The 144,179-nt window shown below is 37.2% G+C and overlaps 1 protein-coding gene across 2 annotated transcripts; it reads left to right on the forward strand.

Annotated features, from left to right (window-relative positions):
- Positions 1 to 5,933: 5,933 nt before the first annotated feature.
- Positions 5,934 to 70,326, forward strand: LOC131034056 (serine/threonine-protein phosphatase 2A 65 kDa regulatory subunit A beta isoform). 2 transcript variants are annotated; one of them, XM_057965401.2, is made up of 13 exons: positions 5,934 to 6,120; positions 8,387 to 8,801; positions 10,080 to 10,326; positions 15,615 to 15,727; positions 30,163 to 30,242; positions 50,326 to 50,467; positions 50,597 to 50,677; positions 51,327 to 51,431; positions 65,672 to 65,854; positions 66,593 to 66,685; positions 69,512 to 69,651; positions 69,750 to 69,816; positions 69,897 to 70,326. In XM_057965401.2, the coding sequence occupies exons 2-13, from the start codon at positions 8,409 to 8,411 to the stop codon at positions 70,014 to 70,016; spliced, it is 1,764 nt and encodes a 587-aa protein (XP_057821384.1). In that variant the 5' UTR covers positions 5,934 to 6,120; positions 8,387 to 8,408; the 3' UTR covers positions 70,017 to 70,326. The 2 variants fall into 2 exon arrangements, with proteins under 2 accessions (XP_057821384.1, XP_057821385.1); XM_057965402.2 differs by lacking the exon at positions 5,934 to 6,120 and having other exon boundaries at positions 8,672 to 8,801; positions 10,064 to 10,326.
- The last annotated feature ends 73,853 nt before the right edge of the window (positions 70,327 to 144,179 follow it).

Genomic DNA, 144,179 nt, shown 5'->3' on the forward strand with positions numbered 1-144,179 from the left:
GTGATAAGGTTTAGAGAAATCTGAGATGTGTTACATACTTAACTACCTAGTAATGAGAGGATTCACTCATAAACTAGTTTTAACCTGCATAGATATGTCCCTTAAGATGAGCTTATCCTAGATGTAGAAATAATCTAAAAGTGATGTGATGTGTTTGATTCAAGCAATATCCAAAAGAGAACTTAGGACAGGAACCTCTTAATGTTTTGAGAGTTGAAATGGATTGATAACGAAGTGATGATGTGTGAATGAGATAATGGATGAAATGTTTTAACTTCAATAAAAGTTTTGTGTCACAAATGGAACAAATTCTACCTCTTCCCTTTCGGGCGTTGGTGGCATTTCTCAAGCTATGTTGTAAGTGATACAAATGTCTGGGAAGAAGTTGGGATTGATCTTGCCTCCTTGGTTTTTGTGATAACTCAAAGCTCTATATTGCATAAAAGCTCTGCGGTTCAATGACTCTGGATCAAATTCGTTTGATTTGCCTTGAAGGTAGAGACGCATGTGACATAGAAAAACTCTATGAGAGACAAAGATTTGTCTATTTAGATAGAAGAATTTCCTCCTTTTGATCAAAGCCTTTGAGCTCAATGGTCTTCTTTTCAAGTTGATGTTTTGATGAAGATTCTTCTTTCTCAAGATGTGAAGAATGGTCATAAAGTTTGATACTTTTCTTTATTTTTTATCTTTTGGTTGTTTTGAAAAATGTTTGGTTGGATGAATACTTGTTTTGATTTTGGGATTTTATGATGTTTCTTTGACAAGAAAATAAAGCAAGCACACAAAAACAAGAATGTTGCCTAAAAAAGCACAAATGAGTATGGGTCTAGATCAACCCAATCCTTGAACTTTTTATGACCCTTTCCTTTAAGTGTATTTTAGGTGTTTTTCTTTCCAAAGCTTCAAGTCGGCTCAATTTGCACTTGGTCTTTGACTAAAATGAAAATACTTCAAACACTTTGTATCCCTAATGTCAAATGGCCAGTTGCGATAAATTCAACCCACATCTTGATATTTCTTCGACTTTGGTACTACATATCTTATGAATCCCGTCATGGCAGGTAAGGATGTGATATACTAAGTCTTGCACGGGCATAACAAATAGATGATCCCTATGATGGGGGAGTCACCACTTTCATCAAGCCACAAGTGACTTTTCAAAAAGCTATGTTTCTACTCAAGGAAATATGTATGGTGAGTATCTTGGGAGCAAAACCATCTATGCTCTTGCACTGAATTATATCACAAATATCCTTAATCCATAGAACGGGTGGGCTACTACTTAAAGGTGTTTAGTAATTTTCAATGTCTTTGGACATAAGTTCATTTTGCAGTGACTCACTTAAGAGCCTTGTAACTTGTGGTGGGGCCCATTTGTCCTTTCGACAAGTTACATTGTAGGAACAGCTATACCCAAGGCTACAACTTTCGCTCTCACCTGATTTCTATAACGGTTTGAAGGATTTACCGCGCGAGGTCATTCCCAAGAGTGATGTGTCTCTTGGCAGACCTCTCTTAAAAAGATAATTTTTTTTTGAGTGTTACTAACACTTTTCTCTTGCACCTAGGACCACGAAAGCCAAGGGAGAGGATAGTGTGTGTTAGAAGTAGGACCACTCGACCAACCTTTTGCACAAGTGTGCCAAACACGAAATGCACTTGTTCTTTTTAACCCATCATCACAATGTGATTTAACTATTTGGAGATGTTGCTCCAACAACCATGATGTTCTTTTTAACTTCAAAGGCAATATGTTTAAGTAACTAGGAAAATGAAATCCTGGTCAACTTAATAAAAAGCACGTTTGCTTGAAGTAAATCGCTTGCAAAATTGAAACAAGTTGATTGTGATTTTTATTTGCACCAAAATTTGAAGTGTGGATTGTAAATTTTAGTTTGATGCAAGAAAGAAATTTGTCTTGTCTTGTTTTAAGCACCAAAATAAAATGAACCTAACTTGCAAGGAAGTAAATTTGTTTTGTTCAATTTTTAAAACACCAAATGCAAATGATCCTAACTTGCAAGAAAGCAAACTTGTTTTGTTCAATTTTTAGAGCACCAAAATGTAAAATTTTGATTTTAAGGAAGTGAGTTTTAGACCTGCACAAAAAGCAAATAGTTAGTAAAATCCACACCTAAGGGGGGCTTCCACAAGCCTAAAATAAATCAATTTTTCAGTTACAAGGCCTTCCTTACAATGTTCTGTTACAATAGCGCTTGTCTGTGTGAAAGAAAAAGCACTAGTTAACCCAAAACACGTTTTTACTGGAACAAAAGCGCTAAAACAAGACTTTGACAGTGAATACAAAAGCGTTAGAACAAACTCAAAAGCGTTGAAATAAGCACAAAAGTGCTAAAACACGCACAATAGCGTCAAACTCGAGACAATAGCGCTATTGTAAAAAATAATAGCACTAGAATAGCAAGTTGCAATAGCGCTACAACGCGAGCAAAAGCACTAAAGCGTGACCTGTGTGACAATTTCAACATTCAAACATGTTAGTTGGTTTTTTTTAAAAAGGTTTTTAAGTGTTTGTCATTCATGTCGGGTTCACCAAATGATGCTCTGCAAAAAGGATAAGGTTAGGATAAACAAACACCTGAACAAGAAACAACAAGAGTCAATTGTTAGATGTTGGAAAATCATAAATTAAAAACTATCCTAAGCAAGCATATCAAGAAAGACACTACTAAGCAAAAAGAAAGCTTAAGGAATCTACAAAAAGCAACTAAGCTCCTCCAAATGCTCTCTACCATGCTGGTAGTTTCTCCTTTCTTGTTCCTCTCCTCTCCAAGTTCCAAAATAGTGTAGCTCTCAGCAGCTTTTTGCACTATGGATGCTTATGGAGATTCAATATTGTAAATGATCTCAAGCTTATGCTATGCAAGTGTAAAACAAACTAATAAAACATATTATGAAAAAGAATTAAGATTTATTTTAGTCCAAGATGACAATATATGAGTTATTTATGCTAAATGCTCTCTAAAATTCACTATAGGTTAAATGCATACAAGTTTTCAGAATTATGACTATGAATGCTAAATGCTTGAGGATTTGAAAATGAGGAATGTGAGCTCTATTTATAGGTAAAATGGAGCAATGGATGGTTAAGATTGGATAATCTCAACAAGGGCTAGGATTGAAAGATATTCAATCAATGTGAGGGCTTTCAACCCAATCCCAGAATGACAAGTGTCAATATGAGATAGGTTGAGAGGAGAGGGAATAAGCATTAAACGCTTGACATGACCTTAGAGTCAACTTGGGGGTTAGGGTCAAGATTGGGTTGAGTGAATAAATTCTTTATTCAAAGAATAAAGCTTTTATCCAATGGATAAACTTTTGTGTAAAGGCAAAAGGGATAACCATGGTCAAAGTAATAAATGCTTGAGGAGACACGTGAGTGCAAGTTGAAATAACCATAAATGGTTATTTAAGAGCCATAAGTGGTTTGGAAGATTTTGGAGGTTAAATTGTTGAACACACAAAGCATTAATTGTTTTTCAAAGACTTTGAAGTCTTTGGGAAGTGACTCCAAGTTGCTTAGGAATGTGACAATAATTAGGGGATGGATTAGGTTAATTAGGAAGGGCTTAGAAGAATCTAGAAGGGGGTTAGGATTGCAAGTGGATTTGGTGGGTGAGGGAAAATAAGATTTTTATTTAAAATAAATTAATTTATTTCAATAAATGTGTGCAAGTTGCATTTGTAGGAAAATGCAATTGGGGGGGAGGGGATAAATGATTTAAATAAATGTTTTATTTAATTTATTTAAAAGAGGAAAAAGGGGTTAAATGAAATAAATAGGATTTATTCATTTAATTGATTGTGAATTTTGGTTGAATGAATTAATTAAAATAAATTGAATAATTTATTTAATTAATAGGAGAATGTTTGAAGATGAATTAATTAAATATTAATCTAATTAATTGATGGCTAGTGGATTTTTAATTAAATAAATAGCAAATATTCATTTAATTAAACTGGACAGATTTATGTGACTACAATATGTATATGTGTATATACATGTATATACACATATACACATATATGTGTATATGTATATACATGTATATACATATACACATATACACATATATATGTGTATTTGTGTATATACACACATACACATATACACATATATATGTGTATGTGTGTATATACACACATACACATATATACATACATTTATATATATATATATATATGTATGTATGTATGTATGTATATGTATATATATTCACATATGTATATATGTATGTATGTATGTATATGTATATATATTCACACACACATATGTATGTATGTATGTATATACATGCATGTATATATATATATATGTATGTATGTATGTATGTATGTATATGTATTTATATATATATATATATATACGTATATATGTATATATATATATACATGCATGTATATACATACATACATACATACATACATGTATATGTCTATATGTATATACATATACATATATACACACACACACATATATGTATGTATGCACATACACATACACATGTATGCATGTATACATACATACATACATACATACATATACATGCATGTATGTACACACACACACACACACACACACATATATCTATACATATATCTACACACACACACACACATATATACATATATCCACACACACACACACTATTAGATTGGAGGAGGATGTAGTAAAAAGAAGAATCACACAACAAAACTAGAGAGTTACTGTTTTAGATCTGGGTATTACATTTTCGTATTGTAATGTTCTAGGTTTATCCCAAATATGTAATAATACATGCACCTATTGAATATCAAATGATTAAAGATGGATTTGACTTTGATTGAGTGTCTTCATATGGACGGTGTACATTTTTTTGATGTGTTTTTTATTAGCTGGCCAACCATATGACTATAAAATGTCTATAAAGATTTTGTAGGGTATCTTTGTAGAACAATAAAAGAAATGTATGGATATGTTCATGGATTACTAAATAGACTTATTTAATAGTTTGTATCTATCAATTATTTTTCTAAATGCCGTATAACTGGATAAGGACACCAATCTATTATTTTCTTTTACATTCCACTGTCATCTACACACTCAAAATACATAAATTCAAACATCTTTAAGTTTTATTAGTTTTAGTGTGTTCCAAACTACCATATCTAGATGTCCATAACATCTAAGGGGTTAGATCATAAAATATAATCTCAAACACTCATATGGTAGGTATCTGTTTTAATAAGTTATTTAACCACGAGTCTCTCAAAGCAACATACAGGCACAAAGCGACAATTGAAATATGGGTGCATTATGCGAGGGATATTATTTGTGTTAGGGTGAAAATTGTGCTCTTATAGTAAAATCTATTATGATACATTAGAGAAAACCCCTTGGTCTCATAGAGTCAAAAGTGAATGTCTTACCCACCTCAACAATTGGTCCTAAGTTGTCCAACCCGAATAGAAGTTTGTGATAAGCTTCTTAGGTTTGACACCCCTAGCACTTGAGATATTATTAGGCCTTAGGGATTTGGGGTCCACAATTTAGATCGCCAACATATGAGAATTGACTCAAAGAAAGTGAAAAGGGAATTTAAATATAATAGACAAGATCATGCCTATGATTTTATGTAAAAGATATAATTTTTACATGTGTAATTCTAACCAACATATAGAAACATTTAAAATTTGAATTAGATCTAAATAAAAAATTAAATTAAAAAAAGACTAAATTCAATCAATTTATATACTTAATTTATCAAATTAAACACACACACAAAAAAAAACATACCTTATAATAAAATTTAAAATATGTAAAATAATTTTTAATAAACAAATATACACTTCTACAATTTTGTAGAGCTGAAAATTTCTAAAACATCAAATACATAACATATACTTGAGACTTTTACTTTATTTTCTTCAGACTACAATGAAACATTAAAAGCGATATTGTCTTTCCCTCGAACGAAGAAGCTGAAGAACTTTTAATTTGTTTTGTTCAATCTTTTATAAATATAGGGGCGGCACTTGTACTGCTACAGATCTGCTCCCTGCCTCTGCAATTTTCTCTGGAGAGGCAGCTGCATTACCACACCTATCTGTGGGGTAAGTACTTCTACGCTTATTTTCCTTTTCATTTTCAATAATTATGTTTTTGCACTGCTGCAAAATTATACAGCGAATGGAGACTTTAAAAAGATAAAAAAACTACCGGATCAAGTATTATATAGATGGAAACATATAGCATATGTACATGTTGAAATGATGCATCTTAATAATTTGCAGACGGGAAAATTTGTTTGAGACAACGGGTCTCAGCGTAAAACCCTAAAGCGAAGATAAATGAGAATTGATACTCGCAAAATGTTAAAATGAAAATTTTGTGCCGGTGGAAACCCCACCGATGGGATTGAAACGCAGTGTAACTAATGTAGAAAGAAGAAAATGATTTTTTTGAAGTAATTCGAACGCGAATGTAAAACTCCTAATTGACAGAGGAATGTTTTCCCGTTTTATTAGAAAAGAGATAATAGTAGCCAGGGATTCTGGATGAAATTAGTCGATTAACAGTTTTTGAGATATAGTATTTTCAAAATAGCTAATAATTGCACACAGTGTTGTTGTCCAGTTTGTGAGTAAGCCTTGCTCATGCATTTCCCATCATAATTCACATCCTGCTGGTATGGTTGGGTTTGGGTTACATCAGTGGGTCACTTCGATGAACTGGATTCCTTTCAACTTGATCCACGGGTAAAGAAAACGTCTTTCCCACAAAGTAACTAAATAACTAACCGAGATTCCTCGGTAGCTTTGATGGAGGGAATTGTGTACTTTGATGTAGGTAATTGGATAATTTTGATGAAGAGGAATCCTTTAATTGAAACCTCAAGCACAAATAGCTAACAAGATGCCTGGGTAACTTAGATGAAGTGTATTCGTTCTGTTGCAGCCTAGAATAGGCAACGATATAAAAAATATAATAGGCAACAATTAATCAGTTTAAAAAGTCTTTTTCGATGGATTGATTAAGAAGATCGTATGATTTCCAATATGCTTGGAGAAGAAATCAAACATTTTGAGGAAGTGAAGGGACAATATTTTAAGTATGTCCTTTGACGGTGCTTGGAGAAATGGAGGAAACAGTTCATGGTTAATGTAGATTGACTTGAAACTACATAACTGGTTACCAAAATATCATATTACATAGTTTGATGCACTGTGGAAACAGCATATAGATATTAGGAAATAGTTCTGTTTTCCTTTGGGTGGAAATTCTCTCCTTAAGTAAAACTTCTTATGAGACTTGAATGAAATGGCTTAGGAGAAACATTGATTGCCAAAAGAAAATGTCTTTTTAAGGATGTCCACGGTTCAGGGAATTTTATGTGTAAGATGATGAGACAAATAACAATAATAAAAGTGCTCATAGACATTGGTTGCCAGTTTTCTTTAATTATTGTTAATTTCAAGGCTATCTGAACTTTAGGCTTGGCGATATTTTCTCGCAAACCATGTGCAACATTGATTTCTATATTTTTGGTTTTTCAGAAAATGGTGACTTTTCTTTATTATTTTTTCTAGATTGTAGTAGTGATGTTTTATAAGCTATAAGATATTAATTTACTATGGATAAATTAAAATGGTAATGATCTAGCAAACAGTAAATTAGTAAAGTAACTCAGATATTTATGAATAGTAAGTTAACATGGTAAGAACTAGCAAATAATAAGAAAGACGATCATGGAATCAACACAATAATAATTTTAAGATCAAGTGCTGAGTCTCTTTCTAGCAATTTGGATTAATGACAAGTAATATTTTTGTTGTCATTTTCACTAGTTTCTGAACAATTTTGGGGAAAGTGGACAAGTTGAATAGAATCTAGTTGTATGTAGTCTGTCTTTGGCTGTGGCTGCATTTTGTGGTGGAAGTATATGAGCTCAAGCCAAGGTCTGAAGATGTGAACTTGATGTTTAATCTAAACCGTAAAGTCTTGTCTGGACAGTATGAACAGAATCGTAATGGTTTGGTTGATTGAAAGAAAAACTACAATTGAATCATAAAGCCTGTTTAAACATTATGACATGTAATCGTGCTTATGTGTAGATATAATCATGTATGTTTGGATCAACATTGATTTTGGAAGTTTGATCGAAATTACATTTATTATCTGAAAGCTAAATTATGGAATGAACCTTACTGATAAACGATGTTTATAAATTCTTTGATCAGCATGGTGTTCCTTCTTTGTGGTATAGATTAATTTATAATCTTTGGACATTTATGTATAAGTTATTCTTATCAGTTTATGCTAGTTAATAAAACTGTTGCATAGTTCGCTAATTTTATTATTTTATGCTTGTTATTCCAGCCTGTCAAATCAGGGCAAGAAAATGGCCATGCTTGATGAGCCACTTTATCCAATTGCCATTCTTATTGATGAATTGAAAAATGAGGACATTCAGCTACGACTTAATTCTATTCGAAGGCTTTCAACAATTGCTCGTGCTCTTGGAGAAGAAAGAACAAGAAAAGAATTGATCCCCTTTCTAAGTGAAAACAATGATGACGATGATGAGGTTTTGCTTGCAATGGCCGAAGAACTGGGAGTGTTTATTCCTTATGTTGGTGGGGTGGACAATGCACATGTTCTACTACCTCCTCTAGAAACTCTTTGTACTGTTGAGGAAACTTGTGTGAGGGATAAGGCTGTGGAATCATTATGTCGAATTGGATCACAAATGAAGGAAACTGATCTGGTGGAGTGGTTCATTCCACTTGTTAAGGTAAATCTTTTTTTTGAAGTTTGCAGCATTAGATTGTGTAATATATATATTGTTGCCATGCAGGTGCAGTTTAGGTGTCTCAGGTTTCTCCATTTTATGTCCTCAAAATGTAGATAAAAATATATGTATAGCATCATGAAGGTCAAGTTTGTTGTTTGATTTAGTTACAGGCATAATGAGTATTTTCGTTTTAATCTTTTACTTAAATTTGGGAATTCTACCCATAATGCTCTATGTTTGTTTTATGAAAACTGCCCCTTTGTAATGTTTTTAGCTATAATTCAGGTGAGCACATGCACAGTTGTCATCTGGATGACTGACCTTTGAGTGGTTTATCTTCGGTGTTGTTCGGTGGTGGTATACGTTGAATACTGATTTGGAATTGTGATGGTTGGTGTATTTGCAAAATGAATTGTGATGTGGCTGAATTTATAGATGCTTAAAGAAAACATTAAAATTTGTCTATAACTTAGTTACATTCATTATGTTTTATATATGAACAAACAATAATAAGTGGCTAGAGCAAAGAAAGTCACTGTATCTTTCAGAAATATTTTCAAAATACTATCCGGTGCTTTTTAGTTTTTAGAAAATAGAAATAGCCATTTTCAATTAAAAAATGCTTTTGGGTGTTCCTTTAGCTTGCTTGGTGTTAGATGTGATTTCTGTTGGGTTGCGCCCTTTATTTGTAACTTCTTTTGTGCTTCCTGGACAGTTCTTTCTGTTATAGTCACATCTTGTGTTGTAACTTGTTTTCTGTACAACATCTAATACTCACTTTGGAACATTTCATTAAGGTGACTTTTACTTTTGTCCTATAATACTCTGCAGAATATAAAATGTTCATACAAATTTTCTTCTTATAGTTGAGCTGTATTTTAAATTTTTTTGTTTTGGATTTCAGTGAATTGGAAGAGCATTCACTAACATGGTAACGCCATTGTTGTTTACCTTAAACATTTGGATTTTCCATATTTGCTGCTTTTATGATAGTTTGAATATTTGAGGGTCATACATTTTCATTTTTTTAAATATTTGTGGTTTAATATAGTTTCACAATGTCAATTCTCTTTGTTATGATGATTGAAGGTTTACTCGTTATTGTTATACCTTATATGTCCAAGTTGATAAAAAAATATGAAGTTGCTAGTGCAAGTTTCTTTAGGTTTTGGAATGTTGTACCCTTTAACTATGCTAGTTATGATTATGACTAGGATATGGTATTTGTTGTGTTTACTTACATGATTCTGTTCTAATTTTAGGTTTCCTTGTATCCAGAGGCTTGCTGCAGGCGAGTGGTTTACAGCAAGGGTTTCTGCATGTGGGCTTTTTCATATTGCATATTTAAGTGCACCTGAACTTCTAAAAACTGAATTGCGATCTATATATGGTCAACTCTGCCAGGATGATATGCCAATGGTGAGAAGATCTGCAGCAACAAATTTAGGGAAGTTTGCCACAACAGTTGAACCACAACACCTGAAGACAGACATTATGTCATTTTTTGAGGATCTCACGCATGATGGTATCACATTTTCCTAGAACATCCAAGACATTTATTTCCTTTTCTTCTGTAGGAGATTATATCCTACATAGCATTCTTGTAGATATTCTATGGACAACTACATACTCAGGCTGTAATGAAATATGATGGAGCTCATTGCCTGTCTATTGGGGGAAGGATAATACGTTTTAAAAAACCTCTGAAGGATGCCCTCACTGACTTTATCAATGTGATTAAAAAGTCATCATTATTTCCAACATTTTGGATTAGTTTTCTAGTAATTCCATTCATGTTGTTTCACCAGCAGTTGAGTCCTCTTATCATAAGGCCAACGGAAAATAATAATTTGAAGAACATGGTTTATCCCACTAGTGAAATAATGCATTCACAAATGTATTAGGTATGTTGTTATCCACATGTACAAGCATTGCATAACTTGTCGTTTTAATTCAATACACATGGTCATAGGTGGGAATAAGATCTGATGTCAATCTAAATCTCAATTTGACTTCAAAACCAATCCCCATCAATTTATAAATTATAACCTGATAGTTCCAAGTCGAGGACTTAACTATAAGTGTGTTTGTTCCTTTTGCAGGCTAAAACTGTAACTCATTATTTTTGTTGTTTGCAAAACAATCAGCTTATAATAAAACTAAAATTTGCTACCTGGCAGATTTACTCTAATTTATCAATGAGCTGCCAAGTCTTTGTAACTTTCCAACAGCTAGCTACAGAAGGTTGTTAGAACAAATTGTCTAAATTGCCAGTCCTTGTATGGGGACAGGTTTGAGATTCAAGTATGCCACTACGGCATTATTTTTTTTCTTTGGGTATGGATGCAGGTTTGTTATGATAAAATTATAAAAACAGTGATATTCATAATTGCCAATAAACAAAATATTTACATACCTTGTACTTTGCTCAAAAGAAAAGTCTCATAAATTCATAATTCAATGATATGTCAAATGTCAATACACAATGAAAATTACAATCAATATTCAATAATATTCATATTGATCTTCATCAAGAGCATCAATGTCAATATTGGGTTAAATTTAATTTAAATCACAATGAGTTACAATGCCACTTCCAATAGCCATTTCATATGTAGGAGTTGCCTCATCTAAAGAGATTTTGGAAAGTGTTGCAACACTAACATCCTTTTCCACTTAAGTTTATCTTTCATCACTGGCCTTGTCATGGTCTTTTAGTATTGGATCATTTGATCTTTCCTTCATACCTTTTTTGATTACAAATGCTTTCTCAGATGGAGCAGTCAACTAAATTTAACTTTCTTCTTATGCTTGTCCTCTGTCATCTTTGGACCAATACTTGCAGGCACTTCCTCTCTTTTGTTGCTTGGTACTGTACCTTTTCTACTTCAGTTGTTCCTTCATTGCTAGCCTTGTCACAGTCATTTGGTGTTGGATCCACTATTGGTCTTGTGTTGATGGGGATTTAGGTTTCGTCAAATCTGATCTTTCCTTTTTACTATCTTCAATTAAAATATTCTTTCTCAGATGGAGCATTCTCCCAAATTCAGCTGTCTTGTCATGCTTATCCTCTGTCATCTTGGCAGTCCTATCTACTAGTCTCTCAAACTTACCACAGTGATATTTCTCCTTGAGTTCTTTCTGACAATTTATCTGAGGTGGTTCTTTATGAACTTTGAGGGTAAAACTTATGAATGCTTTCAGCTCTGCTCTGCCTCTTTCTCCTTCTGGAACAAATGATTTGTACAGCTGTCTCATGCCTTTTGTTATAGTTCCTGCCTGATTTTGTGCAAGTCAATATACTAGTGTGCATGCAATCTTGACAGTTTGACCATCAACAAGTGTATGCAATTATTCCATGTGAAATTATCTGCTCCACTTTGAGATGTAACCTGTGAGTCTTCTGCTTCTTGGAGATGTAACTAAATTCCTTAAAATGTAGCGTCTTTGCTCTAGTAGTTACAACTGACTGTACTTTGAGTCCCCATTTGTAGATATTAATAAAATTTCTTTCTTTCTTAAACCCCATTTTCCTTACACCTTCAGTAGGCTTCTTGGAGATTGGTTTCATATATCATAAATATAAGTTCACTGTTTTCACTTCCTGTCTCATTCCTTGTAACGATAGAAGGCAAGGTTGAGGGGCAGAGCTCCCAGATACCAAGACGAAATTAAGGCCTGTGAGGCCATATGAACCTTCATAACACTGCCATTTTTAATAATTTTAGCACTTTTAACCAAACTTTTAAACCTTTCAAAAAAATGTTGTGCTGAGGCTATAGAGCAGTAATTAGGCCCTAACAGAATGAGAATGGAATGGATATTTGTTGAAGATTGAGTGCCCTTGAGCATAGTTCAAAAACTTTGCAGGCATTAATGTGACTCTGGTGAAAACTTGACAAAATTTTGAAATTTAAAAAAACATGCATGAAACTGAATTTAGAGGACTCACAAGTAGTTTTCCTTAATTAAAGACCAAAAAACAAGTTCAATAGATATCATAGTGTCATATAATATATAAAAATGATTAAAATTTACAATTTTTTTATCAATATTCTACAAATTTCTTCTCCAACTAAAGCTTATAAGTGGCTCTACTGGGGCCCTTGAATTGGAATGTAATGATTCCTATCAAGGAACATTATCATTCTTAGCCTTAAGCAAAACATGCACATTTGAGGAAGCCACCATTGATGCCTTGCTTTCTGCCTCTTCATGTGCTGCTACTTTTGTTGCTTCCCTCTCCAAATTATTGATCTCATCAGCAGAAGCCTGAAAACATGGGCTTCATATCCTTAGCAATTTGATATGAATTGATGTCTTCTAGGCCAATTGCCTTACATGTCTCTCGCTTCAACTTTTTGGCATTTAGATGAAGCCTGCCAAACAAAAACAAAGCCATTTAGGTATTTTGGAGTCAACCTGTTGCAGTTATTGATGTGAATGGTTTCAAATGTGCTCTCACCTAGAAGTGGTACTAGGCTTGGTGAGGGATTGAATATTCCCATTGAGGAACAATATTATCCTCAGCTTAAGGCATATCATGTATATTCCATGAAGCTCCCATTGACACCTTGCATTTTGCCTCTTGGATTGTCACGTCTACTTCCCATTTGCTATCTCCCTCTCCAATTCATGGATCTCATTTGTAGAAAACATGTGCTTCACATCTTCAGCCTCGTGCATTTCCTACTCTTCCAGCCTTCTGGCACACAAACGAAGTAGTACCACAAAGCTCATTCAGGTGCTTTCGAGTCAACTTGTTGTGGTTATTGTGTGAATGGCCTCAAATGTGCTTCCATTTTGTTCACAATTATAAGTGTTACAAGGCCTAGGCAAAATGCAGATGGCAAGGGATTGAAGATCAGGTGTTTTTGCACCATAATCTTCCCATCACAAATCTGCAAGGACACCATTCATAACTTTGTAAGTAACTAATTAACATTAAAGATAAACCAAAATTAAGAATAAATTTTAAATTGAAGTTAAAACTTCAACATTCTTTTTCCTCTTAACTTGCTCGCAAAGTCATTCCTTTAAATACATAGAGGCAAAGGAGACAACCTTCCCTGCGCATCCTTATAAATTTGCAGATTGTCTGAAATGATGTCTTAAAAGCCTTCCCTATGGGCCATCCTTTGTATGCATGTGTTGGGGCCATCCATAATATCCTCATTTAACATAAATGAATCAAAGAAGAAAAAATTTAGATTCAAGTATGCAACAGCATGAATGTGTTGGTAGAAGTTGTTTGTTTCATGTCCAATTTGTAATGTGTGAAATGGGTTCATACTTTTCTTGTTTGATCCATACAAGTGCTGGTGGCCTCCTTGGTCTGTCCATGGCTTTGTATAGGTAACACACAGGGTTTTTCTCCCTATCCACCAACTATATAACCCTAACTAAAGGTTTTGTCATCTGAAACAAGAAAGTTTTGAAATTTTTTTTTTTAATAAAAATTTACTATGAATGTGTATGACAATAAAAAAGTAAGTGAAAATCAGAAAACTTGTTGTGGATTAGCTCCCAAAACTAGACAGAAAGCAAAATTCAAAGTTCATGTTCCATGTTTTATGCATCCTAACATGTGAAAATTTTAAGAACTAAGTAACCTGAATCAGTTTTCTCCTGTTTGAACTTCATCTAAATCAGTTGAAACTTAATATATTTCAAAATACGCATTAGCGACTTTCAGTATTATATTGGGTGTACCATAAAATGTAGAGCCTTATTAATTGCAAAATGAAATTTCATTCCTAATTGAAGTCAAATAAAGCAAACTTACCTCTGAGGTCAATATTTTTAACTGCTATAGTTTTAATTCTGTTTCATTTGTGAATTTTAACAATTACTTTAATGATTGTTGACAATATAAGAATTAGATATTCATATTTACAAATTCAGGTTTGTATTTTAGTCTTTTCTTAAAACTTTTAGTTCAATTTTCATTGGTCAGTTCTGAATGCCAGATTTGAATGTTCAATGTCGTAGATTTTGATGTTTTTGAATTTCACTTTCAGCATTTGAATAATTAATGATGTTTACCAGTTTTAATTTTCAATTGAAAAGCTATAAATTCCATTTTAAATGCTTTCACACATTTTCAATAGTTATACATTAATTGCTGCTCTCTGCCATCTCAGAAATCTAGAAATTATTTTCACCCACTTGGAAACACTTCTACATTTCCACATCCACTGGCTTGGTGAACTATGGGTTTTGTTATGCTTCTTTTACATGTCAATTTCATCCATGGCTTTTTGTTCTATGCATAAAGTTATCGCTGATGTCACTTTGCAATTCACCGGTTATAGGGCTGACATCAAAGTTTCTAACCGCTTTGGCCATGTATCAAGTTTTGAGCTGGGTGCAAGAGATACTTCACTCATGTAGTCAAGTAGGTTAGTGTAGTAGTGAGAAGTTTTAAGGTTATGGCATGATTGAACTAGTGGATTTATTGGAGAACTACCAAGAGTACTACAGTGTATTTCAAGTTGTCTTAATATTATGCTGACTGTTCAGTCTTTCAGCAATAGTTGATAACTTGATATTGTGCACATTGTTTAGGGAAGTAAGGTTTGAGAATCTTGAAATTTGTTTTCAGATGTGTTATGGTTATAACTTTATATGATATTCCACTTCGATGATTTTGTGAGGGGGGATTAATTTTTGCACCAATTTTTAATTTTTTATATAGTCTGGTAAATCAGTTCTAAAACAATATATTTAGAGAAAACTTTTTGTTTGATGAAATTTTATGGTTTAATCTAACAAGCCCATCCTAATGTTTTCTGGAATGATATTCTCTCACAGATCAGGATTCAGTGAGGCTTTTAGCTGTTGAGGGTTGTGCCTCCCTTGGTAAACTGTTGGAACCCCAGGATTGTGTAACTCATATTCTTCCAGTTATTATATCATTTTCTCAGGTGAAAATATTCTTACCCTTTCATATCTTTATTTCATTCCAATGCCAGTGCACCAAAAATCTTCACACACTTAAGCTCTTTTTTGGCCCAACATTAGGTGAATTACTTTGTCTCATTTCACTTTCACTTTATCTTTTTGCTTTATTTTGGGTTTTCATTTCTATGAGAGCATCCATCTGCAAGTAGGATGTACAAGTGCCTTGGTGGAGTTAAAATTTATTCAATACCTTATGGAAGCTATTCATGGTGTTATTTAATATTTCCAGCTGAAAAGATTCATAAAGTCAATCACTTCTTAACAGCTGGGAAAAAAGAATTGGATGTGATGAATAGACTGATAAGTAATATGGTACAGACAATACCAAACCACCATGAAGCTCAGTTTTATTATAACTCTGAAATTCCTTCCTATGTTTTTTGTTCTATTACAGATTGTGTGACTTTTTTGCTTAACTTCATTCCTTGGTTATTGGTGACTGGAAGTCTGCGATTTTAAAATTTGAGTAGATAATCTATTAGAAACATATTGATTGTGTTTTCTGAGTTAGTTCCCCAAGGGACCTTTATTGAAGGTGATAGAAAGATCAGGTTTTTTATTTGGTTTTCGTAAGTATGGATTAGTCAAACTGAAAAACATAATTGGCCTGTTATTCAAAGGAAAAATAATTAAAAATTGGCTCAAATTGGCCTGTGGCCAGTTTGATCACAATTTACGATTTTTGACATGATTGCAAGTTTGCCTACTTTTTGCTCAAAAGAATATTGCTGTCATTGGTTATTGCTCTGCACGTTTCTATTGGAGACTTGAGAGATTTAGTGACACGTTTTTCCTGTCTTTTTGACTTTATTTCATTTGATGATCTTAAATCTGTGGAGTTAAACTACTAAAAATGTGTGAATTCTAATGTTTAACATACATTTAGTTATTTAGAATCTATTTTTTCCTGTTTGTACAAACTTTTGTCTGATTTGTGTCTCTGATGTTTATTCTCATGGAATAGAATTTTCTTAGTCTTTGGTGAAGCATTGAGAAAGTTGAGTCTTTACATTGGCATTTTTAGTTGTCATGGAATCTTTGTGCCATGACTCTGTCTTGCATTGCAAGCATTTTAAAATAAACAGAAGGTGAGGATAGTTGCATTTAATCAATAATGTCATTGTTCAGGTGAACTTAATCTTAAAAATGCTCAGATCATTGTTGAACTATTCAGACTTGGCAAAAAATAGGCAAGCCCCAAAAATAATACTAGGCAAAAATTCAGAAAAACTCCATAAAAAAGTCAACTTAAAAAATTGCTTAAATTTCATTAGAAACACATTTTTTTTTGCAAAATTCAATGAGGAGATGCATCCAATGAGTCAACAAATGAGTACATAAAAGAAAGAAGTTGAGTCTAGTTATATTTGATTGATTTGAATGCAAATTGGGTACAAAATGGCATCCTTTTGTGGAATGTTGATGGCTGATAGTCTAAAACAAAATGAAAATAGCAAATCGTTTTTGTAAAGCTAAAAGTAAATACTACATTAAAACATTTTATATCTTCCTCTTCCAGCTCTAGTGAAAACTAGGGGAGAGGTAGAATTGGAGGGTCTAGTCTTAGGAGTCCGTTGTGGCTCCTCCGCCACACTTGGCATGACAAGTTGTGGCTTGACCTCCATACTAGCTGTAGATGTTGGTGGCAATGACTCCTCCTCAGCCTCTTCATCCTCAAGGTCATCCAATCACAATTCCAATCCACCACATTCCTCCATTGCCCGCCTCTCCAAATCATAGATCTCATCCTCGGTAAACAAAGGAGGCTGCTCATCCTGCCCTGTCCAATCACTATAAGGATCTATCTCATTGAAATCAATTGGATCGTTTGATATTTCCTCTACCTTTCTTATGTGCAACTGAAGATTATATTATACAAAGACAATGTCATTGAGGCATTTTTGAGCTAATTTGTTCCTCTTCTTCGTGTGGATGGCCTCAAACAAGTCCAATTGCACTCACAGTTGGATGCACTACAAGATTGGTATAAGATGTGTAGGGCAAATCATTGGAGATTTGGGGTATTTCCACCCCAATTTGTCCAACAACACTCTTAAAAAAAAGTATATTGAAGAGTTAGAAAGCAAAGTCAAAACATATTTTATCAATAGTTGTAAACTTGTAAATTTGAAATTCATAACTTGTAAGATGCATGTGAAAGATTCCAAATTTAATACGTGGTGTTTGAGTAGTTCCTCTTTTAGTTAGCTCTAAAGAGAAGATATTACCTTTTGATTCCCTATAATTTTGCAATTCATTGGCAGTGAGGTCCCTCACCTCTAGCTAGGGTGTCATGCTCTAGCTAGGGTGTCATGCTCTGAATTCATGTAGTGAGGCCCTCCATAACCTCTCCACTGGGATCTGAGAAGAAAAAATGAGGGTTGAGGAAGTACCCTGCTACATGGATGGGTTGGTGGAGTTGATTGTTCTACCTCCTATCAATAATCTCCCAAATGGGATCAAATTTGAGGTGGTCCCCCTTTAAATAATTTTTGATAGACTACTTGGCCCCATCCATGGCCTCATAAAGATATCCCATTGGGGTTTGATCTCCATCTACCAAGTAGATAACTCTAACCAAGGGCTCTGACACCTACAATTTAAAAATACAAAAAGGTTAAAGTTACAAATTTGTAATGGAACGCAATTTTTTTTTTTAATATTCAATTTGAATTTAAATTCGAAGTTTTGAAGTTAATCTGTGTAGCTCTTTGTGCAAATAGGTTGTTGAAGACTACACATGCAACCCTCTCTCCTTTAGGCTTCTTCAAATAAGTTGAATCTAGCCATGCATGGCTCGAACATTTGTTTCAAAGCCGTCAATGAACCAAGAATGCTTTGCAACTTTAAGGAAATCATTGCAAACCTTTTGACACCTGATCTTACCAACTCCTTCCCTTGGGTGTGATTTCTCGTCAAGTTAAGACCCCAAGGGTGATTGTAGATAAATTTTGCGATCCTCCATGCATCCTCTACAATTGGTGTCACCCAATCAAGTTCTGCCTATGTCCTCCAAAAATAGGTCAAGGACACGTGCCTGACAAGGTGACCAAAAAATTGTCCTATGTTTTTCATGGATGATTCTCTTAGCTGCCACATATGCTGCTGTATTGTCAGTTATTATTTGCACCACATTTTCAATTGCCACCTACATGACAACTTGCTTCAACATTAGAGCCAAAGTTTTTGTAGTTTTCATGTCATTGGCGGCATCGACGGATTTCAAGAAAACCACATCATTTTTGCAAGATACCAAAAAATTAATGATGGTGTGGTTTTTCCCATTTGTCCACCCATAAAAAAAAATAGTGCAGCCATATTTTTTACATTCCTTTTTTTGATCTTCCACCATTGCAATTGCCTCATCAATTGCATTCACGAGCAATCTATAGGTACAAAGTGAAATTAAGTACACAATTTTAATTTTTAAACAAAATATAGCTTAAATTTAACATAAATTACTATAAATTAAAGAATATAAATTTAGATTAAAACTCAACATAAATTACTATAAGTATAAACTATAAATTATTAAAAAAATTAAATTAACTAACCTCCCACTCATGTCTTTGCAAGAAGGCGCCTTGTAGCCTTTTCCCGCAACTGTCAATGCGATAACCAAATTCTCCCAATAAGGATTATTTGCCACATTGAAAGGGATGTTGTTAAAGTACCAAAAATTAACACATACATTGTTTGCATGGTCATGTACCTCCTTGTTCCATCCAATTGCCTCAAATGATGGTTGTGCTCTAGGTTTGTTTCTGGGCGCAAAAAAATTATGTGGCATGTGTGTAGGTGCTGATGCTTTACTAGAAGTAGTTGAAGTGGTGTCCGTGGTGGTGGTGGATTTGGTTAAGATACGTGGGCCATGAAGGGAGCCCCCTATTCTCTGAAGTGCATCTTCATTTTATTCATGGTTGACTGGAGCACTTTGAGAAGCAGCTACAGATGCTGCCATAGCTACCTTTGCTCTCTCCCTTATCAATTTTCTCTCTTTTGCAGCTGCAAGTATGGCATTTATTTCTCTTTTTATTTTTTCATTGGTCTCGAGACAACCCTTGGCATCATGACGAGTGATGACTGCAAGATGGTATTCGAGTTGGTTTATGCCTCCATGAAATACTTTTTCACATGTAATGCAAAAAACTGACCTAGGTTTTGGTCCTTGATAGGCATACTTGTTAATTTTAAGCAATCAGATGTTAATTTAAGCAATTAGAATATTATCAGACTGTGAATAAACAGTAACAGCAATAAGGCACAAGACAAAAGACACCAATACCCTGGGAAAACCCCCCTCTTGGAGGTGAAAAACCAAGCCTTAAATACAATATGTATTACTCAAATGTAGACAATTACAATATAGCGAACTTATCTTAGATTGCTGTCCAAACAGCAAGTTAGCAGAGTAATGAAGGATGCAGCTCTAATCAATAGTAGATGACTAAAGGAGATCAGCAGCAGATGTCTAAGGTAGGCTGGAGCAGAATCGCACAAGGAGAGCCTTCAAGTTCGCTTGAAGATCTTGACAACTTTGCCTAACAATAGCCTTGAATAAATTCGCACAAGTGAAGGAGAGTTCGCCAATGTAGGAGAGAAGATTGTATCTGTGGTAGATTGATGATGAAATGACTTCAATTTGTTGTTGGTTTTATATCAACCTTTTGGCGCCAAATATCCCCAAGTCGGCTTGCATGTTTATTTAATTATGTTACATTGTCATTGTACATTCCTCACGTTACACATTTGGGTCCAGCCCAATAATTACATTTAATTGCCTTCCACTTTACATGCTTCCTCACGTTACACATTTGGGTCCAGCCCAATAACACATTAACATGAGAGATAATACATATGAATTTTAATTGTCATTAACAACATTAAAATTCGATAATCAGGTAGCCGAGCTAGCTATTATTTTTAACACTCCCTCTTAGCTAGGGAGGATATCTGCCATTTGTCATGATCCATTCATGACTTTCGTCATGCATTGCCCGCAAGGATGACTGTATAAGCTCTATAGAGTATACCTACAATAAAACACATAAATATCATGAACTCATTTCATGATGTCCATCTTGCATTGCTCGCAGAGGATGGATCCACCTTGCATTGCCTGCAGAGGGTGGAAGAGGTCTTACACCTTAGCCTTCTTCCAGAGAAGATACAATGTCACCTTGCATTGCCCGCAGAGGGTGGAAGATGCAAATTGAATTGCATCACTAAGATTGAGACTCCCTCTCAATCAATGCTGTGTTCTCCACAATTCCAAGCTTCTCTCTGAAATACTCAAACTTCACCCGAGCTAGAGGCTTGGTGAGAACATCAGAAACCTGTTCATCAGTGCTGATATATTTTAGCTGGATGACACCTCTTTGTGCCATATCACGAATATAGTGATAATGAGTTTCCATGTGTTTTGACCTGTCATGAAACACGGGATTATTAGACATTTTAATACAACTCTGATTATCACAATAAATAACAGTGGACTCCCAAGGTTGTCCAAACAACCCAACAAGAAGCTTGCGAAGCCAAACTACTTCTCTAGTTGCCACACTTGAAGCAATGTATTAAGCTTCTGCAGTACTTAATGCAATTGAGGACTGTTTCCTACTGGCCGAAGAGATCATAGTGGAACCCAAGCTGAAACAGATTCTTGAAGTGCTTTTCCTGTCAGTAGCACTTCCGGTCCAATCAGAATCAGAGTAGCCTTCCAAATTGATTACTGTGTTGATTGGATACTTCAGTCCATAGCCAACTGTTCCACGCAAGTATCTCAGGATGTGCTTGGCTGCCACCAAGTGAACATGCTTTGGCTGGTTCATGAATTGGCTAAGTGCACTCACTGCATAGCAGATATCTGGTCTAGTGTTGACAAGATACATCAAGGATCCAATCAACTGCCTGTACTTTGAAGGATCTGCAAAATCAGGGTTAGCTGCAGAAATACTTAACTTCTTCAAGTTAGTTTCCATAGGAGTAGACATAGGTTTACAATCTATCATACCAAATCTTTTCAATATATCAATAGTATATTTACCTTGACTTAGAATAATTTCATTAGGTCTTTGCCATACTTGAAATCCTAGAAAGTAATGCATTAGACCTAGATCCTTCATTTCAAATTCAGTAGCTAATTCTTTCTTACACCTAATGATGAGACTATCTTCACCAGTTAGAAATAAATCATCCACATATAAAACTAGAATTAGCATTTCACCATTAAATACTTTAAAGTAAATGTTAAGATCAACATCATTCTTATAAAACCCTAAACTAACTAAGTACTTATCAATTATTTCATACCAAGCTCTAGGAGCTTGCTTGAGGCCGTAGAGAGCTTTTTTTAATCTGCACACATGAGTTTCTCTATTATGAATCTCATAACCTTCAGGTTGTTCAATATAGACTTCTTCCTCAATAACACTATTAAGGAAGGCAGTCTTTACATCCATCTGATGTAACTTCCAACCTTTGGCTGCATCAATAGCTATAATAGTTCTAATGGAAGTATATCTAGCAACAAGAGCAAATGTTTCTTCATAATCTATGCCTTCCTTTTGAGAAAAACCACGAGCTACAAATCTAGCTTTATATTTCTCTATACTACCATCAGCAGCATGTTTAATTTTAAACAACCATTTGGAAGAAACAACAGACTTACCTTTAGGTCTAGACACAACATCCCAGACATCATTCTTGATGATGGATTGATACTCTTCGTCTATAGCTAACTTCCATGCTTGCTGGTTCATATCTTCTTCTATGCTGGATGGTTCAGCTTCAATGATGTTGCACATCATTGCAACATAGTTGGAGAGCTTTTGAGGTCTCTTACTTTCTCTGAAAGTGCCACTAGGAGCTGCAAACTTTTCTACATCTTGAATTGTGCTTCTAACTCAAAGTGGTCTTTTCTTGCTAATTGCAATATCTCTAGGTCCATCAGTTGGAACTAGAGGCTCAGGAGAATCATCATGCTCAATAGGTTTGGGAGGCTCAATAGACTCCCTCTGTATCTCAGGGTTAGTATTAATATCCATATCTTGATGATCATTAACTTCTTTATCATTATCAATAAGGGAACCTTTAGATTTCTTGAAAGCAATATTTTCTTCAAAGGTGACATCCCTACTTACCTCAATATACCTTTGACCAGGAATGTAGATGTGAAATGCCTTGGAAGATTCACTATATCCAACAAGGATACCCTTCTTCCTGGAAGGCTCTAACTTAGTCCTCTTTTCCTTTGGTACATGAACATAGACAGGACTTCCAAAGATCCTTAGGTGGCTGATATCTGGTTTGACTCCGGTGAAAGCTTCCTCGGGAGTTATGTTCTTCAGGACACGGTGAAGGCATCTATTTTGAATGTACACTATAGTCTTGGATGCTTCAGCCTATAAGGAGGTTTGCAGGTCCTGATCGTGAATCATAGCTTTGGCAGCTTCAACAATGGCTCTATTCTTTTGTTCAGCTACACCATTTTGCTGAGGATTGTAGGGAATGCAAAACTCCCTCTTAATTCCTGTTTCTACACAAGAGTCATTGAAGCCACTTGAGGTGTATTCACCTCCATTGTCAAATCTTAACACTTTAATCCTTTTACCAGACATATTTTCAGCTAGAGCTTTAAATTCTTTGAACCTACTTAACACTTCATTAGATTCTTTAGATTTTAGAAAGTAAATCCAAGTCTTTCTAGAGAAATCATCTATAAATGTAACATAGTATAGAAATCCGCTAGGTGAAGGAACAAACATGGGTCCACATAGATTAGAATGAACAAGTGCTAATTTTTCCTTAGCTCTACTTTCACTTTTATGAAATGGACTTTTAGTGTTCTTAGCTAATGCACAACCTTTGCAAGCATCATCATGAGATTGATTAAGTTTAGGCATATCTTTAACCATCTTTTCAAGTGAAGGAAGTGCCTGATAGTGAAGATGGCCGAGCCTTCTATGCCATAGTTCGCAAGATTTAGGGGCTTCATTAATGAGTGCTCGAATGGGGTTAGCTGAAAGCTTATACAAACTATCATATCTATTTCCAATAACACAAGCAGATTTAATACTAGATTTCTTAGGTTATGCAAGTACTTTACCCTCAAAAAATGCTATTTGATAACCTTTATCTTCTAGGGCAGAAATAGAAATTAAATTCCTCTTAATTCTAGGGACAAATAAAATATCACTAAGAGATGCAAGGACATGCCAGATTCTAAATTTAAAGAAGTGCTACCAAAACCTCTTACAGAATACTGAGCATCATCACCAATTACCACATGAAGGTTGGACTCTTTCTCCATCAAGTCTGAGAGATGCTCTCGATATCCCGTGATGTGTTTAGATGCACCACTGTCTATCAACCAAGTGTTACTATCGGTTGGCACATTGCTAGACAAGGCAGAAATGAAGAGATAGTCTTCATTATCCTTTGAGTTTGCAACTTCATTCAAGTTGGCCTCTCCTTGCATGGGCGGATTTTGACATTCTTTGGCATAATGTCCAAACTTGTCGCATCTGAAGCAACGGACACGTGAAAGATCCCTTGGCTTCTTCCTTGAATCGAAAGCAGGAGGTTTGAAGTCTCTATCTCTTTTGAAGTTGTTGTTCTTCTAATGGCCTCCCTTTCTTGTAACATGTTGAGATGCAAGCACATGTTGATCTCCTCCATGAGAGCCTTTATGCATTTCTCTGGCAGCAAGGCGTGACTCCTTTTGAATGCAATCTGACCGGAGGCGATCGAAGGAAGGGAATTCAGCTCTTCCACTTATGCTTTGAATGAAAGGATCCCAAGAGTCAGGAAGGCCATTCAAAGCAATCATGACAATATCCTTGTCCACAACCTTGCTTCCAATGGCGCTGAGTTGGTCTTTCAATTTTGAAATCTTCATGAAGAAGGACATGACTGAATCTCCTTTGCACATTTTGACTTGAAGAAGTGGCTGCCTCAAATGTAAGTGTCCGGCTGATGTTGTTGATCTCATATATCCCTTCTAGATGTTTAAACATCTCTTGGGTTGTCTTTAATTTGGAGATGACTGGAACAAGATGTTCTTTCACGGAATTAGTAAGGAACTTCTTTGCTTTGAGAGCATTCTTCTTGAATTGCTTTAGCTCTTTCGGATCCGAAGGTTCAGTCAGATCCATGTCTTCCACAAACTGTAACAGCTCTAATTCTTCAAGAGCAAGGAGGACATGAACCTTCCATGATGTAAAATTGAGGGCACCTTCAAGTCTATCTTCTACTTTCAGACCTGTAACGATCTTGCAAAACTAAAACAACAAACTGAAAGTGAAGGACAACTAATAATCTGATTATTTTGAATGAACCTAAAGCTCTGATACCATGCTGATTTTAAGCAATCAGATGTTAATTTAAGCAATTAGATTATAATCAGACTGTGAATAAACAGTAACAGCAATAAGGCACAAGACAAAAGACACCAATACCCTGGGAAAACCTCCCTCTTGGAGGTGAAAAACCCAGCCTTAAATACAATATGTATTATCTCAAATGTAGGCAATTACAATATAGCGAACTTATCTCAAATTGCTGTCCAAACTGCAAGTTAGCAGAGCAATGAAGGATGCAGCTTTAATCAACAGCAGATGACTAAAGGAGATCAGCAGCAGACACCTAAGGTAGGCTGGAGCAGAATCGCACAGGGAGAGCCTTCAAGTTTGCTTGAAGATCTTGATAACTTTGCCTAACAATAGCCTTGAATAAATTCACACAAGTGAAGGAGAGTTCGCCAATGTAGGAGAGCAGAGCAATGTATCCATGGTAAGATTGATGATGAAATGACTTCATTTTGTTGTTGGTTTTATATCAACCTTTTGGTGCCAAATATCCCCAAGTCGGCTTGCATGTTTATTTAATTATGTTACATTGTCATTGTACATTCCTCACGTTACACATTTGGGTCCAGCCCAATAATTACATTTAATTGCCTTCCACGTTACATGCTTCCTTACGTTACACATTTGGGTCCAGCCCAATAACACATTTACTTGAGAGATAATACATATGAATTTTAATTGTCATTGACAACATTAAAATTCAATAATCAGGTATCTGAGCTAGCTATTATTTTCAACAATACTTCTAAGAAGGGTCTCTAGCTCTTGAAGGACGAGTGTCTACAAATGATGGTGGTGGCACTGATGTGGCAGAGCCTAAAGCTAAACTGGATGCCATTATAAATTAACCTACACGTACATAGTGAAAACACATATTGTTATTAAAAAAATTAATAAACAACCTAACTTAGTTTAAACCAATATAGATTAGTTGAAATCAGTAAAAAATTAATCTAATCTAATTCTAAACATTTTCTTCAAAAAAAACGATTCAAATAAAAAAAATAGGCAAGGTATGAAAAATTTGTGAAAATGATGAAAAATAAAAAAAATTGTCAAAAGGGGGTGATGAATCTTGTTTTGTGTAATCTAAATCTATTTAGAGTACATAGTATTAGCATGGTGATTTTTTTAAACCTAAATGCAGCAAAAAAGAAGTAATGATTTGTTTTTCAAAAAAAATAAAAAATCAGAAAACCTACCTGGAATCCAATTTGCCTTTGAAATTCACTCAACGAGTGCTTCAAATCTTCGCTCCTTGGTGTGAAAGGACTGCTAGAAAGCTGGGAGGGTCTTTTTTGGTTGGAGGAGAAAAGATCACAAAAAAAAGAAATAAAAATTTATTTTTTCTGTCTGTCGGCCATTTTCTGCAGCAGAGTTTTTCCATCAGACTCACTGAGTTATTGTGAAAAACTTGCCAAGTTTTTTCACCGAGTTTTTAGCTGGGCAGAGTAGTTTGTCTATGACTGAGATCACTCTCCTACAGAACACATCAGCTCTATTGTGAAAGCATCAAGCTTTTATGCATTACGAAGCAGAATTGTTGAAGGAATTAGGTTTAGGTTCATTTGTCACTAAATAATGTTATTTGGTATTTGATAATTTTCCTACATGAGAATTTTCATCGACTTCTATACATGGCTTTTTGAACCAACATTTTATATCCTTTTTGGCTTTTTCCTGATGTATTCCTAAGAACTAATATCTCTTACAAGAATGATGAACTTTGAAGCTGCAGAAGCCACAACAATATTTTAGTGGAGGCACTCTGTAATATGCCGTGGCAATGATATTCCGTGATTCCATGCAATGGAGACAGGATCAGTAATAAGTCTTATAAATAATATCAGACTCTTCTATGAAGAAGCAACACAATGATTGCTAGAGGTAAATATAGATATACTTCTTTAGAGGCCTTTTTTGAGGTATTTTGTGTAAATTTGCTCTGGATTGAGTATTTTGGAGATAGACTTTGGATTCATGGTCCAAGGAAGAAAGCCTAATTATATATGAATCATATGGATAAAGGGTTAACAATAGCTGGCTAAGTGATTGCTGTTTTGCGAAGGCAGCATGCATGGTAACATTTTTATAAGATTGATCCAGAAGATGCTCATATTGTTGGGATTTGGATACGCAGAGAAGGCTAGTGTTTCAGCAGCTCATCTAGTTCAATTCTGCATTCTGAAACTCTACAAACTAATTGTTGATGTAGAGCAAAGACCGAGTGACTCCAGAGGAGCAGTCAGTCCTTGCAGCCTATCAAAAATCACACACAACATTCTATCTAATGGATGCAAATCAATGACAAATATAATTCTGCTAGTTTTATTGAACTCATGAAAGATACAATTTGATTTACAATTAAATTCAATTACTGCAAATACACAAACTTGGCTTTCATGGCCCTCACTATTCATCTTGCTCTATATCTCTCCATTTTATTCCCATCACCACGCAGCTCCCTAACTTCAGTATTGCATTTTTTTATGCTGCACTCTTATTTTTCTTCTACACCTACTTCTCTTAACTTCCCATGCCTTCCGTCTCTTCATTGCCTCCTCCTGAATTGTTTTTATGTTGCTGTTTTTAAAGATTTTAAAGTGCTGCTTATGGATCCCCCAAAGATGGGGTGTAGCCCTCTTAATGCTGAATTAAAAGCCCAAAGGAAGTGGGCAGCTCCTCCACTGTCTCAACGCCTCCCTTACCACTCCTTTTCCATGCCTATTTTAAATGTTTGCTGTTGGTTTTGAACTATCAATTTCACCTTAAACGAGGCACCCCAAGTGATTCTCAACAGCTCCTTAGAAGGAGATAATAGTAGCTGTAACAAAGTGCAGGATTCACTACTAAAGATAGGCAACTTAATTGCGAAAGTGGCTTTGAAACAGCCAAGAAATTAATGCATTGCTATATTTTCCTTATCAGAGAATTTGTTGCCCTCCAATAGCTGTTCCATAGTTTCTTCTTATGATTTATTTTTTAATGAGAGAAATCACATTTTTGAAAGCCTTAATAATCTCAGTTGCCATAAAAATGACTTTTTGCATAACTTATGGTTGGATGCTCAATTCCATGTGAAAATTGGCCAAGATGTGTGGAATGACTCCCAAAGAATATTTTGTTTCAGCTTTTATAAATCTCTGGATTTAATTGTTTCTATAAATTGTCCGGTGCGACATAACTTATGGTTGGATGCTCAATTCCATGTGAAAATTGGCCAAGATGTGTGGAATGACTCCCAAAGAATATTTTGTTTCAGCTTTTATAAATCTCTGGATTTAATTGTTTCTATAAATTGTCCGGTGCGAACACAGAAACATAATTTCTCTCAATTGGTAAGGTATCCAGCCACAAAAATTGCTACGTTTGGTGAAATGCAATGATGAATATCCCTGTAAAATGACTTCTCTCCTGCCCTCACAGATTTTTTAAAATTATTTGTTTCCGTAAAATTGCCTGTTGCGCTTTAAAACTACATTCGATTGAAATATCCAATTTTGCAATTTTGACCAAATCAGAAGTTTCCTACTGTGGAGAGATGCCAAGTTCAACCAAAAGTAACCAAACTGAAAAATAAATCTGAAAATATTTTTGGGCAATGCACAAAATTAATTTGCAGCATTAATAAATAAAAACCAGGTGCTCAAATAAAAATAATAATAGTGTTTCCATGTAAAGGGCCGACCAAGGTTAAAAGCTTTTAAATTTTTAATTATCAGTGTCTGTATGAAGAAGACCAACCAGGAATTTAAGGGAATATAAATATCTGCCATTTTTTAAAGCATATAACTAACAATGAACAAGGCAGCGCTTGAATGTGAAGGGATGCATCCTGTACAATGTGAAAAGTTGTGCCTCTTACTCATTAGTTGCATGTGAGGTGGTGCTATATGCTGGTGTAGAAATTATCTTTATCGGTAGTCTTGTTGCCAAAATTTGGAATGGTAATCTTGTGAAGGGTATCATGGTACGAATTATGCTGTTTGTAGGTGCTGTGCTTTGGAGTGCTAGTGCAGGTCGGTTTGAGATGCTGCTAAAGTGATTTGACATTTAAATTTGAACTTTTGTCCTTAAATACATCATTATTAAATCATTTAAAAATATTAATTAGTTAAACTTAAGGCAAGTTCATGGAAGATTCTGGTATTTCAAAATTAACGGCATCATTAGCATGTCTATACCAGGCCTGGGATGTGGAAATATTGCACAGGATCTCACATAGGAATTTGGGGTTCTGTAGTGTTGTTTGTATATGCTGTACTTTGAAGTCATTTACAGGTCATTTCAAGATGTTTCTACAGTGCTCTTTGACATTCAGATTTGAAGTTTGGTCTGTTGAATACTTAGCTGTTTACATAAATGAATTAGCTAGAGCCAAGCCATTCCTGGCCATTGGAAATTATCTGAATTGGTATCCTTGTTGGTACCAGGCTTGGGTTCACAATCTTCAGAATATATGAAAACAACCTATTGCTTCTTTTCGCTTTTCATGACAGATTGCATCCTTAGCAATTCAATAACTTCTTGACCTTTTCTTGATTACATTTATCATAAAATCTACCTAACTATCCCGTAACATGAATTGGGGAAGTTCTCTTAGTCTTAGTATTGTGAATAAAAAGCAGAGGTTTAACAGAAACATAAGCACATCTTTATGCCACATGTAAGCTAGATATGTTTTGAATCTTAAAGGCACAAGTAATGATAGTAGGAGCGTATCTGCATGTTAAAGATGTACTGGTGGGTAACTGCTGTGTTGGAAATTAAAATATGTTTTTCCCATTGAATTTTTTTGATTGATGGTACGGTCAGAATTCTTTTCATCTAAATTTAGAAGTTATTTGTGCGTCTTTCCTTTGTATATTTAATTTGGTCAATTTTGCATTTTACATGTGCTTTTTTATTTCTCATGGATTGTCCATTCAAATATAGTAATTTAAATTCAAAATTTTGAAAACTATTCTTATTGTGTTTAAGCTCTTAAAAATTAGTGTTTATCCATTATAATATTATTATGGGTTTAACAGGATAAGTCTTGGCGAGTTCGTTATATGGTGGCAAATCAATTGTATGAACTCTGTGAGGCAGTTGGCCCAGAGCCTACAAGGTAACTTACTTTTGCTTTGATGCAATGCATGCATATATTTACTCATGTACTTGTGCAATCCATAATCGACAATATCATTGAGAATTTATAGGTTTTATCATTGAAATTAAGGAATTTGAGTAATATTTTGGGGTTGGATCTGTTTGGAAGATTCCAGTGACAGAGCCTTGTGAGGACAGCAGTGTGCCCGATGATTGATTTTCTTTTGGAATATTTCAGAACCAGTGATCTGATACTACTTGAAGTGTAGCAAACATGTGAATTCAGACAGAAGGGGGGAAAGAGAGAGGGAGGGGGACAAGAGAGAGAGGTAGAGGTAGAGTGAGAGGGAATGTGATGATTTCATGCTCAACTTCATACTTTATCTCTTCTTACAAAGGGTTTTATTACCAGCACATGTTCATTTCTAACATTTGTCAAATGATTTTCTTGTTCATTCATGACCTAATTAAATGCTTCCATCATAACATCTCTTAGTTGGGCATATTGCTGCCACAGCTTATCAATACTCCACGTACATGGTTTTAATTTTCTTATTGTTCTCTGAATCACAATGCTACCTGTTAGACATGAAAATTCAAAATAGTAAAACTCTTTTTAAAAATTCTTTTAGTAGTGCAAAATCAAATAGTGCCCGATAAATGCACAACTAGTTGCTTTGACTGTTCACTTCAATTTGACCGTCAACAGTAGAAACTAATTTCTGGGAACTGCAAAAGCGTAAAAGGCATAAGAAGCAAAATTTCCTTGAAAAGTTGCTATTGGAAACACCAAGTTTCTTGGAACTATTGGAAATGAAATGGCTTGAACGCAGCCATAGAAAATATACTATAAAATATAACAAAAATATAATTTATTGCAAAATTATGCATATTCATATTTTGTGCTTAACAGCTTCAAAATCACAAAGAAACATAATGAAAAACAAAATCATAGAAGTTTGCTAAATTTCTCTTATAGATTTGAAATTTGCCGAATATAAAAAATCTTTTGGTTAGGTTTCCAGAATTACCATTAGGGTACTGGGAGGATGAGTTTATGATTGGAATTGACAGCTTATGGCTTTTGATGTGGTTATCCAAATCTATAAGATGTTTGTTGTATGCCAGATTCTACATGAATGCTGACCTTGATAATAATCTTCTGTCTTCAGTTATCTTGTCCACCAAATATGGCATCTGGGTTCAACAAATTGAGTATGAGGCCTCCTTTGTTGATAGCCAGAACTGCTACAATTCTGGTCACTTTACCTCTGTCAGCGCTGCCAATAGGAGTCGTCAAAAGTTCTAGAGAAAGAAGGCAATGAATGGACTAAATTTACCTCAAGAGAATGAATATTTATTTCCTCGGGTTGTTGAAGGTTAAAGAATTTAGCTTAGGATTGGAAAATAGCTAGGTTGCCTGTTCGGGTTCGGGCACCGGTTTGGGTTCAAAGAACCGGTACGCCGATACGGCAAAATTTTGAAAAGGGTTTGGGTTCGTTAGTACAAAAATATATATATATATATATATATATATATATATATATATATATATATATATATATATATATATATATATATATATGCAGCCTATAAGCATGAATTAAGATTAGCAGGTCACATAGCATCATATAAACAACAAAACCAACATAAACTTGTAATCATAGCATCATTATCATACCATAACAGCATCATATACATCAAGTTTAATATCAAAATGATAAAATATTCAATTACCATTGTTTCAACTTTCAACAATTTAAAGTTTGATCATCAAATGGATTCTCTAATTTATCATCCTCATTCTCCTCCTCCTCATCATTGACATTGACATTAGATGAATCAATGCCAATGCCACTTACACTTGCACTTTAAGTTTGCTCGCTATCTGAGTCATCAAATGCAACAAGCTGAGAAGTGAAAGCATCCAGATCAGTATGCTCTGGCTCTATGTCCCACATCTTTGTTTCCCCTTGCTTGTAGTCATGTTGCTTGTGTGAAATGAGCCAAGTTAGTGTTTTAAAACTCACTTTTAGGGTTATATTTTAATTTTTTATGTGGTGGAATTCAAAAAAAAAAAAAAATTTTGCAAAAAAAAAAAACCATTTTTGGGCTGTCAAACCCCTGGGTTCGACCTGGGTCCTCTTGGGTTTGACCTGATCCGAACCAGGCCTGTGAATCATGGACCCCGGTCCGGACTAGAATCCTGGACTAGGACCGGACCAGACCAGTACCAGGGGTCTGGGGGCCCGAACCCAGTAACCTAGGAAAATAGTGAAGTTGAGTGTGATATTGAGAGGGAGTTTGATAATTCTGTTTTATCAGAGTTTCATTCTCATCTCGGAGAGGATTGCCCTTCACTGGTTAGGGTTTGCTCTGGAAAAGCTGAGAAAAGAAGTATCTCCATAAATGGCTCTGAGGCCCTTGGTTGCATTTCTTCAGATTTTGAATTTTCCTGGGAAGGATAGGAGGAAAGGGGAAGTTGTTAGAGTTGACCCAGAGTATCCATACCTGGAAGAAAGTGATATCAGCCCTACTAGGAAGGAACAACTATATATCAGGTTGCCAGAAAGGAAAAAAATGGAGGATTTGAGCCCTAGAAGTGGCAAGTAAGTTCAAACATCTGTTTGAACATGAATTTGTCCCTTTTACTTTTTCCCATTTTGAGGACTGTGGGCTGTCCTCTGCTCCTTAATATAAAGAACAAATTAACAATCAATCTGGTACAAGGACTTCTAGAAGTTTGATGAGATCTGCCATTTAGAAATGGAAGTTAAATTGGAGAGATTGGACAGGAAGAAAACCCTTGTTGAAGTTACAGAGGACGTGTAGCTGATGGAAATTAGGTTGCTTTGGAGCTCTATAGCTTCAAGCTATCTGTCTAGCTCTGTACTTGTTGGTTTTTTATGAATTAACTTGGGCTATCTGTACTTTCAGATATTACACTCAACTTTGTGCTTTATTGATGTCCTGTTGTTGTCTTTGTGCTGTTAGTTTTGTGTTTGTAGCTGTTGGATTCACCCTTATTGCTACTAGTCCATGGTATCGCTTCATTGTTGTTTGCTAGGCTGCAATACTATATCTGAGCCAATCTTTGTACAAGTGTTTGAGCTCTCCCAAAAACTCATATTTACCCTTAATTTATAAAAATATCGTTCAAAAACTGCCCTAAAATTTGTACAAAGTTATTTTCATCCACTGGTGATTTTGTTAAGGCTGACTCTTTAAAGATATGAAAATAGTCATCATTTATGTAAGGTTTTGCTGCTTAAAAGATTTGTTGTCTGTTGCTGCAGCCATTATTGGTGCAGCTGTTTGAGTTTGACCATCTGTCATTTGAATTTTGTTTTGCTTTGCCGGTGTTTGATCATGCTGGACAAGGTTGCCGGGTGCCATTGCTTCTTTATGCCAATCTTTCTCTACTGGTGCTGCTGCATTTTTATTGGTGTCATTGTTACATGCTTTCAGACTTAACTGCATTCTGCTGCCGTTGCCGTCTTTTCCTCTGCCGTGCCTTCTTTGAGTGGCAGCATATTTCCATTTTGGCCTTTGGTTATGAATTAATTATTAGATATTACAAGTTTGATTTTTCAGATTTTTTTTGGATCAACCAATGCAGGTTATATAGGGGTCCCCCCACTCCTGAGGAAACTAAAGACATACATAAGAAAGACGCAATAGTTGAAAACTTAAACAATGTCAAAAGGAGTTACACTGCTCAAAACTACATGGCCATCCTTATAATCTGGTTGAACTTACACTATATACCATAGAAAAAAAACATAAAACTGGGGTTCAAGATGAAGGCCCTATATTGAAACTACATAGCCATCTCTATAACTTGGTTGAACCAATGCTATATACCATAGTAAAAAACCATAAAACAGGGCTTCAAGATGAAGGCCCTATATTCGAACCAACCACCAAATTAGGCTCCACTTGGATCTCTAGCTCCGAAGGCCCTATATTGAAACTACATAGCCATCTCTATAACTTGGTTGAATCAATGCTATATACCATAGTAAAAGAGGGAGGTAGAGTGGGGGTGGATGGGGAGGCTGGGATGGAGAGGAGGAGTGAGTGTGGCAGGGGGGCAGGGAGGGAGAGTGGGGATCTAATCAAAATCCACTTTCACAAAATCTTCCTTGGGTGGAGTCCAGTTAACATTACTTGCAGTTATAAACTTAAAATTTATCAATAGTTGAAATTTTCCTTAGATTTTATTTTTTTATTATAAAACATAAAATTAACTTAAATTTTTTATTTCATTTATTTTTTATATTATATATTTAAATCCTATTTAGATAATTTGGTATGGTTGATGTTCTAATATTTTTAATTAGTCTTATTTTAATAGAACTCTAATTCAATTATAATTTTAAAATATCAGTACTATTAAATTTTAGGATTTTGGAATTATTAATAGTTTAACTTTCTATTATTTTATTAAATATTATAATAAATTCTGGTTATATTAGATTTTATTATAAATTTATGTTTAATAGTTTTAAACTTTTTACATTTTATAATCAATTTAAAATTATTTATACCAATTTTTTTACTACATTTTAATCTTTTTATTTTTATTTTTTTCGCTAAGTCCTACATTACCGATTCGATATTGATACGCGTATGGATTTGCGAGTAGGGTAATTTTTTTTTTTCCTTGGGTACAGGTACGTCCGCACACACACAGACACATAGACAGACAGACAAACAGACAGACACACATGCTTGCAGACGCACACACACACGCGAAAATGCACACACGCACACACATGCACACAAGCCCGCACACATGCACATGCATGCACCCATACACAGCCAAAACATAGAATGTTTAGATACCTCATATTCATAATTTGCAAAAATGAAAATACTCAAAGTCTCAAAATGTCATATACAGCAATTCAATTGGTTGTGGTTCAAATGACAATCGATATTTAATATTCATGTTCTTCATCAGAAGCATCAAGGTCAATATCATATTATCAACATTTGGTTCAATTTCATTTGAACCACAACCAATTGAATTGCTACTACCACCAACTGTGTCAAGTAAACACTTGACAAAATCCCAAATCATTAACAACACTAGGAAAGTGATTTCACAAAACATGAGCAAACAGCTGCTACATATGCATAATGTAAATCAACTGAAATCAATCTCATTAATGCTGGTATAAGGTTTACTAACTCCTTGTTCATAAGTGTAGCTATCAAATGCAACTGAAATGATATTTAATTGCTTGCTTGCTGGCATATTCTGATTAAAATGCTGTCACAAAGTTATGAAGAGTGAAACTGAGGTTTTAACGAATGAAACTATGGTTGGGTACAGCCCTTGGTACTTCATGGGTGCCCGGGTTCGCTATGGGTCCTTTAAAGAAGGAACCATAGAGAACCCGAAATGTACCCAAGGCCATACCCAAAACATACCTATACCAGGATTTGGGCTTTACTAGCAGTTCTTGGTAACTGAGGCTAAATCTTATTTTAATTTATTAATTTTAATTTTCTATTGTTTAGATATTATTTTAAGTTATAATTTTTGAATTTTAAACTTTCTTATTTTTCCATAATTAATTAAATTTTTTTATTAGGTTGAAAAAATTAAATTAAATATTAAGATTTCAAATTGGAAATTTCAAAGGTTTTAAAATAATATATTTCAATAAGCTTATCATGGTTTGTAGGCATGTACATCTTTTTGTATAGATTTCAAATAATATTAAAAATAAAAATTGAAATTGAAATTTATTTTAATTATAATTACATTTTTTCCCTGGAATTTAATTAATAGAACTTCTAAATTGTTTTTGCTGAACTTGAACACGAGCACAAACAAAAATCTTGTGACTTAGAACAAAAACACATGGTATTCATAGTTTATGTGTTATGATTTACAAGTCCAAAATATATCACAGTCAAGGACTAGAACAAATCATGATGTTGTTTTCCTTTGAGACCATTAACATCATCCAAGGGGTTATTATTTCTAGTTTTAGGGGGGAAAGTGCCTCTCCCCTTAGGTCCACTAAGCAGCTCTTGTGTCAAAGTCTGTTGCCTAGCATCTTTGATATTTATTATTGAATAATGAAGGGGCAATGGTAACTTAGAAGCATCCAAGTTAGGTTGCTTTGGCTATATATCCCAAACATGGGTCAATCGTTGCTTGTAGTTATCAGTCTTGCATGATAGGAAGCACAAATTGGAATGTACACTCACCCATTCTTTCACCAGCTTTGTTGCCAAGCTGTTGCATTTAATTGTGTGCAATTAACAGTAATTTGGAGGGCATAAATATAAATTTGACTCTTCTTGCAACATTATATGGTTTTCTTGGCCATGGGGGCAACCATGTAATTTAAGGCATGCCATATTTGTCATGAAGAGTTAAACATGTTCAGTGCTGCCTTGTTAGGCTACAAAAACCCCAAAATCCTTTTGGATTTGATGTGGCATATAATGGAAAGTTATTCTGAATCTTATCTTATATCCTACACATTTCCAGCCCATCTAATTTTGCAAGCAGTTCAGTCAAGATGCCTATGCACCTTTTACTTTTTAAAATTTTCCATGGTATCTTGCTATCTCTTTTGTATGATTTCTTCTAATTTTTATGGTAAAAATTGATCCCATAATATATTTGATTCAATGACGGCTATGATGGGCTCTATAAATCTGCACGTCTAGTCAACCTCAGTCCACAGTGCATTGTTAGAGACCTATTCATGTTTGATTGCCTCCACATATTCCAATAGTTCCTGATAACCCCGTTGCATAAGGCTTCTTTCAACTTCATAGCTTGCCTCAAGACAACTGTGTGTGATGTGTGTGATGTGAGTCTTCCTTCTGCAAATTAGAGAGAATTAAAATAAACTATAAGAAGTATATTTGAAAAAATGAAATAATGAAAAAACTGTTTGATTCTAGACCGTCTGTTTATTTTTGAAATTTTAATTTTAAAAATAAAGTAGATAATTATGCTGAAGGCATATTATACTACAAGCAAAAACATCTGTCAATAAAAACTAGAAGCATTTAATTTGATGTGTTTGTGACACTTAAATGCATGAAAAGTAAAAAAAAACATTTTACTATTATTTTTTAATTTAATTTTTTTTATTTTCTCCACTCATCAATTCTGTCTATCCCCATCATGCAATCAGTTAATTTCATAATTATCTCAATTTAATATAATTAATTAATCTAATATAATTAATTAATGGGGATTGAAAAAGTCCTCCATAAAATCCATTTTTTTCTCAAGAATAAAAACGAATATAAAATAAAAATATAATGATATGATAATATAATAATAATATAAGGATACGATAATGTAATAATAATGTAGTCTTAATATATTTTTTGTTTTGGTCAAGAGTTTAAAAATATAATAATATAATAATAATAATTTTGCACAAAAGACATTTTTACCTTTGTAGAGAGTTTAATGGAAATATAAAAATAAGAATATATAAAAACATAATAAATTAATCATATCTTATTAATAATTTAATATTAATTACAATATCGGTTACAATATCATAGTATAATAATAATTTAGTATTAATTACAATATAATATATAATAATTTTTAAAGTGGAATAATGAACAAATATGAAATCTTTTGGCGTACTTTATTGTTGATGTGTTTTTTATGCACATGCGAACACAGAATAAAATACCTAAGGGTACTTTGTCCTCTCGAGTAAAGTTTCCCGACTGCTGAAGATTTCACCGAAGGATCAGTCGAGGCAACTCCAAGGTTCTGTATGTAGGATCTCTACTCGTGGATAAGCTCTTCGTGGTATGGTGTGATTTTGCTGGAATCACAAGGGGACTTACACTCGATGACCTGAACGTCTGATTTGCTGGAATCACAAGTCCTATCTACTGGTTGAGATATAAAGTAATATCAAAAGATGAAAGGTTTAGAAAGCCTACTCTAAGACCTAGAATGCGAGAAGATGGATGAACGACTAGGTGGAATCCTATTGGGCTAGGTCTCACCATCAGGCTTGAACAATTCGACACCAACTCAGTGCGATCTTCTAAGTGATGCTTCCAAATATGTCCAAATCGTACACAACTAGATACTGATCACCATTCAAGATAATGCGTGAACAACAGAGGTGCTATGACTTGGAATTAAGCTCGTTTTATGCCAGTTGACCATGCAAGGCGCTCTTACAGTCAGCAAAAGGCTAGTGGTATGGATTAGACGGATTCCACATAGGTGCATTCAACAACTTCTTTCATTCAATTTGATTATCTATCATCTAAAATGAAGATTCAACAAGCGACCATGCATATTGCAACGAAACAACACACTTCACCATAACTTCAATGAAAATGGAGTTTGTTTACAATCACTGGCAACAATTTCTTGCCTTGTCCTCCTAATTTAGTCTAATTGCTATTCTATCAGCTGAATATTCACTATTTCTAACTATTCACCCCACTACTGACTAACTATTAGCCTTTACAAATAAGGAGCCAGGGCTTATATAGTGCCCACAATACAATTCAATGGCTTAGATCAATTTGAAATCAATGGCCGAGATCTTACAATGAAAACCCTAATTAGGGTTTGTTACAACAAACTCAATTCTGGCCAATGAAATAATTGCATTATTTGGACACATGTCTTCTTTGGAATATTCAACCAATGGATAACCGGGTAAGGTACATCGAAGTTTGTTTCATTTTGATGAGTCAGGTACATTGAATCTGGACACGCTGAGGTGGACCAATCCAACTGGAGGGATGATGACAAAGACGCCACCTTGTCTGATACTTGGTTGATGCTCGATTTGGTGATGCTGAGAAGCTGACTTTAATTAACTTTTCTGAAACTGTTTGCTTCTTCAACGAACCCTTGCTTTAACCTCCTTTGTCTTTGATGTGCAGGATGGATGGTGTACCTTTCCTTGAAATGCTGGACTAGAAGAGGTCGTCCTTGATGATGCTGGATTGGAGGAGGTCGTCCTTGATGATGCTGGCCTGGAGAAGGTCGTCCTTGATCTGGCCTGGTCTTCTTTCATCTGCAAGTCAAACCATAAGATGATTAAGGACACATAATATATTTATTCTAACATAGCATTTTATACCTTAAATCATCAACAAGAAGACATCAAAAATGAAGTTTGCTCAAAATTCTCCCCAGGGACAGGCCCTATAAGAATTTTGCCCTGGACCCTCTGGAAGGGTCAGGAGCGAAATTTGCATTCCTAGCTCAAATTGTTCTCACCTTGCAACCGTACTTGCTTAGATGCATGCCCAAGGACGCCCTCATTCTCAACCAACACCAATCTTGATGCAAATTTGGGGCAAAAGAGAGGTTTTTAAGAATTTCGCTATGGACCCTTTGGAAGGGTCAGGAGCGAAATTCACCTTTTAGGACAAAATCTATCATGTTTCCTCACCTTTTAGGACAAAATCTATCATGTTTCCTCTCCAAAATACCTTCCAAGGCAAGCACACACTAGTTTTCCTTCCTCTAGAGCCCAAGGATTCACGCCTTGACCTCTATCATGAGCAATTTGAGTGAAATTGGGAATTTCACTTTGGACCCTCTGGAAGGGTCAGGAGCGATTTTCATCATTTTGCTCAATTCCTTCAATCTTGATAATCATTAGCAATTTGGAGTCATCCCTAAGGCCTTCTTTAATCATGATCCACACTAGATTTAGCATGAAACTAAGGGAAAAGATAGGTTTTGCACAATTTTGCCCTGGACCCTTTGGAAGGGTCAGGAGCGAATTTCCCTTTCTAGCCTAAAATCATAATTCTTTCAATCCCAATCTTCTTTGCAAGGTAAAATCTCCTCTCTCTTCGCCTTAGGAACAAGGTTTTAAGCTCAAGCAAGGTTAAAAATATAGGCTTATAAGGAATTTCGCTCTGGACCCTTTGGAAGGGTCAGGAGCAAAATTTCCTTCCTTGGCTAAAACACTCATTCCTCAACCTTTTCAAACGTTCCCAAAGGCCACAACATGTTTATTCTCCCTTTCCACATGCCTTAGACATCAAAATTTGGTCGAACAAGGAAGGGAAAGAGGTCCATGAAGATTTTCGCTCTGGACCCTCTGGAAGGGTCAGGAGCGAAAATCATGATTTGAGCTTGATTTTTCACTTCTCCAACTCCAAACCACCTCAAGAGGCAAAGACATGCTATCTCACTTCCATCCACACCATAAAAACTCAAGGACTTGACCTTATCCAAGGAAAAATAGGTGTTTTTAGGAATTTAGCCTGTGGTTCTAATGAATTATTAATTGATATTAAATACTAACATAACAATTTACGATAGTTCCTATTATCAAGTGGGACGAACAAAATTTATAAGAGAATATTAAATTCATTCAAAAGTCTTTATCATTTCGTTTGCGAATATTAGAACATAAATTAAACCATTTCTCTTAACTAGACATTAACTTTACTTGGTTCTATATTAATTATTTATTACATATCAATTTTCCTCCATCCTGTAATTACGTTCCTCCTTAATACTTAATTTTACAAAGAAATTGGCTTCTATTAATTCAATACTAAAACCTATTTAATTGCGTTAATATTATCAAATGGAGCCGTTACAATTAAAGTGCCAATCATCATTAAGATGATTAATTTACCTAATAAAAGTTCCCTCTTGGGTTAATAGGGTTCACAAGGTTTAGTCCACTTAGAGGGATTAATCTTTACGCCCCTACACTATCCTCTTATATTAATTATTTAATTACTTTATTTAATAATTCCATTTATTAATGAAAATCCAATTAGATCTCCAAAATTAATTTACCAAATTCATCCAAATCTTTCATAAGATTGAACTCCAGAAACATTTAGAATTTATACATCCTTTTAAAATATGCCCATTTGATTATCAAAAGCATATATAAGTTTATAAAAATATTTAGTCTAAAAATTTGCCCTATTCATCCATATTTTCAAATTCTATAAATATATATATATATATATATATATATCAATATTATAATATTTTTTTTTACATATTTATAAATCATGCATGCAAACCCTAACTTAAAATGTAAATTATAAATTACCCTATATATCCTTCTTAAAAATCTCTTCTTTTCTTATGTTACCCTAGCTCTACCCGGGCTAGGGTTTTACTTCTAGTTTCTTGCATTGCAGGGCCGATCCAATTCGAAAACCATGGTGGAGTGGCCGAAGTTTATTTTTTTAAAAGAGGGAGAGGCAGTGGCGCGGGGGTTTTACTCGGCCGCCACTGTGTGCGCACATAGTGGTGGCGCGGGCGCCGCCCACTGTGTGCCCACACAGTGGCGGTCTGCGGGCACACAGTGGCGGCGCGGGCGCCGCCCATTGTGTGCCCACACAGTGGCGGTCCACGGGCTGCTCACTGTGTGTCCACACAGTGTCGGCTTTGGCGCCGCCCACTGTGTGCACACACAGTGGGTTTCGGCCCTCCCGAAACCCTATATATTTTTTTTTTTAAATAAGTTTATATATATATATATACAAATATGGTTTAAATATGATTATATATATATATATATATATATACATATATTCTAGATATAAACTTAAATAAACATATTTTGAATGCACTTAAATTTTAGGGTTAAAGTTTTCTGTAAGTAAATACGTACTATTATTCTTTGAACAGATTGATTTAATTATCCCTAACTAGATCAATGTATTATATTTTTTTTCTTTCTTTGCTATCCTTGTTGCTTTAATAAAAAATAGGCGAAATAATTTAGATTTATTTAAATTTAGTTTTACTTTCTGCCAAAAGTAAGGTAATTATCAGGATTAAATTCACTGGGAATAGTATAGGTTTTATTTTCTGCAAAAAGTTAACTAATAGAGTACGATAATTTTAACAGCAACTATATACATATGTGATTATTAAAACTAGATAGACCATTTAATTTCTAGACTTAAATTTCTGCAAATAAATATGTGATTTTAATTTCTGCAACTTAATTTATCTAGAATCCTTTAAATTTAGCCATGCAATAGGATTTAAACTGGAACTTTCATATTCGAAAACAACATGCTTGCAATCATTAAATCATTTCTTTATTTCCTTTATCTATTTCATATGCATAAAGGGGTAAAATAAATTTCATTGCTCTTTTCAAAATATTGTATAACCTACAATTATTAAAGTTCAGAAAAACTTTAGGAACTAAATCCAGATTCATTTCTTTTGTATAGCATAAAACAATATTTCATCTCTTTAAGGTACATTAAATTACGAAATAACCTTCAAAACTAATGGATCTCTCATTTCTATTAAATGAGGCTCTCACAAACATTTGATACATTTCTTTTCGAAAAATAGATATGACGTAATTTCCTATTACAATGTTGCAACTTAAAAACATAAATATTCCATTCCCAAATCTTTTCTGAAACCCGCAATCTCTACTTGTCCTTTTTCCTTTCTTCCAACAACCTGCAAATAAACATAGGCTATGACCATGGAGTGCTCACCTCCCAGCCTAGGCTAACTAGTAGCCACCCCCGAGCTCGGAGAACCAAGCCCTAGACAAGCAACAAACATGCAACACAGAAGACAAAATACACACAAACTCAAAACACACTCCCAAACCCGGCTACACTGCACCACACATTGGTGTTGTCTTTTCAAGGGTGGTAGTGGACCAAGTACCCTGAGGAGACTGCAAGTATGGTAAAACAAATAGCCACCTCATGGCAAACCAAATACATAAGTATACCATAAATCAACCCCTTACTCCTTATGCCCCCCAAGGCATTCATGCCTTATTTCCCTCCTTATGACCCCCAATGCATAAACAAGCCATGCAGCAAGGGTCACATAAATTCCCTTGTGATTGCTCTCATAACGAGAGTCTCTCACTCGAGGGCTGTCACTTCTACCACCCACAAGATCCTCCTCTCTCCCAAGAGTAGGAGATCTTGATTACTCCCAAACACACATACAAGGTATAAAACAAAATATCAAATAAATTTCCAAAAGAACATGCACGGAAACAAATCTTTTTCACAAACATTACTTACAAACACATGCAATAAGAAATCCATTATATGATGAATACTACCAACCTTAATCTGCCTAAAGGTAGGTTAGTTTTGTTGAGGATGAGCAGCCCAATTCCACGGTTCTTCTCTTTCTACCCTTAGCTAAAATTCTCAAACCAAAATTCTATCTTTTTCTTTGCAAAATTCTTTTGTCTCCAAAAATGGAGAGTGGGTGATTACCCTCAAATTTTCAAATTCTTGCTTAAGAAGCTCATTCTCTCAGTTCTCACAAGTTTCTAAAAACTAAAGAGGAAGGTAAGACAGAATGGGAAAGAGACTCTCATTCGAAAAGGAAAGTTTACAACTAGGTTCAAACTTCTAATTTCAATTTTCGCACAACTCAGAAAAGTCAAATTTTAGAGTGTCTAAAAGGTCACTTAGGAGTAGAAACTTGCCTAAAATTACCCCTAACCCTTAGGTATACCTTATGGGCTTTAGGAAACCCTATTAAACTACCCCTAGGTGTTCATTTAACCCATTTTAAACCCCTCTGAAGTTTATTTTCGGGTCAAACCTATGTTGACCACCCCAAAGATTCTTTACCCAAGGTATTTATGACATCACGTTACATTAATTGAAAAAGCTATAGTTGAACACTTTCCCACCAAGAGACAAAAAAATAAAATTTAAACTTAAATCCACACGTGTCAAGTGACACAAATAAAATACTTTTACAGTTTAAAACATGAAATCGTCTCTTGTGGATTTTACACAAGTAAATTAAATACACTTAACACACATGCAGCATATACTGTTATGAATAAAATACAACACAAACGGGGTGTTGTCTCTCCAAATAGACAACCCCTGGCTTACGAACATACATAAGTCTAGGTTTGGTTCTCCGTAATATTCCCATGGTCACATGGATAATTCTTGCGCAACTCAATTTACACATTAGTACTTCCAAATAATCTCATATAATATAAAACACATGAATAATAATGCACTACAAACACTCTGCATACAATATACATTTATCAATCAATACATCTTTCATCCAAATAACTCCACATAACAATTATCATCATTCACATAATTTTGATCCATACATTAAAACATGCATTCCTATTTCTATCCTCATAGTAAAGTCCTGCAAATCCAATAATGACATACCTCCTCTCAAATTTATCCTATCGTAGGATCATATATAGTTCTTTATCATAAAGCATATAAATGAAGCATCAACATTCATCATTGTTATGAAATCACGAAATCATATACGTTCTACATCCAGACATAGCTGACATACGTTAAATCAAGATTATCCAGTCATTGGATCTTTTAGGATTTCAAATTCATAACATATCAAAATGTACACCACAAGGTGCAATAACTATATAACTTGGTTCAATTACCTTTCTCACCAATCTATCTGTCTAACACAGTCCATTCTATTGAATTATAAAGCATTTATTAATAGGTCACACATGGTCAACTAAGTAAATCAAAGCTTGGTTTGGGGAAGGCCTTACACTCTTCCTTTCAACATGCCTTGGACATAAAAAATTGGTCAAACTAGGGAGGAAAAGAGGTCTAAGAAGATTTTCTCTCTGGACCCTTTGGAAGGGTCAGGAGCGAAAATCTTAGTTTAGGCTTTGATTGCTCATTTTTCAAACTTCAATCTTCTTTGGAGGCAAACATAGATCATTTTCCACCTAAGGAACAAGGTTTCAAGCCCAAATCAAGTAGCATATGAGGTTTATAGTGAATTTCGCTTTGGACCCTTTGGAAGGGTCAAGAGCGAAATTCCCGTTTAGGCTAAAATCTTGATCTTCAAATTCATCCAACTCCCTCTTAGGGCAAGAACATACTAACTCCTTCTCCATCATGCCAAAGCTTAGCCAAAATAAGGAAGAAAATAAGAGCTACCAAGATTTTCGCTCTGGACCCTTTGGAAGGGTCAGGAGCGAATTTCTTCCTCTAGCCCAAAATCATCATTTTTGGAGACCAAAATCCATTTAAGGGCAATCTCAAGGGCTTCTCTCATCTTTGTCTAGGCCTGGCTTGGTCTAAATGTGAAAGGAATAGGTGGATTTTAGAATTTCGCTTTGGACCCTTTGGAAGGGTCAGGAGCGAAATTCTTGATTTGGCTCAATTCCTTCAATTTGAATGTTTCCTAGCAACTTGAAGTTACTCCTAAAGACTTCTTCCATCCCAATTCACTTTAGTTTGCAATTGTCTTGACACAAATTTGGAAAAAAGGTGGTGTGGTGAAATTTCACCCTGGACCCTCTGGAAGGGTTAGGAGCGAAATTCTTAATTTAGGCATATTCCTCCATCATTTCAAGTTGAATTCACCTCAAAAGGCTAGAAAACACTTCTCCTCTCACATCCAACCCAAGTTTGACTTGATTTTGCAAAGGAAAATAGGTGGTTGAAGAATTTTCGCCCTGGACCCTCTGGAAGGGTCAAGAGCGAAATTTGACATTTTGGTCTCTCCGTTAGGATCATTTTATGGAATATAACATTTAAGTATAAGAAAGAAGAAAGATATAAGGAAACTTTCTTATACTTTAAGTTATATTCCATATATACTGTCAGGATGTTTGAGAGTGGTTTCGAACCTCTAGGAGTTATATTGCAAAATCTAGTTTTTGGAGGATTCTTTAGTTTTCCAGACTTAGTCAAATTTCAGGATCAGGACATTCCAGACTTAGCCAAATTTCAGGGCATTTGAAGATCAGGATGACATTCCAGACTTCATCACTCACCAACTTGACCTAGCTTGGACCTTCAAGAATGATACTCACTCACCAAGCAAGACACAATTAGCAACAAGATCAAAACCAGGCCCTAAGGAAGACTTTCAAAGAAACCCTAATTCTGGGGCCCCAAAGACTCAACCTAGCTCAAGCAGAGCCTGCTATCCAGGTGATCCCCCTGGCAACACTCGAAAAGCAAAGGCTAAGAGACAAAACTCTAAAACCTAGAAAGCAAAACCCCACAAAGCGAAAAAAGTAGGGGTCCCCATTTGCAATGGGGCGATGTGTGAATATGTCACAACATTTACCTATATTCTTCTAAAGATAAGTATGCTAGTGTAATATATGTATCATCAACCTATGAAATTGTTAAAAAAATTAATATACTTATCTAGCATGGAAATTCTAATAAAAAAATTGAATTATATCACTTACCTTTAATTCCATCCTTGAGATGTCTTGGAGATGATTTGGATCATGCAATTGTTTTCCATAAACATGTGAATTTAATTGGCCTCCGCATAAACGTTCTCTATCCATATGATTTTGTCCAACTTTGACAACATGGTCTTGTCCAATTTTAACAACATCAAATTAAGCAAATGGACTTCAATGCATGTTCAAAAATATGAACATGGCCTGCCTCCACATCTATTTGAACTGCTTAACAAATTTATGTCATCTGTGATTACTCAAACAATGTCGAGAGGTCTCACATATTTAATTGCATCCATAAGGATGACAGAAATGAAGTCTGCATTGTTGACTCACCCCTCACAATTAACATCTTATAAAATCATTGCCCTTTATTGCACATTGCAGTGACATTTGTTAATCTTGATTTTTACAGTCTTTGTGTCCATCCAAATTGATGGACACCTATTCCCTAGTTGGTTAGATCTCTCTCCTAGCATTTAAATATTTCACACTTTTTGACAACTACGGCTTTTGTACTATTTTGGGGTTTTATGAATGCCCTACATCTCGTTCTAATTGGCAATCCTACAATGTTGAGTGGAAACATATTTGACTGGAAATGTAACTAATTCTTACATAATCCAATAAGGACAACAATGCAAGTGAATAAATCTTGAACAATTTCAGCAGAGTAATGGCACAAGAGAGTGAACAAGAAGAGAAACAAATTACTAAAGAGAAATATGAAGCAATTTCCACCACTAATTCTATGAGGAATGATATTGCAAGTTACAAATACCAGCAGCATTTTGGCATAACATCATATAACAAGAATAGAAGAACCACGCAATAGAGAGGCATACCAATATTCTCTAGGAAAATTCTTTCAGGTAAACCTAGTCTCCAAAAGGTTGAAACTACTTGCAGCAACAGAACAGTTACAATACACAATATTAGGCTCTGAGCCTTCATAGGAGATCAATACACCTAGTTAAGGAGGAAACCATGCAAGATATGATCTTTGGCAGTGGAAGACAACCGCTTTTGCAATCTTTATGACACCAATCCAAGATCAAATGATATTCACATGTCCCTCTTTATGCTCTTCAAAATCTACTCAATAAGAAATTGAAGCCTCCAAGTGTGTATACCAAGCTTCAATCATAGTGAACCTTGACAAGGTGATGAACATCTAGAAGATGATGTCTAATCTTCATCACAAGCCTTCTATTCATGGGAAAGTGAGGGAAAGCTTACTAAATTTTCTCACCACCATTATCTAATGCCCCAACCTCCAATAATCAATGCACCCATTTACCCAAGTGCATCTCGAAGGTGGGTTCCCAAGCCTGCCTCCAGGACCAAAAGATGACACATTCTCCAAGGCACTTCAATTGCTCCCTCTAAACCTAGCATCTAAGATAGGCTTGCTACATGTGCCCCAAGCATTTGAATGCATTTTACAACGACCTCCACAAATTAAATGCATTCTTCCAATGAATCCAATAAATCATGTGCTTGCTAAATCATGACCAACAAATATTAATTTCATTTACCTCAATGTGCCATTGACATCGAGACAACCCCCTTGGAAAATATCGAGCCCCTCTAAAGTGTCGTGCCCACTTTGACATGGACCATAGTTCTAAAAAATATCTAATATTTCTATGCAAGGTGTCAAACATAGACAAAACAAGCTTGTTGCAAAGGTAAAACATCTCCATAGCCATCTTGCACTATTTGAACTCCTTTGTTTCTCACGAGCTTCATTAAAGAGAACACGATAAATAGGGTTCTTTGCTATGCTGATGGTGACACTCTGGTTGCCTCACTGAATCTTGCTTCAACCTGATATTCAAAACACACTTGCTAAAGTCAAATTTCCTTTTTATAGGCCTGAGTAACACTAACTTGCTTTGCCTTTGTAGTTGAAAGAGCAACCATAACCTATGTCTCATGCATCCAGCTAATCACACTACAAAATAGTGTAAACACATAACCACTAGTAGACCTTTTGTTTATATATTGCCTTGCTCAAAAAACTGTCCTTGGTAGTAAAACAAACACTAAGACATGTCTCAAATATATTTGAAGATTCTCTTCACTAGAGTCCAATGCTCCTTGTCCAAAATAGACATATTCTTTGTTAGGATTCCCATTGCTTGAGGAATGTCTGGTCTAGTCAAACCATAGTAGACTACTAATTGCGCTCATATAAAGGATGTGGCTATGTCTTCTATCTCATCTGGTGGAAAACGACATTGCTCAATTGAAAGGTTCATCAGAAATGAAAACGTATATTGGTTTAAATTACATCTATAGAGAGATATCTTGCAAACCATGTTCTTACAACATCGGAAAGTGCTTTTGCTGTGTAACATGTATTTCTTCTTCCAAATTCCTATATAGAAAAGTTGTTTCCATGTCTAATTATTTAACCCCAAGATCAAACATAATAGCAACAGATCAAAGAATTTTAAAGATGTAGGCTTTTCAATAGGAGAGAAGATCTTACCTACTTTTTTCCCACATTCAAGGAATCAGCCCATAGCTGCTAACCATGTCTTTTAAATTCTCAAATCCATTATTAGAGCAAACTACACACATACATTAGAAAACAAAGCAAGATTAGAATGTATTTTAAAAATAGGTGGGCTATTCCAATTATGTTACATTTTCCACTGAGTGGACCTTCTTGAGAGTGGAGTATTAGATTGTTTCACTTTCTATGGTGCTTCAAATAACTTTCACTCACTCTCTATTCTCTAAGGAACCCCTTCTATAGATCCATGGTGATTCACATTCATCCAAGTGTAGGCTCCCTGGTCTTTCTATTGAAACGTGTCAAGAAACTCATTCCATTCCAACCAACAACCAAGATAACTTTTTTCTCACCTTAATTTGTCTAGGTCACATGGGAGAGCATGCGGTTGGAGGAGGCTTCCAAACAAGACACTCCTATATTAGTTATTTGTTTGATTTCCTTAGAATGGTTGTATAACATAACAATTTTACAATCACCTTGACGTGGAATGACCAGTGAATAGGCTAGCTTAGATAGGGTGACTGGGACACTGAAGTCAAATATAGCCCAACTCTCTTAGGTGAGCCAAGTACTAGAGAAATGCATAAACATGTTTTGAGATGACACAAAAATGGTCTCATAGCAACAAGGTTACATCAATGAGGCACGTGGTCAGAGGAGGCCTTCAAATGAGACACTCCTATATAAGTTACTAGTCTAATTGTCTCAGAATGGTCACATAAGGTGACAATTTTACAGTTTCCTTAATGCAGATTGGCCAGCTAGCATTGAAGTACACCTCCAGTGATCTCATGCTAACTAAATTCTGACTGCAACACCACAATGTCTAGGAGCATCTCTCTCCAAGGCAGAGTAATCTTTCTACTCAAAAAATAAACTCCAAATCATAGCTTTTCTTCCATTGCATGATTAGTGTAGACTCGAAGATCTGCCAAAAATCAGCACGGAATGGGGCTGGCCTGAAGTCCCTGGGAAGGTTGGGGGACATTGGGGACAGGAGGCCAACCCTAGAATACTGTAAAAAGGGGGACATTCCCAAAATATCTGCAATTTTGGGGTGCAAGGGTAATGAATAGCCGAGGAACACTTTTGTAGTAGACCATTACCTAAAGCATGTGTTTTTAGCAATGTATCTGATACATAGTTCTACTCACCTTAGTGTACTTGTTATTTGGGGATGTTTCAGTCACCATCTACCATGCATTCTTCTTAGGTTAATATAATAATATTGTGTGGTGGGAAGTTTCAAAGGGAAATCTGGGGTTGGTTGTGGGGTATATCAGCATAAGATTGGGGAATTTTGAAAGTTAATTTTCTGTGAGCATACTTACCATGATATTTGTCTAAATTTGACTTGGCCTGTTTATAACATGAAGGGCGGACTTGGTGCCAGCATATGTTCGGCTGTTACGGGATAACGAAGCAGAAGTACGTATTGCGGCGGCAGGAAAGGTGACCAAGTTTTGTAGAATATTGAATCCTCAGCTTGCAATCCAGCACATACTTCCTTGCGTGAAGGTAATTTGATTTGTACAAGGCTACAAGCTATACTTTCCTGAGGATTCTTTATACTTCCCTCAGGAAGTCTTTTAGCAGTCAGTTTCACTTATATTTTAGTTGTTAATGAAGTTAAATTTGTCTTGACAGGACCTGTCAACAGATTCTTCACAGCATGTGCGTTCTGCTTTGGCTTCTGTTATCATGGGTATGGCACCTGTTTTGGGGAAGGTAAGCTTTGATGTTGCAGATTTATCTTATGTTTATCATTCCGTGTTGTATAATTGCTATATCATTTTTGTATGATATGCTTAAGTACGTTGTGGAAAACAACATTTATTTTCAAGTTATGTTATTCTTATTAGTTATTACCTTATCAATACACTGCCATAGAGCCATAGTCCTAGGAGCATGGGAAAATGAGTTTTTGAGTTCTCTAGCCAATAGCATCTAGTGTTCATAAATTTTCTGTGGCAGCAGTACTTAGGTAGTGGTTACACAGTTTTCTTATTTCCAGAGGGCCTGTGCATATTCCATGTTAGAATTGTGTTAGTAGAAATCCATATGACCATCTTATTGTTTATCAGCTCTGACTCAAATATATATTGGAAAATTTAACCATAAATTCTACGAGAGTGTTCCTGTCTTATAGGCATACTACTGGATTTTCATCTGCTGCATTCTTTAGAACTTTGTGTAGGGATTATTGTGACCTAGTCAAATTTTACATTATCATACTTTGTTGTTTTACACTGCTTAGTGATATATTACTTATTTCTTTAATATTATTATGGTATTGGTGATAATTAGATATGTGTGTTGGTTTGTTTCTAGAGGTTCTCTCATGTGATGCATGTTTCTATCGTTCACAACTTTGCAGGAGGCAACAATTGAACAATTACTTCCAATTTTTCTTGCACTCCTTAAAGATGAATTTCCAGATGTCCGGCTTAATATCATAAGTAAGCTGGATCAAGTTAATCAGGTATTTTCTTTGTTTTAGCCATCATACGTTTGTAGTTGGTTGATACCTATTATAAAAATTATGATATTCAACTAAGAATGAGAACTGAAGAAAGAGCTTACGTCTGAACATTAATCAAACAATTTCTTATTACTGGACTAAAAGTGAGATACATGAATTAGTAATGGGACTCAACTATTGATGTACTGTTAAGTATCCAGGGATTACTATATGATGGACTGTTTGACTAATGTTTTCCCTAGTCTTTTTCAATTTTCAGCATTTTAATGTTACAAGATATTTAACAATGATGATTTAGTGGTTCCAATTTATTCTTCCTAGCTTTATCTACCTCCCTCAAGTGTGTTAGCGTTTTAGTTTTTCTTTGTAAGACAACACAAAATTGAATAGCGTGTAAGGTAAAACCTCTCTACAAATTCAGAGGGGAAGCTCCTTAAGATCCAAATTAATTTTACTTAGCTTCAGAATCATTTCTTAATATGCTTTGAAGATTCGGCCACTGCTCGGTGTTGGTGTTGACCATTATAATTTCTGGCTGGTGGATACCTTGGTTTGAAAGTTAATTGGCCAACTTATTTCCTTCTTTACACTAGTGATTAATGGAAAACATTGTGAGGTTGTCTAGTATTGCCCAAGCTTCGTTTAGTATGTTTAGGATCCTCCAATTTGTCGAGTGTTTGTTCCTTATGTGAAGGGTGATGATCATCACATGTTGTTGAGGTTGCAAGATTTTACTAGTTGTAATCCAAGGAGCAGGTCTTCAGCCTTAGCTTTGTTCTTTGCTCCAAGTTTAAGTTTCTTGGCAGCAAATTTGATCAAATTTCCAGAAAAATTGTGTATGGCACATCCTGCACCAAATGGGCTCATATTGCCCTAATATGTGCCATCAAAGTATGACTTCCACCGACCTTCTGGAGAGGGCTTTGATTTGATTTTTGAGTGATCAATTGACGGAAGGAGAGAATTTGGTATCCCATCAATGGGATCAGCGAGCTCTTTTTCAATTTATTACTTTTTCCTACTTTTTATTTGATTTCCATTTTCTTTTTTCTTACCAGAAATCCCCATTATATGCTTTTCTTGGTCTTGACATTTCTTGGTGAGTTTGTTGGTGGTTTGCATAGGTTAGCCCCTAGATCCATTTCTGGTTCATACATCCAAGTAGTTGGTGCAATCTGCTGTGGGTGGAGACAGGACTCTGCTGAGTCCACTTGGGTTCATCTGGGTATGCTCTGTAGCATGCCCAGAGAGAATCCAGGTGAGCTCGTCCATGCCCAGGGCAAACCCTTGGCAAACTAGGCATTGTTCTTTCCTTAAGTTTTTCCTACAAACGGTGCTTTACAGTAAGGAAGCAAAGATGAATATGGTGTGTAAAAATGATGGTGTTATTATTGTTGGTTCTTAAGCTCATAGAAGCATTAATCGTTTGGGGAATTAATCGGCAAAACAATGGGAAAAAATCAGATTTACAAAAAAAACGTAAAAAAATGCAGAAAAACAATCAAAAACTACTTTAAAAAGTAAATAAATATTTAAGGGCATTTGCATAGCATAGAGATATTGTAGGCAAATAAAATAGACACTTCAACACATGAATTATAGAAAATAGATTTTCGTTTTTTACATTCATATCGTTGATTGCATTGCACAAAACATACAACATAAATAATATCTAGATGGTGATAGTTGTCAAAATGTCGATTACAATATAGTTTGTGACTTTGTACAAAGTCAACCTGTAAACTAAGTACAAATTTTCAAAACATCAACTGTAGGCAATGACATGCTAGAGGGCAGGAGACCCTGATGATGAAGCTCGGGGTGAGAGCCTGTCCTAGCTCGTTCAATCCATCTAGGATCCATGTTGGCCATCCTCATGAGATCAAAATCTTCAGGCTCAAGCGGAGTATCATCATCATCATTAGCATCAGCAACAATCCACTCAGACTCTTGATCTATCTCATCGAGGTCAATTGGCTCGTCTTCCTCAATGTTGAGACATGGACCAGCTAGGACTCGAACCTAGGACCTTCCATACGCTGGTGGAGTGCTCTACCACTGAGCTATTGGCCCCTCTTGGACCAGTCCATCGTCAGTCTGGGTGTGGCTTATTTCCAACACCAACACCCCCCTTAAGTCACACCTCTCGTGTTCTTGGGGCTCCTAGCCTGGACCTGGCTTTGATACCATGTTGAGACATTGACCAGCTAGGACTCGAACCTAGGACCTTCCATACGCTGCTGGAGTGCTCTACCATTGAGCTACTGGCCCTTCTTGGACCAGTCTATTGTCGGTCCGGGTATGGCTTATTTCCAACACCAACACCCCCCCTTAAGCCACACCTCTCGTGTGCTTGGGGCTCCTAGCTTGGAATTGGCTCCGATACCATGTTGAGACATGGACTAGCTAGGACTCGAACCTAGGACCTTCCATACGCTGCTGGAGTGTTCTACCACTGCGCTATTGGCCCCTCTTGGACCAGTCCATCGTCGGTTCGGGTGTGGCTTATTTCCAACACCAACACTCTATAGTTCCTGATTTTGCCCATGTAGAAATTAGTCTTCGCCTTACAAGTGAGAAACACAATGAATAAAATTCCAACTAACTGCAACTATATATTAATATTCTTACCTTGAGCTTTCTTTAGCTTCAAGCGGAGGTTGTGGTAAACAAACACCAAATCATTCATCTGTTGTTGTGTTAGGCGGTTGCGTTTCTTGGAATGTATGTGTTCATAAACACTCCAATTACGCTCACAAGCAGATTAGCTGCATGGTTGGCTCAAAATACACACGGGCATCCACCTAAAATTTGGTAATTTGTTTCCAAAATAAGCCCACCATTGAGCTGAAAAACACATTATATGGAGATAATATTGTAAGAATATCTTAAAATCTTAACAAATTTAATGACCATGTTGGCAAAATAAAGAGATTGTCAAAACTTTATAAAGTCTACCTGGTTGGAAGGTCTTTCTGCCTTCCATGGCAGCCATAAAAGAGAGAAAACCCCTAGCTTGCTTGTACATTTCCAACTCTGACATAGCTGCATTAAATTTATGTTGGTTTGGAAACATTTCGTCCATGCACTTGAAGAAGCCTTGTTTGATCTCAGCATCAATATCCATGAATGAAGTCTTGTAGAATAACGATGGATTGAGAAAGTATCTCGTAGCATGGAGAGGAGTGTGCATCTGTCCATTCCATCTCCTATCAATTATGTCCAACAACTGCATATACCTCTCCCTGTTTTTTCCCAGCGTACCAAAACTCAGTTGAGGGATTTGAGGGACTTGCCACACACACCAGAGGCTAGGAAAACTCCAAGGAGTGGGGAGGAGGCAGAAGAGGGAGAAGACACCGGGGCTGCCAGGAGTGTCGGAGGGACACCGGGGCACGGCGGTCAAGCACCCCTTATAGGATCTGACCCATCCGGAGTAGGACAACAACCACCAGTAGTAAAAAGGCAAGGTATGGCACAAAAACAAAAACTTCCAAAGTTCCATGGGGATGGGAAAGAAGACCCTGTCCGCCACTGTCGCACGTGTGAAACAATTTGGGGAGCGAATGGTGTTACCGATGAGGACGAGTGGGTAACACAGTTTCCCGCAACCCTGAGGGGCGTAGCCATCGACTGGTTTTCGGATACGGATAAGGCTAAAATTGGCACATGGGCAGACCTGAAGAAGGAATTTCAAGCAGAGTTTCGTCTCCTAAGAGACGACAATGAGATCGTAGCCGAAATCTACGGCACGAAACAGAGGAAGGACGAGACTGTCCGAACCTACAGCCGGCGGCTCAAAGAGCTGCTAGGAAAGATGGAGAACCAGCCGGCAGACGGACTGAAAAAACGGTGGTTCGTAGAAGGTCTAAAGAAATCCCTTAGACGAAAAATGAAGATAGTACCTCCTTCATATTCCGACGCCTATAACAGGGCAATGGATTTAGAAAGTGAACAGAAGACGTCCAAGAAGAAGAAAAATAAATCCTCGTCGGAGGATGATTCCTCTTCTGACAAAAGTGATAGCAGTGATGACGACTCTAATCGGAAGGTACGGGCTCTCCAGAAAGATATGGAGCGAATGATGAGAGAGATAAAGGCAACCAAAGGAAGCACAAGCAAGGGCGACGAAGGGGAGTTATGGTGCACGGACTGCCGTACCGACGGACACACCAAGGGGTCTTGTCCGAAAAAAGCATTTTGTGATATTTGCCAGATTGCCGGACACCTTACCAAGGAGTGTCCGTACAATATGAGGACCCGTAGCCAACAGGTTCTCTTTACAGAACCATCTGCGTCAGCTGGCACGTCCCAGCCTGCGAGCAACAATGCCTCGTCTGGCGGCTACCGAAACAACAGGCGAGGAAGAGGCAATAATAACAATACGAATAATAGAAGCCGAATCCAATACGACGCTAAAGGGCGGCCGATGATACAATGCCGAGCTTGCAATCACTGGGGGCATTTCGCCAGAGACTGTACAGTGGAGGAAGCACCACAAAAACTTTGCAAGTGGTGCGGTCCGGGGGACCATGATGATGGCAATTGTCCCAAATCTGGCGTGAACCTATTGAATGTAGAAACGGAGGATGCACTCGCCATAACAAGGTCCAAGACGAAAGCAGCCACTTATCCAGACCCCCGCACGGAAAAACGAAAGGCACTGGAGGCACGAGCGGAACTGGAGAAGGAGATGTCAAGGAGCAAGGATGCACAGGGGCTGGCGGGTACTTCTCGCTCTGAAGGAGAAACAAACATTATAAACCAACTGTTACAGGTCGAGATACCCGTCAAAATGAAGGACCTCTTGGAAAGTATGCCGCACTTGCGAGCGACGTTGTTGCAATCCGCAATAATAACCCCAGTAGGCCAACCAATACATGGCAAGGACAACCTTGGCGAGACAGCAGCAGACCCATTAACCCTGACGATCAATAATGGGAGACACCCAGCAGTGGTGGAAATGGGTATATTGGGCACCATCCTGACTGACACAATTGTCGACGGCGGGTCGGGAGTAAATGTCTTGCCAGAGGAAACATGGAAAAAATTGGGTAAACCTACTCTCTGGCCGTCCACCTTTAATTTATTGGGAGCAGACCAACACGGCATCAAGCCGCTTGGCACACTCATGGCGCAACAGGTGACGATCGGAAAACAGCCATTCATCCTGAATTTTGTGGTCATCTCATTGAAGAAGAAGGGGTACGACGCCATCCTCGGCAGAGGCTGGTTGGTGGCGGCCAAAGCAAATCACAATTGGAAGAAAAACACCTTGTCCATGGAAAAGGCTGGCCGAAGGTATACCATTGACCTCAAAACTCAACTGGTCAGTGAAGAGTTGGCGTCAGAGTCAGAGTCCAACGGAGACGATACGGACGAAGGGAAGGAGGGCAGGGAACCAAATGATGAAGGCATCTTAGGAATTCAAGCCTGTTCTGAGGATGAGACGGATTCTTTGAGAGGGCTCTTCCATTGGCAAATGGAAGACTATGAATTATTGTACGGGTGCAATATGTTGGGGATTGAAGGACCTGACATGAACGAGTTTCCGCCAGAGTACGGACAATACAAGGAAGGGGATGTCCCTGTGGATGACGCACCAGCGCACAAGTTTGACAAAAGTAAGCCCATAAGGTATGAAGAATCCGCACTTCAAGTTACAAACCTTGGAGAAACTTCAGAACAGAAAAATATTCTAGTCGGCGACGACTGGAATCCCGTCTTAAAGACGGCGGCGTTCAAAATCTTCACCGAATACAAGGATGTGTTCGCTTGGACATATAAGGACCTCAAGGGGGTACCACAAGAACTTTGTGTACATCGGATTCCTCTGATTCCCGGAGCCGTGCCCGTACGGAAGAGGCCATACAGGATGAACAAAAATTATGCGGCCAGGGTAAATAATGAAATTGACCGCATGCTTGAATCAGGGATTATCTTCAAGGTCCAGACGAGTGAATGGGTATCACCCATTGTGATATCTTTGAAAAAGGAGGCCGATCAGATAAGAATCTGTGTAGACTTCAGGTGTTTGAATGCTGTCACAATTAAAGATCCGTTTCCCATACCATTCACAGACACCATTCTCGAGGAAGTCGCGGGTCATGAAATTTATTCGTTTATGGATGGATTCTCCGGATACAATCAAATTTCCATTGTAGAGGAGGACAAGTTGAAGACCACCTTTGTCGTAGAAGATGGCGTCTATGCATACAACCGGATGCCATTCGGGTTGTGCAATGCGCCAGCTACCTTTCAACGGATAATCCTCCATATCTTCGATAAAATGTCCGTAGGAAACTTCAAAGCATTCTTGGATGATTGGTCCATTTACAGCACGGAGGAGGCACATCTGGCCGCACTTGGCGAATGCATGGAGAGATGTCGACGAGCCCGCCTCGCCCTAAATCCCAAGAAATGCAGATTCATGGTGCCTCAGGGCAAGTTACTAGGGCACATCGTCTGTAAGGCTGGACTGAAGACGGACCCTGACAAAATACGAGTCATTGTGGAGATGGAGGCGCCCGACGATGTCACCGGCGTCAAGTCATTTCTTGGACACATCGGGTATTATAGGCGGTGTATTAAGAACTTTGCCCAAGTATCATACCCACTTGATAAGCTGACACGAAGAGGGGAGCCGTACGTCTGGGGGACGGCCCAAGAAGAGGCTTTTCAAGAGTTAAAATCACGATTGGTGGGTGCGCCAATCTTGACATACCTAGACTGGGACAAAGAGTTCCATGTACATGTCGACGCATCCAACTTCGCCATAGGGGCCACCCTGGCACAGGTCGGCAGCCACGGGCTGGACCACCCAGTATATTTTGCAAGTCGACTCTTGTCAAACGCGGAGAGGAACTACAGCACGACGGAGAGAGAAGCCCTTGGCATGGTATACTCCGTCCAAAAATTCCGACATTATTTATTGGCGACACCATTCACATTTTATGTGGATCACCAGGCGTTGATGTATTTGGTGAACAAGCCAATCATCCAGGGGCGGATTAGTCGATGGCTGTTGCTGTTACAAGAATTTACATTCAACATCATTGTCAGACCTGGCAGGAGCCACGTCATAGTCGACCAGCTATCACGGATCAAGTCGGGAGAGCCGGCCGAAGGCATTAGCGAGGATTTTCCGGACACCCATCTTTTCCGCATTGCCATCCTTCCTCATTGGTACACGAGTGTGGGTGAATATCTATCAACATCAAAATTTCCGAAGGAAATGCCACCAGGTGAAAGACGGAAACTTGTATTAAGAAGCCGAACATTCCAACTTATAAATGGTCTTCTCTACAAAATGGGACCTGACCAGATCCTACGACGATGTGTCTTGGAAGAGGAAATCCCAGGAGTATTGAGAGAAGCCCATGAAGGGGCTGCTGGAGGACATATGGGACCGGATACGACAACAAGGAAGGTCCTACTAGCTGGCTTGTGGTGGCCGACACTGCATAATGACGCCAGAGAATGGGTGACAAGTTGTGATACGTGTCAGCGTGCGGGGCGACCATTAAAAAGGGATTTCATGCCACTTAACCCGGTGCATGCTCAAGAGTTGTTCGAAAGATGGGGGTTAGACTTCGTTGGTCCATTGAAACCGAGTCGCGCTCGACGATGTAGATACATTGTCGTGGCGACAGAATATTTGACCAAATGGGTCGAAGCCAGGGCGTTGGCAGACAACTCCGCCGTCAGCACGGCGAAATTCATTTATGAACAGATTATCACCCGGTACGGAATACCGATTCAACTGACAAGTGATAGAGGGGGGCACTTTGTAAATCATATTGTTCGACTACTGACAACCGAGTTCAAAATTTTTCATTCTCTATCGAGTCCGTACTATCCCAGGGCAAACGGTCAGGCTGAGGCAACCAACAAAATCATCGTGTCGGTAATTTATAAGTCTTGTGGGGTGGAAAAAGAAGATTGGGAAGAGCGTCTGCCTTCGGTACTTTGGGCGTACCGCACAACTTACAAAGTAACCACCGGGCAGACACCTTTCCAATTAATGTATGGCCAGGAGGCTGTGGTACCGATCGAATTCATGGTCCCAAGTCTCAGAATCGCTATTGACAACAAGCTAGGCGACATGGAAAGCCTTCGAGAGAGACTATACGCCTTAAATAAATTGGATGAAAGACGGACAATGGCACAATGGGTGACAGACGTGGCCCAGCAACGCAGGAAATACTGGCATGACCAACACATTCGGCGGGCGAGGTTCACGCCGGGCCAATTAGTCCTAAAGTATAACGGAAGGAACGAGATTAAGCCCGGCAAGTTCAAAGTGAAGTGGCTAGGCCCTTACAGGATCCGAGAGGTCGCAGCCAATGGATCCGTCAAGCTCTCGACCCTCGACGGACAGGAAATCCCAGGGGGCGTCAATGGGTCGAAACTGAAAGTGTATCACCAGAGGGTGGAAGCGCGCAGGAGCAGCCCGACAGGAGGCGCACAGTCGCAGTCAGGCAATAAATGAAAATGAAAAAAAAAAATTAGAAAATTCGGAAATTTTTTTTTTTGAAAAATATATAAAGGAAAAATTGAAAAAAAAATTGAAAAAAAAATAAAAAAATAAAAAAAATTTGAAAAGAATTGGAAAAGGGAGAAAAAGGCACCACCGTGCGGTGGCCACGTAGTGGCACCACCCACGGTGGACACCACCGTGTGGTGGCCCCCACGTGCGGTGGCACCACTGACGGTGGGACCATCGACGGTGGAAGCCACCGTGCGGTGGCAGCCGCGGGTTATAAAAGCCGCACAAAGCGCAAAGGATATAAAACGGAGAACACAGCACGCGAAGCAAAGGAAACAAAGGCACCGCACAGCGAAGCACGCGAAGCGAAGGACAAAGGCACCGCACAGCAAAGCACACGAAGCGAGGAAACAAAGGCTCCGCACGAGACAGAGGCACCGCACAGCCACGCCTGCACCAGCCGCGCCTACACCGCACAGCCGCGCCTACACCGCACAGCCGCGCCTACCGAAGGGAGATAAAACGCCGAAGGAAAATAAAACGGAGCAAGACAAGATACCGTGCGATAGAAAGCAGGAAGTGGAATTTTGGGTGAAGGAGGAAGCTACCGTGCGGTAGAAGGAAGAATTTTGGGCGAAGGAGGAAGCTACCGTGCGGTAGAAGGAGGAAGGGGGATTCTGTGCGAACAGCGTGGAAAAAAAAAAAAACGCACCGCACAGTCTTCGCTCTTCGGTGCCTGGAGGCAGTTAGCCGTTTTTTTACTACAGCTAAAATCAAGAATCAGTTACAGGAAGCTAATGGAGTCTGTGGGAAAAAGAAACTGGAAAAAACAATTGCAGGATAGCAGCCATAGGAAACCGGATGCACGTATTCTCCCTTCAGGTGTTCGAATAGCAGGCGGCACGATGGAAGACAGGCAGAAGAAAAAAACACCACAGCAGCCCACTGTACGAGGGAAGAACACCTCCACTTCACAGAATATCACTTTTGAGGGATTGAATGGGGTGGAATGTCGGAAATGGTGGCAAGACACGCCGGATGATAATTTGGTGAAAACAAGTCTTCGCAGAGCAGGGGTAGAATGGGCTATACGGATGCCGGTGTTCGCCATTCGCGAGTACGAGGGAGCATTGCGGTATATGGTTGATACCTTTGATAGCCGCTCATGGACGAGCACATTTGAGTATTTGGGGAAGGATATCACCATATCCTTCAAACCTGCAGATTTCACCAGAGTATTTGGCATCCCAGGCATACATGGCAAGAAAGTGGACTTGAAGCCGAAGAAGATGACACGGGAAGAAAAGGAACATTGGATTAGGCGAGTGTCTCGAGACTTGACCCCCGCAGAGTTGGCGAGCATCGTAGACGCCACGAAGGGTCGTGGAATGCGCAAGTCCTTTGTCGCAGAGGGTCATTGGCGATGCATTATGGACGTCATCAAAAGCAGGTTGACAGGATCGGGTAGGGCATCAGACATCGCTCTACCACAGATAGTATTGATGAACGGGTTGATGAACGGAGTCGTCTATGATTGGGCTACCTTGTTATCAGAGCGGATGTGCGCATTCTTGATGATGGAGCAGCGCACCTTTTACATGCCCCACTATGCCATCGGACTGTTCTTGGAGGCTACGCGGGAAGCAGTGCCAGAGGCTGAGTTGGAGGTACGGCCACAGGGACCCTTGGCGGAGGGTGAGCTTCCTATCATGCATTGGCGACATCTGGATATTGGACACTCTTCCGCGAAGCGGAAACGGGTATTAGAGACCACCGCAGCAGAACCAGATAGTGGGCGAGAAACTTCTAGCAGTGCAGAGGATTCCGAGGATTCGGAGGATGAGGATGACAGTAGTATTCGGGCCACAGACGAGGGGAGGATGGAGCCCGTCGGAGAGCGAGTGTTGTTTGCACCACCCACACTCCAACTTGGCACACTTGTGGTGTCGTCCGCGGGCAGTACTTCGATTCCGGCATTTGGACAGAGCCGCACGCCCGTTACACTCAGGCCCATGCAGCCGGCCGCAGCACCTTCCGTCATACCCGCCGCAGGACCGACTCCCGCAGAGGCATGTATTGACAGCACGGCAGAGTTGTGTGGTCCACCGCAGGGAGGCGTGGCAGAGGAGATGGTTGAGACGGAGCCTCAGGTACGACTGGACGTCGTGGGATCCGATGCAGTGGTGACGGTTGCTGCCTCCTTGTTGGAGGAGCCCATCGCGGGACATGTTTCCGAGGGGGAGAGAGGGTCGGAGGTGTTGAGTGCAGTTCCATCGGTGGCGGCTATGGGGAGTTGGCTGACCCGGAGATTCCAGATGACAGTGACGCCACCCGTAGGAGCAGCTGTACTCTCACCTCGGCGAGAGCCTCCCACTGAGGTGGTGGATCTGGAGGATTCCTCGGCGGAGACGCAGGCACCAGCAGAGGGACAGGTCCTTGGAGAGGGTGTTCCTACCGGCCCAGAGCAGGCGACTGCTACACTTGAGGGGGCGGGGGAGACACCATTGGGCCAGCAGGATGCAGTTGGTGTGGTTGAGGAGACTTTTGAGTTACCACGTGGGCTTCCGGTACCTACATCGGGGCTAGATGGAGAGGATATTGAGGTTTATCTGGCAGATATGGTGACGAGGGGTCGGCGAGTGGTGGCCGCAGCTCAGACACGGGCTCTAGAGCAGGTTGTGGAGGAATTAGAGCAGGTCCTCCAGTTTATGCGAGAGGACTGTCCCGCAGCTTTCACCTCATGTTTTGAGGCACGAGGGTGGCCAGTTACCCAGACGGAGGCGATGTTGGAGGCTTGGCGTGTGCCTCAGCCCGTCGTGGAGAGTAGGGTGACGACTCTCGCCCGGGAGATTGAGCAGGTTTACAGGGAGGCCTACTATGCCTTACGCCAGACACAGCATGAGTCTGCGGTTCACGAGGCTGCTCGAGTGGAGTTAGAGCAGGACATGGCCAGGCAACAAGCCTCGTGGGCAGCCGAGAGATCAGAGTTGGTCGCACAGCTTGAGACAGCCCGCGCAGAGAAGGTTGCGGTGGACGCCCGTCTTTCAGAGGAACAGGGTGCGCGAAGTCTCGTCCAGCAGGAGTTAGATGGTGTTCAGGCCCAGTTGGTTCGCATGACAGAGTCCGCCGATACCAAGGAGAGGGAGCTACTGGAGGCTGCGCTTATGGTGAAGACTGCCTTAGAGAAGGTGTTGGTAGTAGAGCGGGATGTGGCAGCGCGCACCTAGCAGGTCTATGAGCTTCGCGCCCGCCTGGCGGCCCAGACACCCGCATCTCACCCTTCGACTGCAGGGACGCTTCCTCAGCCCCCTCCTTGACTTTCACTTGGTTGTATATTTATATTACATTGTCTCCATTTTGTTGTTAGTCGTCGGAGACGACTTCTTTTTTTTGGGGGGGATGATGTTATCGGGAAAAAGTGTATAGTTAGTAATGTTAATTATCAATAGTTAGTTAGCCGACGGGTAGGTAGTTGGAGTCGCGACGGTTGGGTCGCACCCCTTCGGCAGTCATATATTGTACCACCTCCGGGTGTTGAGGCATGGAATGTTAGCCGTGTCAGATGTAATGTAATGTTGACGACGGATATAATATGAACATCCTTTGACATTAATGGAAAGTTTATTCTGGTACTTCTTTTATATTTGCATTGTACATTGCTGTTCGATTTCTGTATTCTTCCTGTTTACCCAGTGAGGTAAACATGCCATACATCTCGAACAATGCAGCTATGGATTTCATTATATTAGATGCATCCACAGATTTAAAAAAAAATAGTGCCCATCTCACAAGAGACAAGGAAGTTAATGAGGGTTCTGTTCTTTCTATTTGTCCAACCATTTGACATAATGCTACAACTAGTAATAGCCCACTGTAACCAATGCTCTTTAACAAATTCAGCTTCCTACTTTAAAATAGCAAATTGAGGATTTAGAAATTGGCTGAATACTAAACAAGAAATTGTAATGATAATTGATAAAATCATAAAAGACCCTGAATAAACAGCTAGTTTTAAAAGGTTTGGCCTTAAATTGTATGATTAAGAGATGAACGTATCGGACTTCCATCAACAAATATTTGTTAATGAGCAAACCTAGATGAATGTGAAATAATATATTTGCTTAAATAATCAATCTTATAGTATGACACATTAATACCAGGATTGGTACTTTTAGCACTATAATTCTCTTTTATTGTTGCTTCTATTCTTAAGCTGTTTTAAGTTTGAATGCTGCCCTTTCATTTTAAAAAATAAGTTTTTGAGAATTTGTACAGCTGTTAGAGTTTTTAACTTTTATGGCTTGTCTTTTTCTGCTAAGTCTTTGAATATTACCTGTTGCATTTCTCTGTAAACACCTATAACTACTGGGTTCTTGTCAATAAAATTATAAAAACATCACATGTTTTATTTTTTTGAACCTTCAAGCGTCCACCACATTTACATTGTGCATTACATGAATTTAAAGGCACTGAATGTTAATTATTTGTAATGCATTGTTTAATTATGTATTTAGCTTTTCAGTGTCTTTTATTGATATTATATGCATGTTATGTGGTATACTGACATAATTCCTGCTTTGAGGCTGCAAATATGTATATATTTATGATTTTGATGTGTTTTTGTATGGATGTATCCAAAGTGAAACTGACCTCTAAAAACATTTGCTGGTAGCATACACGAAGTTAAGCCAGTAACTTAGTTTGGTGAATACCATCCAGTCTTCTTTAAGCTGGCATGCTGGTGCATGCTTCAGGACTGATATCCTTTTCATTGAGTATTCGGTCCCCTATTTTTAAGATGACAGATGATAGTTTTCCAAGTACTGCTAATCTTCAAAGTGCCAACTTTGAGTTGTTCAGGTGTTAGCTTAAACTGTGGTCTTTGTTTTATTAACATTCCTCTGCTGCTACTTCTAGTTTCTAGTTTACCATCCCTTGTTTTCACTTTTCCCCATTAATTTTATGCAGTTTATGATTTATTATCAATAAATTATAAGTAAAATGCTACTGGGTAGGAGTTGTTTTGCTACACTTACTGTGTTTTCTTGTTCATGGAAAGAGTAGGATACCAGCCATCTTGTCCAATGTCTAAAAGGTGTGGATGCATATGATTCTGCCTTCTGTAGAATCAACACAATAGTGGTCTGACATAGAAGTAATACTGGAAATAATGACTAATTTGCAAAATGGTTGGTTGGTTCTATTCGCAAATGTAACTTCTTTTAGTTGCAGGTTACTTTATTTGTTTGCCAATTCACTCAAGTTCGATGGGAGTGGATATGGCTTGCTGATTCTAATATAAAGCTATGGTCTTTCTATTCTTCTCCTGCCATTTTTGTAGCTATAAAGCTAGCATGGGATATTCATGTACCTAGGCAATTGCTTGGTCCTTGGCATAGAGCTTAAAGTTATGGTTAATTATTGGAAAATTTGTCCAATCTCAGAACTGAGATTACATCTTGTTCCCTGGGTTCTGCTAGGTTACTTGGTGTCTTTAAGAGGTGTCTTTGATGGGTTATCTTTTGGTTTTTGGTCATTTCCCTTTTTGATTAATACGTGGAGTTTGGTACTATAATGGTACATTATTGAGTGTTTTCTAAAAAATAATCCGTAACATATATGTAGTCCTGAAAACAGTGCTATTCTAGGTTATGTTTATAATACAAGTTTCTTTCATTTTCATTCCAAAAATAATCAGTTGTGAGTTTTCAATGTTATTCCATGACCTGCTTTATTGAAATGCTCTTTGCAGGTAATTGGAATTGATTTACTGTCTCAATCTCTTTTGCCGGCCATTGTTGAGCTTGCAGAAGACAAGCACTGGAGAGTTCGTCTTGCCATAATAGAATACATTCCTCTGCTAGCTAGTCAATTGGGGGTAGAATTCTTTGATGATAAATTGGGTTCTCTCTGCATGCATTGGCTTGGTGACAAGGTGATTTCTCAACCTAGATGGAATATGCACTTAAACTGAATCTCTGAGATTTGTGTGCTTTCTTTAGCCTATTTCTTCTTTTTAAATTATAAGATTTCTTTGCTGTTTTTTGTGTGATTTTCTTCCATTTCTATTTACAAAAATGTAAGGGATAATTTGCTCTTTTCTGGCTATAACTCACAACAGAATTCTCTTACTGTTTGTGATTTAACCTTTTTTCCCGATATAAAAATGAAACTATAGATATTTTCATTTTTGAAGACAAAGTGAGAGGTGTTTAGAGGGAAGTTAGATTACAGGTGAAAATTAACTGTTTTTTAAGCTTAGTTCCTTTGAAAATATTTCGAGCAAAGATGCAGCACTCTTAAGAACACTTCATATTGGAATTTTAAAGATGTGTATATTGTGCATCACTGCATTGTACATGTATCTCGTGCCACAATACTCATTAACAATCAAATCTTTAGTATCTGTAACATTAGCAATTTCTTCGATAGTGCAAAAATGTTGCACCCTAGAGTCTACTCAAGACAAACAGCTGTTTAATTAAGAGGAAAGGTAGAGATTTAGGAGGACATCATGCCTTGTTTGCAAATGGAAAATGACCATTTCAATATACATATTTTGATCTTTCGATGAAATGATTTTCCTTTCATTTTTTCTCTCTTTTTTCTACTTTAAAGCTACAGGGAAGAAAAGACTTTGCTTATGTTTAGCTTGGATCTGGATATTGTGCAGGTGTTTTCTATTCGTGATGCTGCAGCCAACAATTTGAAGCGACTTGCTGAAGAGTTTGGCCCAGAGTGGGCAATGCTACACATTGTTCCACAGGTCAGTTGTCCATCCAGAACTTGTGAACTTGTATATTAAGAGTAATGACTGCTGATAATGATAATTGATGCAAGAAATGTGAACAGATGCTTATGAGCTAAATATAAATTATAACCTATGGTAAAATGAAACAAATTCTTTGTTTATGAGAGAGAAAATGAAAGGGTTTGAGGTGTCATGATCGGGAATATAATCAATGTAAAGGCTAGTATTGAATATAGGCAAAAAACTAACTGAAATTTAATGCACAGAAAATGACAGATTAGGTTGTTAAGGCTATTTTGTAAAGAAAATACCAATAAAACTGTCCAGGAGAAGCCATGCAACATAATCTTTAATGCAGCAGAATGCCATAATGGCACACTCACAGTATAACAAGGGAATTGTCTTGGGAAATCTTTTCAGGAGAAAATCAATCAAAAACAGCACTCACTGTATTAGCTCAACCATTCACAATATGATAAATTATTTGTAATTGTGTTAACTCTAATTAATGTGTGAATATTTATCAGTTTACTCCGTGGACATGTCCCTTAAAACAATTACAAGTTCTGGGATGCCCCTAAGATGTCTCCCCAAGGTGGGGGAAGTTTCCTTGTTTGGGGACCCCTGGGGATGGCTTTGACGTTCCTGTTACATTTCAGGGATGTTAGGCAGGCATCAAATTTTAACAGTAAAAGTTGAAATTAAAAGCTCATTCAAAACAAAATATCCCTTATGCTGTATAAGGGGCCAGTCACAAGTGCCCCAAACATAAACTAATTGTAATTCCACTGCCAAATAGGTTAGTCCACATTCATTTTTTATTTTTAATATTTGTCATTTGCATTGTTACAATTTACTTTTGCAAGCAAAAAGTAAAATTTTAAAAAGAAGGTGGTATGTTAACAATGACATTTCAGATTTTCTTTATTATTAGTCACAAAGGCTCAAACTTGGAAATCATTTGAAATGTTGCAACTGGTGTGGGAGAGGATAGCGAAGCACAACACAAGGCATAAAATTGATTGAGGGGGCATTGAAGGAGATTTGACTGGATATTAATGATAGGCTGGATAAAGCCAAGGCAAGTCAGGGGATCAAGACTTAGATAATTTTCATTGCTAGAGGTACCAACAAAATGCTCTCAACAACTTTGGAAAAATAGAGTGAGTCAAAAAGGCAGCGGTGGATGCAAGAGAGGTCTAAATGTTCATTTGTGACCACCAAACTTCAATTGGCATCATTTTGGACCTTTGCAAAGAAGGAAGTTTCAAACCAGACTCTTGGTTTGCTTCCTACTTAATTCTACTACAAAGGATTCTTGAGTTTTAACAGCCCTTGAAACTTATGATTATATCATAGGAATGGAGTAGGTGGAGGGATCAAAGATGAAGGGAAGATGGCGAAGGAGATTGTGGTTAGTGAGATGCATCACATCTATTGTATTCTCTGGTTTCAACGTAATAAATTTTGGGTATCTTGACGATCCTAGTGATTTTTTTCTCTTTCAAAGAGTGATTCACCGTTTCATTGTTTTTCACTGTTCCCCTGCTTTTATTTTGGAGCATCCAGTCCATAAAAATCTTCATATCCTCAAGATGGCGATTGGAAGAATTGCTCAATTAATTGATTTTTCAATCCTGTCTTTGGTTCATTCCTTCATATCCTCAAGTTGACAACCAATTCTGTCAAGCTTGAGAGTGAAACTGTACTCTCTATAGAATTGTCAATTTTAAGTACAATAAAAGCAGGTCACTTATGCAATAACTGAAACTTCCTGCATGCCTTAGTAGCATAACACTTGAAAAACTCACAAGTAATCACAACCTGCCAAAGTTGCTGTGTGCTGTTTCCTGAGTTGTAAAAATAAAGGTTCTGATATTCTTTTATACAACCAATCTATTTTTTGAGCTCATTTTTACAACAAGGCCAAACAACACAGACCACAGGTAGACTGAACAATTTTGTTTTAAAGCATTAGGGTATTCGAAAATTTCTTTAAGTTGTTTTCTTTGGATAGACTTTTTGTACACTTTTAAACCCTAAGATGAGGGTTTTCTTTCAAATTATATCCAAAAAAGGTTTTAGTTAAAGACAGGGCTAGCCCTAAAATGGTACTGAATATTCCATGATAGAATGTCCTACTATTTTAGGATCAACTGTGTTTTTAAAACATAACCTCTCTCAGGTGAACAAAATGGTTATCATAGGACAAAATCCCATGCAATTTTTTATGGTTAGTATTTTTATAAGATATTATTTCTGATTTTATCTATAGACACTATATTTGACATGAAATAGCAAAATTAAAATTTTCTCTATTTTTACAACTAGTACTTTATTGAGCTCCCGAGTCATTGCCAATTTTTTTGTCTTGAAAACCGTAGTAATTGAATTACATTTACACTTTTTCTACTCTGTTAATGATGTGTAAATGGGATGCTATTATGCTACCTTGAGATTTCAATATTTTTATCCAGACAATTTTTAGAAAGAAACTGTTTTATCTCCAAATTGGTATCGCTTGGATTCGAATCTTAAAACTGATATAAATCTTACAGAGGTGCTTGATTAGGGGAGAGAAATTAAAGGAATAGTCCAGTAAAGTGGCAGACATATGGAGGATATATAGGAGTGTAGAGAATATTAACAGGCATTTATCAACTAATCATTCAATAATCTTCAAGGCTGATGGATCTCAACTGCTCAGAAATGTAGCATATTTTCTCAAGCGGTTTTGGTCATTAGCAATGAATTTATGACATCGATATCTATATGCAATAGTAAATATACTTTGTAATGGGATTTTTTTTTATTTGACAAATTTTACATATGACAAAACAGGTTCTGGAGATGATTAATAATCCTCACTACTTGTATCGCATGACAATTTTGCATGCTATTTCACTTCTAGCACCTGTCATGGGACAAGAGATTACATGTGAAAGAATGTTGCCTGTTGTCATCAATGCATCGAAGGATAGGTAAATCTTTACGTGAAGACAAAAGTTTACCTTTTCATATTCAGTTTTCAAGGAGGAAATACTTGAAATTAAAGTGCAACATAATATTTTGTGTGCAGGGTTCCAAACATTAAGTTCAATGTTGCAAAGGTTCTGCAATCACTGATTCCTATTGTTGATCACTCGGTAAATAATTTTTTACGATTGGTGAATTGACTTGGTAGCTTAAGTGGTTTTAATTGCTCACTTGGTATATGACTTTGCAGGTGGTGGAACAGACTATTCGCCCCTGCCTTGTTGAACTAAGTGAAGATCCAGATGTTGATGTAAGATACTTTGCAAGTCAAGCACTCCAGGCCTGTGACCAGGTCATGATGTCATCTTGATTGTTACAATCTCAGAAATTGACTAAAACTCTGATTTTTCAAGAGAGTGAGTTTAAGTCACTGCAATACATCTTGCAAATTTTCTGAATTTGTTGTATGTAAAAATGGCTGGTTTTCTTTTTCCACAGATGATATTAACTGGGAAGTCTTGTGGTGCTTCCAACCTTAAACAAGAGCAATGCATTTATTGAAACAATTATCTGGTTATTGGTTAGGTCATCATATAAATTAGTGATTCACAAGGTTGTAGATATAACTATATTCATCCCTTCATTACTTTTTTAGAATTGGATTTGTGTCTTCTTCATTACTTCTCTCTTCATTTTTAGATCACATCTTGTTTGCATGCCTAATATTTTTGACCCATTATACATGCCTCAATAATGATCTGTCTGGTATATTACAGAGATGACAAGATTGCAAACTTAAATCTGTTGTGGGGGTAAAGACCACTTCCACAAGTTTGAGATGTAAAATGTTTGACTTTTCATGCATAGAATTTACAACTTTCAAGAAACATAGTGATGGAATGATTGACAACTATTCTTTCACCCTCAAATTAGAATCAAAGGCAACATATACTCATCTAAAAAATTCTATGCTATGTGCATCCTCGTTCTTCTCTAAAATGAGTTTGAGATTTCATTATATTGTTATTTGTCCATTATAATGGTGAGATTCACAATAATTTGGTTTGGAGCCTTATTTTACATGGTCTTAATTCAGAATTCTCAATAAACAGAACAATGGAATGATTGATATAAGTATTCTTTCACCCCCAAATTAGAATTAAAGACAACATGTACCCATTTAAAAATTGCTATGCTACGTCTCTTTTTTTCAAAAAGCCTTTGAGATTTCATAATAATGATATTTGTCCACAATAACGGTGAGATTCACAATTATTTGGTACTGAGTTCTATCTGTTGCATGGAATTAATTCATTTCAGAAGCAGGGCCTGATATTAATGCAAGAATCTCGTTTCTTTATTATTTCACTGGATTCCTCGTTATTTTTAGATTTTCATTTTTAATGCTTTATATACTTGGATGTACTATTTGGATGAAATTCTAAGGTGCTCTACCTCACATTAATTTTGATAGGATCCTTGAAAGTAAAGCTTAAAGAGGTGAGGTGTTCTGTTAAATCAAATAGCCTGGTGCATATATTTGGATGTGAAGGTAGATTAGGAAGTCAATATAATTGGGAAGCATCACGATTCGCGCCTCTGCAAAATTAACCAAGCCAACATGTTACACGAGGTGACTCTTGGGATTCAATATTTTGGCAATAACCCAGCAGGCATGTTATCTGAGAAATTTCTTGAGATACCGTATTTGGGCAATATTTAACATTGGATGTGCGTAGTGGTAACCTTCCATATAACTTAAGATTTATAAGCAGTGATAGGTAGTGTGCCCAAGTGAAGGAGGTTTTTAAGATAGCCTCTTTACAATGTCTTAACCGTTCTTGGTACACTGCTGTCATTGTGATTTTTGCTTGCCTTAAATTGTTGGCAAAACAACAAAGGAAATCATCAATACCTATTATGTTGTAACCTAGCTAATGCTTCTCCGCTAGGGTTCTGGTAAAATTCACCTTTTAAGTTGCCCTAGTTGACCTAGGTAATTAAAGTGTCTCATGACATAAAAATATTGTCAGATGCCAGCTCACATCTTTAACAAATATTTATGCATTCAAAGCTCGTGGTTTTTAACATAAATTATATAAATACACTTACATTAGGCAGCTACACCTACTCTAGCAAATTAACAAATTAATAAAATAAGAAACTCCTTTTGTTGAAGCAATTTGAACTTTAACAGTAAATGACATGTAATCAAATGTCAACGAACAGTTTAGAAAATGAGGCCACATTATTACGCTTTTTGTACTGAATATTTGTTACATAACACTTTTCTCATGAGATTTGTGTAAAGTGAATGGTATTTTTAGTGTGTACCTTACTTGGGAGAGTAGGCAAATTTTACGTGAACATTTTGTTCAAATGCAGAAAATTAAATTGATTGTGTTGCTATAAGGTAAGTTAGAGTTCCAAAATTAGTGAAACCTGTTTTTATGAATGAAGCAAATTTACAATGAACCCGTTTTCATTGTCCACATGCAGGAAAATGCAGCGTGTTGCTATAAGGTAAATTCAGTGGAACCTGTTTTCAGCTAAACCTTGTCAATGCAAAATCAAAGCAAAAAAGCGTGTGTATATATATATATATATATATATATATATGCAGCACAATGAAATGAATAGATCCACACGACAAGAGAAAACTGTATTTCTATCAATGAATGCAAATATACAATGATAATAGATTTAGATTACAAAGGGAACCCTTAATTATGTAGGCCAAGGTGAGACATAGGATATCATAAGATTATGACAAGTGTTAATCTATATATATATATATATATAGATGGGGTCGTCACCTAAAACCATTTTACTTATGTTTTATAATTCACAAATATTTATATTTATTTAATGAACAAAAATTTTTAGTTATGTTTTAGCACAAGAGAGAATATATGTATATATGGGGTCGTCACCTAAAACCATTTTAGTTATGTTTTATAATTCACAAATATTTATATTTATTTAATGAACACAAATTTTTAGTTATGTTTTAGCACAAGAGAGATCCTCTATTATTAGGATCTCATTACATCGTTTGTTAACTGTCCATTGGATTAAGTTTTAGTTATGTTTTAGCATTATTATTAGGATCCTCTATTAATATTGTTTTCATTTTTGACAGTGATCTATTTTAAATCATTTGGGTATGCTTATATTACAACTTGATTTTTTATCATTCTGGCTTCTTACATCATTACATCCAAGAATGGCTAACAAATTGGCTGATGTATTACAATAGTCCGATTAAAAGGGAATGTAACTGTCCATTGGCTGTACATTACAATATTTTCATGCTCAAGTGTCACCCATGAAAAACTTAGCCAAGATATCATCTTTAGTAGCCAACAAAAAACTCATTAACTGTCTATCTTCAATTCGTTTGACATGGGTTTCTTTCCTGCCCACACCAACCACAGATTTCTCCCAGCTCTACCTAGCGTTCAAATCGACCTTCTCTATCCTTGGTAGCACCCACTCAGGAGGGCGTACAACCCTGCTGCTCGAAGCAATGAACCTTGCTTTATTAATAATCTCCTGTAATAGTCCACCAGGAATTGTTTTTTTCTGTCAGCCTAGGGATCGTGACTGCACTGTAAACCTCCACGAGCCCATTTTTATGGGTAACCATCAATTTCTCAATAACTACCCATGTCTTTACAATAGGTGTGTGCCTTTGGGCTCACGATATATTGTTGGTATCTCTCTTTGTTCCAAACATGCATTAACCATTGTGGCTTCCCTTACACCACACAATGCATTTTCTATCCATGGAAGTAGGTTTGGGTATTGAACTCCACATAATAGATATTAGGGAGTAACAAGCAATGAAGCCACATTCATAGGCTCTTGTTGAGCATTTGCCATAAGAGCTTGGCAACAAAATTAATTCTTATGCATACCTTGGTCCAAAGATGATCGTCCTCTCTGATTTCGTCTATGCCCAGCTGCTCTTCTATAAACCCTATTGTTGTCAACTCCTTGTAGTTGAAGACGGTTTGTAATTGCTGGTCTGCTACTTGCCCACGATGGAGGATTTGATTGTATTTAGTGTAATGGTAGACCATTTCATAAGTTGTTCTGATAGTTGTTGCCACAACACCAAACTAAAGCTCGCCACACTAAGTCACACTGGCAGTAAGACAGATAAAGACACACTATGCATTCCATCTGTATTCCATGCTTGCAGAACTTGCTATCATTATTTGGTTCATCTTAAGGGATTGAAGTGGAGTGGTGTAGTTAGGAGATTTAACATTTCTTATGGTGATTGAAAGAATAAAAATTCGATCAAACCATCCCATGTTTCGTTTGATGCACTATTTTTATGGGAGTAGAATTGGTTGATTCCATGATTGGTCAAACAATCTATTACTCCATTAGCCTCCTCTAGCGATGTGTGAAGGTGATTTGCTACAATATTTTACTGATTGCGTTGCTGCTTGTAGGAGGCTATTCAGCCTCCAATTCATACTTGTTATTGAGTGATCCATTTCTCACTAGCATTGAGTCACTTTCAACTTTAAGTTTTTACACATCCATTTATTTCGCAAGTTTAAAGCCATATATCGATGCTTGTATTCTGCGATATTGGTGGTGCATGTTCTCGAGTTGATGGAGCCACCATACTTAAAGGCTCCCTGTTCATCACTGATTACAACACCTGCACCAGCTGGTCTTCGGTTTTCTCTTGAAGCCCCATCAACATTTAGTATTACAAAACTTACCTGTAGGTGCTTCTATCTCTCAGATTTTCTCTCATTCCTTTTTTATCTTCTACACCATTAACAGAGGTGAAGTTATTTATATTTTAATTAAATAATAAAACATGGAATCTTTTCTCAACTAGCATTTACTATTTGGAGGAATTTTTTTTTACAATTTTAAAAATATTGACGAGTACTTGAAATTATAATTTAGTTGGGTTACAAATATTACTTAGATGTATATTACTGTTTTTACCTATATGCCAATACAAAATTGATTGTATTATTATTGATAGTATAAATTCATCAAGACTTAAAGCTATAAACAATAAAAATGTTTATTATGATCATGGAAATCAACTCTTATCATATCATATTCAGAGAGTGTAGTGTAAATGTAGACACAAAAGTTTAGGTTGCTAATCACACCATCACCTTCCATCTCTCCTCTTTCCTATTTGCTTATGAATTAGATTCAAATGTGGGATCCTTGCTGATACAACCATATTTATCAAGGTATTGCTAACTTGATATCTAGCTATATTTCTAATCTTAGCTGCTATGAAATCAACTTTCTTAATTCTGAAACTCATACTAATACAAGGAAGCAGATCAAATAAGAAAATATAAGATTATATTTCACATCCTCTTGAACTGGTCAGAAAAATAATGTAAAATGAAGACAAAAACATTCCTCACTTAAATTTGAATGGAAAAGAAAGAAGAGAAAGCTACAATGCAAAACTCTATGCACCCTCTCAACCATAAATGAATGCAGGTCTCCTAGAAAGGGTAGACACATGGTAAAGAAAAACCTAGATGCCCACCACCTTTGTTCTTCATTGCATCCCTTATCATTATTTATCAAAGAATGGCAACAACAACAGTAAGTACTGGATTTTTTTTTCAAATTCCTTGTTTTGAAAAGAGTTTCTAGCAGAGGAAGAGCATGGCGGGTTGCAATGGGCATCTAAGTTTAAACTGGTCAGCTTGGAATTGTTTACTTGGTTGGAATGGGCCTTTGCGCTCAAACTAGTCGACATGGAATGGCTCTATGAAATCTAGTCTACCTTGCATTGGTTCCTTGGGGTTTAATCCTTCGGTTCAAAATTTCTCTCTGCCTCGCATTGGTTCTCGTCGGAGTTTTCGATAAGGCCCAAGTCGCTTCGTCGACTATCTCCAAAACACGAAGGGTTCCGTGCTCCATCTCTTGACTTTAACAAGCGTGCCTCTAAAGGAAGTAAGGCCCCCACTCATCAAGATAATTGTTCTAATTCTAGAAATTGGTCCATTCCAGTCGCAATGGGAGTTAACAAAGTTCCCTTGGGTAAGGGAAAGTCTGGTCGAACATTTGATAGTGGGAGAGTTCCTTCTTTCCTCTAGAACACAGATTTAAAAGGCACGAGAGGATTCATAAAACATGGTAGTGCAAAGCAATGGCAAGAAACAAATTCTCTTCATCAATTCCCCTACCAAAAGCCTGTTGTAGATTTCATACATGGGAATCGTTTCTTCCATAGGAGATTTGCTTCAAATCATTTCTGGGGCTTTAGAAAAGAAGAACCCTCAACCTTTCTTGAAGGTTTTAAATCAAAAGCACCACTCAAAGCAAGGGCAAAAAAGGGGCCTAGGAGCCAACTCTTTGTCCCCCCTTCTGACGCCGTAAATCTTGCTATTTCTCATCTGAAAGATAAAGGCTTTTTTGCTAAATGGTGTGGTGTTGGGGGTAGCACTCGAGATTTTTGATTGGTGGCTCTAGCCTTTACCAGGTTTGGTCTTTGTTCGAGTTTTGCAGAATGAATTTTTCCTAATATAGCATGTTGATTCTTCCTTAAAGCATTGTATTCTCCATGGAAAACCCATTTTTTTTCATGACTCGTCCTTTCATCTTTTAGATTAGATGCATGTTTTTGACCCTCAAACTTTTTCAATCAAGAAATCTCCAGTCTGGCTCAGTTTAGTTGGCCTCCCCTCAAAGTTTTGGTGTACTGAGGCTTTACTAAAAATCGGAGATGCCTTGGGTACTTTGGTTGGAATAGAAGAGGATTTTCTAAATGGAAAACTTGGGGATGTGGCGAACATTTATGTGGAGATTGATTTAGAATTCGGATTTTATGGAGAGGTAGAAATAGTTTATGAAGTTGGCAAATGGAAACAAAAAGTCACAAAATTCTCTGACAAACTCCTTGGTAAGTGCCTCATTAGAGATCAGATTATTTTTGGAGGTTCGTTCAAAGGACAAATAGGCCCTTTGTTTCAAGATAATGAAACCTTCATTCAAAGTCAAGTTGATGTCTGCCCTAACTCTAAGGGTTTTTCTCTTCCGAGTGGGGACTCTTTTGCCCCTCCCATTTTGAACCTCGCTTTGCCTCATTGTAGTTCAGATTCTCCAAATCCATTAGTGGAGGCTCAGGATCCCCCTTGTAGCCTTGGTGGCATTGGCGCTTCTAAGAGAAAGCATAAGATTTTCAAAAAAGTGCCCTTCTCAAACGGGGGAGCTTGGGTAGGGCTTAATAAGCGAGTATTGAAGAAAAGGAAAAGGTCCAAAAAGAATAAAGATGATAGAGTTGAACCTCAAAAAGCCTAGTCAAAATCTAAGGGTGTTATTCTTTCGGAACTCCTCTCTGAGACAAAATCCCTGAAAGAAAATATTATCTAGGAAATCAACACAATAACTAATATGGATGGTTCTCTACAAAGTCAACGAGTTCCAAATTAGGCATATACGGTCTAGGATTCTCCGCGATTATCTCCTATCGATTCTAGACTTGGGGAGTCAAAATCTTTAGACAATTTTCCTTGTGTTAATCCCTCTTCTACGTCTTCCTTATCCCCTAAGAATGGTTCAAAGAAGTTGGCCAATATTTCCCTTTCTTTAGAAGTTCCAAATTCTTGGGAAGATTCCCTACAATCTCCTTTTCTTATGTGGGTTTGGACTCAAATACTCAAAGGCTTTTAAAGGATTGTATGGTGAGGAACAAGAACCTGAAAATATTTTAAATACCCCTCTCGTTGCTCTTTATGCTCAAGTTAATGAAAAGAGAAAGCTGGGTATCAAACATTTGTTTGAGGGCAATTCCAAACCTGATTTAGACATAGTTTCTCCTAAGAGAGGAAGAAAATCTTTTACTGAGCATAGATCTTTAGAGGTTAAGGAAGATGGTCAAATTAAGATTACGGACCTGTTGAAAGTAAGGAAGGGCTTGACCCTTCTTGGACAGAAATGAAAATCTTATCTTGGAATGTTAGAGGCCTCAACGCCTCTAACAAAAGTTGCTTGATCAAGAGAAGAACTCTTTTGATCAAAGCAAAGATAATCATGCTTTAGGAAACAAAGCTCAATCTTCAGCAAGAAGAAGCATTTGGAAATGTGCTTAAAAATCAGTATTATGGTTCTAAATTCCTTGCAATTCAAGTTGAGGGAGCTTCTGGGGGCCTTCTTATAATTTGGAAACCCTCTTTGGCGGAGATAGAAAAAGTGGCTTCAGATTATAATAATTGGTTGATGGTGGATGTCAAATTTCTCTTAGCCAACATTTCTTTTAAATTGATTAATGCTTATAGTCCTTTGTCTCTCACTTCTAAAAGCATATTTTGGTCACACTTGGATGGAATGTTATCCCAGTTACAAAATGAGATTGTTTTCATAGGGGGAGATTTTAATGCTATTAGAAGTCTGAAGGACAAAAGAGGAGGATTTAATAGGTTTGGTAGATCTCAACAAGATTTCAACGATTGGATAGATAGGAATGACTTACTCGAGGTAGAATCTGGGGACTCTTTCACTTGGACTAACAAAAGACTTGGTTTCAATAATATAGCCAAGAAAATAGATAGGTTCTTCTGGATTGGAGACTTTTCCTCATTCCCCTTCCCCTTGGAGTGTAGAGTTGTCCCTTGTCTGGGCTCATACCACTTTCCTATTACTTTAAGTATGGTGGAGGATTCCAAATTATCAAAGGCCCCTTTTAGATTTGAGAATATGTGGATGAAGGACCCAATTTTTTTGTCCTTGATAGAACTATGGTGGAATGAGGATTGTTTTGAGGGTTCAAAATTGTACTGATTTGTGGCAAAGCTGAAAAACCTCAAGAGATAGTTATTAAGGTGGAATGCCTCTCATTTTAAGATCATTTTTGAAACAAAAAGCTCCTTAGAGTCTCAGTTAGAGGAATTGAATGAAAAGGTCATCAGAGATGGTATGACACAAGAGGAATTTGCCATAGAGAGGGAATTATTGGCAAAATATGAAGAAATCCTTATCAAGGAGGAAATATTTCAGAAGCAAAAGTCGAGAAGTTTGGTTCCAGGCGAGGTATAAAAACACAGAGTTTTTTCATAATGTTACCAAGCTAAGGAGTAAAAACAGATTTTAAAATTGGAGGTTCAAGGAGACCATGTCTCTGAAGATCCTTAGGAAATTAGTAAAGAGATTATTTGTTTTTTCACCACTCTTCTAAACAATGAGGTTGGATATGATCTTAAGGAACAAAACAAATTCCTTGCATTCATTCCTAAAATTATTTCAGATGATCAAAACAAGAGACTAGCATAGAAGTTTTCTTTGGAGGAAGTTACTGAGGCTCTTAACCAACTTCCCTCCAATAAAGCACCTAGCCCAAATGGTTTTCCTACTAGTTAATTTAAAAAGTGTTGGCATAGCTTAGGACCAGTGCTAGTGGAAGCTTTTGAGTCATTTAGAAAATATGGGAATATCTTGAAGGAAATCAATAATACATTTATTGCCCTCATCCCAAAGAAAGAGAAAGTTTCTAAAGTGGGAGATTTCAGGCCTAGCTCTCTCTGGAACCTGGTATATAAAATTATGTCTAAAGTCTTGACAAACAAATTAAAGCCATTAATAGATAGCATTATATCAGAAGAAAAAACCGGGCTTGTTCCGGGGAGATCCATTGTGGCTGGGGTAATTGTGGCTCAAGAAGCTATTCATACTCTTTAGAACACAAACAAAGTAGGAATGATCATAAAGTTAGTTATCTCCAAGGCTTATGATAATGTAGATTTGCGCTTTCTATGTAAGGTTATGCATGCCTTTGGTTTTAACGGTCAATGGATCAACTGGATTTTTGAATGCATTTCAACCCCCAAGTTCTCAATTCTTATTAATGGGAAACCTAAGGGCTACTTCTCATCATCTAGGGGCATTCGTCAAGGAGATCCCCCGTGTCCTTTTCGTTATATTATAATAGCAGAAGTCTTTGGTAGGGCAGTTAAGTTTTTTCAAAAGAATGGGCTGATTGAAGGGGTAAAGATAACAGGGAATTTTATTGCTACTCATCAACAATTTGCGGATGATAATCTACTTCTTGGCTCTGCCAAAGTCAAAGAAGCAAGGCATTTTCTAAATCTTTTAACCTCTTTTGGAAAGGCTTTGGGCCAATTGATCAATAAGGAGAAATAAAAAATCTTCTTCTTCTCAACCTCTTAGCCAGTGGAGCTAAGAATTTTGAAAATTCTCAACTGCAGAAAGGGCAGTCTTCCATGTCCCTAATTAGGCATCCCATTGGACAAAGGTTTGAGAAACTCTAAATTATGGGATCCTTTGAAAATTAAATTTGATCTTATTGTTAACTCCTGGAAAGGCAAATGGTTATCTTGGGTAGACAAATTAGTCATGATTCATGCAGTTATTTCAGCCCTTCCCATTTATTTGTTGTCATATATGGCCTTAACAACAGGGATGAATGTTTTCATTATTAAGAAAATGAGAATTTTTTTTTTGGAAAAATACGGAGGAACAAGATAAAATAGCCCTGATTGCATGGAATAAAATTTGTAAATCGAAGGCTCTTGGTGGCTTGGGCATCCGGGATCAACTTCTCCAAAATCAAAAATTTGGAGCAAAGCTTGTTTGGAATATGATCAAAGATCCATCAACAAGATGGGTAGGATTAATGTAGGTTAAATATATTAACAATGCAGACACTAGGAATCTACTGAGAGTTAGTAACCCCCAAAGGGTTCTAGAATTTGGAATTTATTAATTAGGAACATACCCCTTATTGCAAATTTCATTACATGGGATATCCATGATGGGTCATTGTTTCTCTTTTGGGAAGACTCATGGGGGGACTATTTGTGCATAGATAACTTAATTTCAATACAAAGATTGAGATATTGGTGTAAACAGAATTGGGGTGTTTTCTTTAGAGATTACATAGTTTTATCAGAGAATGATCCTTCAATGAATTGGAGATGGAAAAGTTTTGAAGGATTGCCTTTACCCATTGATGAAATTCTGCAATTGCAAGAGATATTAAAGAATCGTCAGGTGATCATTAGAAGTGGTCGTGACTCATTAATTTGGACTCCCTCTAAGATTGGCCAATACAGTGTCAAGGTTGGTTATTCTCTCTTAGCTAATCATGAGGTTAATAATAGTTTGGGAATTCCTCAAAAACTCTTATGGAGTGGAAAGATAATACCAAAAGCAGGGGTTTTTGCATGGTTGGCTCTTAAAAGGAAGATTTTGACAGCATAAAGATTCAAGAAGATGGGATATGAAGGACCCTCTAGGTGTGTTCTATGTAAGACACATGAAGAATCCATTGATCACCTGCTTCTAAATTGCCCGTTTTCTACCAAGTTCTAGAGGTGGTTGTGTGCTAGACTTGGCTGGGTCTCATCTCTCCCTAAGAATATAGTGACTTTTTTTAGGGTTGGCCTCTAAGGCCAAAATATGGCCTCCTTAGTTCATTATGGGAAATCAACCCATCTACTCTAATCTGGGAAGTCTAGAAGGAAAGAAATAGGAGAACCTTTGACAAAAAAATAAGAAAGGTAGACTCAATTCTCACCTCTATAGAAGCGTCAATAGTGGAAAATATCAACAACAAACTAGCTTTGAATGAAAATATCAAAAAAGATTTTATAGATTGGGATGCAAGCATGCATTTGAGGTGGAATGGACTAAAGATCCCTCCCCACTTTGGGAGTTCGAATCAAAGAAGGAATCAGACTGCTTGGGACCCTTCTAGGCTTGGATGGTTAAAACTGAACTTTGTTGGTGCCTCTAAGGGCAATCCAGGTCCGTCTGGAATAGGATACATAACCAGGGATCATTAAGGTTTAGTCAAAGGGAAAACCTCTCGCCCCATTCTCCCAGATACCAATAACATTGTAGAATTCAGTGCCCTTCTAATTGGTCTTTCAGAATGCATTAACAAAGGAATTAAGTTTTTAGAGATTGAAGAGGATTTCACTATTGCTATAAACGTTGTTTTGTCGACCAAGACCCCAAATTGGAGATTACAAGCTTTGTTGGAGAAAATCCTTTAAATCACGAGGAATTTGGAAAATTTCTCATGTCGACACATATATAGGGAAGCAAATGGGGAGAAAGACTTATTTTCAAAGTTAGTTGCGGAAGGAATTGATTTCTCATGGTGGTCGGATGACCTTCCTTTGTGGGGAAACTATAACACTTCTTTTGTTGAGCTTCTTTGCTAATAATTTACATTCAAATATTTAGCTCCCTCTTTTCCTGCCAATTTTTAAAAAAATGTTAACGGTCTTCTTCTCCAGGGCACTTCACGACTCAACATTACTTTTCTTTTATTGCTTCTTCTTTCTAAATGATCTGGACCTTCATGCTGCAATTTTGGCTGATGTGGATTCCTATCTTTTCTTATTCTGCCTAAGTGGTACTTGTGGGCCCACCTCTCTTCTCATTCTTGCTAAGAGAGGCTACCCATTTTTAGCAACTAGAGCTAAACTTTTTATTTAGGTTGGAGGGCCTATAAAATTGGCGGAAGGCTAAATTTTCCTCTGAGTGTTCGAAATCATGATTTCATAAGATCCACACAATTTTTTTTTGATCATGAGAAAGTTCACATTTTCTTTATTGATGGTGGCTTTAAAGCCCACTTGGCTTGTTTTGCGTCCGATTTGGATGGAGTAGTTATTGCTTTAAATTATCTTGTCCGTTTTTTCTTTCTGTTGGAATTTTTTTGTTCCAATTTGGCATGTTTGTAAGGAGATGACGACTGCCTTCATTAATGATGACAGACCAAGTGGTACTGTCTGTCATAATCATTATTCCTAGCTTCCGGATAAAGTTATTTCCATAGAAACAATCTTTCTTCGTCTCGTCTGATAAAGCAGAGTTCTAGTTATTTTCTTGACGATGGAAGATTCCTCCGAGGTCCCCTCTAGAATCATCATAAATTTTTTCTCGGACCCAATAGCCTGTTTTGGGGTCGACACTCCAATTTCTTTAACCAATCCTAATCAACAGTGCACTTTTAAGGAGATTTCAAACTTGAGGCTTAAGCAAATTCTTCGCTATGTTAACCCTATGGTGTTTTTGGCAACTAAAATGGTGCTCAGACAAGGTCATATGGAGATAATATGTAGATCTCATCCAGGTTTGTCGCCTCTTTATTGGATTGCAACATTTCTAAAGATGAGATTAGAGCCCTAGTTATGAAATTTTTTGAGGCAGAATTGCTTGGCGAACTGGAAAGACCTTTAAAATATTCATTGAGGGGTGCGGGATCGCCTAGACCAGAGGATCTTGAAGCTTTGAGTGAACTCGAAGACACTGTAACTTTCTACCATCTTCTTCTGGACCTAAAGGGACCTGTATTCAGGAGTCACAAGCAGTTTGCTAGGATGGCAACAAATTATCTCAAATGGCGGGTTCTGACCAATATATCTCTGGACTAGGATAAGGAGGTGATTTTTAAAGAATTTTCCATTTTGAATGGCTTCCTTAAGGCTAATGAGGAGAATAGTGGAATTGGGTTGGCAAAAAATCAGAATGTAGCTGAAGGTGGTAATGGAAATGGTAACGGGTTGGCAGAATCTCAAATGGAAAATGTGGGTGTTCATGGCTGAGGGAACACTTGTAGGGATCTAATTGGTGCAGGTAGCCGTAGACAGGGCCAATATTGTGGCAGAGGCAGAGGCCACCCTCCGCTCTGCAGAAGTGGTGGTCGAGCTGGAACCTCTTTGGAAAGACACGGATAGGGGCTTTACAATTTAGGTTTTAGCTTTGTTGACTAGATATCTGTTTCTCAGGTCTAATGTTTTATCAGTTTAATATGGACTTGGTTGGAGGCTTGAAGTCTCCATTTTGTTTTGTTTCCTAATTCTCTGATTAGACTCGTTTAATGACTGGCTGCCCTTGCTAGCATAGTTTTATTTTGTATTTTAATGTGTTAATGAATATAAAGATTCTTGGCTCTGCCTTTACTGACAAAAAAACAACGAAGTACTAAAATTATAAAACCACACAAATTCTCTTTCTCTCCCTTTTCAGACCCCTCCTTACACTTATCCAACTCTTCCTAATTATAATTGTCAATAAATACCCCCTTTAGTACCTAAAATCATAGTTCTCACTGGCAAAAACTTTTCCTTTTGAATTCTTAAAATTGTTAATCTTAGAGGGACTTTCTTTAATTTTCTTTTCTAACTTAGGCTCCTCCCGAAAGACAATAGAGGCTTCTTATCAACAAAAACAATTTCCTCTTACATTTCTTCCTTAAGATAGGTTACTAAGATAGGTGTATTTTGAATACTCATAGAGCTAGGGCTTTTAACTTTCAAGGCCTTATTAGGGATGTACTAGATTTGGTTTTCTCCTTGTTTTAACAAAATCTTTAGGCTTATTAGTAGAAGACACATTCTCAAACAACTTATTTGTATATTATTATTTTTGACTTTAGGGTTGATATTGGGGTTGCGATTCAAACAATCCTAGTATAAAGCATTTATCAAACCATAATGCAAGGTAGGTAAGCACCATCTTCAACACTTTTTTCCATTTATGAAAACAAGTAATATGATAAGCTTATAATATTACCATAACGAAGGTGATTAAGAATTGAAAATTGATAGCCATGTACAATTCTAAACCTACCTTCTAAGGTAAAATATTCCATAACATGAAAATTTACCATTGACCAAGGTGCAAGCAATTATTCCTTGCTATAACCATTTTGATGCCTCTTCACCTTTTCTCCTTTCTCTAGGAAAGACACAATAAAAATAAAAACAATCAGCTTCTTATTGCAAATACATCCTCGAATATTACTCTTACTACCAGTACTCATCTCCATAGTATAATGATCGTAAATTTTCCACCATTTAGTACCTATGCCTTTTCCAATTACCCGCTAGTGCCTACACCTTAATTCTTCTTTCATCCACCACTATTAGACCTATTGTTACCCCACTTATCCAAGCCACTTCACACCCCATACCACATCTGACACCCTAAATATCCTTAGGTACATTTCCTCTTCCATTCCTTTATCTCAAGCTATTAATTTTTACACCATCTTACCTTTAATAGCTACACTCGTATCCCTCATATTGTTTTATGATCCTCCTTAATCACCATCCCTTCCTCTACTCTAGATGTACTATCTCATTAAAATAAACCAAGCAAATAATATAGTGGATGTAAAGACAAATGGATAAGGTGGTGATGAATTAAAGGATGATAAACATGCATCATTTTCTTTTGGTATTTTGACATATCCGTTGCCTATGGGTTTTGTGCACCTCAATTTTAATTTTTTGGTGGAAAAGGTGACCTTATTAGTCATCTTAGATCTATATAACTGCATGTGTAGATTTTATGAGAATGAGTTAACAAAACTATTTATATGCATTTTGAAAGATTAACAAAGCTTTTTCTTTTCACTTCCTCAAGGGTCTATCCATTCATTTAATCATTACAGTAAATTATTTCTCAAGAAATTCAAAAAATACAAGTCCTAGAGTACTTGTTGCTAATTTATTTTGACGTGCCCATTGATCCAATGAACTAATTGGAGATTATCTTATTCAATTTTAATATTTGTGCTCTAACTTGATCATTCCTTACATGAATTTGATTTACAAAATATTTTTATGAAGGGGTTGATAAACTAATTTAAGACAATGTGTATTCGAATATTTTTATTTCTTTCACGATAATTGTGAGAATGTGCTAAAAGTATAAAATCAAAGTTGCCACACAATCCTTTTTTAATATGGATATAGTTAAAATGCGTCTCATCTTTCCAAGTTTTAAAAGTCCAATAATTTTTTAAAGTTCAATGATATGAAGGAAATGTGAATCGATTTTCTACTATTGATTGTTTTTCCTCTTTCAAGCCAAATACTCTTGGATGACGTGCTTCAAAGTTTTTTCAATTCTAATTTACTTACACTCCCTCCATTCACCAATTAGATCCTAATAAACCTCTTCCTAAAGTAATCACAATCAAGAATTTTACAACTATCATAGAGTTAAAGGGCATTAGAAATAAAATAGTTTAGGTCTTAAACACAAGGTACAAGACCTCATTAACAACAACACAATCAAAGTTGAAGGGGTTGATGATAATTGAAATACATTCCACATCATTCAAGATACATATAACAATGAAAATTATGTTGTCAAAGAGGACATATCACATGCATACTTCTTTTTTTGAAAAATATTGTTTAGAATACTACATCTTCTCTTTCTCCTTTAGAGACAAGGAGTTCCCACAAAACAATTATTACAAACCATTGCAAATTGAGGCATAAATGTAAGAATGGGAAGTTCAAGATGTTCTATTTAGCTGATCCAAAAAATTAGTATCACATATGTTTGGAAGATCCACTAGTTTGTACAAAGGAAAAACCACAATCATATGCTTATTTGGAGCTTCTTTATAGATGACAAATGTGTGATTTCTTAAGGTTTTGTATTGTTTCATCTTGCCACTTTAATTTGGACCAAAAATTGTATGTCTAATGTAATGTCATCCTATTATGTATTGATTGTCTATGTTACTTAGGAAACCGTAACTAAAACATCTATTAGTAGTTCCTTCGATGATACATCAAATTGTTTAATTTCTTCATGAAGGAAATATTGTAAATATTTAGAGAGATAGGGATAAATCAATAACAATGTTGAGTCACTTCACTTCATATACATATCCAAATTCCAAAGGAAACATTACATGAATATGAAAAGGGTATTAAAAAAGAGTTCCAATATTTATTTCAAGAACAAAAAGAATTATAAAAAATGAAGTCAAAGAAAAAATAAGATAAGGATGACACTATTTCTGTTAGATTCTACGAGAAGTGAGAACCAAGCCAGGATTTGATGTCGGTCGTAGATCACATGCAACTCCAAACAATAGATGATCGAAGAAAAAATAGTTGAATGAAGAAAAATTTGATATGAGAGAAAAAAAATAGAGATATAAGATAATTTTGGAGAAGACTCTCACCGAGCTATCACTGAACTTGTGAAAGTGAGATTATAGTTGTTATTATATAGAAAAATAATAACATATACATCCAAGAGGTGCATTAACTCCCACCTCCATAAAAAGTGGGAGGTTTTACCTACTACCCCATAAAAGGTGGGAGGTTTTTACCTACTTGGTAAATGCCAAAACATGTGGCATAACCTCCTTACATGAAAACAAGAAAAGTTATTAGAGGTGGCACATAAAGCCGAAAGAGGGTGAGAAACCCAAATATCCCATAACCCAATTAGGAAATGACAAAAAAATGGCTATGAGAGGTCGTACAACAAGCCAAAAGAAGGTGTTTAACTCAACTACCCATGTGAGGTGGAGAGTTACACATGCAACTGAAGTATTTCACCACGTGTCTTCACATTAACCACTCCTAATAACCTAAGAAATCTTAAATAATATGTGTAGGAAAAATAAATACCCCCTAACATAAGGAGAATAAAAAACCTACACTAACACTCCCCTTAAGCATAGCTTAGGTGGTTGAAAAGTTGGGTCTCGACAAATGAGGCCATGTTAGGTACCCATGCACATAGAGACTCCCCCCAAAAGAAAAGCCCCCCCATAAGAGGAATACCCCCCGCCTCCCATAAATAGACAAAGAAATAATGAAGGCCTAAGAAGCCTGCCCTGAAGTAGACACTTGTCACATCCCAAGTAAAGATCGCAAATGAAGGAACTTGCTTTCGGTGAAGGGTTTGGTGAAGATGTCCACAGTCTGCTATGATGTAGAATAATACTTAAGATCAATTATGCCTTCCTAAATTAGCTCCTGAATTTAGTGCATATGTATCTCAACGTGTTTTGTCCTTTGGTGGTGAACGAGATTTCTTGAGATCTGGATAGCACTTTTATTATCACAAAAGATGATGGTAGGTTTTTTTATTGGAATACCAAACTCAGTGAAAATATTCTGAAGCTAAGTAGACTCAGTGGGGGCAATGATTTCCCTTTGATACTCATCCTCTATTGATGAAAGAGAAATTGTAGACTGCTTCTTGCTTGACCAAAAAACTAGACTAGAACCAAGTGATAAGCAATACCTTGAAGTAGACTTGCGATCTTCAGAATCACCTTCCCAATCTGAATATGTATATCCCACCAAGTCAATATCCATACTTGCTGCATACTGAATTCCATTATTGTGATTACCCTAAATGTAGTGGAGGATCCACTTAACTGCTTTCCAATGCAACTCATGTGGCTCCTGCATGAATCTAGAGATCATGCCCACAACATATGAAATATTGGGTCTCATATGAGTCAAGTAGAATATGAGGCTTCTAACAAGCTGTCAATATAAAGTGCCATCAACCAAGGGTGAAGAGCACTTAGACTCAAGTTTGACCCCTAACAAAAAAAGAGTAGGTGCATCTTACAATCAACCATGCGAAATCTGGAGAGCATATCAAGTGCGTACTTGGGTTGTCCAAGAAGACACTTGAAGATGACTGAGTGATCTCAATCCCCAAGAATTCATGCAAAAGATCCAAGTCTGACATCATAAATCTATCATGTAGAGAAGTTTTCACTACCTTGATGGTGGATGAGTGGCTCCCTATGATCAAGAGGTCATCAACATAGAGAACCAAATATGTGAGAGTATCATCTTGTTGTAGAATGTTTACATTTGGATCAGAATGGCATCAAGTGAAACCAACTGTCAGAAGGAATGAGTCCATATTGGCATACCAAGATCAAGGAGCTTGTTTGAGGCCATAGAGAGAATTTTGAAGTCGACACACAAGTGAAGGATCTTGGATAAACTCCTGTGGTTGCTCCATGTAGATTTCCTCTTGAAGGGCACCATGAAGAAATGCACTCTTCACATCCATCTAATGAACTTCCCAGTGATGGGTTGTATCTAAAGCAAGGACAATTCAAATGAAATTCATTTTAGCAACTGGAGAAAAACTCTCAAAGTAATCAATCCTTGGAACTTGGGAAAATCCTTTTGCTACCAAGCAAGCCTTATACTTATCAACCAACCCATCTGCTGCAAATTTTGTTCGATAGATCCATTTGCATTGAAAAAGTTTCCTTCCCTTAGGAAGATGAACTAAATCCCACATGTGTGATTACTTTTCAAGGAATTAAAGTATTCTTGCATTGTAGCATCCTACTCGAGAACACCAAAATCTTCTTGAAAAGATTGCAAATCAGAAGCTAAAGCAATGAAGAGATGTGGAGCCTGCTGAAATTGTGATCTTGTTCTTCTAGTATATGATAGATCACCAAGACAATATCCTGCTAACTCAAATGCTTGTTCAGCCCAAAGAGGTACTAAGGCTAGAGAGTCTGGGGGAGAATCATCAACCTTTTAATGACGACTTTAAGAGGAATGTGAATCCTCATCTTCACTATCACCATTTTAAGTGGAGGAAGAAGACTCCTCATCAAGATTAGGAGGCTCAATATCCTCTGAACAACTATCATCATGTTGCAATGTCTCCAATGTGATGGTGTATGGAGAAGTGATATGAGAAGAACTAGAAGAACTCTCCTCAAAATGAACACTCCTCTCAATGAGCAACTCATGAGTAGTGGGATGGAGAAGTCTATACCCTTTGACATAAGTTGGATATCTAATAAATATACAAGGCTTGCTCTACAGATCCATAGCCTTGCATTTGTCTACTAGAATGTGGGCCCATACAAGAGAACCAAACACTCTAAAGTGCTCAACTGTAGTTTTTCGACTAGTCTAAGCTTGAAAAGGAGTTACCCCATTCACAAATTTATGAGGAACTTGATTTTGGATGTAACACGCACAATTGATGGCTTCTTCCCAATACTGAGGTGCCAAAGACTTGGACTGAATCATATAATTGGCAATCTCCTTCAAAGACATGTTCTTGTGTTTTGCGACACCATTCTGCTGTCTGGAACTATGTGTTTCACGTTAATACCTTTTGAAGCACAAAACTATTCAAACTGATTATTAACATATTAACCCTAATTATATGTACACAAAATCTTGATGAAGTTCCCAGATTGTTTCTCTGCAAAAGTTATGAAATATAGAAAATTCTCAAAGACTTCAGACTTTTGTTTCAGAAAGTAAACCCATGTATATCTGGAAAAGTCATCAATAAATGCCAAGACATATCTAGCTCCACTGAAAGATGGTTCTTGAAATTGTCCTACCAAGTCACTGTGTACCACCTCAAATGGTTGTGTAGCTCTCCATGCTTTTCCTTTATCATACTTCTCCTCAGGATGCTTACCAAGAATGCATCCCTGGGAAACTCCATCAAAAAATTGAATAGAAGGCAACCCCGAAACCATGTCTTTTTGATTGAGTTGTTGCAAGCAACGATAGTTCAAGTGGACAAACTATTGATGCGACAAACAACTCACCTCATTTGCATGAGTGAGTAACACTATCAAAGAAGAGTTAGAAACAAAGTGAGAAAACTGATAGAATATGGAATGATGATATTCTTTTCCCACAACAATAGTAGACCCATTATACATTTCAACTCACTTTCCAGAACAAGTGTGAATGATCTGATAAGCAGATAGGAGATTAGTTGATAAATATGGAAAACAAAGGACATCCTCAAATGTTCCTTCACCCACATCAACTGACTGTTTCCCATGCACTTCAACAAGAGTGTCATCGCCCATTTGGATTAAAGGCATAGAACATGGCTCTAAAGAGGAGAAATCATCTTTTGAAAAATCCATGTGGTGTGAAGCACCCAAGTCAATTATCCAAGAATTCAGTTGTGAAGCAACAACAACGAGGGCCTTACCCTTTCCTTTCCTCTTACTCTTATCTGTGTCCTTTGAAGATCCTTTTTATGAACTGTTTGATTGAATCGGGCATCTTGATATTATTCTTTTCAATAAGATGTGAAAGGTGATTATTTTTTTTTGTTTCAACGCTTATGTTCGTCATGACCAGGCCTCTTACAATAAGAAAACTTGACCTTCTCCTTCTCAAGTTGTTGACCTTTCGATGAAAAGGTCTGATCATCTGCCTTTGAAGTAGCAAATTTCTGATCTTTCTCCTTGGTTCTTTTGTTTCTTATCTTGCTTACTAGACTCTTTTGATCTTTTGTGCCTTGATTTATAGCTAAGGCATGTGACTTGGAGGGTTTTATTGTACCCATTTGAACCAATTTGTCTTTCTTCCTAGTGAATTCTATAGCAAATTCATCTAGAGAAGGCATTTTGAATGCGGTACCTAGGGCACATTTTGTAGCATAGAATGTAGAAACAAACACTAAATAGGTAGGACCAAGCTTAGAAAGAATACTCAAGATTAGTTGCTTATCATCTTTATTAGTTCCACACTGTTCCAACTACAATCTTACATAATTGAGTTTTGTGAAGAAGTCTTGTATAGTGTCAAAATTGATTGGATCCAACACTATGAGTTCATTTTCCAATTGATGACCTCTTAGCACATCCCACTTACCAAAGAGGTTTTCCAAAGTGGTCCACACTCCATTTGGTGTAGTGGTAGATTCAATGTAAAAAAGAAGGTTAGGAGAGACCAACATACTGGAAATACCAAAAGCTTCATCACATTTATTAAACCATTTAATCTTTTCTGCATCATCATGAGGTTTAGTTTCAAGTCCCATAGTAACATGATGATATCCATATCTTTTTAGATATATTATCATCTTATACTTCCATTCAAAATAATTATATGGCGTTAAAAGAGGAACAATAGATGCACTCATGATAGCAGAAAAGAATATCGCAAAGAATCAAGAAAAGTGCATGAAAGAAGACATAGGAGACACCCCCCCTTTCCACTAGTCTCAAAAATCACCCTCCCCCAAGTATTACAAGGTTGACACTTTATGATTAGTTCGTTTACAAGGCCTTTTATCAGATTACAATGCTTCTAAGGCTCCAATGGCCAAAAATAGAAAGTTTTAAGACAAATAAATTTGATACAAACTCTAAAAAAATTAGCCTTATAGCTTTTCAATACTTCTCTATACCTTTCCAACAATTATTCATTTTTAAAAAACACAGCTGTGAGGTGAAATATATCACTTGTAGAAGAAGAAAAAAAATGCAGCTGATTCAACCTAAAATATCTGATTAAAAAAGGAAGAATTTTTTAATGAAACTTGCATGGATGGAAAGTACTCGTTTCCAAATTTCTGTAAAGTAATCATTTGCAAAAAACCAACACTCGAGGCAAAAGTTATGCAACTTTTAAGAGAGGTTGTTGAATCTGCCAGCTAGAAAAAATGGCTCACACCCTGTTCAAACTTGATTTATGCAAAAAGTATGAATTTTCTAGGAATAACATCAAAAACCATAAGTTTTTCAATCCAAGGAAGAAAACTCAGAATCGTTTTTTCTAAAAATGAGAAGAATTTGGAATTATAAAGCTAAAATGAAAACAACTCCAGTAAAAAGATTTCACTCTGCTTTTTTTACTGTGTCCTCCAAACTCTGATTTTGGTGAAATAAAAGTCACTTATGACTTTTTCCAGCCTTTTGGACACTCTGGAAATGTTAAAGAAGCCTCCAATATCACCAAAATGATGCTATCACCCGGATCTCACAATAACACATACATATAAATCAAATTTAACTAGAATTTTATTTTCCTTTAAACTGTTCTAATTCTCCAAGTCACACAAGAATGCAGGAGAAGAGTGTACTTGGTTTTTAAGGAAAATATTAGCTATCTAATAGTTCCAAATCTCTCAAATAAAAAAAACAAGACTGTTGGTATAAATGATTATTCATCTTGGATATTATTACACCTTACTTAAGTTTACTTAGGTACATGCATTTCATAGTAGTTTGGGTATGAGACACTTGGGTGTTTGTGCCACATTGGGATAGTGTGTGTAGGAGAATTTCCACCTTTTGTGGACTTATCTTGTTGTTACATTCCACATTTAGTGGGTGATCCACCTCATGTGGAATATTTTATTGTTTCTCCTACCTACCCACACCTATTTCCTACCTATCCTTGTTTCTTATTGAGCCACATGTCGTATTTGTGTGCTCACATATCCATATAGCCTTGACTATATAAGGAGGCTCATATTCATTGTATGTAACACTTGATGATCCAGTTGATCAGTATTTTTATCTTGATAGAATACAATTTATTCCTATCATATATTTTGTTCTCTCTTATTTGTGCTTTCCATTACCTCTTGATCTTGGCAAAATCTCACATGGTATCAGAGCCATTACAATGCCATTGGTTTGCCAATAGAGAGAAATTTGGGGTTTTGCATTTTGGAGCTTTCTATTGCAGGTTATTATTGGAGTTTGATGGGTCAAATCTGAGGTCACCATTGGATTGAGGAGGTCCAAGAAAGTCATTGTTGCCTTTTGTTTCATCCAAATCGGACTTCGGAGGCCAAATTTAGAGACATTTAAAGTTTGAAGCTGTGACGGAAATTTTTGAGAAATTATAATTTTCCAAGTAATTTTCAAATAGCGATATCTCACTCATCCGGACTCCTTTTTTTCGAGCAATATTTTTTGTTTTGGGGTAGAATTTAGTGATCTGTATAGTGGTGCAGGATTTTTCTGATTTTCGGTTACAGGTTTTTCAAAAATCGTGAAATCCTGATTTTTACAACTTTGGAGGCTTCATTTGGGCTCATATGGACTCCTTTTTAGGTGCCATTTTTTTTGAAAGTGCATATTTTTTCATCTAATTTCATAATCTGCCATTTGTTTGCAGTGATTTTAAGTAGAAATTGTACTTTCAGTATTTGACCTTTTTGGCATATTTGATACTTGCATTTTGCTTGGATCTCAGTTTAGATCACTAGCAGTATTTGTTGAAGTCTCTTAGATCTCATTTTGAGAAGTTGTAAATTGAAATCAGAAGTCCACTTTGCCTTGTTTTTCAAGTGGCCCATTGTATATGCACTAAGTATAAAGTGTCAAAATCACCATTTTGGCGGGGGGCGGGGGTTTCTTGATTGAGTATTTTTGGGGGGTGTCTTTAGTGATTGTGTCTCTCTCTAACTTGTGTTCTTTCATTTTTGGTGCTATGGGTTCTCCTAAATTTCCACTTTTAACTCCTCATAATTATGCATCATGGAAGATTAAGGCATGGAGTAAACTAATGGAAAAAGGACTCATTCATTATGTAAATGAAACTATAACATCACCACCTGATCCTAAGGCTGATCCTAATGCTCAAGTTGAATGGCTTACTAAGAATGCTATGGCACTTGGAACTCTTAGAAAGTATGTATCAGATGACCTCATTTTTCACATTGATAAGTTTACCACAATTAAAGAGGCTTGGGATATTTTTAAGAAATTGTATGATCAAGTTGATGAGATTAAGGACTACAAGCTTGATAGTGTGCTCACAACTTTGGATCCCAAGGATTTTGATACAATCCAAGATTATGTCACAAAAGTAAATGAGCTAAGAGAAAAGCTAAAGGATTGTGGAATTGACAAAAAGGATGCTCAATTGGCTTTCAACTTGTTGGACAAGCTTCCTTCAGAGTATGCAACCTTTGTATCTATCTTTCACACCCATAGGTTAGCTCAAGGTTCCTCATACACTTCTCCCTCATTTGATTCATTCACGGAGATGTTGATACTTGAGAAATCTAAGTTGACCACGATGGGGATTCTCAAATCTTCAAAGTCACAAGCTTTGGTGGCTAATAAAGGGAATCAAAGTAATCAAGGAAAAGACAAGAATCAAAAGCAACCTAAGTCAAAACCTCAACAAGATGGAGCACAATATTCCTCTCCACAACAAGGTGATTCACCATTCTCACCTAAGAGGAAATCATATAAGGACAATCTTTTTTGTGGATATTGCAAGAAGTCAGGACATGATGAACATCATTGTTATAAGAAGGATATTGATGAGTTGAAGAATCTTCTTGAGAAGAATAGAATCAACCTACCTTCTAGAATGTCTACATCGGCTTCTTCTTCCAAGGATAAAGGAAAGGATCACTCTTTTGGGATAGATAAAGGAAAGGGACAAGCTCTTTGTGCTACTACAAGTCCTGATTCAAGGAGATGGCTTCTAGATTCAGGAGCTTCTTATCATATGACATCTTCGCAGTCTACGTTTTCTACATTTGAGCCTTGCCACATGCCACGAATTTTGATGGGCAATCATACATACATGGATGTGATTCGGAAAGGATCTATTGTCATTGGGGATAACTCCTTCAATGATGTGTTGTGTGTACCCCACTTGACAAATAATATTCTTTCCATCTATCAAAGCACACATGGGGCAACTAGGAAAACTATGGAGTTTACACCTAATTTAGTTATCATTAGAGACTTGGAGAGTGGAGCTATCATTGTGATTGAGGTGGTTGATCATGCATCTCGGTTGTACTCTTTTTCAGATTTTGGTCCTATTGATGAGGTTGATTCTTCCTATGTTGATGATTCATATTTTGAGGAGAACTTTGGGCATTTGAACTTGGGGATTCTCACATGTGAACCTGTTCTTGAGCCTTGCATATCATGTCCTCCTATTGATATCAAACCACCTATTGCACCTGATGATGCAGCTAGTGTGACAATTTTGCCTTCTTATGATTCAGTGCAGCAAGATATTTCATGTCTTCCAGCTTCAGTTGATTGGGATGCCTACTTGACAGACATTGTAGGTTTGTTTGTGGAGTCCTACATTATAGATTTGGGAGACATCATTGATGACATTCATCTTCTCTTTGATGAAGATGACCCTTCTTCGATTGTTGCGAGGGATCACTCTAACCCTCTTGTGCATTCTCTACATGATCAATCTTTAGAGGTTGACATGATTGTGGATACTTTTGTACAACACTTAGAGGAGGTTTCTTTATCTTTTGAGGAGACATATGAGTCTTTGGACATCTTTCTACATTCTTCTCCACTAGATCTTGGAGTGCCTTTTTCAGTACTGTGGCATAGTTTACCACCTTTGGAGGGGGTACCTTTCAGCATCAACATGGGGACACTTGAGCAGTTTTCAAAGATTCCTTTCATCATGAGTTTTTTTTCTTCATCTTCCCTTCATGGTTGGGGAGACTTTTTGGATCCACGTTTGGTTTTGTTTCTTCCTAAGGGGATGAACATGGTTCGACGTTCATGGAGAAGTTTCTTCATTCATCTTCAAGCTTCTATCATTGGTGCAAATTCCACATTGAGGGGGGGCTTCCTAGTCTCTTCTTCTTCTTCTTCTTCTTCTCTCATATGGGGGGGACTTTTTCCTCACATGGGCTTTTGTCCTTCACATACTTCTATGAGAGTTCTTTGTATCTAGTTTTCATCTCTCTTTTGGGGGAGGATTTTTTCCCATTGGGTTTTTCTCTCTTTCCCCGCTTTGTGAGAGATTTCATTGCATTGGTTTGCATGCATTTGCATTTGTACATGGGTATCTAACATGGCCTAGTAGTCGGGACCCATCTTGCATTTCTTAGTTGCATTGTATACTTAAGTGCATTCCCCTAAGTTGCACTTAAGGGGGGGTGTTGGTGTAAATGATTATTCATCTTGGATATTATTACACCTTACTTAAGTTTACTTAGGTACATGCATTTCATAGTGTATATGGTGAAAATGGATAACAATAATAATGATGAAAGACTAAATGAATTCAACCACAAAACCCTAGCCTAACAACAACAAAGATCCACCATAACATATGAAGATTACCTAAGACAATGCAAATCAAATGAAATCACAAAGATTATACCATCACATGTCCAATAGGGTTTGGATCTCCATTCTTCCTATCTCCATTGATCTTGCTTGATATATTTGCTCTCAGATTTTATGTGCACAAGAGCTCAACAAAGAACGAAATGTGGTTGCAAGTAGGATCGCATGTGAAAGTGCAAAGAGTAATGTAGTCATGTAGTCAACGGGGGGTGCATAGATTGATTAGGGTTTGATAATGAAGGAAGCATCTCCTTATATAGAAGACACTATATGAAATGGAGGGATAAGATTGAGAGGTGTAAAAGGAGGTTGGCTATGATTAGAGGGTAGGTAAAAGAAATAATAAAATAATGAAAGGGGTAGCTAGTGTATGAATTAAGAGATGAATGACATGTGTCATGAGTAGAAAAGGTTAATGAATTAATTAAATAAATAAAGATTTATTTAATTAATAGAAGAAGTGGGATAATTAAATAAATAAGATATTTATTTAATTTAGAAAAAGGAAAATTTAAATAAATAAATGTATTTATCTAAATGAGAAATAAGGCTAGAAGAGGATAAATGAATTAATTAAATAAATAAGGATTTATTTAATTAATAGATGAATTAGGCTAAAGTAATTAAATAAATAAAGATATTTATTTAATTAGATTGGACAATTTTAGGTGTCTACACATAGTAGTTTGGGTATGAGACACTTGGGTGTTTGTGCCACATTGGGATAGTGTGTGTAGGAGAATTTCCACCTTTTGTGGACTTATCTTGTTGTTACATTCCACATTCAGTGGGTGATCCACCTCATGTGGAATATTATATTGTTTCTCCTACCTACCCTTGTTTCTTATTGAGCCACATGTCATATTTGTGTGCTCACATATCCATATAGCCTTGACTATATAAGGAGGCTCATATTCATTATATGTAACGCTTGATGATCCAGTTGATCAGTATTTTCATGTTGATAGAATACAATTTATTCCTATCATATATTTTGTTCTCTCTTATTTGTGCTTTCCATTGCCTCTTGATCTTGGTAAAATCTCACAAAGACAATGAGCATTACCAGACAACATGACTCTGATACCATGTTAGATTCTATGAGAAGTGAGAACCCATCCAAGATCTGACGTCTATCATAGATCACATGCAACTCCAAACAACAAATGATCGAAGATCAAAATAGTTGAATGAAGAAAAATCTGATATGAGAGACAAACGAGAATTTTGGAGAAGACTCTCACCGAGCTACCATTGGACTTGTGAAGGTGAGAGTATAGTGCTTATTATATAGAAAAATAATAGCATATACATCCAAGAGGTGCATTAACTCCCACCTCCATAAAAAGTGGAAGGTTTTACCTACTACCCCATAAAAGGTTGGAGGTTTTTACCTACTTGGTAAATATCAAAACATGTGGCATAACCTCCTTACATGAAAACTAAAAGAGTTATAAGAGGTGGCACATAAAGTCGAAAGAGGGCGAGAAACCCAACTACCCCATAACCCACCAAGGAAATGACAAAACAGTGGTTATGAGAGGTGACACTACAAGATAAAAGGGGGTGTATAGCTTAGCTATCCATGTGAGGTGTAGAGTTACACATGTAGCTGAAGTATTTCGCCACGTGTCCTCATATTAACCACTCCTAATAACCTAAGCATGTTGGCATATACACACTCCAATGAGACATTGTAGGTGATTGAAGGTTTTGTCATTGATGGCAACCTTACAATCCTATGACACTGACATCAACAGATAACACTCTACACTGACACTCAGACTACCGACACCGACAGAGAAAGGAAGCATACCGACACAGAGGCTGACAGGATTTTTGATATATTATATTTTGTTTATTATTGTAAAAACTTTGTAAGCCGACTTGGCAAGTTGTAAAATGACTCTTATATATAAGAGAGATCATTGTAGACATTTTGTAAGAGATAAGAAAAAAGATATTAGGCAGACCTATTATGCAAAATATAGGTTAAGGGTTTATGTAAGAAGCAGAGCAGAAACCAGTACTGGATCTAGCATTATAGATGTTATTTTGAAGCAGTACAAGATACTAGATTTGTATAACCCATCATTGTAAGTCAGTGAGACTTCCCATTGAGCAGTGAGCTCTAAGCAGTTGGCCTTCTTGCATGTGCAGGCCCCTCTTGTAAGTAATATTCTCTTATTGGCCAGTAAGTGAATATTGTGGGTCACAAATCCCACCGAGGTTTTTCCCACATCAGGTTTCCTTGTTAAAATATTGTGTTATGGTGTGTTTCTTCTGTGGTTGCTTTCATTTCTGTTTATTGCATTATTTCTTGCATACCGGTACACTGTTATAATATGTTCTACATGTTTAAAGTTAAGAAATTCAATATACTGGTTAGATACTGATTCACCCCCCCCTCTCAGTATCTATGGGAATCCTAACAATTGGTATCAGAGTCTGGTCCACTATTTTCAGAAGCCTAACAGCTTGAGGAAGATCTTGACACCAGTAGATATGGAAAATCTGATGAAGCAACTAGAAGCAACTTTTTCAGACTATGATACAGAATTACTGAAAAATATCAAACTAGAAGATGATCTAAAGGCAGCTCAGGATATCATTCAGGCACTTCAAGAAAATCTTACCATTTCAAGAAACAAGAGAAGAGAACTTTGTGAAAAGATGCAAAATGAGAATGATGAAAAGGAATCTCTTAATGATATGATAAACAAGTTGAAACAAGAGAACATGACAACAAAGAATGAGATGCAGGATATGACTATGAGATTTTGTAAAGAAATTGAAGATAGAAAGAAGAATGAAGAAGATTTGACTAGAAGACTAAGTGATGCTGCCAATGAAAACACAAGACTTAGTTATGAAAATGATTTATTGAAGACAGATCTGATGCACACTTAGAATGACTCCAATGAACTGATGAGGCAGAAAGAAGTCTTAGAAAGAGAACTAGATACTGCAAATCAACATAAAGAGAAATTCAAGAAAAGCTCAGAGGAACTTGGTAACTTGCTGAAGAATCAAAAACCTAAGGGTGACACTTCTGGAATTGGCTTTGAAGTTGGTGAAAGCTCTGGTAATGCAAACACGTAGGATCATGGCAAACCGGTAAGGCAACCTAATGCTTATAAATTCAATGGAAAATTCTTTAACTTTAATAAGTATGGTCATAGGGCAAATGAATGTAGATCTAGAAACTATCAGAATGTCAACACACCCACCGATTAATGTTCAAAATGCAACAAAGTTGGTCACAACTTTGAAAATTGCAGAATGAATGTGAGATGTTATGTTTGTGGAAGATTTGGACACCTATCTAATCAATGTAGAACACAAACCGACATAGGCTATGGCAAAGCTATTCAGAAGAATAATGTGACTTGTTATGCATGTAACAAGATTGGATATATTGCAAAATTCTATAGAAGCAAAGGATCACTGACAGACAACAAAAGTTCTAGCTTGAAGGGAAAGAAAAAGTTGAAGAAGTAAAGCAAGAATTCTCAAAACAATGGATTAGGAAAGCTGATCTAAATGTTGGGAATACTCCTCCACAGGTAGAACCAATCAACACTCCACCGACAGAACAAAATATTACTCCATCGCCAAGACAGAGTAGTGCTCCACCGGCAGGAAGTTCTTCATCAAATTGAAGAAAGTTTCTTTGAGGGTTTGGCAATCTAAGGACACACATGCTATTATTCCCTCAGTTAGAGATGAGAAGTTGGAAATTACTTGTATACCGGCAGACAATTTTAAGTGACTACTTAACCAACATGCATTAAATGTGGTAGATGACAAATAAACTTTATAAATTTGTGGTTTTGGCTCCATTTCACTTCACTGAGATTTCAAACATTCGAAGAGCACTAAGGGATTTTGAGCAAAGAGGCAAGAACACTTCAAGCGATCAATTCACCCTAAGGCAGAAAAAGGTATTTATCATCATGGCATCCACCTCTGCACTTGAATATATAGCAAACCCTACTGTAGTCGAGGTTATAAAATGCCCTAGGCCCATATTTCAACTAGTTCCCAAGGTAGCAAAGAAAGATGACACTGTAGGTGCTTTTTCTCAAATTCCAAAAGGAGTTGTTTATGCTGAAGACCCCCAAATTTACATTCATTGCAACATAGAGGAATTAGGAGATGAAGAGATCAAAACAATGTATAAATCTGTCATATGTGATAATTCTAGAAATATAAAATTAGAACATAAAATCATTGAAACCCTAGGATTTACTGAAATCCTCTACATTCCTGAATTTTCCAAGGATGTGATTAGGTTAGTCTTAAGTAGGGTACATGGTGAATTTTTCTGGTTAGATGCAATTCACAAAATTACCAAGGAAGCTGTGAAAGCTGTCACAGGGTTACCTTCCACTGGTAAAAGACCAGACAAGACTAAGAAGGTCTCAAATGACCTAGTAACTAAACTAATTGGTGCAACATCAGACATAAGGTCCTTGAGGGTAAATGATGTAACATATATAAATGTGAGATTTGTTAGCATGATTTTAGGGTATAAAGCTACTCATGCAAATAGACTCAACTCAGTTTCAAGTTTATGCATTAAGAGTGCTTATGACATGATTACAGACAATGTGAAAATTGACATATGTGAATGGTTAAAAGATGAGTTAATTGACAACTTAGGTAAGATAAAGAAAGATAAGAAAGGAACTTTTAGGTTTGGTAATCTTCTTGTATGCTTGATGCTACACATAACCAAACATGTTCCTGGTATAGGCTATAAAGAACTTGGATTCGATATACCGGTAGGAAAACAATTAACATAACTATTGAATAACATGGGTGAAGACAAGGAAAAGAACATTCATGACTACTTTCAAGTACTTAAGGTCAAAATGAAGAAGAGAATCAGATTATCACAGAAGATTGTTGACAAATACAAGGATGATATATGTTTTGTAATAAAAAGAATGAGATCTGGATGGAAGCAATCATCCCAAGAACAATTTGGGTAACAGAGATGGGTTATGAGACTGATGATCATATAATTGAAACTTATGCTAAAGCACTTCTGGAAGCACCAAATGAACCAAAGGAAGAAGTATTTGGTAGTGCTAAGACCATAGAAAGTCAAATTCAATCTAAGAAAAGAGTGAAAAAGGTTGAAGTAGTTGTGAGAAGAGGCTCTAGACAGGCTAAGGCTATTAAAGAAGATGTACTGAAACAAACCGGTATCACTGAGGATGAGTTAGGAACTCTACAACCCGAAACTCACCTATCACCAGTAGCTACTTCTTTGGAGAATGACGTGCCTGTAACTTTCAAAAGAGTTGTAAGGAAAAGAGATCCTTCACCGACAACCACACCCTCACCTAGGAGAACTAGATAGAAATAACAAGTAGTGAGATCTCCGGTTAGAAAGACTACACCAAAGAAGAAATTAACACCAAAGAAGAAGAAGACAAAACAAAACATGGCCCCTCTTGACATATTGCTAAATGAAATTACAGAGGAAGGGAAACTAAAGAATATAAATAAATTATAGGACACTTTGACAACAGATGAAAAAGAACAAGTGGAAAACAGTGTTATTTTGCACATGGACATGTATAAGAAATTTTTGATGGAAATGATAGATGAAGTACCAGATGAACTATTCAAAAGATTGGAAGCAAGAAGACAAGCTGTTATAGAGCTTGATAAGAAAATCAAAATTGAAAAGTTACTAGCTGTTTACCCAGTAAACTCACCTAAGGAGATAGATGATTTAATTGCAGAAGCCAACTGGTCAGTATTCTCTATTGCACACCGGCATATTGCTTTAATGGTTTGAAGAGTTAATGAGGTAACTGAAGAAATAGAAAATGCATGGGATATATTCCTAGTTGAAAAAGAAAAACAGGAAGAGTACATGAGCCACAAACCTATAAAGGCATATCAGAAGGACAAGGACAAGGGTAAAGGAAAAGTTGGTGAACCTCCTAGTATCAAAGTAAAAGACAACTTACCCCCACCTCCTTTGATTACATCACCGGTAACAACTACTACAAAAGATCAACCGACAGTTGAAAGTATGAATATAGATGATATAAATCCTAATCCTGAAGTCCTATACACAATAAATGTTGATACAGAAAAGACCAACATTGTGGTAGATTACGATACAATTGGTAAGATAGACATGGCTAGTGAGCCACTGGTAACTGAGCAAACTGATCAAACACAAGAGAAACTGATAGATGATAACACAAGAGAACAGACAGAAAAACAAGAAGAGAAAAAGGCTCTGGAACAAGAATAGGTACAGGAATAGAGTCATGAGGAAACAGTACAACCGACAACAGGAGAAGATAAAAAACCATTGCTTAAGGAAATGCAAACACAAATAGACCTACTAGAGGTCACAACAAGCTTGGTTACTTCCCCCATCGATGGAGTTCAGAATGTTAGTTCATCATCAGCAGGCTATAAATCAACTAATATAACTGAAGTACTCTTAGATTCAATCAAAAGGATAACAAATTGTAGTTCACAAGCTTATAAAGCTATAGATGACACAATTCCAATTTTGAAAAGGCTATCTCCTAACTGCAATATAGACAATAAAGATTCATTAAGTCAAATTGACATTTTGTCTAAGTACATCACTGAGAACACAATGACAATTGAGCAAATAAAGGAAGAGGCATTAAAGGATAAGGTAGAAATTGAAAAGCAAAAATTCTTTGAAAATCAGATAAAGAAGTGTACTAGAGAATTCGACACACTTCTACCGGAACTATGCAACTTATTAAAGGAATTTAAAACTCTGTATAAAGATACTTGCAAAACAAACTTTTTGACAGTAGACATAGATAAGAAGATGAGCAAGGTATAGGATGAAATCAATAAACTTGCAGACAGTTTTGTTAACTCACCTGATACATTATCAGTTTTTGAATAGAAGATAACAAGTTTTTAGGAAGAGTTACTTAAGCTAGGAAGAGAAAAGGAGAGAATAGTGGATAAGGCAAAGAATTTGAGACTAAGACTGAGTCCAAGATTGGACTATCTAGCATTCATGCGGAAGGAAATATCTGAGGCACTTGTACAGGGACAGAGAACACTGACAGATCATATGCAACACCTCACCAGTACAGTTCAAAGAACAGAGACAACAATAAGAGACAGTAAGAAGTTTATGGAGAGTATGAAATTGATTTTGGCGGATCTATTTCAAATTGTAACTACCCAGTTACAAAGTTGAGACTACAACTCTACTAACATCTTGGAAACCTTTGTCATTGATGCCAAAGGGGGAGTAATAGTATGAGAAAATAACCGGCAAAAGACTTATCTGCTCAGGGGGAGCTCTTATATTTTTGGTAACATATTTTTGGAAACATTTTTGGATTACAGTTTTGGATACACTTTTGAATTTTCTCATGAGTGTTGCCATCAACGCCAAAGGGGGAGATTGTTGGCATATGCACACTCCAATGAGACATTGTAGGTGATTGAAGGTTTTGTCATTGATGGCAACCTTACAATCCTATGACACCAGCATCAACATATAACACTCTACACCGGCACTCAGACTACCGACACTGACAGAGAAAGGAAGCATACCGACACAGAGGCTGACAGGATTTTTGATATATTATATTTTGTTTATTATTGTAAAAACTTTGTAAGCCGACTTGGCAAGTTGTAAAATGACTCTTATATATAAGAGAGATCATTGTAGACATTTTGTAAGAGATAAGAAAAAAGATATTAGGCAGACCTATTATGCAAAATATAGGTTAAGGGTTTATGTAAGAAGCAGAGCAGAAACCAGTACTGGATCTAGCATTATAGATGTTATTTTGAAGCAGTACAAGATACTAGATTTGTATAACCCATCATTGTAAGTCAGTGAGACTTCCCATTGAGCAGTGAGCTCTAAGCAGTTGGCCTTCCTGCATGTGCAGGCCCCTCTTGTAAGTAATATTCTCTTATTGGCCAGTAAGTGAATATTGTGGGTCACAAATCCCACCGAGGTTTTTCCCACACCAGGTTTCCTTGTTAAAATATTGTGTTATGGTGTGTTTCTTCTGTGGTTGCTTTCATTTCTGTTTATTGCATTATTTCTTGCATACCAGTACACTGTTATAATATGTTCTGCATGTTTTAAGTTAAGAAATTCAATATACTGGTTAGATATTGATTCATCCCTCCCTCTCAGTATCTGTGGGAATCCTAACAAAGCAAGCTTAAATAATATATGTTGGAAAAATAAATACCCCCTAATATAGGAAAATAAAAAACATACATTAACAATTTAGAGGGCACTTATCTATTTGCAAGGAACTTCCATCTAATTAGGACATCTTTGTATTCTTGGATTTTTTTTTTGCTAGTTAGATTCCATTGTGTTCTTATGCAAAATATGTGCAATATCCATTGTATTGGCAGAGCTCTATTGCAACCAAAGAGGATTTTATTGAGCAATAATTTTTATTGAAATAACTAGTTTTAACTAAGTTCTAGGGTATGACAAATGGATTTACATGTTTTACGATCAATGTAGGAACACTAGACTCATTTCAATTTGCCTTACCTCTCTTGAAAATAATCTTTAGATTGCTAATTCTTGATATTTAAGCCTATATAGACCGGGAACAATTATCTACATGATTGTTTGCATGAGCAATTTATATTTGAGAAGACATACCCCAAGTTTTACATGACATGGTATCTAGTCTATAAGGTTGTTGCTCAAACAATATTTCTAGGATTGAATATAGTTGGGTCATTGATAGATAGGAGAATGAGGATCTACAAACACTATCCCCAACCATCCTTGGCTAAAAGAAAAGAAGAATATTATATTGCGAATGATGCTTTCACTTTTTCAATCATAAGACATTTGGAAGAAGATTTTGCTAAAAGGCTTTTGGTTGAGGCTGCCTCAAAGATTTAGAGGTTTTGCAGTTATTATATTTATTTTGACTTTTACATACATAAAGGTTGTAGGTTGCAACACAACACCTTGCAAACTGTCCCAATTTCCAAGTGACAAATTGATTTTATTAGAACTCTATAGGCAAGTGGGAGAGGCACATAAACTTATTGTAAATAAACATGTCGTGCTTCACTTTTCCTAATGAAATTGGTGCTCATAGCTATGAAGATACGAAAACTACTAAGAGTGCAAAACCAAAGATGGCAACCATACTCTCGACCTCATGTCAACAAATAGAGACAAATTTGATCCCATTGGGGAAATAAACCCAATCATAGGGGAATATTTTAGACATGAGCCAAAGATAGAAGATCACTAGGAAAATTTCATTGATGATTATGATGTATGAGTAAGAGACTTCTATAGAATGGACTTGAAGTTGGCTACTTTGATCGCATGGCTCTAGATTTTTGAGAACTTAAAAGAAGATTGTAAAAGGTTCCATTATCCTTATGAGACTATTAAAGTGTATAATCTGGCCATATTCAATGTTGATCCTATAATGAATGAGCTCAAGGACATGGATGCAAGAGAAAAGGAAGTACTTCAGAGGACCAAAGATTGGATTACACAACCATATGCAATGTTGGACCTGCTAAAGGAAGGGATAAGGTTGCCAAGAAAGGTGAAACAAGCCTTGAAAAAGGAAAATCAAATCCTTATAAGATGACTGCTAAGGGTAATAACTTAGCTGCTCATAAGAGACCAATAACATTTAAGATCCTTGGTAAAATGGAAAGAGAATCTAAAATTTGGGAAGCTACAAAATTGGCTACCCGTAGCCAACAAAGGAAACTAATTTCTACAATACATACACCATGATGGTATGATGAAAGAATAAGTATCCGGTAAATGATTGAGAGGGGGGGGGGAGTGAATCAGTAAACTGAAAAACTCATACAAGCTTCCCAATCTCAAACTCAAACACACAAAGTAAACTTTCACTGTCAAGATCAATACTCAACATCAACCGGTTAACTGTTATAACAACTTAAAAGTAAACAACTTCAATCTTGTAAACATCAAAATGCTTAATCATATATCAACACATTCCATCTCTCAATGCTTCCAATTATCTTGCCTTATCAGAATAGTTAAGTAGACAATCAAATCAACAAATAAGATCATAACCACAAAAACATTCACCACTTACACAAATGTTTATATGTGGAAAACCCAAATAGGTAAAAACCAAGGTGAGATGAGACTCACAAGATAACTATTTGAACTCGTCTGAATTTTACCCTGTTAGGAGCCAAGCCTGTTAAAGCTTTTACAATAAGTCCTGTTAAGAACTGATCCTGTTAGGAATCACCTGGTTAAGGGATTTACAAAATGCCTTGATGAAAAGCAAATACCCTGTTAGGAGTAACCTCGGTGGAGGATTTGAGAATCTAAGCTAATGGACCACCTTGTTAAAGGATTTAAGAAGTAACCAGTCTTTTTAGAGCTTACTCGGTTAGGGGATTTCAGTTCTGCTGTAATTGTTAGAAAACAACGGGTTTTCTTGATTTGTCTGAATAACACTACATTTGCTTGATCAAATCCTTTTAAGCTTCAATCTTCCTTTACTCAAACTGCAAATCCATTCTCTGGTTAGGCAATCACACACTCAACTGATTTCCGCCAACACTTTGTCAACAACTATACAAACAACCTCATCGACCTTAAATACAAATCAATTAGGCTGGTAACACAACAAAAACCTAATTCTCTCATAGAGATTACAAACAAATCGGTTCAAGTGTGACCATTGGATTTACATAGAAATTTATACACATTCTTCAAGAAAATTCCAACCACTCCATGATCACCGCTTCATCGAACTTTGTAACTCATCACGCGCTATGCATCAGATGCAATCCACTTTTCTCATTCCCTAGAAAACAAACAAACACGCCAAAACAATCCGAACTTATCCTCATACAATGATCACACGTGTCACCATCATTACTGCTTATCATTAGATCTTAAACCAACAAACTTGATTGGTTAGGGTTTAACAAAAACAACTGGTAGGGTTTACTGATTACATTGCATAGAAATGGTTTAACCTTATACACTGGTTTACCGATTCAACTCACAAACTAACATACCGGTTTACAACATCTTCCTCAAAGCTCTTCCTACTGGTTACAAGATAATATCAATAATAACAAAAATATCAACAATATCATAAATACCATTACCGGTTCAATTGACATCAATGACAACATAACATATCATTAATGCAATCTTCATGCAAATGCCAACAATCTCCCCCTTTGGCATTGATGGCAATACAAATATCAACGCCTCTGATTGCTACTATGATTGGTGAATAGGAATCGTGGTTTACATTACCAAGTATTCACCATGCTCTATCTGTCTTCAGTTTGTCGTTGGTTCCCCTTTGCCAGTCACATAATTCTTCTCCTAATCACATAATTCTTCTCCCCCTTTGACAACAATGCCAAATTGAAAGTAAAACATGTAATATCAAAATTTCACTGTGCATCAACAACATACTGCAACTTGATGCTCCCCCTTTGGAATACATCCACTTCTTCATCAATCCATATAAGATTTTGCAAGTGATTCAGGGACTGATGCAATCAACATCATGCTCAACTAACTTCATGAAGAGGGACAACCCCCGACTGATTTCTAAGATACTCAAAAGTTGTCTTAGGTAGAGGTTTGGTAAAGATATCTGCAAGTTGCTCCTTGGTAGAAACATGCTCTAAGATAACATCTTTACTTTGATTTTTTTCTCTCAAGAAGTGATACTTCAATTAAATGTGGTTGGTGCGAGCATGCAAAACAAGATTCTTAAAAATATTAATGGCACTTGTATTATCACATAAAATATTTATAGGTTCTGAGATCTTCATCTTAAAACCTTCCAAAATGTGCCTCAACCAAATAGCTTGTGTGCAATTCATATAAGCTGCAACATACTCAGCTTCAACAGTAGATTGTGAAGTAGAACTTTGCTTTTTACTATTCCATGAAACTAGCCTTCCTCCTAGAAAGAATGCTCCACTGGTAGTACTTTTCCGGTCATCAACATTTCCTGCCCAATCAACATCTGTGTATGCCTTCAAATCAAAGTTTCCACCATATGGGCACCATAATCCATAGTCAACTATACCTTTCAGATACCTAAAAATTCTCTTGGTTGCTATCAAGTGTGCTTCCTTTGGATTCTTCTGAAATATAGCAACTATACCAACTGCATGGGCAATATCCGGTCTGTTGTGAACAACATAGTGTAATTTGTCAATCACTGACCTATATTCCTTTTCATCAACAAACTTAGATTCATTTTCCTTGGATAACTTACAACCTATAACCATTGGTGCTCCAACTGGTTTACAGTCACTCATGCCAAAAGTCTTCTAAACCTCTTTCACATACGTAGACTGTAATGAAAATACCATTCTTCATTTGCTGTATCTGCAAGCCTATGAAATTTTTTATTTCCCCTACTAAAGACATTTCAAACTCATTTTTCATTTCATCTATAAAACTATTGCTCATGACATCATTACCTCCAAAAATAATATCAGCAACAAATACTTCACTGACCAGTATTTCATCTCCTTCAAACTTGAGATAAATATTACTATCATCACTAGTTCTTGCAAAGCCTATCTTCATTAGATGTGTATGAAGTTGTTCATACCATGCTCTGGGTGCCTTCTTTAATCCATATAAAGCTTTATGCAATCTGCATACCATGTATTTCTCATCTGTCAAAGCATAACCATCTGGCTTCTCTATGTACACCTCTTCTTCCAATATCCCATTAAAAAATGCAGACTTAACATCCATCTGGTATACCTTGAACTTCTTATGGGCTGCAAATTCAAGTAAAGTTATAACACCTTCCAGTCTTGCTACTGGTGCAAAAGTTTCTCCATAATCTTCTCCTTCTTCTTGAGCATAGCCCTTGCAGACTAATCTTGCCTTGTTGCGAACTACAACACCATCTTCATTTAACTTGTTTCTGAATACCCATTTAGTACCTATAACATTCTTGTTTACCGGTAGGGGTACCCGGGTCCAAGTGTTGTTCTTCTCAATTTGATCCAATTCCTCCTCCATAGCTTTAACCTAATAATCATCACCAAATGCCTCCTTAGTACTTCTAGGTGTATACACCTAAAAATGGTTTGAAGATAATTAATTAAATAAGCAATTATTTAATTAATACCCCTTCCTAATTTAATTGAATTCATTAGGGAATTTGATTAAATTCTCCCTTTCATCTACTTATTAATAAATCTAAGGATTTATTTAATAGGTTCATTCCATAGTCCCCTTTGATTAATTAAATCAAATTAATTAATCCCCCACCATTTCAATTCATTCCTTGTAATCCTCTAATTAATTAAAACAAATCAATTTATGAGTTGTTAAAAATTAATTAGTCTTTTCCTATTGTTTGAATTTTTAAATTTAAATTACCGACATGCCTCCTAACTTCTAACCACCTAACCTAATCATCCCTCTAACCTAACCCATTCCACCTAACCCTGGGTCTAACTAACCCTATCCTATCTTGCACATCCTAACCTCCTATGGTGTGGATTTTCTCCCCTTGAGACACATGACACTTTGGCCACATGTCTCCTCTCTTGAACACTTGCCCTTTTATGAGCAAGGCTCCTTGACACCTGTCACCACAAAGAGATAAGTGTCCCTTCCTCCAACCTCTTCTCCAACCTCCTCCAATTTCACCCTTGATATCTTCAGACACAATCTTGATCGTTGATTCCTGCCACCTCATCCCTGGCCTTGGAAATCCTATAAATATCCCCCATTTTGGAGCACAAAGGATCCCATCTCATTATCAATTTAGGCATTGTTATTATAGGCATATCATTTGAGCATCATTGTTATAGGCAATTGCATCTTAGATTTAGCTTAATTTGATCATTTCCTAGCATAATTGTTGAATCATACAAAATAATCAATCTCTTTTTTAGCTTAATTGCATCATCATCATAGCTTAATCATGTATATCATTAGCTTAATTAGTCTCTTGGATCAATCTAGCTCAATCAATCTCATCCTTGCATATCATTATCATTTCAAATCCTCCATCTAGGTGTAGTCAAGTCACTGGGATTGCTTATCCAGATCTGAGAGCAAATCCATACTCGCATCTCTTAGGAGGCGATAGGTCGCTTTGTCATGGTTCATCTTTGTTTGCTTATAATTTTCTAATCATGCTTGTAATGATCTATTGAGTGTTTGTGTTGTAGCTGCAGATATCACACTTCACAGGCACGACACTAGGTTCAATGGTGGAGATCGTGTAAGAGTTCTCTCTTATTTTTCTTCTAGTTAGTACTCCAACATCCTTATCCCCAATAGTCTTCTCAGGACTGTGGTTCAGTCTCACATACCTAGGAATAACATGATCATTCTCTTCAGGTTCAGCTTCTTCATTATCATCTTCTTCTGAATTTATTTGTTGCGGTTGAACAAGTACATCAAAATTTTCTTTATCGGTTTCTGATTTAACAGTTTCAGGTTCCAAAAGCAAAATGCAAGGATCCTCATCCTTTTTCTCTGAACTGGTTCCTTCTAAGACTTCAGAACATTCATCTACATGAACATCAACACTCTCAATAATTCTCTGTGTCCGGTTGTTGAAGCATTTGTAGGCCTTACTCTTGGTGGAATAGCCAAGAAATATGCCTTCATCACTCTTAGCTTCAAACTTGCTTATGTAATCACCTCTTTTAATAAAACATTTTCTACCAAATATCTTAAAATAGATAACATCAGGTGATCTCCCATACCAATATTCATAAGGGGTCTTGTCCTTACGTATTTTCATCAGAACTCAGTTCATAGTGTAGACAACTATACTTACAACTTCTTTCCAAAATGGTTTCGCTACATCTCCTTGTATCAACATTGTCCTAGCAGCTTCAACCATTGACCGATTGTTCCTCTCTGCTATACCATTCTTCTATGGTATCCTTGGTGTAGAAAGTTGCCATTTGAAACTGTTCTCATCACAGTACTTAGTGAATTCCTCATAAGTAAATTCACCACCTTGATCTATTCTCAGACATTTTATCTTTTTGCTACGCTCTTTCTCAACTAAGGCCTTGAATGCCTTGAACTTACTAAAAGATTCATTCTTATCCTTCAAGAATTTGACCCACATCATCCTTGAACAATCATCAGTGAAGATCATGAAATATCTATCACCTTGAATGCTTCTTGTTCTTATTGGTCCACAGAGATCTGTATGAACCAAAACTAACAAGTGCTTTGCTAAGAAGGACTTGCTCTTGAAAGTTGAAGAATTCATTTTTCCTAAATGATGTTCTTTGCAAAGAGAATTAACCAGTTTGTCTAGCTGAGGTAGACCTCTTACTATCTTGGACTTGCTCACTTTAACAATGTTATCAAAGTTTATATGACAAAATCTCCTATGCCAAAGCCAACTATCATCTATCTTTGCAATCAAATAGTTGCTAACTTTAGGATTAAGATGAAATAGATTACCTTTGGTTTGTTTCTCGGTTGCAATCAATTCACCTTTGTTGTGAAAGATTTTGCACATACCATATCTAAACTCTAGTGAGTATCCTCTGTCATTAAGTTGTGCCACACTCAGAAGATTGTGCTTTAGACCTTCAACCCAATAGACATCGTCAGCATTGCTCTTCCCATTAGAGAAATAAATCCCTTACCTTTAACCATACAGGGTGAGTCATTGCCAAATCTGGCAACACCACCATCAAATTCCATCAAGGAAAGAATTTACTCCGATCACCGGTCATGTGATGTGAACAACCACTATCAATGATCCAATCATCAGAGTTATCCATCCTGGACACTAGTGCCTTCTGATCTGATATCTTTTCCTTAATAACTACAAACACAATATCTTCACTAGCATCATCATCAGATTCTTTATCATTAATACCACTGTCAACTGCAATAAGACAATCTCTCTTGCCTTTGCCCTTATACTTCTTGAATTTGTCTCTCTTGTATTCATTTTTTCCATTAGGACAATTAGCTACTGTAGACACCCAAAATTGTCCAGTCTAATTAAATAAATATTTTATTTATTTAATTATCTAAGCTTAATTCTTCTATTAATTAAATAAATCTTTATTTATTTAATTAATTCATTTATCCTCTTCTAGCCTTATTTCTCATTTAAATAAATACATTTATTTATTTAAATTATCCTTTTTCCTAAATTAAATAAATATCTTATTTATTTAATTATCCCACTTCTTCTATTAATTAAATAAATATTTATTTATTTAATTAATTCATTAACCTTTTCTACCCATGACACATGTCATTCATCTCTTAATTCATATACTACCTACCCCTTTCATTATTTTATTATTTCTTTTACCTACCCTCTAATCATAGCCGACCTCCTTTTACACCTCTCAATCTTATCCCTCCATTTCATATAGTGTCTTCTATATAAGGAGATGCTTCCTTCATTATCAAACCCTAATCAATCATTCTAATCAATCACCCTAATGAATCATCTTAAGGACTTGACTACACTACGATCCTACTAGCAACCACATTCTGTTCTTTGTTGAGCTCTTGTGCACATAAAATCTGAGAGCAAATATATCAAGCAAGATCAATGGAGATAGGAAGAATGGAGATCAAAACCCTATTGGACATGTGATTATATAATCTTTGTGATTTCATTTGATTTGCATTGTCTTAGGTAATCTTCATATGCTATGGTGGATCTTTGTTGTTGTTAGGCTAGGGTTTTGTGGTTGAATTCATTTAGCCTTTCAATATTGTTATTATTGTTATCCATTTTCACCATATACATTTTGGCACGCCCAGTGGGACTCTTGTCCCTTTTGCATTTAACATCCTTGTTGCAGATTGTGTATTTTGAAGTTGCAGATCTGAAGTTTTCGGCAGCATTTTGATATTTTCGCGTCTGCGCACTTTCGGATTGCGTTTTTTATTTTCTGGCGCGTCTGCGACATCTGGAGTCGCGTCTGTGTTATTGGCAATATTCTATTTTGCAGGTTCTAGGAAAGCGTGTTTGTGTTATAAAATCACGTCTGTGTTGTTTTTAGCCGCGTCTGTGTCCAGAAGACGCGTCTGAGTTCTGTAGTCACGTCTGTGTCTCACAGAATCGCGTCCCGTCACCCAGTCGCGTCTGTGTACACCAGTTTCAAATTTTGGGTTTTTATTGATTCAGTTTTTGAATTTTGCATTTAGGGTTTCAGATCTGGTTTATTTTGAGCTAACATTTTCAGATCTAGCTAATGAAATTGGTGCAACTTGTCTTGAAAGTTAAATCGTTTGGTTGAAGGCCCCTATTTTCACAAAGTCTTTTGGGTTTAAAATTTACCTAACTTGTGTGCTTGCAGGAAGGGGTAATCATTTGAAATAATCCAAACTACTAACAACTCTTTGTTGTAGGTCCTTGGCAAGGGTTTTTGGATTTTTATTGTGTGCCTTGTTTTCATAGACTAGCAAACACTTCAATTGGTGCACTAAAATTGAATCATTGTCTTTTGTGTCTTGAGCAATAGGCTCTTTTTGTTTAATCTCTAGAGGGCCTGTCTTCCCGTGTGGTCATTAGGACTACTAGTGAGAAGAGAACGACCCAAGTGGTAGCAAAGAAAACCCACCTCTTCTGAACCACTATAAACAAATGTATTCATGGTGAAAACTATGGATAACATGTGCTGATTAGTTCATACCGACACTATGTCTCCCCATAAACCTGTTTGATCAAATTTATTTGATCATTTGTAGGGCGTAACCCCTACCGGCTGGGAGCCTTCTGTATTTACAGAGCTGAAAGTGCCGCATGTATGGCCACACGAGCGGATGCCCTTACTAGCACCTTTTTGTTTTAGAAGCCCAAATCCTTCTAGTTGTTGGGGCAGGAGGTCGGACCTTTGGTAGCAGCCCACACACCTACGGTTCTTAGTAGAGATACAAAGTTCGCCACGGGGAGTTTTCATGGGGACTGGTGCTTGGCTGACCCAAGAAGTGAGTACCGAGGGTGGAGCCAGTGAGGTCAAGCATCTAAGTATCCGCTCTGAATAGCGTAGACTCGGGGGTAAAACCCCATGTGGGATCAACAACTATTGTCTTGGCCAGCCATAAGAATTGTGCTTGACTTATTTTAAACATTCAAAACATTCAAGACCAAACAACAAAACATTGTGTCTTTTGTGTCTTCAAGTGTATGCAAAACATTCTTACATCAAACAACACACTTTTCTAGGAGTCATTTTGAGTCTAAACACTTGCAAACATTGAGTCCTCATCAACACTGTGTCCTCTTGTCACGAAAAACAGTCAAACAGTCAGATTTGGTCACAACAAAATGACTTCATAGATTGGAAAAAATTGCACAAATTTTACAGAAACGCATCTGTGTCAGACATAATAGCGTCTGTGTTGTATAACTGCATTTATGAAGGGCAGAAACGCGTCTGTGTTTACAGAATCAACATTACACTTTACAAAAAAAAATCTCAGAAACGCGTCTGTGTTAAACAGAGCCGCGTCTGCGTCAGGAAACCGCGTCTATGAAGTATACAGGTGCGTCTGTGTTCAGAATTGAAAAACTGCTACAGTCGAGCAAACAAACACAGTTAGTTTTGGAATTCTTGAGCTTCTTAGGTCATTTCTCCAGGACTTCATTTAGCAGTCAACCTGTCTTTGGGTCTCACAAAGTCCATCATTGCTTCACACCTTACATTACATTCACATTTGTCCAAACTTGAGTCAAAAGGTCACTTGCTTGTCCTCATCATTCTTTGTCAACACATTACATACAACAACACTTTGCTAAGTGGTCCCTCATCAAGGTTTCTTACCTTTGGGTCTCATTTGGTCTTACTTAGAGTCAAGGTCAACTTACCTCATCAAGAGAAACTATCCTCTCTTTGGAAGTCACACCTACTCTACTACATACATACTTGGTCTTACACTTTGGACATTGCAAGTACACCTCAGATTCATTTACATTCCATCCAACTCTTGGTCTTCCATACCTCTTTCCATTTTCATCTAGTCTCACACATCTTGGTCAATACCTAGTTTATGGTTGAAACCCGTCTTCAAAAATCTAGGAGAGAAACTAAAGAGGCTCAAGAGTCCGCAAACATGAGTTCTTATGAGTTTGAGAATGATATCTTTTTCAATTCTGATCATACTACATTACCTGACATGGATGCCTATAGAAACATTCCAAATGTTGAGAACATGGACACTACAAGCAATAATGCTACACACAATGACAATATGGACAACTTTTTCATACATTCAGCAGATGTGGAAGAATCCATTATGAATCCCCATTTCAATCGATTGGTTGAGGAAATAATGAGGAGGGATAGACAATACTTCTTACAAATGATGGCACAAAGTGGAGCCAAGATACCTCATGATTTTGACATGTCTCAAATAATGGAAAATTGACCTTTGCAACAACCTCACTCCAACATGGATCAAAGAAGGCCTAATAGTGGAGGAAATAGAGGACCACATATGGTACCTGAATCACCATCAACTTTGCTTCAAAAACCAGAGGTCCCACATACACATGGTCAAGCATATGATACTCACCTTCGTAGACCGTTATGGAAGTCTTATGCAGACAGATATGCTCAATCATATACCAATGCTAAGGATCAACCACCAAAGCAATTGGATATTCAAAGGCATGCTCAAAATTTGGACACAAGGAAACCCCACGTCAAATTTGGGGGTAACACATTAGAACACGACATGCCTGTGGAGTATGGTATACATGGACAAAATAGATATGGTGTTCCTCAACATGAATCTATACCAAGTGGTCCATATACACAACATTACTATAGACCTCCTCCATATGAACATGTGTATGATCAATATCATACATATATGCAACATGCTCCTCCTCTAATTAGTGCCTCAAGCATGGGGTATGGTCCAAGAAGTCAATCTCCACCTAAGAGCAATTTGGAACAACAAATCAGGGACTTACAAAAGAAAATGGAGGACATAAATACACCAAAGCCAACATACACAATGAGAGACATATGTCCCTATCCATTTGACAAGAGCATTCCAATGCCTCCTTTTCCTACACACTTTGTGATGCCTAAATTTGATAAGTATAGAGGAAAAGGGGATCCTAAGGCACACATAAGACAATTTTTCACAGCTTGCATTGAGGTAGCAGCAGAAGAGACATATTTGATGAGATTATTCCCACAAAGCCTAGGTGATCAAGCTATGGAATGGTTCTCCCAACTTCCACCTCGAATTAAGTCATGTGGTGACTTAGCAGAGGCATTCATCCAACATTTCTCCTACAACATAGAGACAGACATATCAGTCACTACTTTGTGCAACACCAAGCAAAAAGAGGGAGAATCTTTTGCATCATTTTTACAAAGATGGAGAAATCTAGCCAGCAGATGCTCTTGTGAAATTCCACAAAAACAAATGGTAGAGATGTTCACACAAAATGTTAACAAAGACATTGGCTATGATCTAAGAAAAACTTGTTTGTCCACCTTCAAGGACGTCATTGAAAAAGGCTTAGCGACAGAAAAGGTCCTAATTGAACAAGGAGTCATTAAGATATTCAAGGAAAACAAAGATGACTTAAAAGGAAAAGATAAGCCAAGATTTTGGAATAAAAACAAGAACATAGTCAATGATGGTGTTGTTGATGCCAACACAGTGCGACCCAAATTCATTTTTTTGGGATCAAGTTCTACAAACAATCAAGTGAATACTCAAACAACTTCTAGATCATGAAGGAAGTACACCCCATTGGGAGAACCACTTGAGTCAGTCTTCAAGAAGCTAGTGGCAAACAAGGTAATCACTATTCCAGATTTTCCTCCATATGAACCAAAGGTTAAACCAAATTGGTGGAACGATGATGAGTATTGTGAATTTCATAAGAGAAAAGGTCATAAGATAGGAAATTGTCATCGACTGGAGAACATCATACAAGATCTCATTTATAGAGGTGACATTGAGATTGAGGGACATTCGTCTAATCAAGAACATGAGATGTTTAAGGAACGATTCCCAAAACATGACAAGGGAAAAGCTAAAGCCATAGAGGATCAAACCAACTATACCAGAGAATCTTACAACTATGATTCAACCATCAATCACATCTTGATGGACAATTATGTCTCTACCATTATCATCAAGGAAAAATCATCTGAGAATTCTACTCGGAGACCCAGGATTGTCCTAAGAGGTGTTGGATCTTCTTCTGAACCTACCTCTGAATGTCATGTCACAACCCGTCGAGGTAAAATCACTTTGCAAGGTGCTCCAGCTAAAAACACCGCTTCCTCATCAACCAAACCTGAGTATGACCTTGTAGAATAGTTAGGGAAGACACCCGCGCTCATCTGCATCCTTGAGCTATTACGCATATCCCCCGCTCATAAAGCCATTCTTGACAAAATCTTGAGAGATACTGCCGTTCCTACTGATCTGAACGTGGACCAGTTTCAAGCCATGGTGGGATACCTTTCCATTACACACTCCCTTACTTTCACAGAAGCCGATGACGCCTCCATAAGTCAGCCACATAATGCACCATTACACATTGAAGCCTTCATACACAAACATAGAATCAAACGAGTCCTGATAGATGGAGGAGCAGGTCTAAACATTTGTACATTGAACACTATTAAACAATTGGGATATTCCGACAAAGCTATGAATTCTACAAACAAAATTACCATCAAGGCATATAATGATGAAGAGCATTCATCCAAGGGCACAGTCACCTTACCTCTCAGAGTCGGGCTGGTTACAAAAGATGTGGTTTGTCAAGTCCTAGACCTGGATCTCACATACAATATATTACTAGGACGTCCTTGGATTCATGAGATGAGTGTAGTCCCATCTACATATCATCAATGTATCAAGTTTTCACACAATGGAGTTGAAGTGACTGTCAAAGCGGATCCAAATTCATTCATATATTGCAACAATCTGCGACCTAGATCAGAAATAACAATTCCAGCCAATCGAGAGGCTATTCTTTCATCGGCATATGTGGATCCAGAATCCTTGAAAGCTTCTACATCAAAACAAGCAGAGATCAAAGAAAATTTCAAGATTAAAGACCTAGGATGTGGTGAGTATATTTTTCATGTTGATCAACTCCCACTATCTCCTAAGGTATTTAGTCAACAAGAACAATCTATAAATAATTTGCAAGGAATTGGGTACGAAGCACCTAGTGTTGTGGCTACTAGGTTTTAATGCAAATCTCCTCTAGTGGTGCAAGCAACTCTTGATATCAATAGTCCTAAGAGTGGTTCCAACAAAGAATCTATTGAGCGTATCGCCATCCCTCTTGATAACTCACATATCTTTTCCATTTCATCCACTCATTCCATTTCCGCTCCTCTCCTAGACTTGGATCAACAAGAATTACAAAATCCCTTACTCATTGGAGATCAAAAATCAAGCTATGAACAAAAAAATTTAAAAGTCAAAAATAAAGAAAAGTCCTTTAGTCCAGATCAAAATCAAAAGCTACTAGACTCTGCAAAAATCAAAGTCAAGGATAAAACTCCTATGAAGCAAAAAGAGCAAGAGTTGATCTCCCCTAATATCAAAATAACTGGGGGCAAAAGTTCTACAATTTTAAATCAAAAAGAATACTTGTTGATCCTAAGTCTCCATCATGCTATCCCACTTTCACTTCTTTTCACAATCATAAGCCTTCATAACTCATCCACATGTTCCACACATCCATTCCCTTCTGGTGATACATCATGGACCTTTAATGGAGCTTCCTCAAAGAACTTTGTTATCAGGGATGCCCAAACTTCTTTAGGTGAAACGCATATGGGCCTATGTAGTCCACACGCTAGCAATTTTATCTCAATTCCTTTATCAAGGAAGACATTCACTCGAGCAACATATCATTCAGTCAAGGAACAATGCAGCTACAATCACAAAGTAAAGCCTCACACATTTGAGGTGGGTGACTCAGTTCTCAAAGAAAATCCTAAAAATCAGCAAGACAAAGAGAAGAAGGGAAAGTTTGAACCAAATTGGCTTGGTCCTTACATCATTACAACAACATATGGATCTAGGGCATATCATCTCTCAACTACAGAAGGTGAACCTTTGGAGGATCCTATCAACAACATGCACCTTCGCAGGTTTTACACGTAGCTCTTCAGAGTATCCTAATTCAAAAAATACAAAAAAATAAAAAATCTCAAAAATACAAAAAAAATTATAAAACAAAAAAAATCGTTACTTGGTGAAAACCTGGCAAACAGGTGCCTTGTGACACAAAAAACATTGAAAAAACAAAAAAGTAAAGAGAAATAATTCCGTCCAATGGTGAAAACCACTTCGGTGGTGCCCTAGGCAAGTACCATGGTGAAAACTGGGTCACCAGTGCCATGTGTAGAGACATTGCTCCTCCCTCCTTCAGGATTCACTTTCATCACTTCACTTTGCACACACCCACGACCTATTCGTTCATAATAAACTTACCCATTCCCATCATGGCTTGTTATTGATCTACCCAAGATTGGTTAGCCATTCATAATAAACCTCCCTTTTCACCCCTTTCCATTCATAATAAATCAGATCCTATCTGTGGCTAAGGCAAATCCTACGTCTAGTGATGGGTGTGGAACTGAGAACATCACATGTTTCGAGGAGTACAGTTTCTTCCAGCTTCCTTTAGTCTATCCATGCATAATTCGCAATAAAGCAACATTTGCATCACAGATCCGCAATAAAGTTTCGTCTTCTCCGAAATAAAGTATCAGTTTCATGGATTCAGTCAGTTTCAGATGAGACACAGCAGCAACAATGGGCTTCAACAAATTAAATCTTTCAACAGACTCAGACAACATATGGTTCAGTGCTATCTATCCTTTCTGTGAAAGTAAACATTGTGACCACAATCAAATAAGACTTATACAAGTGACAAGAGACACTAAACTTGAGGACTACAGTGGATGTTGGTGTCGAGTCTTAGTTTTCTTTTGATTTCATCTTCTTTTTTTGGTGACATGTCTTTTAGCTTTTCTGGGATGTCTCTGACTAGAGATTCTATCTCCAGGATGTCTTTGACTAGAAAGGCGAGGATGGGGTATCGTCACCTATTTGTATTTGCTGTCTGTGGATTGTCTCTTAGTAATGCTATGACTTGTCCAAGGATATGAGGACACTGTAAGTCTAGTGTGAACTGGGGCATTCCTTGTTTGTGATTGTTTTATCTCCATGCAAATAGGTACAATGACTTTCTAGGTCGAACACATGCCTCGATTGTCATAACCTATTTTGCCATAATAAATCTCAATGATGATAACACACAAGAAGCTCTTTCACTTTCATATCTTTTGTCTTTCATCCCCCTTTCTTGATTGACTTCCATCATCCTTCTCGAGTCCGCGTAGTCGGCTATCACATGACTGAGTATAATGACACACCAAAAAGATTTGCATTTCATGTAGTCGCACTTGCATCACCACATATAAGCATTTCATACATACATATAGATATCACAACTGCATCACATCTTGCACATAACACCTGTTAGCACAATTTACGTTTGCATTATCATATTCATTTGCATTACATACATTCACATTTGCATTGGCATAACATATAAAACATAAAAGAACAAATATTGCATTGCATCATATATATATTTGCATCCATATCATAAGCATACATCATAAAAACATCTCATCACATAGGTACACATGCATATAGCTGCCGCAAAGATGAATCATCTCATATATATAATCATAAAAGTGTCATGATACAATGATGTCAAAATCATATGGCTACAAAAGCACCCACAGGTGTCTACATCATCATACAAAAATGGTACAATACTGATACATAGGGAGCCCTCTATGGCTATGATGAACTCCCTCCCTCGGAGCCGCCTAGCCTCGATGGAATCTGAGCCCCTGAAGGACCCGCCCCAGGATCATCCCTCCTATCCCCTCTATCTGGTGGTGGTGGAGGACCCATAACCCCACCACTCGATGCCTATCTCCTCCGGCTCCCTCCCGTAACTGTCGCTATATGCGACGGTCTATGGAAGCTCCTCGCTCGCTGATCCGCTGGCACTGCACCATAATAGAGATCCCGCCAATAGGCAATCTCCTCCCTTGCCCGCAGGACATAAGCATATCCTGCCCCTGTGTCCTCCACTGCCTATCTCCCCACCCTCAGTGCTATCTCAACCTCTGTATAACGCTGAATAGCCTGATCCCGCTCCCACTCAGTATCTCTGAGCCTCCTCTTGAGCCGATCCCTCTCCCTCTCCAACTCCTGGATCTCATCTACCTATCCCTGGCAGATCTCCCTCAGCTCTATCAGCTCATCCTCCTCTGCGTTAGCCCCCTCCGCCTCTTCCTGTGGCTCCCCTTGTATGGGTGCCTTCCCCTGTGCCTTTACCTGTACTGGTACCTGTCCCTGTATTTTTCCTTGTCCCTATACCTGTACTTGTCTGGGACCTTGTACTGCTGGCACCTATAGCGGCAATCCATCGCGACCCCTCACCACCCGAGTGTGTCTCTCCTCTCCACCCTCCTCTCTCCAACTACTCCCCTCCTCCTCCATCGGCCTCTGCCCCCATCACCTCCACCATCATCATCATCATCCCCACCCCCATCTCCATCCAATGGCTCTCCCGGATCCGTCAAGCGTGGGAAGGTATGCTCCGCCCAGTATGTTGTATACTCGGCATCCATGTCAACATCCTCAATATCTGGCCACATGTCCCATGGTAGTGGCATCATCTCTAGCAGCTGTGTAACAACCTGATCATATGATAATAGGGGCCCAAACTGTGCCTAATCTCTGACAGTCCGTGCATACATACCTGAGCCCCGTGGCATCCTTTGAATCCTGCCAAACTGCCGGCCAACCCTGTCCACTAGCTGCCTCTCCAACACATAGGGTGTCCGCCCAATCAGATACCTGATCCAGAAGGTGTAAGGAAGCTCAACTGCATCATCCTCCCACTGCTCGCATCCCAGATATGGCCTCTATATGACCACATCAGTATCATCTATCACCCGCCGTCAGTGCTCCAACCTGCCAATCCGTGGCTGCGACGTGATCATATCATACAAGTGCAAAAAACTGCGTCCATGACCCTTGCCTCTGAAGTGTATCGGCCTCATCACTGGTAGATGCTCATAAGCCCACACCTGCAATAATGTCATCCCGCAGCCCAATCCCACTGATCCATGGTATACGAACTGATGCAGCTCATAGTAGAGGTGTGCCAGCACACACGGTCCCCAAGCATATCTGGTGTGTTGCATCACCAGTGTCTCCAGTGCTCCTCCCCAACCCACAACCAACCCCCGTGTCGCCCTATCTAGACACAGAAACCCACTGATCGCTCCTCCTACCACTGCTGGCAGCGCTAGCCCTGTGGCTGTCATAGTGTCCCACGCCACATGTCCTGCCCTCATCTCCAGTCCTGGGTCCTGGAATACTCATCTCAGGGCCTCCCTATCTCCATCTCGATCGTATGGGATCACCTCCCCATCAATCGGTATCCTCAGTATCCTATATACATCCTGTGACTGTCATCTCACCCATCGACAAATGAAAAGTACAGGTTTCAGAGTGCCATCTCTCCGCCAGCGCAGTCAACAGTCCCATGTTTGCCCGAAACTCAGGCACATATAGAACATGTTTCAATCCCATCTCCTCAATCGCAGCTCGGTCCTCGGCTGTCACCTCAGGTCGCAACCTCTGAGTCGATGGGAATCTCTCTCGTGACTCCAGCATCGGCAAATACTCTTGCAGTCAAGCAAATCACTCATGCCAGTCATAGTGGCATTCCCTGTTTATCACAAAATGCTACTTTTTATCTAAATGCATATTGCTATCTACCCTAGTGACACTCACTGTTCATCACAAAGTGCTGCTCACATTTGCACTCACTGTTCATCACAAAGTGCTGCTCATATTTTAGTACTCCTTGTTCATCACAAAGTACTCTATCTTGGTACTCACTGTTCATCACAAAGTGCCTTGATCTATCCTAGTCTTCCCTAGAGGACCTACTTGAGTGTATCCTCTCATCATCTTATCCAATCGACAGCGTATGTTCATCACAGAACTGCTGATTTGACCTAGAAGACGCAATTTCACACTTTTTAAAACACAAACGCGATTACCTGACATAAACGCGCTCAAAGACTACACAGACGCGCCTGAAAAACACAGACGTGCCTGACAAACACAGACGTGCCTATGCTTTGCACAGATGCACCTGGGCGACACAGACGTGCCTTCTTGGCACAGACACGACTGACCATCACAAACGCGGCCGCATTTGGCACAGACGCGGTTTCAAACGCAGACATGCCTGGCACAAACACAGACGCGCCTCGCGAGCACAGATGCGCTTGGAACCAACGCAGACGCGCCTGGATGTTTTTGGACATTTTTTGGGACCCTACTCTAAGCACATTTATTGCTCTACTTACCATGCATTAATGACAAAATTAAATGCGTCAAAGTACGAGGAGGTTTGGTGGTACTTACCGGCTCTCCTGCCTCTGCTGGCCTCTGAAATTGGTGAACGCGATCGAATCTGTGAATGAAGGCCATCGCTGCTGACTGTTGCTGCTCTATTTTGCTCTGTAATCTGCTCTCGTGGATGTGTAGATGATAATGAGGATGTATTTCCCTCGTGGTCTATCTTATAGACTACCCTAGCCCTCGCCCTCATTTCCCGAGTCAGTCTTCTTTATCCCGTGACTCTGTCACTTTATCCGGTCAGTCCATTCTAGCTCGTCTTTCTTATCGAGAGATTGTCTGCAATCTTTCCAGACATTTTCATCCAATCTCTCGAGGGGGCATATCATTCCCATCTTGGGGCAACTCTGTATCAGTTCATATTATCTTCTGTGAAACAACGCGACAAACCGCATTGTCTCAAAGAGGGGCAAAATGTAGACACCCAAAATTGTCCAGTCTAATTAAATAAATATTTTATTTATTTAATTATCGAAGCTTAATTCTTCTATTAATTAAATAAATTTTTATTTATTTAATTAATTCATTTATCCTCTTCTAGCCTTATTTCTCATTTAAATAAATATATTTATTTATTTAAATTATCCTTTTTCCTAAATTAAATAAATATCTTATTTATTTAATTATACCACTTCTTCTATTAATTAAATAAATATTTATTTATTTAATTAATTCATTAACCTTTTCTACCCATGACACATGTCATTCATCTCTTAATTCATACACTACCTACCCCTTTCATTATTTTATTATTTCTTTTACCTACCCTCTAATCATAGCCGACCTCCTTTTACACCTCTCAATCTTATCCCTCCATTTCATATAGTGTCTTCTATATAAGGAGATGCTTCCTTCATTATCAAACCCTAATCAATCATTCTAATCAATCACCCTAATGAATCATCTTAAGGACTTGACTACACTACGATCCTACTAGCAACCACATTCTGTTCTTTGTTGAGCTCTTGTGCACATAAAATCTGAGAGCAAATATATCAAGCAAGATCAATGGAGATAGGAAGAATGGAGATCAAAACCCTATTGGACATGTGATGGTATAATCTTTGTGATTTCATTTGATTTGCATTGTCTTAGGTAATCTTCATATGTTATGGTGGATCTTTGTTGTTGTTAGGCTAGGGTTTTGTGGTTGAATTCATTTAGCCTTTCAATATTGTTATTATTGTTATCCATTTTCACTATATACAACTACTATATGACCAATCTTGTTGCATGCAAAACATTTTAAAGGTAGTTTACCTCTATATTTACCAGTGCCTCTAGGTAGTTGTTTTGCCAACAATGCTTCAAGCTCCACTAAGCCATCTTCATCATCAACATCTCCGTTGGATCTAGATTCATAACCATGACAAGTATCTCAACTTTTTCTCACAGATGGGTTAGAGATAGAAGCTTTGAATGCAGATTCTAATTTTTGTACATTACCATCATAACCATTTAATTCAAAAGCAGTAAGTTTGCCAATGATAGAGTTAAGAGTTACCTTAGTTTTTTCAATGGACTTCAGCTCCTAAATAGCTGCAACTCAGATAGCATAGACTGGTAGCAGGGCTCTTAGTAGCTTACTGATCATTGTGGCATCTTCCACTTTCCCTCTTACACTCTTTATTTCACCAACTATCTCTTATCCTTTGAGCATACTGCTAGATATTCTCACCTTCATACATCCTCATGTCATCAAACTTTCCTCTTAGGCTCTCCTCTTTAGCAATGTTAACATGTTCATCACCGCTATAAATCTCTTCAAGTTTTTTCCATACTTCATATGCAGTTTCAAGACCATGAACATCTACATATTCAACATCATACATGGAACTGATAATAGCCTCCAATGCTTGATGATTTTCTTGTTGTTCTTTCTTCTAATCATCAGTCAGAGTTCTGGTAGGTGCAATATACTTAGTTTCTACATGATCCAATACCGACTTCCCAGAATCTTAATGTAAATCTTCATTCTGTCGCTCCATATCCTTTAGTTATCTTTGTTGAACTTCAGACCTTCCTTCTTCATCATTATCTACAATATATTTTCCTCAAGCTGTTAGGCTTTTAGGTTAAAGAGGACTTGAGATGCTCTAATACCAATTGATGGTATGATGAAAGAATAAGTATCCGGTAGATTACTGAGAGGGGGAGGTGAATCAGTAAACTAAAAAACTGATACAAACTTCCCAATCTCAAACTCAAACACACAAAGTAAACTTTCACTATCAAGATCAATACTCAACATCAACCGGTTAACTGTTATAACAACTTAACAATAAACAGCTTCAATCTTGTAAAAATCAAAATGTTTAATCCTATATCAACACACTCCATCTCTTAATGCTTCCAGTTATCATGTCTTATCAAAATAGTTAAGTAGTCAATCAAATCAACAAATAAGATCATAACCGCAAAAAAATTTACCACTTGACACAAATGTTTATATGTGGAAAACCCAACTAGGTAAAAACCACGGTGAGATGAGACTCACAAGATAGCTATCTGAACTCTTTTGAAGTTTGCCCTGTTAGGAGCCAAGCCTGTTAAAGATTTTGCAATAAGTCATGTTAAGAAATGATCCTGTTAGGAATCACCCGGTTAAGGGATTTAGAAAATGCCTTGATGAAAAGAAAATACCTTGTTAGGAGTAACCTCGGTAGAGGATTTGAGAATCCAAGCTAATGGACCACCTTGTTAGAGGATTTAAGAAGTAACCAAGCTTGTTAGAGCTTACCTGATTAGGGGATTTCAGGTCTGTTGTAATTGTTAGAAAACAACAGGTTTTATTGATATGTCTAAATAGCACAACATTTGCTTGATCAAATCCTTTTAAGCTTCAATATTCCTTTACTCAAACTGCAGATCCATTCTCCGATTAGGCAATCATACACTCAACTGATTTCTACCAACACTTTGCCAACAACTTTACAATCAACTTCATCGACCTTAAATACAAATCAATTAGGTCGGTAACACAACAAAAACCTAATTCTCTCATAGAGAATACAAACAAATTGGTTCAAGTGTGACCGTTGGATTTACATAAAAATCTATACACATTCTTCAAGAAAATTCCAACCGCTCCACGATCACCGCTTCATCGGACTTTGTAACTCGTCATGCACTATGCATTAGATGCAATCCACTTTGCTCATTCCCTAGAAAACAAACAAATGCGCCAAAATAATATGAACTTATCCTCATACAATGATCACACGTGTCACCATCATTACCGCTCATCATTAGATCTTAAACCAACAAACTTGATCGGTTAGGGTTTAATAAAAATAACTGGTAGGGTTTGTCGGTTACATTGCATAGAAAGGTTTTAACCTTATACACCAGTTTACTGGTTCAACTCACAAACTAACGTACCGGTTTACAACATCTTCCTCAAAGCTCTTCCTACCGGTTACAAGACAATATCAATAACAACAATAATATCAGCAATATCATAAATACCATTACCGGTTCAATTGACATCAATGACAACATAACATATCATTAATGCAATCTTGATGCAAATGCCAACACACCAAAAGAAATGTCTTTCAAAGGAAAAGATAAAGGCAAAAGGCCACAAGAGCCACAAGCCCTAACTTACGAAAGGAAAAAGGGTGCCTCAAAAGATTACAATTCAAGAGTCTTCTAAAGAAGAAGAAGAGATACCATTATAAAGGAAAAAGAGGACCGGAACCACATTACCATCTAAGCAAGAAACTAATATTTCTTCTCCTTCACCTTCTCCTATAGAAGAAAAACCACCATCCTATTAAGAAAAACAACCTTCACCTCCTCCACCTCCAATGGTGCCAACACCAGCTCCTTTCCAAACCACCATCTCCACCTGAAGATGCTACTGTTATTATTTACTAAGTTGTCATTAGTTTTATGTCCAAAGTCATCCTATATACTCTAGTCAGAAAATACTACAGAAATATTCAATCGGTAAGCACTAAAGCAGTTGGTTACAGAAGAAAGGAGTCACAGAGTTAAGTATACACCGAGTTGTCTACCGAGTAACGTTCTATGTATACTGAGCAACAAAGAAGGTATATCGAGTAATATGAACTGAGTAGAAACGTGTTACCAGATTCAATGAACCTGGACACATATGTGGAAACGTGTTACAAGAATCGAGGAACAGGGAACCGTTATCACATAGGAAATTGCACTTCAAGATTTTGTATGATTTTGAGGAAGTTTATCCAAATATCTATTTATACAGAGTGATTTGAGAATCAAAATGAGAGACATGTGTGATAGAAGAGTTAAAAGGAAAATCATAAGAGGACACATTGAGTTGTGACTGCTACGACTGATAGAGATATTCAGAGGTCACTGAGAAAGTCTTCAGAGAACAGTTTAAGGGACAAAGTAAACAAAAGGGTTTACCAAGTTGATTTATCAATTACAGAGGTATGCTATGAGCAAGGTAATTTCATATTGAGCACATAGAATCTGCTATAACATTTCAATTGTAAAGTTGCAAATATTTGTAAAGATTTTATTGAATCATTTGAGTTGTAATAGAAACCTTTAACAGGGTAAAAGACTCTAACAAAGTCTATAATTTGTAAAGCCTTTAACCAGGTGCAACATTTTGTATAAGTGTTGTAAAATCCTTTAGCAAGGTAGATCTAAAGATCTTGATACTCCTAACAGGGTAAGCTATCAGAAATAGCTAAACATGTAGCTCTAATTGGGCAACCTTTATTGTTGCAGTAGTGAAGTTGTCGGTGCCATCCCCACCACAGTTTTTCTCTCTAACAAAGAGTTTCTGTTGGCATTATGTGAACCGGTATGAGGACATAATGATATTGTATGTTGTCATTGATGTCAATATGATGAAGAGGTGTGAACTGACATATGTGAGAACTGGTATAACACTATGAACTGACATTTGTTCCAAAGTGAAGCCGTGTGCTTGTTCTTGGTGAACCGGAATATAGTTATGGGAACCGGCATATGGAAGTATTGTATGACTACCAGTTGGTAGTCTCAACTTTAGGGTTTCTGGTTGATGTGCTTTAAGCCTGTGTGGCTCAACCGATGATATTGTGTGATGAGTTAGCATTGTAAAGAAGAACAGATCGTGTTGCCACACAAGCCTGTGTGCATGAAGGATCTTGCATGAGGGAGATTGTTCGTATCTACCTCGAGAATGTGCGAAGTCTGTAAAATAGTGATAAAATGTGATGGGTTATCAGCCGCCATAAAATCGGTGGAAATGGACAATGGAGAATTTCTTGAGTTTGGATCAAGATCTGCTGCATTTAATGCAGTGTGCTCAATGGTCAGGATTGAACGGTTTGAATTCCTTAACCTAACAGGTTTAGGGTTTAGGGTTTAGGGTTTATGCTACCGACCTATCTATTTTCCTATAAGGTTGATGTTGTGTCTCTTTCTGAGGTTGTTGGAAAAAGTTGTGTGTGTGTATCCAAGAGAAAGGATACGTGATTTTTGCTAGACCAAAAGGAGAGAAGTGATACCTGCAGAGTGTAAGTGCAGAAGATGAAGAGGAGCGTAACTAGATCTGCATTAGAATTGAGTGCTATTACCATATCATTGTAATACCTGTTGATCTCTAACCACCTCAATAGTTGGAAAATCCTTTGATAGGGTAGCCTTAACCGGCTTGCTGAAAATCCTTTAACAGGGTAACTCAAAGCTACTGAGTTTGGAATCCTTTAGCTATTGAGTTCTTGAAATCCTCTAACAAGGTAACCTTTAACAGGGTTTAACCCTTAATCGGGTATTGTAGCCATCCCTTAACTAGGTGATCTCTAACAGGATCGGTTCCTAGCAGAACCTTTTGTAATGTCTCTAACCGGACAAGGTTCCTAACAGAGCGAACTTCTAAAGAGTTCAAAAACAGCTTGTGGGTACTCATCCCCATCGTGGTTTTTCCTAGTTGGGTTTCCACATGAAAAATATGTGTGTCATGTGTGATGCTTTTATCTTGTGATGCTTTGCTATTGTTTGTCAAGCATATGATGGTTATGTGTTTTATGCATGTCAATAAAACATGTTGAACTAGCTGTTATTATGATATGATGATATATTACTTGTTTATGCATAAGGGTGAAATGGTAGTGTAGTCTCAAGTTGAGTGAAAAGCTAAGTGAGTAACCAGTTAATGCTTGTCTCAGACATTTTTAGCTTTACCGGTTGAACTCTGTTTCAAACTGGTGTCACTGTCTACCAGTCATTTGAAGTGTCTGCTGTCAAACTGGTTTTGGATTGTATTTTTGTCTATACTGATTCACCCCCCCCCCCCCTCTCAGTACTGGTTTGGTACTATTCACTCATCATTAAGTTATCAATTGGTATCAGAGTGTTCTCCAGGTTCTCTATGCTATAAGCTTAACTGCTTGAGGTAAAGATCCCAGTCTAATGATGAAGAGGGAAGGTCCAAAGTTTAACAGAGAAAATTTCAGTATATGGAAATACAGAATGAAGATATTCATCAGAAGCATGGGTGCTCAACATTGGAGCTATGTTGAGACTATCTATGTTTCTCCTACCGGTACCCTTACCAATGACCAAAAGAGAGAGATGCAAGAGAATGGGCAAGTCATGGAAGCCCTAATTAGTAGTTTATTTGACATTGAGTTTATTGATGTTCAGGATAAGGTAAATCCCAAAGAGGTATGGGATACTCTTGAAAATATCTATGGCGGTGATGAGCATGTAAAACAGGTTGAGGAAGAAAGCCTTAGAGGGAAGTTTGAAGATATGTAGATGGTTGAAGGTGAGACCATTCAATAGTATGGAATAAGGATCAAAACCGTTGTTGGATATATCAAGAGTGCAGGTGGTAAAATAGAAGATGCCACTGTGGTAAGCAAAGTCCTGAGATCTCTATTGTCGGTCTATGCAATAAGGGTTGCTACTATTCAGGAGCTAAGATCAATAGACAAGACTAAGATATCCTTAGACTCCATCATAGCAAAGTTGACAGCCTATGAGCTAAATAGTTTTGATGGCAGTGTTCAAAAGACTGAATCAACTTTTAAAGCTTCTGCTATACCATCCAGAAAAGGAAAAGAAGCTAGCACTAGTGGTGAACCAAGACAGAGCAGAGAAATGGATGATGAGGAGATTTTGATGGCATTTGAAGCTCTCCTTGCCAGGAAACTTCCAAAAGGAACCGGCAAATACAAAGGTAAGCTACCTTTGAAATGCTTTTCTTGCAACCAGATAGGACATATTGCTGTAAACTGTCCTAATGGCGACAACAAGGACAAACTGGAAAGGTTCAAGAAATTCAAAAGAGGAAATCAGAGAAACTATTTTGTGGCAGTTGATGAAGGTGTCACAGATGAAGAATCAGAGGATGAAGAAAATGAAGGTATTGTGTTTGTTGTTGTCAAGGAAGATGTGTCAGACAAGAAGGCTCTTGTCTCCCGGTTTGATAATTCCAATGAGTGGATCATTAGTAGTGGCTGTTCTCACCATATGGCTAGTGACCGGAGCAAGTTTCTATCATTGGAGGAGTATGATGGTGGTGTGGTTCACTTTGGAAATGATGCACCATGCACGGTCAAAGGCAGAGGGTCCATCTCTTTGAATGGAAAGAGTAGTGCTAACAATGTGTATTAGGTTGATGGTCTCAAACACAACCTTTTGAGTGTTGCCCAGCTGAATGACAGTGGCCTCACTCTGAAATTCAAGAATGGAATTTGCAGAATCAAAGGAAAGAATGGTGAATTGGTGGCCACTGACATGCAGACCAAAGGTAACCTATTTCATTTGAATGCAAATATAAGTACATGTATTATGACAACATTTGATGATAGCTGGATATGACATAGGAGACTCTGCCATGTAAACTTTGATAACATTGTGAAAGCTAGTAAGATCAAGGCAGTTAGAGGGTTGTTGGTGCTAAGCAAACCGGATAATACCTTGTATAGAGAGTGTCAATTGGGGAAAATGTCTTCCTCAACTTTTAAAGGTAAATCTTTCACTGCTGACAACTTGCTTGATCTTGTGCATACTGATTTGTGTGGTCCTATGAAAACTAGAAGTGTGAAGGGTGATAGGTACTTCATGATTCTCACTAATGACTACTCAAGAATGATGTGGGTCACATTCTTGAAAAACAAGTCTGAAGCTTTTGTAAAGCTCAAAGCTTTCAGAGCTTTAGTGGAGAAGGAAAGCGGTAAAAGGATCAAGTGCTTGAGAACTGATCAAGGAGGGGAATTCACTTCCGATGAATTCAATAAGTACTGTGAAGAACATGGCATCAAGAGGCAATTGTCTACCCCCCGGAATCCACAGCAGAATGGCCTAGCAAAAAGGAATAACCGGACTATGGTTGAAGCAGCTAGAACCATGTTGATTCAAGGAAAGGTAGCTCACACCTTTTAGAGAGAAGCGGTGAGCACTGCAGTCTACACAATGAACCGGGTACTCATCAAGAAAGGTAAGGATTAGACTCCTTATGAGTATTGCACCGGAAAGACACCTGTGGTTAGCTACTTTAGAGTGTTTGGTAGCAAATTTTACATCAAGAGGAGTGAACACCAAAGCAAATTTGATGCGAAATGTGATGAGGGAATATTCTTTGGATATTCCACCAAGAGCAAAGATCTCAAATGTTTCAACAATAGGACTCAGAGAATTATGGAAAGCACTAATGTAAGAGTTGATGAAACCTTTGAGAAAACTAAGGAAACCGGTAGTGAGCAAGTGGTAAACAAACCGGTTGCAACCTTCTAGGAACCGGTTGTCAGTCAACCGAGTACCGGTAATAGTGTTCCTACACCGGCAATTGTAGATGCTGATACTAATGGAGATGAGGATGAAGAAGAAAAGAAAGAGGAATCCATCAAGGCCATTCCTCGGTATGTCAAGCTGAATCATGATCCTAATCGGATCATAGGAGATAAGGATGCAGGAATCCTTACAAGAAGAAAGGTAAGAGAAAACTCATGTATGATCTCTGAATTTGAGCCTAAATCATTTAAAGAGGCACATAAAGATGAAGACTAGATCAAGGCAATGGAAGAGGAACTTGACCAGATAGAGAAAAATGGTACATGGTCTTTGGTACCCAGACCGAAGCATAAAAATGTCATTGGTACCAAATGGGTCTTCAAAAATAAGCTGAATGAGGATGGCACAGTGATTAGAAATAAAGACAGATTGGTATGCAAAGGATATGCTCAAGAAGAAGGAGAAGACTATGGAGAAACCTTTTCTCTTGTAGCCAGATTGGAAGGAGTTCGTATGCTTCTTGCATATGCAACTTTTAAAGGCTTCAAAGTATATCAAATGGATGTAAAATCTGCATTCCTAAATGGTGTACTTGAAGAGGAGGTGTATATAGAGCAACCAGATGGGTTTTCCCTATCTGAAGACAGTGACATGGTATGTAGGCTACATAAAGCCTTATATGGGCTAAAGCAGCCACCTAGAGCATGGTATGAACGCCTGCATTCCCATCTCGTGAAGATTGGATTTGAGAGAACAAGTGAAGATAGCAATATCTACTTGAAGTCTGAAGGAGATCAGATCCTGATCTGTGAGGTATTTGTTGATGACATTATCTTTGGTGGAGATGACAAGATGAGTCATGAATTTGCAGATGAGATGAAGAAAGAGTTTGAGATGTCACTCATAGGGGAGATTAAGTTCTCCATTGGCCTGCAGATGCAGCAGATGAAGGATGGAATCTTCATCACTCAGTCCAAGTATGTCAAAGAGGTGTTGAAGACCTTTGGCATGGAAGATAGCAAACCAGTTGGTACACCGATGGTGACCAGTTGTAAACTATCCAAAGAGGATGACTCTGCATTGGTTGATGAGAAGGAATACCGATCAATGATTGGTAAGTTGCATTATGTAGTGGATAGCAGACCAGATATTGCACTTGCAGTTGGCATTACTGCAAGATTCCAGAAAAGTCCAAGAGAATCCCACTTGGTTGCAGTCAAGCGGATTCTTAGGTATCTGAAAGGAACTATTGACTATGGGTTATGGTATCTGTAGTCACATAAATCTGTCCACTTAATTAAATGAATACTTAGTATTTATTTGATTATTTAACCATCAATTAATAATTAATTAAATTAATATTTAATTAATTCATCTTAACCCTCTTCTCCTATTAATTAAATAAATTATTCAATTTATTTGATTTAATTCACTTAACCAAATTCAAACCATTAATTAAATAAATAAATCATATTTATTTAATTAAATATTCTCTCACATTTAAATAAATTAATATTTATTTAAATCCCCCAAAATCCCACCTCTCACATTTAAATAAATAAATTATTTATTTAAATCACCTTTATCCTCCACCCACTTGTATTTTCCTACAAATGCAAGTTGCACAACTATTTTAAATAAATCATTTATTTAAATCACCTTTATCCTCCACCCACTTGCATTTTCCTACAAATGCAAGTTGCACAACTATTTTAAATAAATTATTTATTTAAAATCCTATTTATCCTCACCCACTTGAAACCTTTAATGGTTTCCCTTAAAGTCTTCAAACTTAATGGCTTCCTTCTAGAGTCTTCTCAAACCTTTAATGGTTTCCCTTAAAGTCTTCAAAACTTAATGGCTTTAAAGTCTTCAAACTTGATGGCTTCCTTCTATAGTCTTCTTAAGCCTTTAATGGTTTCCCTTAAAGTCTTCAAACTTAATGGCTTCCCTTAAAGTCTTCTTAAGACTTTAATTGCTTCCCTTAAAGTCTTCAAGCCTTTAATGGTTTCCCTCAAAGTCTTCAAGCATTTTACTGCTTTATCTTCTTTTTTCTCATTTAAATAAATTAATATTTATTTGAATATTTATCCAATTGCAAATTACACCATTTAATTGAAATAAATGATTTTATTTTAATTGAAAATACCAAAATTCCTCCCACTTGCATTTTCCTACAAAATCCACTTGCATGCCTAAACCCCTTCTAGATTCTTCTAAACCTTTCCTAATTAACCTAATCCATCCCCTAAATATTGTCACATTCCTAAGCAAATTGAAGTCACTTCTCAAAGACTCCAAAGTCTTTGAAAAACAATTAATGCTTTGTGTGTTCAACAAATTAACCTCTAAAGTCTTCCAAACCACTTATGGCTCTTACATGACCATTAATGGTTAATTCCACTTGCACCCATGGTTAAAGACTTTGACCCCTAACTTAACCCTCATGTAACCCATGTGTCTATTCAAAGCATTTATTTCTTTGACTAGGGTAACCATCATGTCCCCTCAAGCATTTAATGCTCCTTATCTCTCCTCTCAAGCCTCCTCATGGTGACACTTGTCAACATGGGATTGGGTTGAAAGTCTCACATGGATTGAATATCTTTCAATCCTAACCCTTGTTAAGATTGCTCAATCTTAACCCTTCATTTTCCCATTTCTTCTATAAATAGAACCCTTCTCCGCAAGCAAAAAGGAAGCATTAGAGTATTGTTGTTATACTGGTATTAGCATAGAGCTTTTTCATAGCATCACTATCTACACTTGCATAGCATTTGTTTATCATATTCAACCATCTTGAATCTCCATATGACATCCATGGCTAGTGCTAAAAGCTGAGAGCTACACTTATGTGGAACTTGGAGAGGAGAGGAACAAGGGAGGAGCAACTATGAGCATCTTGATTAGCATTTGGAGGAGTATAGTTTATCTATTCTATGTTTGTATGCTTTCTATTTCATGTTTAATATCTCTCTTGATATGCCTGTTTAGGATAATCTTTTGTTTCTAACACAAATGTTTGTTTCTTGTGCTCTTGTGTGTGTTGCCATCAAACAGATTTTCTAATCCTTTTTTGCAGAGCATCAGTATCCTTACAATAATGATTTTAACCTGAAAGTGTTCATAGATGTTGATTGGGCTAGTAATGTAGATGACCGAAAGAGCACAATCGGTGGTGCATTCTTCCTTGGTGGTAGACTGGTCTCATGGATGAGTAAAAATAGAGTTGTATCTCTTAGTCTACAGCGGAAGCGGAGTATGTTGCAGCTTTCATGAACTGCTCTCAGACAATTTAGATGAAGCATGTATTGAATGGCTTCCAAGTTCCTGTATCTGAACCGGTAAGTATATTTTGTGACAATACTAGTGCAATTAATATCTCCAAGAATCCGGTTTTACATTCTAGAACCAAACACTTTGAGCTTAAGTATCATTTCTTGAGGGAAAAAGTTCAAAACAAAGAGATTGCACTGGAGCATGTTTCCAGTAAGGAGCAGTTAGTAGACATATTCACCAAGCCTCTCCCAAAAACTACATTCATATACTTAAGAAGTGAATTAGAGGTACTGCCCCTTTAGGAGGTGAACTAAAAGCATATGCTCCACATCAGTCAGGAATTACATAGTCAAATTTATTTTGGATTGATGTGTTGAAGGATGCTACTCCTTAGGGGGAGCAACATAATGGAACAGGGTAGCTTGTGCCTCCACTTTGACATTGTTGTCAAAGGGGGAGAAGATGTGAAGCAGAGAAGATATCTGCAGAAATTAGGGGAGAAGATGTGAAGCAGAGAGATATCTTTGTATATTGCCATCAATGCCAAAGGGGGAGATTGTTGGCATTATGTGAACCGGTATGAGGACATAATGACATTGTATGTTGTCATTGATGTCAATATGATGAAGAGGTATGAACCGGCATATGTGAGAACTGGTATAACACTGTGAACTGGCATTTGTGCCAAAGTGAAGTGGTGTGCTTGTTCATGGTGAACCAACATATAGTTATGGGAACCGACATATGGAAGTATTGTATGACTACCGATTGGTAGTCTCAACTTTAGGGTTTCCGGTTGATGTGCTTCAAGCCTGTGTGGCTCAACTGTTGATATTGTATGATGAGTTAGCATTGTAAAGAAGAACAGATCGTGTTGCCACGCAAGCCTGTGTGCGTGAAGGATCTTGCATGAGGGAGATTGTTCCTATCTGCCTCGGGAATGTGTGAAATCTATAAAACAGTGATAACATGTGATGGGTTATCAGCCGCCATAAAATCGGTGGAAATGGACGATGGAGATGTCTTGAGTTTGGATCAAGATCTGTTGCATTTAATGCAGTGTGCTCAATGGTCAGGATTGAACCGTTTGAATTCCATAACCTAATAGGTTTAGGGTTTAGGGTTTATGCTACCGACTTATCTGTTTTCCTATAAGGTCGATGTTGTGTCTCTTTCTGAGGTTGTTGGCAAAAGTTGTGTGTGTGTATCCAAGAGAAAGGATACGTGATTCTTGCCAGACCAAAAGGAGAGAAGTGATGCCTACAGAGTGTAAGTGTAGAAGGTGAAGAGGAGCTTAAGTGGATCTACATTGGCATTGAGTGCTGTTACCAGATCATTGTAATACCTGTTGATCTCTAACCACCTCAACAGGTGGAAAATCCCTTAACAGGGTAGCCTTAATTGGCTTGCTGAAAATCCTTTAATAGGGTAACTCAGTTATTGAGTTTAGAATCCTTTAGCTATTGAGTTCTTGAAATCCTCTAACAAGGTAACCTTTAACAGGGTTTAACCCTTAACCGGGTATTGTAGCCATCGCTTAACCAGGTGATCTCTAATAGGATTGGTTCCTAGCAGAACCTTTTGTAATGTCTCTAATCGGACAAGGCTCCTAATAGAGCAGACTTCTAAAGATTTCAAAAACAGCTTGTGGGTATTCATCCCCACTGTGGTTTTTCCTAGTTGGGTTTCCACGTGAAAAATATGTGTGTCATGTGTGATGCTTTTATCTTGTGATGCTTTGCTATTGTTTCTCAAGCATATGATGGTTCTGTGTTTTATGTCTGTCAATAAAACATGTTGAACTAGCTGTTATTATGATTTGATGATAGATTACTTGTTTATGCATAAGGGTGAAATGGTAGTGTAGTCTCAAGTTGAGTGAAAAGCTAAGTGAGTAACCGATTAATGCTTGTCTTAGACATTCTTAGCTTTACCGGTTGCACTCTGTTTCAAACCAGTGTCACTGTCTGCCAGTCATTTGAAGTGTCTGCTGTCAAAACGGTTTTGGACTATATTTTTGTCTGTACTGATTTACCCCCCCCTCTCAGTACCGGTTTGGTACTGTTAGCTCATCATTAAGTTATCAGTTTCTGCATAACCAAAATATTTGTGTTATGGAGTGAAATGTGTATGAATGTTATTTCTATAATTATGTGTTAGCTTTATATTATGAGATCAACAGTTTACAATTTATGTTTATTAGTAAGATTGTTTTTGAAGAAAAGTTTTGAAGTACTGATTCACCCCTCCCCTCTCAGTACATTACCTTTTGTAGTTGGACCTAACAATTGGTATCTGAGTATCAATCTTGCAAAAGGGTTTAACAGCCTAAAGAGAAAGATCTTATCAATGCAAGGCTACAAACAATCTCAGAGAATTGTGAATCTTCAAGAAGAATTGGATCATGCTAATCAAGTGATTGCAGATATGCAAAGATAAATGCAAAGATCACTGAAAGTCAGAAGAAGGTTGTTTGATGATTTACAAGACTCACAAGAGTTGGTGGAACAAATTGAGACATCATTTGAGAACAATATATCAGAAGAGACTGAAGAAATGATTGGAGAACTGAAAGAAAAGAACAAAGCACTGACTGAACAACTGAAAGCAATGAAAAGAGAACATGAGCATTTCAGCACACAGATGACTGAAAATCTTGATGCATTAAGAACAACTAAGGATAACATAAGAGACATGGAAAGGGAAAAACAACAGTTAGAAGCATTGGTGTCTGAAAATAATGATAAAATCACAAGAATGACTAGAATTAAACATAATCTTTCTGATCAATTGGGTTATGCACATCATGAAGCAAATCTAAAATAAAATGAGAATCAAGCATTGAAACTTGAATTATTAAGATTGACCAATGAACTTGAAGCAGAGAAGAATTCAAAAGAAACACTAAAGAAAAGTTATGAAAGCATCAAGGATGTTGGATGGGCAACCAAATATAAGAAGACCCAACAAAGATGCAGGACTCGGTTACAAAGAAAAAAACTCTACCGAGAAACGGATCAACACCATTGAGAGAGGGGAATAATCAAAGCAAGCTGGAAACAAGGAGAACATCAAAGGAAATAAGCCTATCTGCAACTACTGTGGAAAACAAGGACATACTGCCAACATGTGCCAAATCAGAAAAGGTAAGCAACCAAATGTCACTAGGTCTGATGGTTATTGTTACAATTGCAATAAGTATGGTCACACACCTAACCAATGTAGGACAAAGTCTGCTAGCAATTTTCAGAAGGCAAAATTCAAGGGGTTTTGCAAAAACTGCAATAGATATGGACACAGTACTGAGAAGTGTTGGTTTAAGCAGAAAAACTATATGAGGTCTTCACACCGAGAAAATACTAGAAGCTACCGAACTCACACAGATCTTAACCGACAGTATACTGTAGTACCATGGGATTACAATACAAGGATATGGTGTGAATTTTGTGGAAGATATGGATATATAAGTGCCAACTACATGATAAGGTTTGGAATGAACAACCGAAGATCATGGAGAAATCCTAGAATGGCATGCTTTCATTGTCATAAAACTGGACACTTGGCTAAGAACTGCAGAGATCAACCCAGAGGAGATACTAAAGAGATAAAAATCAAACTACAGAAAATCTGGAAAAAGAAGGAAATTGAGTCAAAAAATGAAGAAAGCACCTTACCTACTGAGTTAGGTGCATCTACTTTGAATTAATCAGTAAAGGTATGGAGGGACTGCATTCTCTCAAGGTTAGATCTTAACAGTTCCTATTTTATCATGTACTTAATTTCAAAATCTGCATAGCTAAGATGCATTAGCAAGTTTGAAATTCTAGCTAGTCTTTTGGATTACCAGAGAAGTCGGTAAGTGCAGGAAGCCTGTCTAGTCAGTAAAAGCGTAAAAGGAAGTTAATCGGTTTATTAGAACCGAGTGCATTTAATGTTTTCTTACCTAATTGCACAAAGCCCGATAAGGTAAAATGTATACTTAAAGTTCTTCATGCAGTCATATTACACTTACCAGTTATCAAAGAGCAGAGCTAAGCGATTCAAAGGTGATAAAACATCTCCCGAGCAAATTTCAAGGTATTTATACAATAATCTCAAATGCATTTTTAAGCTAGTTAACCAGTCAATATCAGTTGTGAACATCTGCATTATATTTACGAAGTCAAAAGCATTTTTTGGTTAGTTAAAACCCTAAGCTCTTTCGTTAGTAGAAATCCAAGTTTGAAATGGCTCCTAAGTTGCAGAAACCTGTTGTAGTTGAGACTATTGAGAAGCCCTCACTGAAGTATTCCTTACCTCCCAAAGTTGCATCTAAACCCAATGAGAAAACTACATTTTCTCTTATTCCGGATAGGGTTCTATTGGTTGAAGATGTCAGATTCTACACTAAGTGTCGTGTTGAAGAGCTAGGTCATACCGAGATCAAGGACATCTATGATGAGTTATGCACCGATGGAATCCTAGATAGCAAGTATGATCATATCAAAGTCAAGGGATTGACCGAAGCCCTAACCTGCCCTCAAGTTTTCAAACCCCAATGGGTTAAATTTGTTTTGAGCAGAGTTCATGATGACTTTATGTGGTTAGAGGAGCAACCGTTCAAAATCACCAAGGAGATCATTCACATAATAACTGGATACCCTATATACGACCATGCCCGAGCACATAAAATGATTTCATAGAAGGAATTGATAACTTTAACCAGAGTTGAGTCTGATTGCAGAGGTCTTAAATTGAATAATGTTACAGATGTAGAGCTAAAGTTTGCAATTAGAGTCATCGGTTATTGTTTCTTTCAATCGGCAAGAGAAAACAATGTACCATGTGCAGCTGTAGATTTGGCCTACAAGATTGTGAAAAAGGGTATGAATATTGATCTATGTGAAGTGTTGTTGAAAACCCTATTTGAAAATCTCAACACTATAAGGAAACCTAAGAAGAATAACTTGGCAAACACACTAAAGTTTGGGTCACTCTTAGAGTGCATGTTTTTCTATTTTCAGAATTTCTTCCCATCAGTCGGTAACATAGTTTGGAAGTTACACCGACCAATCACCCATCAAATAAATGACTTTATCAATCAGTTAGGTGATAATTTCAATGAGATAATGGATGATTACTTCAACAAATTTCAAGAAAAGATGCATAACAGGTACATAATCCCACCTCAGTTAGTGGAAAAATATAAGGATGATATATGTTTTGAAGTGGACACCGACTACTGTTATGTCAATGCAGTAGATCCTAGAACTCAATCTCTACCGTCCATGGGTTATGAGATGGATCTTGATATTTCTCAACAACAAATAGGTGCCTTTCTAACACTTCCAAGGCACTTGACTGAAATCAGATATGGTACCTATGAAGAGGTCAAAGAAAAAGTAAAAATGAACATAGTAGTACTGAAGGCTACCAGAAAAGCCGCTAAAATGATAAAAGACTTAACTGAGAAATTTGGAGAAGGTTCTACCTCCACACCTACTAAGCCAACAGGTAGGAAAGATGATCAACTTTCAATTGAGGAAGAATCTGAAGCTCAGGAAGCAGCCATCACTCTGAGCATTGAGTTGCCAAAGGGCAAAATATTGAAAAGGAAGAAACAAGATACACCTAAGGTATCACCGACTCCACCAGTAAAACGACCTAACACTAGATCATCTGTAGTGTCACCCGGTAAGAGGCAAAAAAATGTTGAATTGCCTAAAGTCACAAAGACTTATAGAAAGTCGACCAGGAGACTCATTTTGAATAAGGAGTCAAGTGACACAGAATCTGAAGACAAAAATAAATTTCAGATTGTTAAAAGCACAAAGGAAGATATACACAGTGTTGACAACTTTTGTGCCAAATTGAAACAATATGGAGGATTTGGGTCATTCAGATATGTTAAATATGACTCCCAGTAAGAAGAAGAAAAGAGACAAATAGAAGAGTCAGTTGTATGTACAATTTTCAAATTCCAAGTAGTTCCATTGCAAGTAAGTAACTTTCTTCCAAATGCATTATACTCTCACATTGACAACAGATGGAAATATGCTATGGACTCGGAGAAGCAGATAAGAGAAAGAGTTTTAGTACATCTCTTTCCAGACATGTCAATAGATGATATTAGAAATCATTTGAAAAACTACTAGACAAATATTCAAGTGAAGCATAGAGCCTTGAAAATGATGAATGGACTTTATCTTAAAGTCGAAAAGGAAACCAAAGAAAAATGGCAAGAAATCTTCAGAATTCAAACTGAAGAAACTCAAGGTGAAGTAGAAATAGTTGACATTACCGAGCAAGATCCTGCTTCAACTATTCAACAAGATGAGGATGTCATGGACACTGAGGCACAGGAACAAGAGATGATAGAAGGAAATGCCTATGCCAAACTAGTATCAAGTGAATCATTTTTGGAACAATTCAAGTCCTATCCTCCGGTAACTTAGCAAGTTTCAATCGAGAAACCTCAGGACACTGATCAAGGCAAAGAGGGTCAATGGTCTACAAAAGAAGAATATACTTCTTAGGCCACTGGGGAACAGACTTCTCAAGCACCTGCATGCACTGAAACTGTTGCCACTGAGACCCCAAGCAAGGAATCACCAAAGGACACATCCGAGGCTAAGGGAACCGACAAAAGTGTTGCCTCTACCGAGCAACCTATCAAGGGTGAACAAGCCTCCAAAGCCATTATACTCGTTCAACTAGTGAAAGCCTCATCATCCAAAGAAAAGAAAGTGAAGAAGCATAGTTTCAAGTTAGATCTGTTAAAGCCTATTGTGTTGCCAAATGTTGACATTTCAAAACTGAAAGGGCAAGCACTTATTGAATTCAAAGAACTATCTAAGCCAAAGCAGAACAAGAAAGACAAATGGATATTCAGAAGAAGAACCGAGTACTTCAAAAGGTTAAAGCATTATTGATAGACATCCTACCTGAAGCTACCGTGAATAAAGATGTCGCCATCCATATGCAATTGGATGAACTACTCACTAAATTAGAAGCATCAGGAGTAGATGCATCAGAATACCTTAGCAAGTTGAAGGACAAAGAGCTAACTACCAAAATGATTGAAGAAGTGCAGAAAGCAATTGCTATAGGTAAAGTCAAGCTTGTTGGACTCATTGCTGAGTTGTCCCCTCAACTCAAACATATTCTTTATTTATTTCAGAAGCTCTGTACATTTTCATTATTTATTAAGGATATCAAGCATAAGACCGAAGTCATTGAACAAGAGATTACCGATCTCTCCAATAAATTGACCACCGAGCCAAATTCTGTTCAGAATTTCTATACCAAGCTGCAAACTCTTATGGCTCAACAGTTAGAACTTCGGAATGAAGAGCACAAAATAAGGATTGATATCATGACTCTTCAGACCTTATTTATTACCCACTTATCATCAATCCAAGAGCAGATCAACTGAGCTACCCACTTATCCACTCAACCAGAGGGAAGCACTTTAGATGGTTTGATTTCACTGTTAGCTGATATTACAACTCAAAATGCCCTAATGGACAGTGTCAAGGATGCACTCTCCACTGCTCTCACCGATGCTAGTACAAAGTATAAATCTATTTTTGACCAGTTGCCTCCACCTAATGGTAACTAGTTTTGATGTTTGTCAAAAAGGGAGAGTGTACCAAGTATAAGAGGGAGTGTACCGAGCAAAATAGAGTATCCGAATGTACAGTTGAATTTGATAGGGGGAGCATAGAACACAGAGCAGTGAACACCGAGCATTGATCACAAGAGCATGCAAATTAAGTTATGTATAGTATATTGATAAGGGGAGTATATATTTGAGTATATTACTATTTATTGACAATTGTATATACTGTCATTTTAGTCAAATTTTGTAAGTATATAGATTTTGAGTTATGACTTTGAAAGGAGTTTTGTCAAACATACCAAACTAATGTCAAAAGGGGAGATTGTTATCCAATGAAATAATTTCTATGTTTATTCATTCGATGAATCTTGTTTGTAAGATCGAAGCATGAACAAATCACTGTCCCAAAGATCTATTTATACAGAGTGATTTGAGAATCAAAATGAGAGACATGTGTGATAGAAGAGTTAAAAGGGAAATCATAAGAGGACACATTGAGTTGTGACTGCTATGACTGATAGAGATATTCAGAGGTCACTGAGAAAGTCTTCAGAGAACAGTTTAAGGGACAGGGTAAACAGAAGGGTTTACCAAGTTGATTTATCAATTACCGAGGTATGCTACGAGCAAGGTAATTTCATATTGAGCACATAGAATCTGCTATAACATTTCAGATGTAAAGTTGCAGATATTTGTAAAGATTTTATTGAATCAATTTGTTAGAATATTCGGGTATTTACTTGATTAATTA

This window comes from Cryptomeria japonica, chromosome 2 (assembly GCF_030272615.1).
Source record: "Cryptomeria japonica chromosome 2, Sugi_1.0, whole genome shotgun sequence".
NCBI classification, from domain to species: domain Eukaryota; kingdom Viridiplantae; phylum Streptophyta; class Pinopsida; order Cupressales; family Cupressaceae; genus Cryptomeria; species Cryptomeria japonica.

Coding starts and splice junctions, on each gene's coding strand:
- LOC131034056 (XM_057965401.2), top strand. CDS start 8,409: ATGGCCATGCTTGATGAGCCACTTTATCCAATTGCCATTCTTATTGAT. Junction 50,678..51,326: donor TGGCACCTGTTTTGGGGAAG/GTAAGCTTTGAT, acceptor ACAACTTTGCAG/GAGGCAACAATTGAACAATT. Junction 66,686..69,511: donor TGCTACACATTGTTCCACAG/GTCAGTTGTCCA, acceptor ATGACAAAACAG/GTTCTGGAGATGATTAATAA.